The sequence below is a fragment of the Podarcis bocagei genome (assembly GCF_964188305.1).
Source record: "Podarcis bocagei genome assembly, chromosome: 18".
Lineage (NCBI taxonomy): Eukaryota > Metazoa > Chordata > Lepidosauria > Squamata > Lacertidae > Podarcis > Podarcis bocagei.
Genome location: NC_138144.1, coordinates 11,437,594 through 11,576,386, shown reverse-complemented (window position 1 = coordinate 11,576,386; position 138,793 = coordinate 11,437,594). Strand labels below are relative to the sequence as shown.

The window sequence follows — 138,793 nt, the reverse complement described above, 5'->3', positions numbered from 1 at the left end:
TGTATTTGTGCCTCTCATTTTTTTTGCCCAAGTGCAATACTTTACATTTCTCCATGTTAAAATTCATCTTGTTTGTTTTGGCCCATTTTTTTTTTGGCCCCTGCAGGCCCTGCGGAAAGATGTCAAGTCCCGCAGGGCCCTGGTCTCTTGGGACAGAGCGTTCCACCAAGTTGGGGCCAGTACTGAAAAGGCCCTGGCCCTAGCTGAGACCAACCTTGAAACTTGGGACCTCCAGAGTGTTGTCATTTGTGGACCTTAAGGTCCTCCGCGGGGCAGACCAGGAGATACTGATGGACTTCAACTCCCATCATCCCTCTGGGCGGTCCCATAGGTACGAGGGTCTTAGGATTCTTAGCATCATAGGATCGTAGAATCAAAGAGTTGGAAGGGACCCCAACCCCCTGCAAGGCAGGAATCTCAACTGAAGTATCCATGGCAGACAGCCATCCAAACTCTGCTTAAAAACCTCAAAATACTTTTATTGCGGCACCCAAAACTGGACTCAGTATAATCTTAGAAGTTTAGTACTTTGAATACCTAAGCTGAGAAGGGGGTGTGCCTGTGAGGGCATGAAGGAACTCTGCACTCCTGTTCAGAAGCACTCTTGCCTCTGACAGTGTGCAAACCTCAGCAATCCCAAGGTGAATTCTTCATAACGTGTTCGGGAGTTCAGTGCAAAGGACCCCTGGAATGGAAGCGGAGACCCCCTCCAACACTTCTTCGTTGCTTTTCAAAAGAGAAAAGGATGTGATGTGAGCCGACTGGGCTGGTGAGAGCCTGCTCTCGGCTTGCCAATTCCCATCGCGGAGGGTTCTGCTCAGGCACGCCTTAAACTGCCACCTCCTTTGGTGGAGAAGATGGTGCCAGAGCCCAGCAGGAGCGAGGATGGGATGGCAGAGAGATTTGTTGGAGAGAGAGAAGAGCGAAAAGAATTAATCATGCAAAAACTGGCATCTGTTTGGGGCCTCTGGGGGGGACTGTGAGGAAATGTCTCTGCAGGGGGCCTTTGAAAGCAATTCATTAACTGGGAAGGCAAAGTCCCCTTTTGCTCAGATTTCATTTTTTAAGGGAGGGGGGGGAGAAGGGACCCCCCCTCCACCACCCCAACTTTTCCATTCCGATCTGTTAGCAAATCAAAGGGACGGGGCTGTAATCATCTGATGTAGGAACTGCAACGAAGGATAAAGGGGTGGGGAGAGGGGGGTTGGCATTGTCAGAAACACAAAACGCCGTCCGACCCCTCCTGGGACTCAATCTGCTATTGAGCAGCTGGTCTAATCAAAATTGTCATGAAAGTGGCGTTTGAAGCTGATATATACGTTTTGTTCTGAAGGAAACAGCCCTTCAGAGTCTTTGATGGCTGGTCGGGTCTGGAAACAATTTTTGCAACTGACTGTGTGCTGCTTAATTTGTTCCAAACCTCATCAAGCCTCTGAGAGGGAACCCTTCACAGAATCCAGGCGGGGAGTGTGTGCATTTGTGCAGATTTGTGGGAGAGCAAGATTCTCCGCAAAGGTGCAGAAGGAGACTGACCACCTTCTCTCAGGGCAGCTGTGGAAAAGGTAAACTCCATACAATTAGGAAAGGAATGGAAAATAAAGCTGCCGGTTCCATTAATATTGTTATACAAATCTCCAGTGAGGCTGCATTTGGAATGCTGCGTACATTTCTGGAGGCCTCGCCTCAAAAGGAATATTTTCCTGCTGGAAAGGGGTCAGAAAAGGGTGACCAGGAAGATCCGGGGGGGGGGGGTGGAGCCACTCCCTTAGGAGGAAAGGTTGCAGCAGTTGGGACTTTATGGAAATGGTGCAAAAGAGGAAACACAATAGAAGTTTATAAAACTCTGCACAGCATGGGGAAAGTGAAGAGAGAAAGGGATTTCTTGGGCATCCAAGGACCTGAATGTTGGAAGGGTCAGGGCAGATAAAATAAAACCCTTCTTCACACAGTGCATAGTCAAACGATGACATTTGCTCCCTCAGGAGACAGTGATGGCCCCCGTGGATGGCCTAAAAAGAGGATTGCCTCCATCTTTGGTCCTCTTGGCTGCCAGCAGGAGGGGAGAGTCCTGCTCTGGGGCTCAACTCCTGCTTGGGGGCTCCCAAGGAAGCATCTGGCTGCCCCCTGTGAGAAGAGGAGGCTGGACTAGATGGTCCATTGGCCTGATCCAGCACAGCTTTCTCTATGTGCTTATGCATCCCTTGAACCCAAGGAGGAGGTTCACCCATTGATATTAATCAGTCATTGGTTCTGGCGATGACTGCAGCGCCCCGTCCCCAAATGGCCTCCTTTACACAACCTCAGATTAACATCTGAAACCGAGAGCCACAAGGTGTGGTGGGAACCAGAAGCTCAGGTGTCTGCAAAAGGGCATAAGCAGCAAGCAGGCAGGGGCAGCTCACAGGTGCACCGCAGGAACACTCAGCTTGGGAGAACCACCCTGGAAGTTTGGGAGCTGGAAATCCTGAGACCATGCCTATCTCTGGGGGGTATTCTTTGGAGAGAGATGCCTCGTTTTATTTCGTTTTATTTAGAGCATTTGCACTTTCCTCTTCAGCAGCTTAAGTCAATTGTATCCCTACTTTCAGGCTTACAATCTGAGAGAGAGAGAGAGAGAGAGACTCAAGGAAAAGGAGACAAGGAGGGAAGAGGAAAAAAGCAAATCCAGACCTCAATTCCTAAATAGTTCTAACAATGACCAGCTGTTTTAGAAACAGTTTGGGGTCAGGAGGTGCCTGATGGAGCTGGTCTGTTTGCAGATCTGGTGGCATGAGCCGCCTCCTTATTTCTCCCACTGCACAGCCTGATGGAATAGCAGTTGAGGCAGAGTCTGGTGGAGCTGCGGATTGCGCTGCCCTATAAACGCCTTGAGCCCAGCGGGGCAGAACTTCACCATCGTATGCTTTTGCATACTTGCCTTTGTTCTGCAAGGTGCTCTCTTAAAGCAAAAAACCACCTACCATTCCACTTCCAGGCTTAGTTGGGCCTCAGTTGGCTCTGACAGCTGAGCACCCTCCCAAACCAAGACCTTGAGAAAGACAGGGAGCTCCCTTGCCCCAAGCCAGGCCATTGGGCCATCGGGCTTAGTATTGCCCACACTGACTGGCAGCAGGTATCTGGGATTTCAGGCCGTTCTCTCTGCCAGCTCCAACAAGAGATGCTGTCAGGGATTGAACGTGGGATCTTCTGCATGGATAACATGTTCTCAAGCTCTAGGGCTGCCAAGTCAGGAGCACCCCAGACTTTGAAGTTTTAGGGCCCAAACCTGAGACCTAGGTGTGGCCCCTGGTGATGTGACTGAGGGGTGCTCCACCAGAGATGGGCACTTGCAATCCTCTCCTCCTCTTGGGCCCAGCCCAAATCTTTTTCTTCCTCTGCACTCCCTCCTGCCACAAAGCCCGAGAGATGGAGGTTAATTGGGAGGAGGACAGCAGTGGCAGAGCAAGCCGATTGGGTGCCTGGGGTGGTGGGCGGGGCCAACTGGCCACGGGGCAGGGCCAGCCACCCGTGGGGCGGGGCCAGCCGGGGCAGGACACTCCTTCAAGGAGTCTGCCTGCCTTCTCCTCAGCCGCCCTGCAACTGAGGGGGAGGTAGAAGGTGGAGCACTTGGGCAGCGCGGAGCCTGCGCGCACCTAAGCCACCGCCTCTCTCCCAGGAGAGACATGTGGCTCGGGTGCCCTGCAGGCCCCACGGTGAGTGCTGCCTGGCATTTTGTCACCCCCCAGTGGTGACACCCGGGGCAACCAGCCCCCTACCACACACCCCTTCCTCCGCCACTGATGGGCAGAGGGGAGGAGGGCTCCTGAGAGTCTATGAAATAATTTGCAGCTGGATCCTGCAAAGATGAAGCGTGCAAGCTGTGTGCACAGTCTTCCTAATCATCATAATAAACTTTTTTTGAAGGCACTCTCTCACCCCCCCACCTGGAGATTGAATTCCACCATCACCCGGGGGGAGCCAGGCACACCTAGAGACTTCAGGTCAGCCCTGGAGGTTTGGCTGTTCCCTTAAAAATAAAGTAAGATTCTAGTCCTTATGGATCTGAATTAAGCAACCTATTTAAAGAGAGACCAAGAGGGGGTCCAGCAGTCAAGAAGGTGGTTTCTGCATGTGCCGTAGAGGGAAATGAGGGGCAGGTGGGGCTCATCCACCTGGGAAGGGAACCCATCAGCCAGGAGGAAAACTCTGGTCCTCAACCTCCTCTGCCTTGCAGGACAAGAAAAGACTCAGGAGTAACGCCTGCACAAACCCACAGGTCTCTGAGGCACTTGGGTGGTGACTTGTCCACTTCCTTCCAGCAACTCCTGCAGCCAAGCTGGGGCCATATTCTTCTTTCTTTTGGACCACCTGAGTGAGGCTGAGAAGGGGGTCTTGTCCTTGGGGCAGCCCAGGACCCCCAGACACGCTGCCCAGGCTTGCACCCTGGAGAGGTCACTTTGGTGCTGCAAACACAGCGCTTTCACCCCCACAGGTGCACTCCATTTTCTCTCAAGACAGACAGATGCCAACATTTAATACCTGAAGGAGCATCTCCACCCCCATCGTTCTGCCCGGACACTGAGGTCCAGCTCCGAGGGCCTTCTGGCGGTTCCCTCCCTGCGAGAAGCAAAGCTACAGGGAACCAGGCAGAGGGCCTTCTCAGTGGTGGCGCCCGCCCTGTGGAACGCCCTCCCACCAGATGTCAAAGAGATAAACAAGTACCAGACTTTTAGAAGACATCTGAAGGCGGCCCTGTTTAGGGAAGCATTTAATGTTTAACAGACTATTATATTTTAATGTTTTGTTGGAAGCCGCCCAGAGTGGCTGGGGAAACCCAGCCAGATAGGTGGGATATAAATAAATTATTAATAATAATAATGATAATAAATAGGAAGTTGCCATATATCCCATCCGATATATTGTTCCATCTAGCTCAGTACTGTCTACACGGAATGGCAGCAGCTCTCCAGGGTTTCAGAAGAGGGCTCATGCTGGGGATTGAACCTGTGACCTTCTGCACACAAAACAGATGCTCTGATCCCTGATCCCTATCACTTCTCGGTCCTTTTCTGGGTTTGCCAACTTCACTTGGGCCAGGGCGGTGGGATCTCTGCAGCAAGACAGCACTGGATCTCTCCCCCCCCCCTCTCTATCCCCCCTCTCTCTCTGACAGCAGAGAGGGTAAGCTGCTATCTCCCCTGAGGCCCCTGAGACCCTCTCTCTGGAGTCAGAGTGTTGCAGCCCAGATGTAACAAATGGCATTTATGAAAAGCCAGAAGACGCCCAGTGCAGGGAACAGAAGAGTTACCTGCATTCCCTGTTCAGCAGAGATAACAGCAAAGTCTGCAAATCCCTTTGTCATTTGAGTTTCAGTTTCTCTCCTTGTCTGTCTCCCTGCCTGGAAACCTCTGCTCCTCTGACCTCACAACCCTCCCCCCAAACCCTGAAGCTAGATGTCACGCAAGCTCATAATGAAGTTTCCCCATTAATTACCACCATTAAGCATCCAATTAGTGTTTAAGAACCACTGGCAGGCAAGAGAAATGGGGGGGGGGGAGTTGGCACAGAAAAGGGGAAGGGGGGGGCACTACGGAAAAAGGCTTCTTTCATTCTGCAGCTCAATGCGCCAGCTTGTCATATCACTCATCCCACCAGCCCCCAAACGCAGCTGGCGAGTTTTCAGCACAAGGAACCAGAAATTGATTGACATACAAGGAGATGGAAGCAGGACTGCTGTGGACCTGCCTGTGGCTGGCTCGAGAACTTTTCTTCCCAGGCTCTCCCTTGGAGCAGGTGCGGCAAATTAAAAGCAATGCACCCTGAGCATGTGCAGAGTGCCGCTTCTGGCACATGGCCACTCGAGAATTGCCACAAACCTCCGACTCGTCTGGGTTTAGGAGACCCTTTCCAAGGCTCCAAAGACACCTTCAAGAGAGTGAGCCTGAAGACAAACTTGGAATTGTTCAAAGCTCAAACTGAAACCAACTTAATTCATGTTCCGTTAATTGGGCAACCCAGGTGTAGTTCAGAAGAGCCTGGCTGCTGGATCAGGCCTGGGGCCCCTCTAGCCCAGCCAACCACATGCCCCAATGGGAAGCTCTAAACGCAGGATCCGGGCCCCAGAGCAACACTCTCCTCTGGGGGCCTCAAGCAACTGGGATTCAGAAGCCACTGAGACACGAAGACAAGGCAGGAGGAAAAGATGCTCAGTGACTTATTAGGCCCATGACTCTTTATCCCATTATGAGTCACGGGGCCATGGAGACAGCGCACATGACCTTAACAGGGCTTTTTAAAAAGCTGCTATTTTGTTAAGATTTATACGATCTGAAGAGAAACCAGACCAAAATAATGGTCTTTGCTGCTCGACCGAAACCTAATTTATGGTCAATTAATGGTATTCCTTTAGAGCAGGTCAGTTGCTTCAAATACCTGGGTCAGGTTGTAAGATCAAATAGGTCCTTCCTGGCGCACAGAGAATACATAGCCTCGAACGCATACAAAGCAGCCCTGGCGATTAGAACCCTGTACTCCAAGAAACAGGCACAGACTGTCAATGTTGCCTTACGTCTCTTTAAAATGAAAGTCCTCCCTCTTCTGCTGGTGGGCATTGCCTTGGGCTCACGTAGGGATTTTGAAAAATTGGAATCTATCCAAACCCAATTCCTCAGGGCCATACTCAGGATCCCCCCCTCCGTGGCAGGCGCGATCATGAGATTGGAAACCGGTTGCCAAGCCTTTAGGTATGTGGCCCTGAAAGCGAAGCTATGGCTATGGCTCAAGCTCTGTTTCAGACCGGTGGGTTTGGCCCCCTTGATTCTGAGGGATAACTTTAAATCTCCATGGGAAGGGGAGATAGTGGAGGAAGTGCAGAAGTGTGGGTTGTCCTCCCTTTATATAGAGTCCATGACGTATAGCCACGCAAAGGCGGTGATCGCGCAAAGATTAAGGGATATTGCCAGACAGGAGGACATAGCCCGTGTGAAACCTGGGTTGTTTCTGGGGGAGCAGTTGTATCGGGCTGCCCCAGCTCGCTACCTGGCGGATATCCACTACGTGGAATACCGCAGACTATTTACTGCGGCTAGGCTGAATGTTCTTGACTCGGCGGTCCTGAAGGGAAGATATGGAGGAGTTCCATATGACCAGAGACTATGCCACTGTGCATTGGGTGAGGTAGAATCCACAGAGCACATTTTATTGAGCTGTCCCTTCTACAACGATTTAAGACAGTATCTTATAACTCCATACTTACCCCAGCTCAGTTCCCGACAAAGAGGAATCCAGACAGCATATCTGCTAAATAAGTCTTCTGGGAAAACAACCTTGTCAGTGGCTAAATTTCTTTTCCTGGCACTCAAGCGTCGGAAACGTATAACTGAATGCTTTGATGTGGGTTATCTGTGAGAGGTCTATTTCTGTGGCCCTACCTTACCTATGTATCTCCTATGATGTTATAGTTTATAATTATTGTGTAATGTTTTAATTCTGACTATCGGTCGAATAAAGAAATTGATTGATTGATTGGCTATTTTGTTAATGTTAATATGACTTTTGGGACGCGGGTGGCGCTGTGGGATAAACCACAGAGCCTCGGACTTGCCGATCGGAAGGTCGGCGGTTCGAATCCCCACGACGGGGTGAGCTCCCGTTGCTCGGTCCCTGCTCCTGCCAGCCTAGCAGTTTGAAAGCACATCAAAGTGCAAGTAGATAAATAGGTAACGCTCCGGCGGGAAGGTAAATGGCGTTTCTGTGTGTTGCTCTGGTTCGCCAGAAGCGGCTTAGTCCTGCTGGCCACATGACCCGGAAGCTGTACGCCGGCTCCCTCGACCAGTAAAGCGAGATGGGCACCAGAACCCCAGAGTCGGCCGCAACTGGACCTAATGGCCAGGGGTCCCTTTACCTTTACCTTAATATGACTTTTGCTGTAATTGTGACATTCAGCTTAGTTTTTGTTGTCGTTTTGTTAATAGTGATTTATAGGTTGTGATAGTTTTATTGATGAATTGTTAATTATTTTATACGAGTTATGCTGTATTGCGTTGTTCTGGTATGTTTTATGATGCTACTGTTATTCACTGCTTGTAAGGCGCCTGAGGTTCCTCTGAATGAAAAGCAGCATAGAAATGGAATCAATCAATGTAGTCATAGAATCATAGAATTGGAAGGGACCCCCAGGGTCATCTAGTCCAACCCCTGCAATGCAGGGGTCTTTTGCTCGAACCCACAATCCTGAGATTAAGAATCTCATGCTCTAACATGAGCCATCAGCCCATGCCCATCACCCCAGATGTCCCAGTGAAAAACCCACAAGCAGGTCCTAAAGAGCAACACTCTCCCCTCCTGTGGTTTCCAGCAACAGATATTCAGAATTCAGAAGCATCGCTGCCTCCAATTCTGGAGGCTGGGAGCCATTGACAGCCTTCTCTGAATGTGTCTAATCCTCTTTTAACGCCATCTCTGCCTCTTGCAGGAGTGAGTTCCATAGTTTAACTATGCACAGCTTGAAGAAGTCCTTCCATTTTTCTGCCCTAAATCTTTTTTTTAATACATTTTTATTAGTTTTTTAAACATATCATTTCCAACAATCATATAACTTCTTATCTTTTACAATATTTTAGACTTCCGTCAACACCTCTGATGATTTTCTGTTCTTTATCACTTATTCTGCATTTCTCTATCACTCTTAATTGTCATTAACTAATAATTCTCCACATAGTCTTTCTTGCAATATTTCAAATAGTCCTCCTTCCAGAACTTCTTCCAGTCCTACTAGCATAATCTGTTGCCCTAAATCTTATTTTTGAAGCAATTCACTGGAAAACTGAACTGATTTGCTCCAAGCACTGCACTCGGCCAACAGCTTTCTCTGCAGCTCAGATGCCGGTCCTCTCCCCAGCCCTTCAACCAGTTCTGCAATCGATTCGAGAGGTTTGAAAAATGAACGCCAAATGGTCCGCTAATCAAGATAAATGAAGCCTGAAGGCAGCCACTGTCTCTTCTGGTTACACATAGAAGCAAGAGCTCCCCTCTGGCTTGCAGAAGGATGCTTGGGCGACCTTGGCGTGGAACGTCCTTTGACGTTAAAAACCCTGCACCACAGGCAATGGGAGCAGACAGGCACTGCGGAAATGGCATCTGAACCACAGAGACCTGGGGACCCAGGTTTGCTTATTAATCATAGAATTATAGGGGGACCCCCAGAGCCATCTAGTCCAGCCTCCTGCAATGCAGGAATCTCAGCTCAAGCATCCCTGACAGACACCATCCAACCTCTGTGTAAAAACCTCCAAGGAAGGAGATTCCGCCACCTCTTGTGGGAGTCTGTTCCACAGTCTAACAGCTCTCCCTGCCAGAAAGTTTAGTTGGAATTTTCTTTAACTTGAAGCCATTGGTTCAGGTCCTGCCCTCCGGAGCAGGAGAAAACAAGCTTGCTTGTGACAGCCCTTTCGACATCTGAAGATGGCTATCATATTCAGCCTCCTCTTTTCCAGGCAAAACATACCCAACTCCTTCAACCATTCCTCATAAGGCTTGCTTTCCACACCCTTGACCGTCCTGGTCACCTTGTTCCAGTTTGTCAATATCCACCTTAACTGGACACGGTCTTCCAGGTGTGGTCTGACCAAGGCAGAAGAGAGTGGGACCATTACAGCAGGAAACTAATTCTGTGGATGCAGCCTAGAATGGCATTGGCTTGTCTGCTGCTGCATCACACTGCTGGATGATGGTTTGCCCGTGGTATTTATATGACACCTAGGAACCCCCAGGCTGACTTAGGAGGCGTCAAAATCACCATGAAAGCCATTTGAAAATAGTGCCGTTTGAAAGAGCTTTAAAAAATCCAGTTTTTGCAAATTCTGACCCAATTGGCACCTCCTGGCATGACATAGGAGGCTGCTTTCTACTGAGCTAGACAACTGGCGACCATTGGCCCATCAAGTTCAGTGTTGTCAACACTGACTGGCAGCAGCTTTTCAGGATTTACAAACAGGATCCCGCCCTGCCCTATCCATGGATGTCAGGAATGGAACTGGGGGCCTCCAATATGCAAGGCAGATGTTCTGCTGTTGAGCTATTGCCCTCCCCACTCCACACAGCTGCCTGCAGTCCAGCCCCGACACCCTCCCAGGATCTCCCTGTTTACTATATAATGCATTTATATCCCACCTTTTCCTCCAAGGAGCTCATGGCCCTCCCTGCTCCCAGTTGGGTCAGGCTGAGAGCTGGTGACTGGTCCAAGGTCACCCAGTGAGCTTCAGGGCTGAGTGGGAATTTGAACTGAGTCTTTCCTGGGTCCTAGTCCAATACTCTAACCACTACACCACGCTGCCTCCATGCCTCATCTGGGAATGGGACAGCCGTGTTAGCCATGATGACTCCTCCGCCTCAGCTGACTATAACCAGCCTGCCACCTTGAGCCTGGCAGTTGCATTTGTCAGTAGAGCGTGAGATTCGTGGGTTTGAGCCCCATGTGGGGCAAACGATCCCTGCATTGCAGGGGGTTGGGCTAGATGACCCTCGTGGTCCCTTCCAGCTCCACAATTATTTAACTCTGTCTACTGTGGTTTGTTTGGAAAGATGGACTTGCCTGCTTTCCAAGACAGACCTGGGAAGTGGGCAGCTAGCTCTCCCTGCAAACGACACAAGTGCCTTTTTTGTGGCTGGGTGATTCTGAGCAGGAGCCGAGTGTGAGCTCAGGATGCTTCCTGCACGGGTGAGCTTAAAGCGCCCCCATGTGGCCAAACGAGGGCTTGCAAGTAAGCAAAGATGCACACAGGCTGATTCCGTGCGAACATTTCCCTCGGAGTAAATACAGTGCGTTGGATCCCACCGCAATCCATAGCAAATTTGTTCGCCAAATGTGGGGCCTCACACAAGAGGGTGTATCAATCTAAGGCAATCCAACTAGGAAGCTGATTTATACTGAGTCCACCTGGCTGAATATTGTCTGCTCTGAAGTGGTACAGAAATGCCTTTAAACCGTTTTAAAAATAAAAACATTTAGAATCGTGTGCCTCTTTCCACGAGGATGATCCCCAACAGCCAACCACAAGCTTGCAAACAGCAGCTATGGAGAAATTAGAGTAATGCTTTAGACTGAAGTATACTCTGGGTGTGAGCGGTGTCTGTAATGCAAAGGTTTTTCAAGGTTTGTTTTGACGCCATGTGGACGACTGCGCACAAGGCTTAGCATCTATACATGCATTTGTCTTGGAGGAGAATGCTTTTAGTTTGGTTATTGTTATTAAATTCTTCAATAAAGTCTGTCAAGAAAGAGGCGAGAGCTTGCAAGCAGCCATTGCTAACCCTAGTGGAGGAGTCCATCATGCAAAATCTGTGGATAATTGCTGCAATGACATATGCCTGTTTGTGCTCATGTTTTGGAGAAAGCAATATCCTGTGACTGGACTTTAAAGGTTTGGGGACTTGTACTGTCAATGAAGCTCCCAGCCTGCTTTGCTGACAGGTTGTGATGGAGGAGAGAGAGAGAAAGGACCACTTTGAAATTTTATTAGGTGGGGCCTGGATCAGTTAATTTCAGTCTGACTGGTCTGGGTAGATGGACAGCAGACTCTGATTGGCTGGAGGTTCCAGACAGTCAGTTGGCAGCGAATTGTCAGGGAGAATAGTTTGGATTTCAGAATCATAGAACTGCAAAGTTGGAAGGGACCCCAAGGGTCATCTAGTCCAACCCCTGCAATGCCTACCTGGGATGTCTCACTGAACTATGATAATGCCTTTTGCTGGCCTGGATGGCAAGGGTTGTGTAAGTGTCATGTGGTTGGAACGTAGCCAACCACAGGAGCCAACTTCTGGGGACCAGGATCCCTTTGCCCCCCCTAAAATATTTGAGAGCCCCCCCCCAGTCGATTGGCATTGCCATTCAAATGGTGTGCATATGCCACATCTTGTGATCCATTATGTGGGGCAGGGCTTACCTGGGTTGGCCCAATATTTTATTCAAATTGGCACCCCTGTAGCCAAACCTGCTGCCTCTGGGTCTCACCCAAAGCCCAAGCATGCACTCCCCCCCCCCTCCTGGGGTTGTAATAGCCCCCTGTTCCTTCCTTACAGGGAGCCTGTCTCCATTTTCTGAGTCTTAAAGGAGAGCAGGGAGAAGTGAACTTTGTCGAATGCCTCCTTCCTCTTGCAGCTCCCCACTCATATCTGCTCCAGATATGAGGAACCCTTATGTCATGGAGTGGGAGGAGGTGCCACCCACCATCCCCCCCAGGAAAACCCCAGAGGAAGGCTCAGAGCCAGAGGACTGGCGGTGGGACACCAAGGAGAGGTCAGAGGGGAGGAGCAACAGGGTTTAGTGAGCAGGAGGAGTCTGCGACAGGGAGCAGTTCAGACTCTGAGGCTGACGCAGAGGAGGGAGGCGTTAGGAGGCTGCTGAAGAAGCAAGGGAGTCTCCCCTTCTTGGTGCGACAAGCTCCCCTGTGCCCTGGTCTCCTAGAAAGCTCAGAATAATGAGGAGGGCAGAACAGAGGCCAGAGGTGCGCAGACGCAGTTTGAGACTCCTTGGGAAACATCTGGAAGAGGAGAAGCCTTAGAGAGGGACCTTCACTCCTGGCACTGGCTCCATGGGGCAAGAGTTGTGCGCTGTTTCCTTGAACTTCACTGACAACTGAAACTTGCATCTTTCCTGCTGACCTGTATCTGATTCCAGCCCTGACACTCCATTAAAAACAAAACAAAACAAAACATGGAATCCCTGTGACTGGTGCAGCAATAAAACTACTCACACGTTGGCAAAGCTAAGCAGGTCTGGTCTGGTTTCACATTGGTTGGGGAACCTATGTGCATTGCAGGGGATTAGATTGACCCTCCAGGGTCCTTCCAAGTCTGTGGGGACCTGTGAAAATTACCCCCCATACGCTGGCAGAATCCCCCCCCCCCCCGATCAATGGCATTTCTTCGAAGGGAAGGATTCCTCCTTGCCTGCAGAAAAAAAATCCTGGATTGAAGCCCTCTTTGGGTGTGCTGCTGGTATGTGTGTAAATGCTACACGTGAGTAGGGACCGTCATGCTAAGCTCCTGTGCTGCAATGCCTGTTGCCTTCCTTGAGTTGGAGAGCAAAGCGTCATGTTGCACAGTTCGGGTGCTCATGCCTCCATTAGATATGTGAGCAGCATTGTGTTAGATCTTTATCCAGTTCATTTATTTTTTGGGTGGTGGGGAAGTCCTTATCCTAAATTCTGGGGCTCAGTGCAAAGCACCCCCCAAACCTTAGAAAGCTGCCTTATAACAAACTCGGCCAGCGTGCTCCTTCTGGCTTCCTCCTCTCCCAGGTTTCAGGTGAGGGTCTTCCCCAGCCCTGGCCTGAGTAGCTCAGTCGTTAGAGCCTGGGGCTGAGAACGCCAAGGTCTGAGCCCTGTGTGGGGCAGCTGCCTGTTCCTGCATTGCAGGAGGCTGGACTAGATGATGCTCAGGGTCCCTTCCCACTCTACCTGTCTGGGGTTGAACCAGGGATCTGTTTATTGGGAAAGAGGAACTTTGCCACGGAGCTACAGCCCTAAAATGTAATGTTAATTGTAATTCAGAACCCAAGAGATGGTTTAAGCAACCAAGCACACAGACAAAGCATGCTGTTAAGGCTGCCTTTGTTCCCCCTTTGTTCAGCCCCCCTGTCCTGAGGGTGAGGGGTCTCGGCAGCTGCAGCATTGCTGACCACCATGGTTTGCCCATCCAGAGAAGCCTGGCAAACCAGTGGGCACAATCAGTGGCTAACAGCCTCTGTTCAGAACCTCTGCATTCCAAAGCAGCTCAGCAGTGCCCCCTAGAGGGTCTTGGGTTTCTTGCCCCTGCAGTTTAACTATCTTCTGTGTTGGCTAAGCTTTTCTATAAAATGGCTCAGGGCTGAGAAATTCAGCTGGACAGTCCACTAAAGAGTGTCAGGAGGTTCATCCTGCCTGGTGGCCGATTGCAATAATATTCAAGGGGGCCCTGTCAGTCCATCCCACAAACCCCATCACATCATAGGGTTTGTATGCCACCAAGGTATACTCAGAGTAGACCCATTTAAATTAAGTATAAGTAAGTAAAGTATAAGTATACTAAGTCCTTTAATTTCAATGGGTAGGGTTAAAATGGAAATAGCCCACCTTTTCTGATTGGCTGATTGCAAAGAAGAATTAGCAATTCACACATCAATCCAAAGGTGTTAAAAATTCCACCTTGGTGGAAAAATCTGGATCAAATAGTTTTCTTGTTCAGACTTGCATATATGTAATTTTAAAAATATACAACAGTGAGACAAAATACAGACCAGGGACTACATTGCAGCAATAGGAATGGTGCTGTCGTTGTAGTGAAGTTGGGAAAGCTTGGTATGTTAAACGCTGGTTCGTGCTGGAGTGAGGCATTGTGGGAGAGTTAAAACTGGCCTTGTGGGGAATGGATGTCTGGTCTTTTTAAATATAAAACTCCCTGTCTCTAGAAGTGTGAGTTAAATTGCATCCTGACTCTGGGCAGGATGAGATGTTATCTGATTTGCAGATCCGGCAGCTGGGGGCTTGAATGTGGATTGGGGGTGAAAAGGTGCAGGAGACTAGCCAGTAATTTACAACTCAAGAGGCTGGTACTGTCAGAGAAGGAAGGGAGGGAGAGCCTTTTGATCTCAAGGTCCCTGAGCATAAACAAAGTTCAGCTGTGCTGGACTCCCAACAATCAGGAGATATAGTCTCATCATACAGCCATTGGCAAATTGGTAATTAACCTAAAGAAATGATCCTCCTCGTGGGGTGTTCAAGGATAAAGGGTTTGGGGAATTCAGATGCAAATTGCAGAACATCTTGCCCTGGTGTTTCGCCTGAGGGCGTTTGACCAGTAAAGGGACTTTGACTATTTGCTGTGCTCTGAACTGTTATTGCATGAGTATGGTTTTTAGTTAGCTATACAGTGGTGCCCCGCAAGACGAACGCCTCGCAAGACGGAAAACCCGCTAGACGAAAGGGTTTTCCGTTTTGGAGGCGCTTCGCAAAACGAATTTCCCTATGGGCTTCCTTCGCAAGACGAAAGCCCATAGGGAAATCTCCGGGACAGTGGGGAAGCGCAGCGCTTCTTCCCCACTGTCCTCGGACCTCCTCCGAAGCCGGGCGGTGGGGCGGAAAGCCCTTCTCCCCGCGCCAGCCTTCGGGAGGCTCCTCCGAAGGCTGGCGGTGGGGCGGAAAGCCCTTCTCCCCGCGCCAGCCTTCGGAAGGCTCCTCCGAAGGCTGGCGGTGGGGCGGAAAGCCCTTCTCCCCGCGCCAGCCTTTGGAAGGCTCCTCCGAAGGCTGGCGGTGGGGTGGACAGCCCTTCTCCCCGCGCCAGCCTTCGGAAGGTTCCTCCAAAGGCTGGCGGTGGGGCGGAGAGACCTTCTCCCCGCGCCAGCCTTTGGATGGCTGTCCTGAAGACTTGCAGTGGGAGGAGGGTTTTCCTTCCCACCGCCAACATTCAGAATGCTGTTCTGAATGTTGGCGGTGGGGAGGAAAAACCCTCCTCCCACCGCAAGCCCCGGGAACAGAGGAGAAGCGCTGCGCCCCTTCCCCTCTGTTCCCGTACCTGTCCTGAAGGCTTGCGGTGGGGAGAAAAGCCCTTCTCCGCACCGCCAGCCTGGCAAGCGGTTTCCATAGGAACGCATTAATTGATTTTCAATGCATTCCTATGGGAAACCGTGCTTCGCAAGACGAAAAACTCGCAAGAAGAAAAAACTTGCGGAACGAATTAATTTCGTCTTGCGAGGCACCACTGTATTTTATAACGTTTTTATTTTCTGTTTGTAACCTTTCAAGAACTGTGCCAACTTTTTGAGTGGCTTTTTCAATAAACTTGGAAAAGGACTTTTGCCTTTTGTATTCTGTGCCTTTTGCCCGGAGAAGCTAAACTGGTGCCTGGCTGTTTAGGAGACCTACCTGTTGAATTTCTGTCTGTGTCATGGTATAGTGACATAGGGCTGGGCAACCTGGTAAATAATCGAAGGGGGGGTTTCTCCTCCTTGAGCCCCATTTGAGGGTGGCCCAGGAAAGGAGGGGGTGGCAGCTTTACCGTTTGGCTTGTGACTTGCAACACCTAGTGACCTCTCCCTCTTCCTGCCAGGTCTGGGGGGGGGGGGTATTCCCCGCTATTACTACAGTTGTCTTTGAGGTTTCTGGTCTTCCTCTGAACCACCTGAAGACATGCACAACAGAATCTTTTAGACACGTTCTGAGGGTTCTCCTCCTCATGGTCTGGAAGAGTGCAGATTCTAGTCCTGGGTGTGGTGCAGCCCTGACGTGTCATTGCTCAGCACACTTGAATTGCTGGAGAGAGGTTCCCTGGTTCTCCTGCTGAAGGCTACTGGGCTACGGAAGCTGCCACGCCCTCTCAAGGAGCCTGTGGAAGAGCTGGCATGGATATCGCTGGCCACGAGGCAGTTTCGGGGGCCGCGCACCCCAGCCCAGATGCAGCAGCAGCAGAGAAGCTCCACGACAGCCCTCCTCACCTCCTTGCTCCCCAAGGCGTAGACGATGGGATTGATGAATGAGTTGGTCACGGCCAAGGTCAAGATCCAGCCAAAGAGTTTAGGGGGGGCCCAGGCTGTGTTTCCCCAAAAGGTATCTATCAGGAGGAGGATGAAGAGAGGCGTCCAGCAGATGAGGAAGGTGCAGAGGATGACCAGCACCGTCTTCAGCAGCCGCAGAGACCTCTTCCGGCTGCCCCGAGAAAAGGTCTGCTGGGCGCTTTTCTGGACCCAGCAGTAGATGGAGGCGTAGAGGCCCACGACGCCCACCAGGATGATGCTGAAGACGATCACAGTGAAGAGGATGTAGTTCTTGTCGTAGAGAGGCAGGAGCGTGGAGCAGCGGGAGACGTGGCAAATGCAGTTCCAGCCCAGCAAGGGGAGGAGGCCAATGAGGATGGCCAGGCTCCAGCAGAAGGCAAAGAGGGCCCTCAGGCGGCTGGTCTTGCTGGACGCCTTCTCGGCGATGGGCTTCACCATGGCGCTGTAGCGCTCCACGGCTGTCACCAGCAGGCTGAAGGTGGAGGCCGCCAGGGCAACAAAGAGGACCCCCTCGCGGAGGAACCACATGGTGGGCGACAGCTGGAAGGTCCGGCTCCCCGACAACCAGAGGTTGATCAAGTAGGCCGTGCCGGCTAAGAGGTCGCTGAGGGTGATGCTGGCCAGGCAAGAGTAGACCCACCGGCGGGTGCGCACTTTGCGGATGATGGCCAGCAGCACCACCAGGTTCTCCAGGATGATGAGGCAGCTGGCAGCAATAATGACCATCTTCAGGACGCTCATCTGGTCTTCCTGGGGACGGCGATTCTGCATCCTCCCTGTGAAGTTGTAATGGTACAGGATGATGTTGACGTGGTTTGTGTCCGTCGTTGGGTAACAGAGTTCTGGGCGATGGGCCGAAGCAAGTTGGGGGTCTGGGACAGACGTGGGGAGGGCTGTCCAAGGAGAGGGCGAGGAGGTGGAGTTGAAGAGCTCCATGTCAGTCATCTTCTAGATTGCTTGATGGATCAGTACGGAAACAAAACTGAGCCTATTCTTGGGGAGACTTGTTTGAGGCAGCACAGGAGCACTCTTGGCCTTTGATGGAGGCAAAGTGATATCCACTGCTTAGGATCTCACAATAATGGAGACAAGGTGTGAAGTCTGTGCGTCTTCTTGAGCTGATGGTTGCCAAACAAGGTCTCAAACACGAGAAGAACCAGCAGCTCACTCAGTCTCTGCACCCGGTTGGGAAGGAAGCAAGCAGCGGTGACCTCACTATGGCTGCCACAATTTCACCAGAGCCCCACCTGTGGTCCATGGCTGGTCCAGAGTTGCATCTTGGCCAAATTTCTGCAAAATTAAGAGAAGAAAGGAGAGTCAACGAGGAGAGGTTGTTGAAATGAGAAAGAGGTCACCTGAGGGCATGTTTCCTGTTTTTTAAGGATGTGCTCCCTCTTTTTAGCAGTTCCTGGTATTGCCTTTGGGGGGGGGGGTTCCGGTGGCATCATTTCAGAGCAGAGCACAACACGTTTTCTGTTCTTACTCATCCGTCAATCAGTGCATGACACTGGATGAAGAGGAATAAGTATTGAGGAACCGCAAGTTCCTTTGCTGCTGCGGAAGGGGTGTGGGGGAAAGGATATTGCTTTGCTGGAAACGGTGAAATCTGCTATGATTAAATGGGCACAAGATGTTGGACATAACATTATGTTTGCTGACTGGGAACAGTTGTGGACCACAGGTATGAAGTTCACGGCATGTAATGCCTTGAGAGAGAATATTATGAAAATGATTTACAGGTGGTACATGACCCCAGTCAAGCTTGCAAAAATCTACCATTTGCCCGATAATAAATGTTGGAAATGTAAAGAAACTGAAGGTACATTCTTTCACCTTTGGTGGACGTGCCCAAGGATTAAGGCTTTCTGGGAAATGATATATAATGAACTGAAAAAGGTATTTAAATATACCTTCTTGAAGAAACCAGAGGCCTTCCTCTTGGGCATTGTCGGCCAATTGGTGCTAAAGAAGGATAGAACTTTTTTTATGTACGCTACAACAGCAGCAAGAATACTCATTGCAAAGTATTGGAAGACACAAGATTTACCCACTCTGGAAGAATGGCAGATGAAGCTGATGGACTATATGGAACTGGCAGGAATGACTGGCAGAATCCGAGACCAGGGAGAAGAGTCGGTGGAAGAAGATTGGAAGAAATTTAAAGACTATCTACAGAAATATTGTAAAATTAATGAATGTTAGAATGATGTTGGATAGAAATTAAGTGGTTTCCAGCTGTAATGCTTTAAGGGAATATGAAAATGGGTTGTTAATAGGGAAAAATCTAATGTTACTATTTTAAGACCAAAGATTAGGATAAACAAAGAGGGTAAGGATTTGCTGAGCCAACAAATTGAACTGGAATACAAAAAAGGGAGGTATGAGGAGGTCCGGGAAACAAGCTAAGGAAAATAAGTAATAGAAAAATGGAGTGGTTTTTTAATCATTTTTATTTTGTATTTCTTTTTCTTTTCATTTTGTATTGTAATATCTTTAAAAAAATCTTAATAAATATCTCTTTTTTTTAAAAAAAAAAAGGATATTGCTTTGCTGAGAGGAATGCATACCAAAAATGCAGTTGCTTAAATGGTAAATTCAGACTGAAAGGCAGCCTGGTCTATTTTTTTAATGACCAAATTGTTTAATTAAAACAAAGCCCCACCCACAGAAAGAAAGAGTGTGACTGAGTGTGCATGAGAGACCAGGCGGAAGTGGGACCAGGCAGCTTCCTGCGTCCTTAATCTGCCCTCACAAACACCCAGAAGAGAGAACTGTGGCGGCACGTGCCTCTTTCCGCTCCTGGGTTACGGTCGCCACAGGGGACTGTCTAGGCACCGTATTCTTCACAGTGAATATTATTATTCATTTCAGAATAATTGGAGGGGGCCATGGGCTCAAAGCTTGCTGGGTGACCGTGGGCCAGTAGCACCCTTGGCCTGGCCTGCCCCACAGGGTTGTTGTGAAGATACAAACAAAGGGTAGGAATCACGGCACGCACATGCTCTAAGTTCCTTAGAGAAATTGCAGGATTTTATTTGTTAAAAAAGAAGTCATGTCCTGTTTCTCAACATCTGCAGAGGCTTGCGTTGCAATGTTCTTTACGATTTGCGCATTGCAACTTTTGCAAGTCTTAATTGAGGCTCTAGGTGCCGGGAAGGAAAAAAACACAGCAGCAGCAACCCCTGTGCGTCACCCCAGTTCTCGGATCAAAGTGTTGAAATGAAGAAGAAAAGGCATTAAGCAAAGTAAGGCATCGCAGGTGGATGTGGAAAGCCTGGAACCCCAGCAGAGAGACAGAGAGACGTGGGCACGTGAAGAGGGAGATAGATCTGAATAGACCACAGAAGGAGGGAGATGAATGCAGGCGAGGAACCCTGGAATACAGGGAACTGCCTTGCAGTGGGTCAGACTGAGCGATGCTTCTTCTCCTGAAGGAGCGGCTCTCAAACTTCTCCAGGCCACCGCCTCCTTGGTCCCATAAACTCACCCCCAGCACCCACAACCCCTCCCTATAAAAGAGCAGTCAACACAACCCACGAAGGAGCATAATCTCATAGAATGGTAGAGTTGGAAGGGACCCTGAGGGTCATCTAGCCCAACCCCCTGCGATGCAGGAATATGCAGCGGTCCCTTCCAAGGATCAAACCAGCAACCTTGCCTTTGCCTGCACCATGCTGTAGCCAACTGAGCTAACACAATGACATTTGGAACAGTTACAATTAAGTGCACATTGATTCAAAACCCAATTAGAATTACTTGGTTTCATTAATTTGACAAAGCTGATTCAGAGACCAGCTTTTCAAAGTCGGATAGACATTTATTAAAACTTCCAACCCTCCATGCTGCTTCCCCCCCCCCCCCGGACAGTACCACCCTCCTTGGGCACCTCTGCCCTAAAGTAAGACTCTAATCCTTGTGAGGATTAGAGGAGGACGGTTTCAGACTGGGATACAGGAATCTGCCCTGTTCTGAGTCCCCCACTGGACCATTTCACTCAGTGTTGTCTAGAGAATCTGCTGTGTCTCTGCAGAGCTTCAGGCAGGGGGCATTCCCAGCCCTCCCTGGAGATGACCAGGATTGAACCTGGGACCTTCTGCATGCAAGGCAGATGCTCTGCCACGGAGCCCAGTGCAAGAGCAGGTGTCCTGCATGCAGAAGGTCCCAGGTTCTCCCTTTATCAAAGAATCGCTTAGCAGGCGATGGCAAAGAAGCAGTCAGTGGAGACAAGACAGAAGGGTATTATTTGAGCCATTGTAAAGCAGCTTTCTACATTTCCTATTTTAATAGGACCATGAGGACTAGGATCCCTATTTTTTCAGGGAAAGGAATCATAGAATTGTAGAGTTGGGAGGGACCCCAAGGATAATCTCTTCCAACATCCTGCAAACTAGGAACATTTTCCCCAGTGTGGGGCTCAAACCCACATTCTACCTACTGAGCTGTAGCCCTTCCATAAATCCACCCCCCATCCCATCCCATCCCTGGCAACTCCAGGATCAAACAGCAAACAAACCTCCTCAACCAGAGGTCACCCTGGAGGAATGTGCCTTAAATGCATGATGTGTGCAATTCTGAAAGCGGGAGCTTATGTGGACAGGTGGATAATTATGAATGGAAAGATGGTCAGGAGGAAAGTTAAATAGCTGCCAGCTCCCCTCTCTTCCAGGCTCACCTGCTCTGATGGATTGGGCCCCCAAGCGCTGGTGACTGCAGCATCCAATTCTCTCCCGGCACAAGTGAAGTGACCAAATTGTTGTGGTTGCTTTTTGTATTTTTGCTGAAAAAAACATGGTGGCATGTGCCCTACCCAGCAAAACAAGAGGAAGGGGATGTTGCTACACACCCAGAACTGAGAAACCACATTTTGGCTGCTGCAGGATGGACCCACCCTAGCGAGAAACAGGGCGGTGGCTGCTGGAACTGTCACAAAAACCTTTAGGTCTGATCAACCTCCCTTTGCTCAAGAAGGTGTTGAGCTTGGAGACTGTTGATTCACAGGAATGGCTAAGCAATTACTCCTAAAGAACAATTTTAAAGCCCCAGAAGATTGGGGCCTTATAATAGCTGAGGCTTGCAGAATTTAATGGAGGTTCCTTGGGGCAGGGAGCTGTCACCTGGCCTACTCTGTACTTAGGAAGGTTGCCTGTCTGTTTGTCCGCTCTTCGTTTGGAGACCTCTTAAGATACCAGATTTTGCATGGTGGTTCAAGGAGAGGCTTTCATATACTTTTTGAATGTGATCGGATGCCATAATGCTCTTCTAAATAGCACTGATGTTTTTAGTTTAGCTAGGCATACATCGTGCAATAATCACAGATGACCCCCCTCCCAAACTCACTCTCCCCAGGAGGTGATGCGGGTCCTTTCCCCCTCTTGAACAGTACATAGAGCTGAAGAAGAATGTTGAAAGAGTGGTGCTCCTCCCTATTTTGGCTGCACACATCAGAAGACCCTTCTGGATCAGGCCAGTGGCCCCTCCAGCCCAGCATCCTGCTCCCACAGTGGCCAAACAGACGACCCCAATGGGAAGCCAGCAGGGAGGGTTCAAGCACAGGGCTCCCAGTACATTTCCAGCACAATTCAAAGTGTTGGTGTTGACCTTTAAAGCCCTAAACGACCTCAGCCTAGTATACCTGAAGGAGTGTCTCCACCTCCATCGTTCTGCCTGGACACTGAGGTCCAGCTCCGAAGGCCTTCTGGCGGTTCCCTCGCCGCCAGAAGCGAAGTTACAGGGAACCAGGCAGAGGGCCTTCTCGGTAGTGGCTCCTGCCCTGTGGTACGCCCTCCCATCAGATGTCAAGGAAATAAACAACTACCTGACATTTAGAAGACATCTAAAGGCAGCCCTGTTTAGGGAAGCTTTTAATGTGTGACATTTTGGTGTATTTTTAATCTTTATTGTGGCTGGGGAAACCCAGCCAGATGGGCGGGGTACAAATAAATAATAATAATAATAATAATAATAATAATAATAATAATAATAATAATAATAATAATAATAGTCCTCCCTGCTCCTGTGGCTCCCAGCATTGCTGCCTCTGGCCGTGGAGGTGCAGCACAGCGACTGTGGCTACTAGCCTTTGGTAGCCTTATCCCTTATGGCATGTTTGCAGCCTCTCTCCTTCAACTCTGATTTTCAAGGATTGGATTAATTCCACTGGACCAAATTTCTACCTGAACCCCCTTGGAAAATCTCTCACTTTCTTTGTGGATTTGTGCTAGTGGGGGTGTGTGTGTGCTCCAGGGGGGTGGGATGGGGGAAGAGAAGTGACCAGAGGGGGTGGCACCCAGGACACTCACTTGGAAATCCAAAAGTGTCCGCAGTAAGCAAGATTCTAGCACTGCAAGAGCTCCAGGTTTCTATTTACAAACACACACACACACACACACACACACACACACACACACACACACACGAGAGACATGGATGGAGATGAAGGACACCCGCCAGCCAGGCAAAAGCCCTTGAGAAAGGCCACTGATAGGTGTGATCTGTGGAGAGTCCTGAGGACAAGAGGAAGATGTCAGCAGAGCTGCATTTGGCCCCCAAGGGTCATGCACTGGTTGGATGCAGAGGAAGGGGGGGAGGAACTATCTGGGGAACCCCCCAAGTGAAGAAGACTCAAAGCCTGGGGACTGACGGATGGCGGGACAATGATGAGTGATCAGAGGGAGAAGACTGAGAAGCGTCAGAAGCTGGAGAGGCAACAGTGAGCAGGGAGAATCGGTGGCAGAGAGCAGTCCAGAATCAGAGGCAGAAGCTGACGCAGGAGGCTGCCAGGAGGGAGAGGAGTCTGGCTGGTGAAGAAGCCAGGGGGGTCTCCCCCTCCTGCTGCGACAAGCTCCCCTCTCATCTCGCAGAAGCAGGAAGAGCAAGTCTCAGAGCTCTTGTAAAAAGTCCTGGAGAGGAGGGGGCATAGATGGTTGTGGGGAGGTTGGAACTCTCTCTCAGAGACTTCATGGGGCCAGACTCACCATGCCAAGTCCACGGAGATTGTGTTTTTGCTAATAAATGGTTAACGCCAAGTTTGAACAGTGTGATTTGCTGCCGGCTGGCTTTTTGGTGCGGAGGCTCCCTGCCTCCACTTCCCTATGTCCTCAGGCAGCCCCTCCTCCCCTGGAGGTGCGATGATGTCACAAAAGGCAGGTGAGGAAAGGGCCAGTTGGCTCCTCGTGTCAATCCTCCTGACTGACAGCTGAGATCAGTGGCTTCATCTCACTCTCTCTTTCTGCCTTGGCTTCTTTTCGAATCCTGGCAAGTGGAGTTGTTGCTGCAGAGATCTCTGGCTCGGCTTGGTGAGTTGGCATTCCCAAACAGGACAAACGGAGAGGAGGAGCCATTCAGAAGCTCTCCTCCAACCCCCTTCTCCCTCTCTTCCCGTCACTGGGAAGTTTGTGTCTCCTGCCCCCTTTCCACCTGGATGAGGCCTTTGGGGGTGTTATCCTTCCACTGTCAGAGGCAGCGGGGCGACTGGGATCCCAAGCGGGGACAGCTGCTGTTCTGCTCAGGTCCTGCCTGTGAGGTTCCCAATGGTGGCATCGAGTTGACCTCTGGGAAAACAGGAGGTTGAGTAGTTTTAAACTGTTTTTAATACAGTGGTGCCTCGCAAGACGAAAAAAATCCGTTCCGCGAGTCTCTTCGTCTTGCGGTTTTTTCGTCTTGCGAAGCAAGCCCATTAGCTGCTTAGCGGTTTAGCGCTATTAGCGGCTTAGCAGGCTTAGCGGATCAGCTGATAAGCAGCTTAGTGGCTTGGGAAAAAGGGGGCGGGGGAAAAAACCCCCCGCAGGAACTCGCAAGACATTTTCATCTTGCGAAGCAAGCCCATAGGAAATTCGTTTTGCGAAGCACCTCCAAAACGGAAAACCCTTTCGTCTAGCGGGTTTTCCATCTTGCGAGGCATTCGTCTTGCGGGGCACCACTGTATTGTGTTTTAATAGTTACAACCCACACTGGGACCTTTGAGTGAAGGGCGAGTAATGCATTTTAATAGCAGGAGTAGAATCATAGAACTGTAGAGTTGGAAGGGAACAGGGTGGTCATCTAGCCCAACCCCCTGCAAGGCAGGAATCCTGTACATTTTTGCATGCTGTGTTCAGTATGATATGCATCTGTAGGCACACTTTACCCCAGTCCATGCATTTTTGTTCACATTACTTAGGTGGAGTAAAAGACACCAAAGTTCAGAGAGGTGCAAATTTCAAAGGATAGATTTGTTTCATTCTTTCCGAAAGTGCAAATTAGGTCAGGTTTACCATTCAATGCAAACCAAATCAGGTTGCTCCCCCACCCCCAGTCCCTAGTGACTGATGCCAGACAAAATAAATACAACGTTTTGCGTGTGTGGCTCAGAACACAGACACCTCTCAGCCTTCCTTCTCCTTTTGCAGGATCCCCACGGCGTCTCTCTCATTGTGCTCTTGGGGTGCTTGCAAGAGTCCCGTGCTTTGGCCAGGACACAGGTGCTGCTGCTAACGCAACAGACTAATGCTGTTATTGTACAAGGGGAAGGAGCAGAGGGGTGGTGGCACATGATCTCTAGCAGATAAAGATGCTTCTTTCTCAGAAGACCTGCAATTGATGACGCAGGCTTTGTCCCACAGGCTGAGAGCCTTAGATCTTTCTTCAGAAAAAGGAAGTCAACATGTGCCAGCAGTCAAACAGGTGTACGTTGCAGATATTGTGAGCCATATGTTTCACCGAGCATCAGTCTGGTTCACTGGGCTTCAGTTTTATTTAGAAGGAACCAAGGACGGGGGTGGGGGGGTGAGAAAGTGAATTCAATGTGCATTTGAAGGCCAATCCATTAAACTGGCACTTTCCGTAACAATGCGGGAACCAAAACACAGTCCTCTGAAATTCATACTCATCTGAAATTTGCAGTGCAGGTCTCCCACCAAACCATGTTTGCAAAAGTGAACCTATTATAATCAGAGAACTGTAGAGTTAGAAGGGACCTCCAAGGATCCTCTAGCCCAACCCCCTGCAGGAGTCACAGCTAAAAAATATCTGAAAGATATCCAATGTCGTGTTAAAAAGTTCCAAGGAGAGTCCACCATCTTCCGAAGGAGTCTGCTCCACTCTTGAACGGCTCTTAATGCCAGGAAATTCTTCCTGATGTCAAGTCAGAATCCCAAGGGAGAAGGCAAAAGAGAGGAACAACTTCTCTAAATACGCTTTCTCCATGCCAAAGACCTCCATTGGCTCCCAGTACGTTTCCGAGCACAATTTAAAGTGTTTAAAGCCCTAAATGGCCTCGGCCCATTAGACCTGAAGGAGCATCGCCACCCCCATTGTTTTGCCTGGACATGGAGGTCCAGCTCCGAGGGCCTTCTGGGGGTTCCCTCACTGCGAGAAGCAAAGCTACAGGGAACCAGGCAGAGGGCCTTCTTGGTAGTGGCGCCTGCCCTGTGGAACGCCCTCCCGTCAGATGTCAAAGGCATAAACAACTGCCTGAAATTTAGAAGACATCTGAAGGCAGCCCTGTTCAGGGAAGTTTTTAATGTGTGACATTTTAATGTATTTTTAATCTTTGTTGGAAGCTGCCCAGAGTGGCTGGGGAAACCCAGCCAGATGGGCGGGGTACAAATAAATAATAATAATAATAATAATAATAATAATAATAATAATAATAATAATAATAATTTTATGAACTTCTACCATGTCACCTTGGTGCTGCTAATGCAGCAACAACAACACAGGAGGCAGCAGTTACGAGTCACCATCCTTGCAGCTAAATGGTTTGTATGGACTGGACACAGAGGAATGGTGGGAGGAACCAGCTGGGGAACCACGAAGGGGAGAGCCAGAGGGAAAAGGGGAACAGACTTGGAAGAGGTGTCTGAAGGACTTAGTGAGCAAGGGGAGTCTGTGGCAGAAGCTGAAGCAGGAGAGGAAGGACCCTTCAGCCAGTGAAGAGGCCTGGCTGTCCCCCCATCCTGCTGCAACCAGCTCCCCTCCCTGCTTGTCTCCCAGAACCAGGAGAGGCATGCAAAGGGCGGAGGAGAGGTTGGCTGCATGATGGCACAGACTCTGCTTGCTTGGGGAAAACCCTGGAGAGGAGGGGACTTAGATCAGCAGAAGGAGGTGGGGACTCAGTCTTGGCAACTGGTTTTCCTGGAGTTAGACCACCGGGAATGAGCTGCTCTGTTCCTTAGGCCTGACAGGGAACCAAGTGTGTGAAGAGTGTGGTTTTGCTAATCAAGAGTTAACTCGCACTTCAAACTGTGTGGTTACTGGCCGGCATCTTCCTGTGACATTGTTAGACTTCACCCCCATTGTCTCTGGAGACATACAGATGCCAACTCAACCATGCCACCTCCCCTATCACATATTATTTTTTTGGGGGGGGGATTTCATTTTCTCCCGGGTGCCACATTCTCTGTCTTTTTCTTTTCCAGCATAGATTTGTGACGTCTCCTCTGCCGCTCCAGTTCCTACGTCACATTTCAAGTTTCCTCTTGTCTGCTGGCAGGCTTTCCGAAGTGGATGGGGAATATTCATGGACCATTCAAAACCTCCGCCATCCCAGGGAGGCCTTAATCCAAATGCCTCCCAGCCCCAGCAAGCGGGGGCGCACCCATCTTCTCAGTCCTATTCTGGCTACCCACCAGGGCCATACCCATCTGCTTATTCCGCCTACCCGGCTTACACACCACCGCCCTACGGCTACCAGGGCTACCAGGCCTACCCTGCCCCTCTGCCTTCGGGACTAGCCTATGGGCCTGGGGCTGGACACCCCGTGTACATCATAGAAGAGCGGAAGGAGCCCTCCACCTTGGCCACCTGCCTGGCCGCTTGCTGGGCCACCCTCTGCTGCTGCTGCGTCTGGGACGTCTTGACGGCCCCCCGGCTACCATGAAGGGCCTCTCAGGACCTCGGCTGTGGATTCCCATGCCTCCTCCTCCTCCTCTCCAGCTTTGAGCACTGTAATAAAATATTTGGTTTGCACAGCGATACAAGTCTGTGGTAGACTTGGCCTTAAGAACTTCGGCAGAGGCCCGCTGGGTCAGGCCCACCGAACCCAGCGTCTTGTGGGGATGCCCGAAGGGGAAGCCCACCCTGTGCGCAACAGCCCCCTCCCCTCCTGAGGTTTCCACATTCACCTTCCTGTGGTCCATCAGGACATTATTCCTTATGGCAGTGGTTCTCAAGCTGTGGGTCCCCGGATGTTGTTGGACTACAACTCCCATCATCCCTGAGCTCTGGCCTTGCTAGCTAGGGATGATGGGAGTTGTAGTGCAACAACATCTGGGGATCCACATGTTGAGAAAGGCTGCCTTATGGGCTCTTCTATGCTGCTTCCATAATGGACACTGGCCTGAAGGAGGACAGTCGTGTTGTGGGCACCCACCTTTTATGAGGCACATGCATGGCCATAGAATCACAGAACCATAGAGGGGCTGGAAGGGACCCTGAAGGCCATCTAGTCCAACCCCCTGCGATGCAGGGATATGCCGCTGTCCCATGTGGAGATCAAACCTGCAATCTTGGCGTTGTCAGCACCATGTTTTAGCCAGCTGAGCTGTATGTACCACTGTACATAAATCCGGCACTGTCTATGGCAAAGTGTAGCATGATGTTAGTGCCATACTATGACCTGGGAGACCAGGGTTCGAATCCCCTCTCCGCCATGTAGCTCACTGGGTGACGTTAGGCCAGTCACTCCCTCTTAGGGTTGCTGTGAAGATAAACTGGGGAGGGAGAAACCATGTCCACCCCCTTGGGCTTCTTGGTGAGGTGGAGAAGGCGTCATGTGATAAAAACAGAAACAAATATTAGCGAGAAGGACATACAGAGGTGCGTCATATAAGGGGAAATCGTTTTGCAAAAATGAGTATTTTGAGGAAATTGCAAGTAAATACATGTATGGTAGGAGAAAAGGGCAGGAGGATGCTGAAGAATGTCCATGAGGGGGTTTCGTTTTTGTTTTTTGTATTAAAACTAGAAATGCAGAGAACCAAATTTAAGATTGGAGAAAATGAGAAACTGAGATGGGGAGATTCCTAATTACTTGCTACGATTTCCGTGCTGTACCACCTTCTTGTGTTTATAGCTATACAGTGGTACCTCAGGTTAAGTACTTAATTTGTTCTGGAGATCCGTTCTTAACCTGAAACTGTTCTTAACCTGAAGCACCACTTTAGGTAATGGGGCCTCCCGCTGCCGCCGTGCAATTTCTGTTCTCATCCTGAAGCAAAGTTCTTAACCCGAGGTACTATTTCTGGGTTAGCGGAGTCTGTAACCTGAAGCGTTTGTAACCCGAGGTACCACTGTATGCTATATTTTGAATGGGGGTGGGTGGGTCTTCTGGCACTTATTTTCAGAATGGCTATTTCCGTCCAAGGGAAAGTTGTTTTTTGCCAAGTTCCTTGATGGCAACGGCACCTGCTAGAATTGACACAGAAAGGAGAAGCTGCTGCCTGATGACTCACTAGGAAGCAGGTTTGTCAAGGGCATTGTTTACAGGCGGTTGACCCGCAGGAGAATGTCAGCACTTTTGGCATAGCCTTGCATATAACTGAAATAACCTTACAACAATCTAAATTCATTTACAGCTTTGTGGGTTCTTATTGGCAAGGGAACCCATTTTTTTCTCCAGTTCTCCAGTGCTTTGACTTCACTCCCGGAGGCGCAGTCCGTTGTCTCTTGAGACAGATGGAGGACAACAGCAAAACAACTTGGAGCATACATGGTATTAATACAGTATGTGTTTAAATTACTGTTTAAATTACTTGTATGCTATTTACATTAATACAGTACAGATAATACATGTTAAGCACGTTTAACATGGTATGCAGGTGGTGCTGTGGTCTAAACCACTGAGCCTCTTGGGCTTGCCAATCAGAAGGTCAGTGGTTCAAATCCCCGCAATGGAGTGAGCTCTCGTTGCTCTGCCCCAGCTCCTGCCCACCTAGCAGTTTGAAAGCATGCCAGTGCAAGTAGATAAATAGGTACCGCTCTGGCGGGAAGGTAAACGGTGTTTCCGTGCGCTCTGGTTTCCGTCACGGTGTCCCATTGCACAAGAAGCGGTTTAGCCATACTGGCCACATGACCCAGAAAGCTGTCTGTGGACAAATGCCGGCTCCCTCAGCCTGAAAGTGAGATGAGCGCCGCAACCCCATAGTCACCTTTGACTGGACTTAACCATCCAGGGGTCCTTTACCTTTCTTTTACCTTTTTATGCATGTTTAACACATGCAGTTTCAAATTTACGCAGTTGAAAGCCTACCAGCTGAAATCACACAAATTTAATGCAAGGAAGGTGGAAAGCTTAGAAGCTCTTTTTCTCACACAGAAACAGCCTCCCAAAGCCTGGTAAGCAAAACAGAGAGCTTAAAAGTGTGTGTGTGTGTGTGTGTGTGTAAAAGACAGGTTCTCTAGAAGAGAGGACTGCTTGCACCAGGGTGAGTCCAAGGAACTGGTTTGACTATGCATATTTTTGTGTACCTGCGACATCCCTAGAATGGAAATCCTGCACAAGTTGTGAGTTACCTGCAGACATTTAAAGCAGTTGAGGGGGGAGCTGGGTATGTTTAGCCTGGAGAAGAGAAGACTGAGAGGTGACAGGAGAGCCATCATCAAATACCTGACAAAGGACTGACATATGGAGCGACCTGAACCAATGGATTCAAATGACAAGAAAGGAGATTCTGACTCTACATTAGGAAGAAATTCCTGATGGTAAGAGCTGCTTGACAGTGGAAGGGACTCCCTTGGAGGCTGGTGGACTCTTCCTCATTGGAGGTTGGGTGGCCGCCCGCCAGGGACTCTTCAGCGGTGATTCCTGCATTGCAGGGGTTTGGACTACAGAAATGCTTATGTGATGGACAAGTTATTCCCACCCACCCCTGGTGTACTATATTTGGTCCCTGATGTGTTCCAGTGTGATGAGAGCCAGTGTGGTGTAGTGGTTAAGAGCGGTAGACTCGTAATCTGGTGAAAGGGGTTCCCGTCTCCGCTCCTCCACCTGCAGCTGCTGGGTGACCTTGGGCTAGTCACACTTCTGGTCCTTGGGCTAGTCTCTCAGCCTCACAGAGTGTTTGTTGTGGGGGAGGAAGGGAAAGGAGAATGTTAGCCGCTTTGAGACTCCTTCGGGTAGTGATAAAGCGGGATATCAAATCCAAACTCTTCTTCTTCCATGCAACCTGGGATGTGGTGGAGATGTCAGGGTCTAGCAGCTGAAGGTTTGCAGACTGCTACTGGTCCGCAGACCACCACTTTGAATGGCATGGGACGAGGTGACCCATGGAGACCCTTCCAACTATTCTATTCTTCTGGGGTTCAGTTCTGCCCACAACCTCCGGACAGAACAGAGCATTTCAGGGGAGGGGAGGCTGTGGGGTGAGCAGCCAAATAGCCATGCAAATCAAGTCTGCGCTTGATCAGGGTCCTAACAGTAGGATGAAGAATTGGGAGTAGACCGGCACATCCTGGAGGAGCGCTTGCTTGCAATTCTGACATTCTCTCAAAGCGAGCGAGCCTCAGGAGTGAGAGTGTCACACCTCATCTTTCAAAGCTTGGTGGGCAGGGTGCAGAAACTGTTGGGACATCTTCGCTACTTCCCTCCAGTCTCGAATGTCTTGTCTGATTCCTGAACTGTGGCTCCTGAACTCTGTGTTTGCTGCCAAACTTGTACTGTTACTCGCGGGAATATATATGTATTTAATTTTGCATAAGAGCCTCTGGCCAAGGCAGAGGACCACAGGGCAGAAGAGCACCAAGAGAAGTGTGGATTTTAAAGGAGAGCTGGGTTTCAGTTCATGCATTGGTGCAGGAAGTGTGGATTTGGTAGGCCTGCCTTGAACTGCAAACTGAATTGCATTTCCCCCTTCTCTACTGGCTGGGGCTAGTGGAACAGAGAGGAGCTTTGCAGTCAGAGACACCTGGAGGCTGTTCTACAAAGAGGTGGGTCAGGAAAGAAATGAAGGCTGCTGTCAGGAACTGGCTGGACCCAGACAAGTGGTGGGACACCAAGGAGAAGTCAGAGGGAGTGGATTGGGAGAAGATGCTGGATGCTGAAGGAGCAACAGGGTTTAGTGAGCAACAGGGTTTAGTGAGCAACAGGGTTTAGTGAGCAGGAGGAGTCTGCGACAGGGAGCAGTACAGACTCTGAGGCTGACGCAGAGGAGGGAGGCGTCAAGAGGCTGCTGAAGAAGCAAGGGAGTCTCCCCTTCTTGGTGCGACAAGCTCCCCTGTGCCCTGGTCTCCTAGAAAGCTCAGAATAATGAGGAGGGCAGAACAGAGGCCAGAGATGCGCAGGCGCAGTTTGAGACTGCTTGGGAAACATCTGGGAGAGGAGAAGCCTTAGAGAGGGTGGAGAGCAGGGACCTTCAGTCCTGGCACTGGCTCCATGGGGCAAGGACTGCTGGGGAGTGTTGCTGAGTTGTATGCTGTTTCCTTGAATAAAGAGTTAACTTTACCGACAACAAAGCCTGATGCTTTCCGTGCTGGCCTGCATCTGACTCCAGCCCTGACAGCTGCTTCCAGGCCCAGAAGATTTAGCAGGACATGATCCACACCATTCTTTTTAAAACGCTGGGAGCTTTGGTGGCAAATGCTTTAAACAAAACAAAGAAAGAAACCATGGTGCCATCTCTGCGGCAGACTTGCGTCCCTGTTGCCTGCGCAGAGCACAGCATTTATTACAGTGCTTGGAAGCTGTGGAGGAGGCGGAGAGGAAGAAGATGAGGCTACGCAGCAATCCATGCCAGAGGCATTGAGAGGGTCTTGGGGTGCTCAGCCGTGGTTGCAGTCGCAGTCGTAAGTTACCATGTCTATAACGCAGCAGCAGCAAAAGATGGCAGCACAAGCTTTCAGGCAGCAGGTTAAGCAGTCTTCACCCCTGTGCTGTGGGTACGCAGGCCCAGGTGGGTAGCCTCCTCTGTAGCCATACGCATTGCACCTGGGGCAGGACGGGCAAGATCTCAAATACGGTCCTGGAGGGTAGCTGGGATACGGTGCTCGCGGCTGGTATGGGACACTTGGATGCTGGCAGTAGCATTGCGGAGGGTGTCTGTGAGCCATAGGTAACTCCCAACATCTACTCCTGGGCACAGGACCAGGTGAACTCAAAGGTAGGGTAGAGGCTGGAGCAGGTGGTGGAAGAGCCAGCAGGGGAGGTCACATGTCTGGGCTGAAAAAGAAACAAAGGGAGAACATGGTGACTGGGGCAACATACCCAAAGACCTGCACCGCATGGGGTTGGACTAGGTGACCATCGGGGGTCTCCTCCAGCTCTGCAGCTTTATGATTCTAAGTCCTTCTTCACTTGGCATGGGGTTAAGCTATGGAACTTGCTCCTGCAGGAGGCATGAGGCAGGGGTGGCCACCAGCTTGGGTAGCTTTGAAAGAGAAGTGGGCAAACTTGTTGAAGGGAGGGCTACTGGTGGCTATTAGCCAAGGGCCTTCTGGCGGTTCCCTCCCTGCGAGAAGCAAAGCTACAGGGAACCAGGCAGGGGGCCTTCTCGGTGGTGGCGCCCGCCCTGTGGAACGCCCTCCCACCAGATGTCAAGGAAATAAACAACTACCAGACTTTTAGAAGACATCTGAAGGCAGCCCTGTTCAGGGAAGCTTTTAATGTGTGACATTTTGATGTATTTTAAATCTTTGTTGGAAGCCGCCCAGAGTGGCTGGGGAAACCCAGCCAGATGGGTGGGGTACAAATAATATATTATTATTATTATTATTATTATTATTATTATTATTATTATTATTATTATTATTATTGCTATACCTTTGCCTCCATAGTTGGAGGCAGCTATGCTTCTGAGTGCCAGTTGCTGGAAACGGCACAAGGGGAGAGTCGCTGCTGCCCTTGGGTGCTGCTTGCAGGAGCCGCCTGTTTGGGTCATTTGGGCCACAGTGAGAACAGGATGGTGGCCTCAATGGCCACTGGCCTGACACAGAAAGCCCTTCCCTGGTCGTTGGATTTGGAAACACCACTCACCCTGGGAAGTGCGAGATCCATCCAGCAAATTTGTCACCCAGCAGAGAGAGAGAAAAATGGTGGCGCCTCTTCCCCTCTCGGCTCCTCAGCTGTCAGTCAGGAGGATGGAGAAGGGAGGGGCTGGAGCCAATGGGCCCTTTCCTCACCTGCCTTTTTATGACATCATCACACCTCCAGGGGAGGGGGGCTGTCTGGAGACACAGGAGAGCAGTGGGGGAGAGCCAAGGGTCTCTCCCTCCCCCAATGCGGCCCCCAAGCCCTCTCTGCCTGGCCCCTGGGACTCACCTCAGAACATATTCAACAAATGGAGACCAAGTGGCTGAAAAGGATGCTTTCGATTTGAACCTCTTTCAGCAGCCATGACCCACAGCTTTCCCCACAAGTGCCGCCTGCCATCCCTCCACCAAGGGAGCTTGTCTCAGGCCCCTCAGGAGCCCTTTACTCACAAGGAGTCGCTTTATGAAAACCCAGCACTCTAGTCCTCATGGTCTGACTAAGGGGCCTGCTTTCTGCCAAGTCACTGGTCCCTCTGCCTCTGTCCTGTTTGCATTGGCTAGTCATAGCTCTCCAAACATGATGGATCCTTCCTGGAGAGGCCAGGGACTGACTTTGGGATTTTCTCCATGAAAAGATAGTCTGTCACTGGACTGCAGACCTTTGCCTAAAACAGGAACAACGAAATAGGGTGGAGTTCAGGTGCCAAACCAATCTGCGCATTTCCTTAGCTCAGGGCTTAGAGCGTTCAGAAGGCTTCAGGTTCAACCCACCACCCTCTGCAGGCAGGGCTGGAAGAGGCTCTGAACTGCCACCTCTTCCCTTGTTTTTGCTGCATGAGCAGCACCCAGGGGCCACAAGCCTGGGGGTCCTGGGCTGCCTAGACAACAAGACACACACACACACCAGGAAGCAGAGCAAGACGTTTGGCACCAGCTTGGCTGCAGCAGGAGTTGCCAGAAGGAGGGGATAACGAAATTTTGATACTGTATTAGATTCCCCAAAGGTTTATTTCCAATTAAAAAGTGCCTTGTCATTTATTCTCTTTTCCACATTAGCTCAATCATTTGGAGTACAAAACTTCAAATGAGAGGCACCAATACAAGATGGGGGACACCTGGCTTGAGAGCAGTACATGTGAAAAGGATCTAGGAGTCTTGGTTGACCACAAACTTGACATGAGCCAACAGTGTGACGCGGCAGCTAAAAACGCCAATGCAATTCTGGGCTGCATCAATAGGAGTATAGCATCTAGATCAAGGGAAGTAATAGTGCCACTGTATTCTGCTCTGGTCAGACCTCACCTGGAGTACTGTGTCCAGTTCTGGGCACCACAATTCAAGAAGGACACTGACAAACTGGAACGTGTCCAGAGGAGGGCAACCAAAATGGTCAAAGGCCTGGAAACGATGCCTTATGAGGAACGGCTAAGGGAGCTGGGCATGTTTAGCCTGGAGAAGAGGAGGTTAAGGCGTGATATGATAGCCATGTTCAAATATATAAAAGGATGTCACATAGAGGAGGGAGAAAGGTTGTTTTCTGCTGCTCCAGAGAAGTGGACACGGAGCAATGGATCCAAACTACAAGAAAGAAGATTCCACCTAAACATTAGGAAGAACTTCCTGACAGTAAGAGCTGTTTGACAGTGGAATTTGCTGCCAAGGAGTGTGGTGGAGTCTCCTACTTTGGAGGTCTTTAAGCAGAGGCTTGACAACCATATGTCAGGAGTGCTCTGATGGTGTTTCCTGCTTGGCAGGGGGTTGGACTCGATGGCCCTTGTGGTCTCTTCCAACTCTATGATTCTATGACTCCACCCAACCGCCTTAGGGACTGCACTCTGGATTTGTGTCGGGTTTAACCCTTAGCCTTTACTTCTCCTGGAGATGTCCCTCCCGGAAGGCAGTGAGCGTGGGTTGTTCCTCGGGATTTACTCCATATATATTAAATAAATTTAACAACCAGATTATCAATCAATATATCAAATTACATTTCCCTCCCTTCTTTATCCCCTCCCCTCCCTCCCTCTCCACCCCCCAAAGACTTCCCTCAGCTCATCTCTCTGGTTTCTTTGCACATATTGTTCTCTGCATATTGTAAAATTGTACATAGCATTGCCTTATCTATTATATATTCAACTAATAAATTTGTGGGTGTTTATTCAAAACCTGCCAAGGAGTCCAGATCATTTTGTTGTCTTTTTAAATAATTTGTAAAAAGTTCCCTTTCTTCCTTGAAATCACGATTGTCCTTGTCACACAGTTTATATGTCAACTTGGCCAATTCTGCATAACTCATCAGTTTATCTTGCCACTGTTCTTTTGTTGGGATTTCCTCATTCTTCCATCTTTGTGCTAACAAGACTCTTGCTGCTGTTGTAGCAAACATAAATAAGTTCTTTATTTTTCTTGGCAGGTCTTGTCCTACAGTACCTAAGAAAAATGCTTCTGGGTTTTTTTTGCAAATGTCATTTTAAACATTTTTTTCAATTCATTATATATCATTTCCCCCCCTTTTTTTTTTACTTCTCTACATTCCCACCACATATGATACAAAGTACCTTCTTTTTCTTTACATTTCCAACATACGTTTGACCCGGTTTTATACATTTTTGCTATTTGTACTGGTGTGATATACCATCTATACATCATTTTCATATAGTTTTCTTTCAACAGAGAGCAATCTGTAAATTTCAGATCTACCTTCCACAACTTTCCCCAGTCCTCAAACTGTATATATGTCCTATATCTTGTGCCCGTTTGATCATGACTGATTTGACCTCCTCATCTTTTGTTTCCCATTCTAGCAGAATACTATATGCTTTCTTCAGCAGCTTCACTTCTTCTGCTATAACTTCCTTTTGAAATCTAGAAATTGTATAGCTAAACCCTTTCTTATTATCTTCCTTATACATCTCATGTAATTGTAATGCAACCAACTCTGAAAATGGTCTTTAATTTCCTCATAATCTTTTAATTTCCATTTTCTTTCTTGATCTCTCAGTAAATCTCTATATGTTGGCCATTTCCCCTTTTTACCGAGCGGTTTGAGTAACGAAGCTTCAATTGGTGATAACCGCCAGGGTGTTTTTTGTTCTATTAAATCTTTATACCTCTCCTACACCCTCATTAATGATTGGGGCTTACTCCTGAAGCCCTTCTCACAAATGAGTGTAGCCACAAGGCGGCAGAGGTTTAGGGCCTAGGTGGGCTCCCTTCCCAGGTGGACACGCCCCACCTGCCGCTCGCTTCCCTCTACGGCACGTGCAGAAACGCCTGCTTGGCCGTTGGACCCCCTCTTGGTCTCATCCGCGCCATCCGCCGGAGCCCATCTTCGCATGCAGGCGATAGACAAGTTCCTAACTCAGCTACCTGCCCCAAACCCCAGAGAGTAGACAATACTGAGCCAAATGGACCCAAGAGGCAGTTCCCCCATGTTCCTATTTAATTTGAGAATATTGAGGACTAGAATCTTGCTTTGTTTTCAGGGAAAGGAGCACAGCTCAGTGGCAGGGCACCTGCTTTGCTTGCAAGAGACCTCTGGTCCAATTCCTGCCAACATCTCCAGGTAGGGATGGGAGAGAAAGACCCCCTGTCCAAAACCCTGCTGAGCTGCTGCCAGTCAGTGTAGGTAATACTGAGCTAGGTAGACCAACAGACTTCCTAGGTTGGTAAGAAGTAAAAAGGTAAAGGACCCCTAACAGTAAGTCCAGTTGCAAACGAATCTGGGGTTGCGGCGCTCATCTCGCTTTCAGGCCGAGGGAGCCGGCGTTTGTGTGCAGACAGTTTTTCCGGGTCATGTGGCCAGCATAACCAAGCCGCTTCTGGCAAAACCAGAGCCGCGCACGGAAACCTGCCAGAGCAGTACCTGTTTATCTACTTGCACTCTTGACGTGCTTTTGAACTGCTAGGTTGGCAGGAGCAGGGACCGAGCAACAGGTTTGCAGCAGGTCATAGCAGCAAAAGGCTGGTCTACTAAGTACTGAAGGCACTTGCCATGAAGGGCCTGAATAATAGTGAGACAGGAGAAGCCAGAATAAGTTGCAGTTTCAGCTGAATTGGGGGGAACCACTTGTGTTGAGCTATTTCACTGCTTTTTTATTATTTGCTCACTGCAAACCGCTAAAAGCTTGTAGATGTTGATAATAAACCTAATAATTGATATTGCAAGTGTATCTAAGCAAGGGCACGATGTTCACCGTTATCGGACGGGAAATGGCAGTTTTCTGACAGTCCCACCATGATTCCATCAAGCTGATAAAGGGAACCTTTGGGCCTCCAGATGCGGTGAGATTCTTGCGCCCCGGCTAATGTGGCCAACGTTCAAGAGTGACAGGAGTCAGAGTTGGAGCCTATCTGGAGGGTTGCAGGTTTCCTGGGCAAGTCACATTTTTCAACATGGAAAAATGAGAAACCAAGGGAACAGAAATGGACAGATCCTTCCACCCCTAGCCAAAGCGCAATGGTGAAGCACTGTCACAAACTGGCAGGATGCCAACAAGTGTGCCAGGGGGGAGGGGGGCTAGAGTCTGGCTCAGGAGAGGCAGGCAGTGGTTTGTGGGGCACTGTGGTTTGCCAGGGAGCAAGGCGGCAGAAGCTTCAAAGCTGGAGGGTGGAACAGAGGAGGAAGGTTGGAGGAAGAGGAGGAAGAGGCAGGTCAGGCGAGTGAAGGGCCAGGGGCTTCTCAACCCTCTCCTGTACCACTGTCTCCCTGAACCAGGAGGGGACTGGAGAGGGGAGAGCAGAGGCGGTTTCCGTGCCGGCGCAGTCTCCGTCTCTGGGGGAGGGAGAGTGGTCCGCTGTGGCTGCAGCTGCTCCTGGAGCGCAGACCCGGGAATAGGTGCCTAGACACTAGACTGGTGCGCACAGGTGCCCAGAGCTCTAGAAGCAACTGCATGCAGAACATCCTAGGTTCAACATCCAGTGGCATCTCCAGTTGGGACTGGGAAGGTCCCCTGTCAGTCAGGATCAGCAAGGCTCGGTGGGCCAGTGCTGTGACTCAGAACAAGGCCTCTTCCTAGGCGATCTCTCGTAACCGAATAAGATTGTCTTCCATAAACACCGTTTTAACAATGAGTCCGTAAGTGACTATGGAGGCCAATTGTGGATCCACACATCCTTCCACAGTGAGGACATTGGTTTCCGGGTGGGAGTTGATCCCGGTGAGGGTTTGCCAAGCGTGTCTTCCTCTAAGCATGTTTCTCCCTTGCGTCCTGAGTTTGAGTGTCTTCAAAGCCCATGACACCTTTGGAAAAGGCTGTTCTCCAATTAGAGCGCTCGAAGGCAAGTGTTTCCCAATTGTTGGTGTCGATACTACATTTTTTTAGCTTTGCCTTGAGAGAGTCTTTTAACCTCTTTTGTTGACCACCTGCTTTCAGAATAGTGTAGTTGCTTTGGAAGACAATAGTCAGGCATCTGAACCACATGACCAGTCCAATGAAGTTGATGTTAAAGAATCATTGCTTCAACACTGGTGATCTTTGCTTCTTCCAGTACACTGATATTAGTTCGCCTGTCTTCCCAAGTGAAGGGTACAATTTTTTGGAAACACTGTTTATTGAATCTTTCAAAGAGTTGGAGATGGTGTTTATAAGTGGTCCAAGGTTGGTAGTACAATAGCTTTGTAAACAAGCATTTCGGTTTCCCTGCCAATGTCCTGGCAGCCTTCCGAGGGCCACATCCCAGTGGTGGGCGGGGCCTGAGGCAAAAGTGGGCGGAGCAACAAATGCAAATTCTACTTTTGCTCAGTAGGGTAGTTCCTAGACCAGGGGACAACTTTGGGGGGAAATCCCAATAAAAGCCCAAACACTTCAATCCTAAAAAAAGCTCTTTGGTCGGCCCTCACGCATGTTCACTTCATCCAATCTGGCCCTCTTTGAAAAAAGTTTCACCCGCTTCATGCTCCACCCGGGCAAGCAAGGGCCCATGTTTAGCCAAAAGACTGACGGAGGGTGTTAGGCAGTCAGGGGAGAGTCACAAGGGCCACACGCGACCCCAGCCCAGCTCTATTATCTTGCTCAGCGCTTCCCTTCCAAGAAGTAAGCCACTTGTACCAACGACTGTCGGATCCAGATCACAGATAAAGGAAGAGGAAGATTAGGTGGTCGTGCAAAACCGTTTCCAGCTGCCGGTAGCCAGTCTATAAAACATGATGTCACATGAAGAGAGCCAGTCCGGTCCCTTCCTTCAACTTCAGAGGCAGAACGATGGAGCAGCCGGGGAGATTCTGCTTCCTCCTCTTTGCCCTTTTGTCTGCCCACTTGGACACTGGCGGTGAGTAGCGACTTCATCCAATCTGATGGCCAGAGCCGTCTCCCTCGGAAGGCGGTGGGCTCTCCTCCACGGGAGGTTTTTAAGCAGAGGATGCTCTGTCAGGGATGCCTCCGTAGAGTTTCCTGCATTGCCCTGGGGTCACTGCCCACTCTAGGATTCTGCGATTCTATGATCACTGGGTTGAAGCAACTGCCCTATGAGGAAAGGTTGCAGCATTTTGGACTTCTTAGTTTACACAAAAGGCAAGTGACTGGATGGAGGTGTTTAAAATGGCACATGCAAGCAGAACAACAATAGAGAAAGGTCCCGCCCCCGGTGTCTCGTAACTCTAGAGATTGTGGACATCCAATAAAGGCAAATGCTGAGGAATTCAGGGCAGATAAAAGAAAGTGCTTCTTCACTCAGCACATAGTTAAAACTATGGAACTCCCTCCCACTGGAGATGGTGAGGGTCACCAATTGGGATGGCTAAGATTCTTAAAAGATATGCTGGATAGACAAGGCGACAAGCCCACTTCACAAGAATCATAGAATCATAGAATCATAGAATCATAGAATCATAGAGTTGGAAGAGACCACAAGGGCCATCGAGTCCAACCCCCTGCCAAGCAGGAAACACCATCAGAGCACTCCTGAGATATGGTTGTCAAGCCTCTGCTTAAAGACCTCCAAAGTAGGAGACTCCACCACACTCCTTGGCAGCAAATTCCACTGTCGAACAAGACTCCTTCTCTCCCAAGTCCTACCTTGACGGTTCCAATATTGACGCCATTTCACGGTGTGGTGGAATCAGTGACTCTGGTCTCTCTCTTCCAGGCAGCCTCCGCAGCAAGATCGTTGGGGGTGGTGAATCGAAGCCACATACAAGGACGTATGTGGCAGCTCTGAAAGGAGGCGGAGGTTTCATGTGCGGGGGATTCCTCGTGGCCCCTCAGTGGGTCCTGACTGCAGCCCACTGCAATGGGTGAGTCGGGGTAACACAGAGTGGGTTTGAATTTTTAGACTTTCAGCTTCCAAAAATGGGGGTGGGGGGCTAAAAAGTTGACTTTGGAATTGAAAAGGTTTTTAGACTGGGTAAGTAGAACGTGTGTAAAATTGCATAGAAATAATTAAAAATGTACTGTATGTACTGTATAAAGGTAAAGGTAAAGGGACCCCTGACCATTAGGTCCAGTCGTGACTGACTCTGGGGTTGTGCGCTCATCTCGCTCTATAGGCTGAGGGAGCCGGTGTTTGTCCACAGACAGCTTCCAGGTCATGTGACTAAGCCGCTTCTGGCAAACCAGAGCAGTGCACTGAAACACCGTTGTATGTACGGTATACAGTACATGAAAGAACATTGTAAAGATTTGAAAATGTTTGCAGCTTTGATTTAAAATATTTTGTAATGTTGATTTTTGATACCGGTTTACAAATACTAAAGTTAATTTCTCTAAGCATAAAAAGAAGGTAAATAGGGTGATGGAGAAATGCTAAGGTGAATGTGATTACATATGGAAGCCGGGGGGGGGGGGGTAATCGGCTGTGGCTTTCTGTTGATTCTCTTCTTGTTCAAAGAGATATCTCCGTCATTCTGGGTGCTCATGACCTGAAGGCCGTCGAAAGCACCCAGCAGGTGTTTGGAGTCAAAAGTTACCATCAGCATCCGGAATATATGGTGGTTGCTGGAACCCCCTTCAACGACATCCTTCTGTTAAAGGTATGGAGAAAGATTGTCAACTGGTGCTTTCGCCCGAAATGCATATGTCATTATTTATGGAACTGTCAAATTTCAGGTTGCAAATAGCGTTCTGTATCCACATACCGAAAAGTAAGATGACAAGTCAAGTCAAATAGGTAGTAGGTTGATATTCTATGCAGCCCACTTCTTGCAAGGGGTGGGGAATAAATTCAATAAATTTTGTATTTACAGTGGTACCTCCGGTTGCGAACAGGATCCGTTCCAGAGGTCCAGCCATATCCTGAAGTTTTCACAACCGGAGAGACCACTTTTGCGCATGCGCGTGGGGCGAAGCACTTCCAGGTTTGCCGCTTTCGCAACCTGAGGTTTACGTTACCTGAGGGTAACGTAAGCCGAAGGTCCACTGTACAGGCACACATACCTATTGGCAATTTTGGAATAATACATAAACCCAAACACAGTCACCTTTTCAAAATCAGCACATCTCTGAAACCGGCAATGTATTTATCCAGTCAAGTTGTGTCTACAGAAAGGCATATACTCAGGTAAAGTGTCTATCGGAGGACATTTCCATCAAAATTCCACCCCATCCCCCATTTTATCTGATCAGTGAAAACAAACAAAAACCTCCAAAATCACAACAAAGGCATGTTGCCGGCAGGGAGGCAATCTGTCCCTCTTAATTCCTCCGCATATCTTATTTTCCTAATTCCTCCTGACATTTTTAAATTTGCTTAATATGCACATTTCCCTAACCCAATTTCCCCCTAATAGAAGGCATTCTTGTTTTGCTGTTTTCATTGGATCATAGACTTGTAGAGCTGGGAGGCCTCACCCCAAGAGTCACCCAGTTCAGCCCCCTGCAAAGCAAGAGTCATAGCTAAAGAGTCTCTGCTATCCAAACTATGTTTAAGCTCCCCCCCCCCCCGTGAAGGAGAGTCCAACACTTTCCCAGGTTCCCTTGTTGAACAGAGCCCCTTCCGCCCTAAAAGGCCCCACCACGTGCGCGGCGGCTGGAGCGATTGGGGGGATTCCCAGTCGCGTCATCCCCTGGCCAGCCAATTGGCTGGCTCTGGGGCGTGGCCTGCCCTACTTAAGGAAGGAAGCGGCCGGGGATCTCCCTCTTTTCCTGCCTGCCAGCTGTTCCTGTTTCCCACCCTCCCACTCTATAAGGTTTTCGTTCCTTGACCTTGCTATGGACCTCAGTTGGTCGCCGTTGAGCTGCCTGGTAGGAATTTTTGCACTTGGCAAATTGGCCCCAACCACTTGGTTTTTGCCTAGCAAATCGTAGCAAACCATCACAACTTTCTTGGTATTGGCGGTTAGGCATTGGTATTGTTCTGTAGAAGGAAGACGGGAGGTAGCACCATCGCCTGCCCCACATATTGAAGGGTAGTCCGGTAAAGGTTTCCAGGGGGCGTGGCCTGTCGAAAGCCTAGGGAGGTGAGGGCCTAAGGCACGCCCCCTATCGATGACCCCGGGGCAGATCCTATTTGATGTGCATCAGCAGGACTCCCCCGACTGGTGGTTAACCCTTCCCGGACTTCAAGTAGACGGGCTGAAGACATATATAGTCGGTTAGGACCAATGCCTAAGCCAATACCGTTCGTCACCTGTAACCAATAATTGTGCCACGTGTCATTATTTCACTGGGGGGGGGCTGGGAACTCGCCATGCAACTCTTACCTAGTCACATTCTTGGAAGTCTCTCAGCCTTGCTCACCCCACAGAGTGTTTGTTGTGGGAGAGGAAGGGAAAGGAGAATGTTAGCCGCTTTGAGACTCCTTCGGGTAGTGATAAAGCGGGATATCAGATCCAAACTCTTCTTCTTTCTTGTCATTTGACTCTATCGGTTCGGGTTCTGCCCTCTGGAGCAGCAGAAAACAAGCTGGCTCCGTTTTTTGTGTGACAGTCCTTCAGCTCTTTGAAGCTGGCTCTCATATCTCCTCTCAGTCTTCTTTTCTCCAAGCTAAACATACCCAACTCCCTCAACCATTCCTCATAAGGCTTGTTTTTCACGATTATATGCACTTGTATGCATACTTTACCCTGGTATATACATATTTCCACTCTACATGCACATTACTTGGCTGTGGAAATTTGCACTGCAAAATTCAGAGAAGCATGAATTTCAAAGGAACTTTAGACTTGGATTGGGCAGATTAAAATTAAAGGACATGACTTACTTAAATCTATCAATCTAGAACTTAGCTAGATACCACCCATTATTTCCAAAAGCACAGATTAAATTAACGTTAAACGTTAAGTGGATAAAGTTTCTCCCCCACCCTGAGCTATCAGTGCCCTCTCTGTGATGTCTCATGACTCTCTGAAAGCACGCCGATTTCAGACCATCCTCTTCTCCTCCTTCCTCCCCTGAAGCTCGACCGTGAAGCCAAGATCAACAAGTACGTCCAAGTCATCCCATTACCGGAAAACGAAAACGACCTCCTCAAAGACACAGAATGTTTTGTAGCTGGATGGGGCCGCATTGATGCGAGATATGAAGCCAGCTCCAAACTTTTTGAGACCAATGTCACCGCCCTTGGCCGCCGGAAGTGCCTCCAGTTCATTCCGGAACTCACCGACAGGATGGTGTGCGCCGGCAGCCGGGCCAAGCTCTGCGACGTCAGCAACGTAAGCAGGGTGCCCACATGTCATTGTAAAAAACAAGGAGACAGCTTTGCAGAACAAAAGCCCATGCATTTTACAAAATTGCACATGCTAATTCATATGCAGATGCAATTTTTAGAAATATTTACTAAAAGTTTTGGGGCTGCCAACATCTTTTTTTTAGGCCCACGGGCTCCTTTGGATCTTTGAGTGAGGGCTGTTGGTGCCGCCACCTCTGGTCCCTTCCGGTGGAATTCATCTGAGCCTTGCAAAGTCCATAGAGTTGAAAGAGGAAGTGGGGAAGGAGCCCCCCTTGACCCCTTTCAGCTCTGTATACTTCTCAAGGGAGGAAAAGGCAGTCACCAGCACTAAGGGGTGGGGAGAGAACCCAGAGACCCCGGGAGGACCGGAAGAGTACTATTGCACCCATGGGTGCCACTTGGGCGATCCCTGTGGTGATTTAAATGGAAACAGAGTGCAATTGCCTGTTGTGGGCAAGGCGAAGAGCAAGGGTGAATCCATGTTAGTGGTTTTTCTGCTTCTTGCAATTCACACAAAAAATGCCCCAACTCTAAAAATGTCTCCACTTTGCATCCTTCTGTGATCTTTCAGAAGACTTTTACGCCAACGTTTTAAAACGGATAGTGTTGTTCTTGCATGGCAGATTATCAGTCACATGCACACAACTTCCCCCACAGAAACCTGGGAACTGTAGTTTGTGGAGGGGGTTGGAAATCAGAGGTCTGAGAAGGGTGCACAACAGGTCCCAGGGTTCACTGGAAGAAGCCTGTGCTTTAATTGTGCATTCACTGAGCTCTAAATGTGAGTGGTTTCAGTCCTACAGAAGCAGATCTATATTTCTGCAGCTTCTTCCCCCCCACCACCCATTACTGCTCAATCCACAACTGTTTGAATCCACCCCCATCAAACTTCCTTTTCTGCAGGGGGAGGCAGGATTGTGCTTGTGGTGGGGCCTACTGGCATTGATGGAGGTTAATTGGGAGAGGGGGAGAGGGAATGGAGGAGACCATGCCCTCCAAAGAGTCTATGCCAGTGGTGGCCAAAATTGGCCCTCCAGCTGTTTGGGGACTACATTTCCCATCATCCGTGACCACTGGTCCTGTGAGCTAGGGATGATGGGAGTTGTAGTCCAAAAACAGCTGGGGGGCCAAGTTTGGCCACCACTAATTTGTAGGCGCTTCTGCCGGAATGAAGCTATCTATCTATCTATCTATCTATATCTATCTATCTATCTATCTATCTATCATCTACCAGTGCTCTCGTCCACCCAGATGTTCAAGCCCTCACCTGAGTGGGATAGGCAGGCACACCTGGAGATTTCAGTTCAGACTGGGACCCAAGAGACCACGGCTCAAATCCCCACTTGCTGTCCAGGAGTGGGCAGAGGAGGAATGGTGGAGACCCCCTGCCCAGCTTGACCCTTCCAGGAAGAGGAAGATTCACATCAGGGGTCACAGCTCAGAGGCGGATGAGGGGGAAAGTTGAGAAATAATGGGAGAGGAGGAGGAAGCACCGGGGGGCAACAGCTGATGGACACCATGTCTTTAGAAAACATTCCAGACCCCCCTCTCCCAGAACCCGGCAAGCCTTGAAAGTAGGAGAACAAAGAGCTCAAAGACAAAGGGCCCTTAGCAGCACCCATGGGAGAGACGAATGAGGACGTGGGAGAGGGGGGTGGAGAGTCACTCAGGACAACGCCATTATCCAAGAGGCTGGGTTCTGTAGCCCTCTCTGTAAATACTGGATAAAAAGCGGTTGGTAAGAAACACTCGCTTGTCTTTGTACTTTCCTGAGCAACCAGCCAGGAGTTGCTGGCAGCAGCCCATGAAACTCACTGGGTGACTTTGGGACAGTCACTCCATCTCTCAGCCCAGCCTACCTCACAGGGTTGTTGTGAGGGAAGTGTTGCGTCAGCTGCCTGGAACTCCTTGGAGGAAAGGCGGGATAGAAATGCAATGGTGAATAATAATGTGAAATAAGTTTCTCTCTCCCCTCTCCAACCCCACCATTCCTGCTCAGGGGGATTCCGGGAGTGCCCTGGTCTGCAATGGAGTGGCCCATGGAATCGTCTCCTATGGCTTCCAAATCCCGCCATCAATTTACACGCGTGTCGCCGCCTATCTCCCTTGGATCAAAGAGACAATGAAGGAAGGGTGAGGCCAGCAAGGAGAAAAGCAGCCAGCAGCTTCTTGTTCCCGGCTGGATTCTTCCTGTCCCTGCTAGAGAGAGTCAGATAAGAGAGACGCGCTTGGTCATTGTGAAGTCAGATGCACAGGCAACTCCTCCTCCTGTGGATCGATCCCGGCTTTCCCCAGAGAAACCTCTGCCTTCTTCTGTACTGCTAGTGCTTACTGTTGCTGTATTGTTTCCTGAAATAAACAAACTTCATTGCAAACTTCTGTCATCCTTCTGACACCCTGCCTCCCCTTTGCTCATCCCACCGACCCAGCATTCCCAAAACCTTGGACACCTCGCAGCACAATCCTAGGCATGTCTACTCGAGAGCAGGCATAGGTGAACCTGGCAGTTTCTCATTTCTTCCTATTTCAAGTCAGATATCCATATTTTGGGGTGCAGGGGTGGGGACAAATGTTTTCTTGTTTCCCCTTATTTACCCAAGAAAAAACCATCAGTATTCACAGAAACATCAAATGTCTATTTAATTACATTTACCTAAATTGTTTTAGTTTTAAAACAGAAATATCACTCCACAATTTTGCCTAATGTAATGGGTTTTGCTGCATTATTGTCACTGATATAGGCATTCAGGTTTACAATTAACCCTAGCAGGAGCTCTGCCACTGAGGTCTAGCCTTCTTCTTAAAAATAAGGATTTCAGTCCTCATGGTTCTGGATGAAAGGGGCCTGCTTTAAACACAAACCTATTTAGTAAGAGCTTATGTGAATGGGAGTAAATGATGAGATAAAGGCAACTTCCTGTGTTCCTGGAACTTAGCTGGACTCAACACTCACTGTTTTAAAACTTGGTTAGCTGCTTTGAACAGGCCTCCAGCTGGAAAGGAGGCAGGAAAGAATAAATCAATGTGATAAAGAAACGAAAGTGTCTGCTTTGAGTAAGAGCAAATGGCGGTTTTCCAGGGTGGGGAGTCGTTAGGCAGGGGCAAAACGGTCAGTTTCAATTTCTCTCACTTTCTCATTCCCTGCTGTCTGCAATGCTAAATTCAGTTCTTCACATTTCCATGTCAGCTTCTGATTTTTTAAAACAAATGGTCCTCATTTTAGTGCAACTTTCTCCTAAAACACACATTTTTGTATGAAGTTTTGCCTGATGTCCTGTCCCCCCCGAGCAATTTCCTCATCTATAAGGCACTTTTGTATGTCACTTTCATAAGTGCATGCATTTTATACCCTGGTGTGTACATCTGGGGACACATTACACGGCTAGAGAACTGCATTGCAAAATCCCCTCTGGCTTCCTCCTCCTCCTCCTCCTCCTCCTCTGTAACCATCCTAGAACTCAGCTGGGAAAGGAAGACCCATCTTTCTCTGCCTCTCTCTGGGCTCTGGGGCCCCCTGCTGCTCTCCTCTCTGACTTCTCCAGCAGGCTCTTACTTTGCATCAAGCCTAGATGCGCCACTGGCCTGAGGCAACACAAGAGCCTGCTGGATTGACAGGAGCAAGCCAGCAATAAATCACACTGAGCAAGTTGGAATTAACTCTTTATTAGCAAAAACAGGATCAACACAGGAATGTCAGGCTTGATGAGCACAGCAACTCATCCCAGCGTGCCTTGCCCCGTGAAGCAGTTGCAGAGATTGAAGTTCCCTGTCTTCCCACAGCAGTCTAAGTTCCCTCCTCTCCAGGGCTTTTCCCAAGCAATCTGAGACTGTGACAGCATGAAGCTAACTTCTCTTCCGCTCTTTTCATGCCTCTCCTGGTTCGGGGGGGGGGGAGAGGGGAGTTTGTTGTAGCAGGAGGGGGAGACACCCGTGACTCTTCACCAGCCAGATTCATCTCTGCCTCTTGGCCTCCCTCCTCTCCAGCTTCCTCTTCTGCCTCTGATTCTGAACTTCTCTCTGCCCCAGCCTCTCCCTGCTCACTAAACCCTGTTGCCTCTTCAGCTTCCTACAGGGTTTTTAAAGCTCTTTGAGCCCCCCTAAAGCACAGAAGTGGGTAGCAGCATTCAGCATCCGCACCCGGGGATTGGACAGGCCAAGTATAAGTGACTGGAATAGGCTCACATCCATTTTGCTGGATGAGGGAATGATCCTTCAGAAGGGTGGGATTCAATAACTAGGGGAGGTCAGCCTTCAGGATCACTGACCTTGGGGTACTGATAGAGGGACAGATTGCTTGGAGTGAGCTACCTTGAAAAGACCATTAAAATTTGAGTGGGTGAGAATATCATATTCTGCGTGCGGAGAGTTAGCCTAAATGCCAAACACTTGCTAAAGGGGTTTCTTGAATGATGATGTTATATGCCTCCAAGGTGACTGTGGAATTGCTGGAAACTGAGCATCAGTTAGTGTCAGAGTCCCCAGGAATCCATCCCCTCCCAGGCCCTGTGCAAAAGACGAGCCCCACCGCCCCGCTTGGTGCTCATAGCAACTAGCTTTGCCCTTGGTGATCTTCACCCCTCCTAAAAACCAGGAAGGGATTTGTGATACTTAAACATTTCAGTATGTGGCCGTCATTATCCACTGGTGCACCATGAGGAATCCGCAGCAGCAGAAACGGCCTATGGGATCCTTCGAGGCAGCCATGTAGGGTCTGGAGTCGGGGTTGGCTTTGTGCCCCCCAACAATCTGACTCTGCAATGCATCTGCAAGAACCTCATGCAGAAAATCCCCCTATTCTACATCATTTACTTGGGGGGGGGGGGACTAAACCCTGTTAGTAAATCCTCCAGGGTGACATCTGTAATAAAAAAATTAAGGTCTTATATATATAATAAATGTTCATAAATGTACCAACCAAGCACGTACATAGATGTGTGGACCACACATCTGGAGCAGCACAGGAAGACAGTCCTGAAACCATTTTGACTGGTAGGTAGATCTTGTGTCTTCCAGTATTTCGCAATGAGTATTCTTGCTGCTGTTGTAGTGTACATAAAGAAAGTTCTGTCTTTCTTTGACACCAATTGGCCGACCATGCCCAGGAGAAAGGCCTCTGGTTTCTTCAGAAAGGTATATTTCATTACAGATCATCTCCCAGAATGCCTTAATCTTTGGGCATGTCCACCAAAGGTGAAAGAATGTACCTTCAGTTTCATTACATTTCCAACACTTATTATCGGGCAAATGATAGATTTTTGCAAGCTTGGACCACACATCTGGAGCAGCACAGGAAGAGAGTCCTGAAACCATTTTGACTCCCCAGCTGACCAAATGTTTTCTCTGCAAGGAGGGAGGGGGTGAGGGAACCTTCCCATTGTCTCAGGAATTGGGTAATCACCATCTCAAAGGAATGGCCAGACTACCAGGAAAGGCCATCAGATAAGGCATTATCAGATAACCTGGCAGACAGGGAAAACAACAACATTCAAATTTCTGTTGTAGACCGCCTTTTCTGTGATGTAGGTATGGTGTGTCTGGGGGTGGTCTTGCGCTCCAGGGAGGGAATTTAAAATGTCTATATAAGGGTGGGTACCCCTTGGTTCGGGGTCCGCCTCCTTTCCTGTTGCAACAGATCAATCAAGATCAGGCTTCCGAGCTGCTTTGCTTCTCCGTATTCTCTGCTTGGCCTCTGTTCTTTGCTCCTACCAATAGGGAACCCATAGGGATACCCCAGAAGGGGGAAAGGGCAGGTTTTGTTTACAACACATCAAGCCCTAATCATATATATATATATATATATATATATGATTTTTATTTGTTTTACAGTCACATTGCATAACACCATGCCCTCTTGTTTTATCTCTTTGGCTCAGCTGAGCCTCACGACTTCCCTTCCTGACGCGCAGCGTAAATTCACAAGGCAGAGTTTTAGAGAAGAAGAGCTTTACTGAGTTGAAATCAACTTCTTCCTCAACAACCTGCTTCCAAAGAGTCTGACTGAGAGTCCATCCTGCTCAGAACCGAGGTGACTGACTGACTGACATCTTCCTGAGGACACAGAGAGAAAATGGCTGCCACTTCTAAGGGGAAGGAGTCCCATGCCAGAGTGAGAAAATGGCTGCCAAGTCACATGATGGGGTCACATGACCCCAGTTGGCAGTCAGGCCTGGATGACTTGACTCGGCCCCAAGGACTTCCCAGCCTGCTTTGCGGCTTCGGCTCTCAGGGGTCTTGGTCACATGACACTTCCTCCCGTCTGATGGCTTAAAAAATCAACCTTGACATCTTTACATTTCACTTTGTTTCCAGTCCTTGTTATATCATTACCTCAAATATTATCTTCCTCAACCTGAGCAGGTAGCAATTCCATCCCATCAAGCCCTTGTCTTAGCCCTAGGCTGATTCAGGGCAGATTCCCCTCTTGTCATATCACTGCTGAGGTCTGAAATCTGCGCAGGAAAATGCAGATAATATTACAAGCTATAAACTTGCATCACCACAAGGGGCCATAGCCCGCCACCATGTTACCTGCAGGGCTACGGTCTTCCTCTGTTGTTCACCACCCCCACCCCCAAAGCTGGCTTTCATCAGGTATTCTGGCTCTGAAGGTGGAGGCTCCATTTCTCCTTCCTAAAGGAACCATTGATGAATTAATCTACTCTGTTCTTTTGGAAACCCAGTGGCTTGGAATAAATCAAGGAAGACCAAAAGGAAAATGAATGGGAATCCTGGTTAGCCACTGAATTGAGTGGATTCACTGGAGACAAAGGGAATGACTCTGGATTGCATTTGTTACCAGTCAATGGCAGCTCACCTCGGTTCCCCCGGCTGCTTCCTGCCTCTGGTTCATGGGTGGCACCATTTTGGCAACATTAGCCAAGGTACATCCACCCACACCTGAACATAGGAAACAGAAGGAATTATCCAGTGTCGCCATCATCATCAGTAGTAGCAACAATTTATGGTTATTGACAGGCCAACTCTGTGCTACAAAGATGTCTGCTGGCAACATCTCTGCGGGAATCTCTTGCAGATGACTGGAGACAAGACAGGCCGTGCATCCACAGCAGTGAGCAGAGGAGGAATGGCGGCTGGGAGGAGAGCAGCGGGAAGAAATGCCCTGGTGCAACTGCACAACTGGACGCCTTCCTCTGCCCCTGCTGCAACAAAACATGTCTCTCCTGTGTGGGTCTCTACAGCCATAGCAAGAGCTGCAACCTTCCAACAGCTTGACCTCACCCCCAAAGGCGCACACCTCCATTGTTTCCTGAGACAGATGGATGCCAACCAGCCCGCCCTTCACCCAGGGAAAGTTACAACATTAAAAGACAAGGTCTGCTTAACAATTTAACTTGGAAGGTACTGGTTCAATAAAGCTCAAAAGGAAGGTTTGGACAATTAATGATTGGGAGTAGCTGCGCCATTAAAACTTCAGATCAGATTTGGACAACATCCCGGATTGGAACGGAGTCTGAGGAAGCTGCGCTGATAAAAAGACAGTTGGGAAAATATATACTAACAAAGCTGTCTTCAGCGGATGAAAGTATATGATGTTTGACATGATTGAGAATCGTGGACTCAGGGATGGGAATTATAAAGCGTCAAAATTGAGATGTGGAAAATATGGAAACAACGAGGAGAAGCAGGAATAAGGTGTGGAGATTTGCTTCAGAGATCCAGACTGTGAGGAGCTCCAAAAAGTTAATAAATATAATTTGGACTATAATTTGGTCTTTTTTATTTTAGTTTTTTATTTTAATTGGAGTATTATGATTGGATATATTAACTGGATTTTTTTATTGGAAAATCAATAAAAATGATTTAAAAACAAAACAAAACACAGTATTATAAATAGCTTAAAACAATCTACAATCAAAGATATAAGGTGGGTCCTAGAACTATGCACCTCAAGTGTCACAAACCACCAGAGTAAAGGTACGTCTTCAGCCTTCTCCACAAGTTGTATAATGAAGGTGCCAGACGCACCACTTTGGAGAGGGACTCACCTGGAGAGGGACTCATTGAGACTCACCTGGTTGGGCCAAGGAGAAGGACAGGAGAAGACAGGGGCAGCAGAAGAGGCTGGCGGAGTCTCCACATCCTGATACTTGCCAAGGAGGGAGGTGCCTGACATTTAGCTCTCCCACCTCTTGACCCCATAGCTTTCTTTTGCCACCACCCACTGGACTCTGCCTCCCGCAGGAAGCCACAGTCTAGACTTGAGATCTTGATAGGTGAATCTCAGCAGGCCACGTGACAGATCTCCCCACTAGAACAGCAATCAGATAGTGAGATGGTTTGTGTGCTTTGGTCCTGGCAGGGGCAGATAAGGAGACCTGGAAAATGAGGAACTGAGAGAACCTAAGTTGGCAGGTCTGCCCATCCCTTGCCGGGGCTGAAAGGAGATGGAGTAGAATAATGTCTGGAGGGCCAAAGGTTCTTAACCTGTGGACAAATCGGATGACAGAGACCATAACAGCCTGAGCATTTGTTTCCTAACTATGCTTGTAGCTCTTGCATGGTCCCTTCAAGAAGTCAGCCAGGTGGAGTAAGGAGGCAAAAGTAGAATGAGCATCTTGAATATGCTGCCCCCTACTGTTTGCGCTCCCTGATTTCAGCCCCACCAGCTCCAATAAGCTGTATAGGGTGTTAGGGGAGGGGCAGTATCTCTATTGTATTCCTCCTTCTGGGGTATTCTGTCCACCTTTGGTCCCCACCCTGCACTCTGCTCTCACCTGTGGCTCCTAAGTGCTGTCAGCATGGGAACTGGGCAGCTAAACCAAGTGAGGGCAACCAATGGGTCTCCAACTCTTGGTGAGTTAGGGACTTCCCCTGCGTGCGAAGACAGGCTCCAGCAGACAGAGTGGACAGGACGAAGAGTGGATGGGTCCAATGATTAAGAGTACATGACCCAAACTTGGATCTTGGCATCCCATAATTCTTCATACATATCTATCTATCATCTATCTATCTATCTATCTATCTATCTATCTATCTATCTATCTAATCTCCTTGCACCAGCACCCACTGCCTTGCAGGACATCTTCGGGATGTCGCAGGACTCCCCCCCCCCCCCGCAATCATTCAGTTTGTATAAACTCCACACACACACACACACACACACACACACACACGACATACGCGGCACTTCTGTTATAAATTCATAGAAAATCAACCATACATCGCATCTTCCATATCTGGGTAAGGTAATTGAGAGAGCAGTTGCTGAACAGCTTGGTAGGTTTCTGGAGGAAACATCGGCTTTAGATCCATTTCAGTCTGGTTTCCATCCTGGTTTTGGGACCGAGACCGCTCTGGTTGCCCTAACAGATGATCTCCGTAGACAACTGGATCGAGGCGGGTCAGGACTGGTATCCTTTTAGATTTGTCAGCAGCCTTTGACATGGTCGATCATGATCTTCTGGACCACTGCCTCGCAGACGTGGGGATACAGGGCATAGCCTGTAACTGGCTGTGCTCTTTTATCTCTGGTTGGGGACAGAGGGTGGCACTAGGGAGGGAAATGTTGTCGCGCCACTCCTTGGTGTGTGGAGTGCTGCAGGGCGCAATTCTCTCCCCAATGCTTTTTAACATCTTTATGCGCCCCCTTGCCCAGATTGTCCAGAGCTTTGGGCTGGGCTGTCACCAATATGCTGATGACACTCAGCTCTATCTGCTGATGGATGGCCACACTGACTCGGCCCCGGACACACTGACCAGATGCTTGGAAGCTGTGGCTGGATGGTTTCGTGGGAGCCGATTGAAACTAAATCCTTCAAAGACAGAGGTCCTCTGGCTGGGTCGGGATGGCATGGGGATGAGGGACCAACTCCCTTCTCTTGCGGGGGCCCAGTTAGTGCCATTGCCTTCCGTTAAGAGTTTGGGTGTAATCCTTGACGCCTCCCTTTCCATGGAGGCGCAAGATACAGCAACAGCCAAGGCGACATTTTTCCACCTTCGCCGCATCAAGCAGTTGGTCCCTTATCTTTCCCGCCCTGATCTGACCACAGTGATCCATGCGACGGTCATCTCCAGGCTTGACTACTGTAATTCGCTCTACGCGGGGCTGCCCTTGAAGCAGACCCAGAAACTCCAGCGGGTGCAGAATGCTGCAGCGAGGCTCCTCACGGGGTCTCTGCCATGGGAGCATATTCACCCAGTGCTTTTCCAGCTGCACTGGCTCCCGGTGGAGTACAGGATCAGATTTAAGGTGCTGCTTTTGACCTTTAAAGCCCTTCACGGCCTAGGACCCTCGTACCTACGGGACCGCCTCTCAATAAAGACAGTCTTCAATAAAGACCAAGCCTACTGGCTGCTGTTTTGCGCTGGTATTCCTGGCTGGTGTCCTTGTTTTTTTGTCCAAGGGATCCCTCAGATTTCTCCGTTAACAGGGAGAAGAAAAGGCCAAAGAGGAACCCCTACAGAAGCCCAGATTGGAGGTTGGACGGCGCCTTGTCTGCCTCCTTCTGGCAACTCCTGCAGCCAAGCTGGCGCCAAACATCTTGCTCTACTTTCCTTTGGACCCCCCACCCCATTGTGGCCGAGAGGGGGGCTCTTGTCATCTGGCCAGCCCAGGACCTCCATAGAAACTGACCAGGCAGCTTGCAGCCTGGAGAGGTCCCTTGAGCGCTACTAACACGGCAGAAACATTGCAGGAGGCAGCAGTGGGGCGATTCCCGTCTCTGCAGCCGCAGCGGCCCCTGTGCTGCTCCCTCTTCCAGCCACATAGGAAACGACCACATGTTTAGTAAGTTAGAAACAATTTAATGACAAAGGTCATGGGTCATAGGTTTGGCCTTCCCCACATCGTTGAACACCAACTCCCATCAGCAAAGCTCTGCCATTTTTCTTTTCTTTATTAGATTTATATGCCATCATTCATGCAAATATCTCAGGGTGGTTCACAAGATAAAAATACAAAATAAAACCACAAATAAGTAATTAAAACAAAAACAATAGCAACCCTGTCCCTCCAAAGAACACATTTCAAAGGCTTTACAATATTAACCTCCCTGGGGATAGCATTCCACAAGTAGGGAGCCACTGCGGAAAAGGCCCTGTTCTCATGTCGCCACCCTCTGGACATCTCATGGAGGAGGCGTGTGAAGAAGGGCCTCAGAAGATGAACACAGAGTCCAGGACGGTTTATATGGGGAGAGGTAGTTCTTGAGATATTGTGGTCCTGAGCACTTTCTGGGTTCTCTCGGTTTCATATTTTTCCAGTCTCCTTATCTGAACCCACCAGCACTATCAGATTGCCATTTTCGCAAGGTTTTGCCACATGGCCGCCATCTTAGCTGAGATCCATCTATCAGATCTCAGGTCTAGACTGTGGCTTCCTGCAGGTGGTGGAGTCCAGTGGGTGGGGGGTGATAAAAGCCGGGGGACGGAGGGACTGGGCAGCTGAGTGCCAGGCAACCTCAAGCATCGAGATAATGTGGAGACTCCACCAGCCTCTTCTCCTGCTCCTGTCCTTCTCGTTGGCCCAAACAGGTGAGTGCAACCTCCACCCCACCCCCACTTATGAGCTCATTTTGAGCACCTTTGGAGCCAAGCCCACCTCATTCCGTCTGGTGCTTAGGTCACCAAGGCAGCAGCCCCACAGGCAGGTGGCAGCAGCGAGGGCAGAAACTGAGCTCACCTGTCTTGGCTCCTGGAGAAGTCTGACCCACAGTCCTGCTCTTGGTATCTGATGAATCCACCCTCTCACTCATCCAGGCTTTATCCCAAGCCCACTGGCTTTACAGCGCTCCCCCCCCCAAAAAAAAGAGTAGACAAATGACCCTTGGTTCACCAGCTAACCAGGATTCCCACCCATCTCCCTGTCGGTCTTCCAGACTTCACAGGGCATCCAAAACAAAAGGGACGGAAAAATGACTAGAGGTGCGTCAATGGCTTGTTATGAAGGGTAAATGGAGCCTCCCTCTTCAGGACCAGAATACCTGATGAAACCCAGGCCTGGGGGTGAACAATAGGGGAAGACTTTGAGATGAAGAGTCTGAGCCAGGAGGTGCAGTCAGTGCAGACAATACAGGCAGCTTCCCATGTTCCTATTTATTTCCCCTTCATCCGCTTCCTCACTGGCAACACAGATTGTAATCGACTGTAAGCCCGATGGGACGGTGGCCTTTTGCTGCCCCCCTGACTCTGCATATGTGGGTGACACCCTAGAACTTCCAGGAAGGAGCTGCAGGAGCTGATTTCTGCAATACGATTCTTGCAGATCCATTGCGGAGTCAGATTGTTGGGGGGCATGAAGCCAAGCCCCACTCCAGACCCTACATGGCTGCCTTGAAGGACATCACAGGCAATTTCACCTGTGGCGGATTCCTCGTGACGCCCCAGTGGGTCATGACGGCTGCACACTGCGAAAAGTACGGGTAAGTATCACAAATCCCTCCCTAGTTTTTAGGAGGGGTGATGATCGTTATAGAATTGTAGAGCTGTAGCCCAACCCCCTGCAATGCAGTAATCTTCTGCAAAACATGAGATTGAGAGTCTCATGCTCCACCGACTGAGCCATCCCAGCCCAGTTGAGTCCAGGGTAAAGCTGGAAGGGCCAAGGTGTGGAGTCTGGTCTTTTGCCCAGGGGCTGGGAGGGGACTGATGCCTGGGAGCTCTGACCCTGACGGATGCAACCCTAACTGACGCTTGGTTCCCAGTATTTCTAGAGTCGTCTTGGGTGCACATGATATCTATGCTTCAGAGGACTCTCAGCAAGAGATCAGAGTTGCAGCTTCCCACCCACATCCAGAATATAATGAGGTCACGTACTCAAAGGACATCCTTCTGCTTAAGGTAGCTTGGTCCAAGAAATCTCTCTATCAGCTCCCAGAGGTCAGGGATCCTTAAGGCAGAAGCAGCCAAATGGTTCCTTCCATCCCATACACGCACCATAATGAGCTAGAAAATGGACAGTTTACTCAGGACAAAATCCTGTCCCCAGGTACCCTGAAATTTATCTGCTTTTTAGAAGATGGTTTTTAATTGTTTTTAGGATTTTTAATTGTATTGTTTTAGTACTGACAAATTTGCTGCCCCGGGCTCCTCGGGAGAAAGGCGTAGGTTACAAATTGAATTAATTACCATGACATCACGGGGAACCTAGCACCCACCAGGAGCGATACCTCAGTGCCTTCCTCATGCGCTGCACCAGAAAGATTTTGAGTGTCACGTGGCAGGACAAAGAAAGATGTGCTCTCCCAGGCACACATTCCCAGCATGTTTGCACTCCTCCTCCAGCGACATCTATGCTGGCTTGGTCATGTCCATGTGACGTGAAGGCTGGCACCATCAACCCCGCCATGTGGAAATCCCTTGCAGACGGCCGCAGTGCCTGGAGACAGACCACCAGGTGGTGCATCCCTAGCAGTGACCAGAGGAGGAATGACCGCTGGGAGGAGCGCAGAGAGAAGAAACGCCCTGGCGCATCTGCAGCAGCACAACCATACGTCTTCATCTGCCCCGGCTGCAATGAAACCTGTCTTTCCTGCATCAGTCTCTACAGCCGCAGCAGGCGCTGCAACCTCCCAACGAGGCTCACTCCATTGTCTTTCGAGACAGGCAGAGGCCAGCAACTTGCTTACTTAATTCACCCAGCGGCAGGCGCTCTGAGGCTAAGCAGCTTCCGAATTTAGAGAGGACGGTTTCAGAGAATGATTTCATAGAGGGCAGCAGTGAAATCTTCCAGACCTTGTAACCATTAGCAGCAACAGTGAAGGCTTTTTTGCTCTTGCTACTTATTAATGTTATTCAACATAGCATTCAGAGATTGCTCCATCAACACAAGGCGTTCTGCTGGCCTGATGGAACAGTCTCCCCTCTTTTCTACCCAGGCATTATTCTCAGGGTTTTTATGGCACGCCCAAATCTAAATTACAGGTGCGGGGGGGGGGGAGGGCGGGGGCCTCCATTGCATTAACAGGACTCGTTGCACTGACTCCTGCTAGGGCAACCATTTAGTTTTCTCCAAGCCATTAATCACTAATATTATTATTAGAGTCATATTCTAGAGGCACAGGCTTCCTGTCGCAATGCTAAGGTGCTCATCTCTTCCTCATCTTCCTCTCCTTTCCCCAAGCTGGATTCCGAGGCTGCTCTGAATAAAGACGTCGCTCTCCTGCCCTTGCCAGAATCCAGCAGCGACATCCCCGGTGGGACGCCCTGCAGCGTGGCAGGCTGGGGCAAGACGGAAGACAGCCAATACCCAGGGAAACTCTATGAGGCCACCGTCACCCTCTATGACCGCAAGAAGTGCCAGGAGTTCATGCCAGAGATGGATGATGGAATGATCTGTGCAGGTGACAACAGGCAACCTCAGGATGCCTCCGAGGTGAGGATTGGCAGAAACAGCAGGTGATGGGATCAGAAGTGGGGAGCCTGGGCACCTGAGTCAGGCCATTGGGTCCATCCTGCTCAGGCTTTCCCAGATCTATCAGAAACTGGGATAGAAAGGACCCCAAGGGTCATCTAGTCCAACCCCCCGCAGTGCAAGGAACTCAACCAGATCCTACATGACAGATGGCCATCCAGCCATCTAGGATTCTAGCCCTCATGGTTCTGGTTAAGGGGCTGACTTAAATAGAAACTGCAATCGCTCAGTATTGTCTACTGACTGGCAGGGTTTTCGACTGGAGTGTTTCCTAGTCATAGCTGGAGATTCTGGGGATGGGGCATGAGGGATAAAGGGGTGTTATGTACTGAGTTGAATAGGATCCAAACTGCAGCAGTCTGATTGGTCCTAGAACAATAGGATCCAAAATGCAGCAGTCTGATTGGTCCTAGAACAATAGGATTCAGAATGCAGCAGTCTGATTGGTCCAAGAACAATGCAGCAGTATGATTGGTTGGCAGGAACCACCCAATCCTGCTCCAGATAGAAGTGAATCCACAACCTGATTGGCTTACAGTAGAATTCCGGAATTAGCCAATCATGTGCAGCCCATTGTGTAAATAATGTATATAAAGCAGATACTGTGAGGGGACTTTCATTCATTCCTCCTCACCACTATGAGCTGAATAAAGAGCATGAAATCACTTTGCGACTCTGAGTATATTTCAGGGGATAATTCTGCAGTCCAGCAAGGTGGACATGGGCAGACACTTAAGACTTGGCCTGACCAGCCCAGTGCTCTGGATCCTGTATGCCAGGCATGGCCAAAGTGGGCTCTCCAGATGTTTTGGGACTACAATTCACATCACCCCTGACCAATGGCCCTGTTAGCGAGGAATGAAGGGAGTTGTAGTCCCAAAACATCTGGAAGGCCAAGTTTGGCCATGCCTGCTGTACGGCAATCCACATATGAGGTTGTCAAAGGCTGCTGTTCATTTCTGTGCCGCAAGGGGGCTCAGAATGTGGAGGTGTTGCGGCTATTTGGGGTTCTATCTAAGTCCTGCTCAAAGTAGACCAATTGAAATTAATGTTCATCATGTCTATTGACTTCTATTGGAGTAGCAACTCTAGGTCTGGTTCACATTTTAAACGTAAACTGAGCTTTATTTGCCCTTCCCAAACTCAAAACAGAACCGAAATTGAGCTACCCTTTGAAGCTTATTTGATAGTGGTCCAAAGTACACTTACAAAGAATGGTGCACATTAAGCAGAAACCACCCGAGGGGATTGCATATACTTGTAAAATTAATGTACAAAAATGCATTACATTATAGGGAAATTGTCTACAAAACAATTATCTTAAGAGAAACATGCAGAAGAATCCCCACTCAGCTCCCTGGGCAACCTTGGTGGCTTGTCACTAACTCAGCCTGGCCTCCCTCACAAGGGTGCGGGGTTTGTTTGTTTTTTGGATAACAGGGAGAGGAAAGGAGGAGGTCACCTTGAGCTCCTTGGAGAAGGCGGCCAATAAATGCAATCAATATTTATTTTGGGTAGACTCAAAGAGACTGCAAAGTGATCCAGGAAAAGTGGCGAAACAAATTTTACACTGGAATAATTAGAAAGCAAAGTTGACAGATCCCGATCTTCCCTCAGCCAGGAAGCCTGCTAGGTCTCTGTCCTGGTTCAAGACCCAGATTCCCCACAGGGTGGATCCCGATCTTCCCTCAGATGTGATCTCTGTTCTCTCTCCCTCCTGCAGGGGGATTCGGGGGGCCCCTTGGTGTGTGACGGCGTGGCACAAGGAATTGTCTCCTTTGGCGAGTCTTTCTCTCCTCCAGGAATTTACACTCGTGTCACCCACTACCTTTCCTGGATCAAGGAAGTCATGGAATTGTGAAGAGAAGAAGCAACAGCAGTGGCATCATTACTGCTTCTTTTTCAAATGCTTCTGCTTCCTGTCTTGCATTCTGCAAAGAGACCCCTCAAGGGCTGCAAAGGAATATGATACATCTACCAGATGTTTAGTACAGGATTGTGTTTTCACAAGTGCCTGCAGTGGCTCCCACCCACTTCAAGAAAATCCCTCAGCCTCCTCCCGTATTCTTCCCACCCTTATTTCCCATCATACCTCTTCCGGTGACCTCTGCTGTTCCACTTCTCCCATCCTCAGGTGCCCAGAGGTTTTTCCTCTCCCTTAAAACTATTCTGCCCCTTCTCCCTCCCTAATCTGGAAAAATGGGCCTTGTGATTCTGCTCCCTTCTCCCTCCAGCAGTTTCCTGTAAGTGGCAATCTTCCTATCAAGAGCCATCTTTGCATTCAGCAGGTCTTGGTACTTGGGCAGATGGGGAGCCATTTCTCCCTCTCAGAGCTCCATAGATCTCCAGCTCCCTCAAGTGCCTTGTCCCATTCTCGCTTGCTTCCCCTCGTGCATGGATGGGGACCTGTGGCCCACATAAGGCTGTTGAACTGGAACTCGCATCATCCCTGGCTTTTGGTCATGTTGGCTAGGGCTGACGGGAGGTGGAGTCCAGCAACATCTGGATGGCCAAAAGGTTGCCTATGCCTCACCTTAGATGATTCCACTCCCTCACTCCCTACATTCTCTTGCTTAAGCCTGGAGATCTGACCCAGAGCCCCATGAATCTGCCATTTGAGCCTTGCACTCCAGGACAGGTTCATGTTAAGCCACTCAGGGTTGTTGTCAAAGTCTCATCACTCCCTACATCCTCTTGCTTAAGCCTGGAGATCTGACCCAGAGCCCCATAAATCTGCCATTTGAGCCTTGCACTCCAGGACAGGTTCATGTTTAGCCACTCAAGGTTGTGAACTGTGGGACTTTGTTGTCTCATTCAGCTGAGGTGGTGGCGTGTGTCATTTTATTTCAGCCCTAGAAGATTTCCTGGATTCATTTGCTCAGCTCCCAAAAGACCTTCCTCACCTCTAGGATTCCTAGACACTTTCACAAAAGACCTTGGCACCCACAACATCTTAAAATGGGGGTTCACAGTTACCCTTTCACACACCAAGCCACTTAAGGGCACATGTGATTGATTGTAGAAATTTAGTTCAGCTAAGCTGTAGCTGTAAACTTCTCTGAATTTTGCCGCATAGGTCTCCAGCCAAGTAATTGTGCACAAGTGACGTGTGTCTGTTAATGCATGTAATACTGAAAACAAACATACCAAACTGCATTATTTTAGGGGAAATTGCTTTGCCAATATGTGCTATTTTGCAAAATTGCATGTGGAATATATCATGAGCAACTTGAATTAAAATGCTGAACATTTGCCATGTCACATATTACTGCTTTATACTGTATGTGTTGCCTAGATGGGGCCTCGATCTGGATCCAGATCTGGATCACCTTCTTAGAGGTGATAGCACCCACTTAAACTCTCTGTAGGGAATGGGGGAAATTACGTTTGCTAACCCCACCTACTTCAAGCTTCCCAGAACAAACAAGAATTAACAAAATTGCCCATCTCTACTGAGAATCTGCTGGCACCCAAACATGAGATAGAAGGTACCCCCCAGAGTCATCTAGTAGTCCAGCCCCCTGCAATGCAGGAATCTCAATGAAATCATCCATGACAGATGGCCGTCCAAGCTCTGCTTAGAAACCTCCAACGAAGGAGAGTCCACCACCTCTTGTGGGAGTCTGTAAAACACACAAATATCTATCTATCTGAAGGCAACAGAGATATTTTCATGAGTTACTTGTCAAAATAGAGCAAAAAAGATAATGAGAACTTGCAGATAAATGTTTGCAAGTATCAAGTGCCCCAATCAGTACATTTCCACTGGTACAGCTGTCATTTTCTGAGCAGATTTCAAGTCCATTAACTGCTGTGTGAAAGCCACTTTGGGTCTTTCTCTTCTGTGCGGCAAGAGATTAACAGTTGGGGGGGTGTTTTAGGGGAAAGGAACCTGTGCCAAATTGATGCAGCCTTACAGTTAGGGCTTGACAGGACTCTGGAGGACTCGCTAACAAGATTCAACTGGCCCCATCAACTGCTTTGAGGGGTCGATTTTGTTGCTAGTTGCTTGGAAATGCAACAGTTAATTCTATGTACAGTATAATATGTATAATATAATATATATATATATATATAATGTAATGTCTAAAAGGCTGTCACATGGAAGATTTCATTTCACTTTTAATTTGTATACCGCAATTTTATATTACTTTTTATACACAAGGTGGTTTACATGCTGGAGAAACAACAAAATAGACAGCAAAGATCACACATGTAATAGCAATCTAATCCAATACAAAAAAGTCACAATAACTTTAAAAAAGAAACAACACATCAAATAAAGAAATATTAAATAATCCATTAGAATATAATGGTAAACAGTTAAATTAAATATCAGCTGGACGATGGTAATAAAAGCTATGGGGCCAAGGGCCGGACACTGAAACACCTGGCATCTCCTTCCTTGCCAAGTGGGACTTCAAGATGTGGAGATTCCAGCTGCTCCTCCCCCCCCCAGAAGCCCCAACGGCCAGGCTTGCAATCAGATAGCAGGATGTCAAGAAGCTTAACTGGCCGGTCACATCATCATAGATCACCCACTAAAACGGCAATCTGATTGTGAGATGATGGATTGTGGCAGGACCCCAACAGCCAAACTGTGAGAACAGCCCAAAATTTTATCTTCTATAGTGGAGATTATAGAACTGACCCCTTGCCCCAGGTAGCCACAACAGCTGGGCTTGCAATCAAAATGAAAAGTGAGATGTCAGAAAGCTTAACTGGCTGTCTCACCATAGATCACCCGTTAGAACAGCCGTCTGATAGAAAGATGGTGAGTGATGGATGCCGATTGGAAGAATGTGCCAAACTGGGGGAATGGCCAAATGTTATGGGGGGGCTGCTTTGAACTTAGGGATCGGCCATTCTGTCCATTTCCATAACCCAAGACATGGTCTTGAAGTTCTGTTGCCTTCTTACAGTTCATATGTTCATTTCAGAGAGGCTGATAGAAGCACAAGACTGGTGCTCATCCATTTGCTTTATTTTGCAATGCAAGAGGGTCAGAATGTGACAGGTCAAGGCACTCAATCCGCTCTCTCTCCCCCCCCCCCCCGCCCCCACTTCCAAATTCTGCTTCTCTTGTGTTCAGGGTACACCTCTCAATCCAAGGATCATGCACTGAACAAACGCTCTCAGATCGAAACCACACGGGGCCATTGACTGGGATCTCAAACATTATAGGGCACTTAAACAGCCATGCCCAGCAATAATTTGGAGAACTGTAGTTTGTTAAGGGGGCTGAGAGTTGTTAAGAGATCCACATTTCACCCCATAGAACTACGCTTCCCAGAATTCCCTGGGGAGATGGCACGAAAATGCAGTTGTGAATTCAAGTCCCTTTGGATCCGGTTGTTTCAACAGGAGTGGGAGGAGGGAGTCTTTGCGGCATTGGTGGGGGGGGGGGCAGGTGGAATTGCAGAATGAAAGCCATACAGGTTATATAGCAAGCAGAAGGTTTCTTATTGAGCCAGGCCGCAGTTGGTGGTTGCTTCTTCTCTTCAGGATTCCATGGTTTTCTTGATCCAGGGAAGGAAGTGGGCGATGCGAGAGTAGACTCCAGGAGGAAAGTGGTTGCCGAAGGAGACGATTCCATGCACCACGCCGTTGCAGACCATGGGGCCTCCGGAATCGCCCTGTGGAGAGAAGAGCCCCCAGCATCCGTCAACAACTGCGACCGAGTGAGGAAGGAAGCTGCCTTAGAATGAGACTTGGGTGAGAATCAGATCGTCGGCCCATCTAGCTCAGTGCTGTCGACACTGACTGGCAGTGGCTCTCCCAGATTTCAGGAAGACCCAGCCTCCAATTGTCAGCCATACAGGGCTTTTACTAGGGCACTGCAAGCCCAGCGAGACACAGCCTCAACCGGCAAGTAGTTGAGGGGTGGCACCCCAAATAGGAACGCAAGCAAAGGGGCCGTCATGTGAAGGCGCTGCCTTTAAGCCGGGGGCACAGCGCCTTCCATCTCTTTCTTCTTCCTTCGTCCTCAGTTGCTAGAGCAGTAGCTCTTGCAGACATGTAGTTTTGTCCTTCTCTCCTGGTTCTCCGGTAAACACAACCTTCACATTCCAAACCATCGCCTGCTCAGCCTCTCTCACACACATTTCAACTTTAAATTTTATTATTCCTTTAATTTCTATGACACCAGGAAGTGGTATGAAAGAAAGTTAAAGAGAGCTTTTTGTCCGTATGTGTGAGGAAGTGTAGCAGGGTGTGGGTGTGGGGGGGGGGGTGAGAGAGAGATTTGCTTCACTAGTGCCCTCAGACATGGATTTGACAGCTTGTGACGGCTTGCTTTCTTGAGCTGCCTTCCTCTTCCCAGGGGTTGGAGACACCCACAACCTTCACAAAGGGGCACAGCTCAATGGCAGAGGATCTGCAGGAGGACCCAGGTTTGATCCTAAGGTGGGATGGGGAATGCGCCACTCCGGAAACCTCAGAGAGCCCCCGCCAGCCTGTCAACAATACAGAGCAAGTGGGCCGATGCTTTGAACCAGAAATCTCCCACCATTCCTGAGCAATGGCCACGGGGGGCTGGTGGAAGTTGGGGTCCAGCAACACCTGGAGGGCCCCAGATTTCTCTGCTGCTGACCCCGGTCACCAGTCCTGCCTGCTGACCCTCACCTGGCTTGTATCCCGGAGCTGGTTGTAGCTGCCCGCGCAGATCATGCTCTCGTCCAGCTCTGGGTAGAACTTCATGCACTTCCTGCGACTGTAGATGGTGATATTGGTCTCAAAGAGCTTCTCCGTGTCCTGGTTGTCATCAATCAGGCCCCATCCTGCCAGGCTGCAGGGGGTCCCATCGGGGAGGTCGCTGCTAGATGTGGGCAGGGGAATCATCTGGACGTTTTTGTTCAAAGTAGCCTTGTGGACCAGCTGCAGGAAGGTGAAGGAGAAGAGTCAAGCAATCTCCCTTGCAAAACAAAGTCTTCCCTGGAACACACACATTCCCCCCCCCCCCCGGTCCCTGTAGCTCAGGAGGTGCAGCACCTGCTCTGCATGCAGAAGGTCCAAGGTTCAACCCCCAGCCTCTCCAGCTCGGCTGTGGAGAGACCCTTCCATGAAACAGAAACTCTGAAGAGCTGCTGTCAGTCAGTGCCAACAACACTGATCTAGGTGGGCCTTCATTCTGGGAACGTCCATTATTGCTTCAAAGCTTTTTACTGACAAATCAAGGGTTTCATTATTTCTAGAGCAAGAGCCATAGCTCATTGGTCCCTCTTTCAAGGTGGGCATCTCCAGGCAGGACAGAGAATTTCCTCCGTCTGAAGACCTGGCGTCCCTCTGCCAGTCAGTGTAGACAACACGGAGCCAGGTGGACCAAAGGAACTCTTGGAGTTGGAAGGGGTTTCCAAGGTCCTCTAGTCCAACCCTCTCCTCCCAGGGACCTGGGATGGAAATCATGCCTTTGGAATGTGGGTTGCTTTGATGGAGGGACAGCAGCTGCGGCAGGAGGGGAGTATATGTCTCTGATTAAGAGCAAGCAGGTTGCTCGTCATCGTGAGAATGGAAATGCAGAAGAATGAATGTGTGTGAGCCATAGTTCTTGGTGCTAAGTGCCAAGGTAAATCTGCAGACACACAAAATATCACCACCCTGTTTGCCAGTAACAATAACAATAGTAGTACCTTGTCCACCTGACCGGGCGGATTCCAACAGATATAAAAGCTTAATAAAACATCAAACATTAAAAACTTCCCTACTCAGGACTGTCTTTGGATGTCTGGTTATTTATCTCCTTGACATGTGATGGAAGGAACAAACTGGGGGTGGCATTTTGTCAATGGAGAGGTGGGGCAAGGGGACAGAAAATAAAGTTCTCTAGAACTTCTGGGCCATTGTTTTCTTTGATGGAGGCAGCAAGTGCCGTATTTTTCACTCTATAAGACGCACCAGACCACAAGACGCACCTAGTTTTTGGAGGAGGAAAACAAGAAAAAAAATAAGGTATTCTGAATCTCAGAAGGCAGAACAGCAAGAGAGATCGCTGCACAGTGAAAGCAGCAATCCCTCTTGCTGTTCTGGCTTCTGGGATAGCTGCGCAGCCCGCATTCGCTCCATAAGACGCACACACATTTCCCCTTACTTTTTAGGAGGGAAAAAGTGAGTCTTATAGAGCAAAATTTACGGTAATTTTATTCTTCCTTTGGAAGTCATATCAAGCTGCAATCATGGCAGAGCCTCAGGACTTTGCTGGGGTCTGGGTTGCCAGGTCAGTAGCATTTCAGACCTTGAGATTTCGGGGCCCAAACCTGAGAAGTCAGGGCAGCCCCCAATGACGTCATCTGGCAGGCGCACGGAGTTGCGCCCCACATTGCGGGGGGCCCATGACGTCACACTCAGCCCCGCCAGAGCCACTCAGCCCGCTATCCACCAGGTGTGTTTTCTGGTGGGGGGTTGACCAGGTCCGTCCCCTTCCCCCCGCTCCCATCAGAGCCTGGCTTCGGTGTGTGAATGGAGAGTCAGCGGCAGAGAGCTGCTGCCCCTCTCCTCAACTGGGCTGCCCCATGTGCAGAGATGGCTGCCGGCCGCGGCTGCTCCATCCCCGGGGCAAGCCTGACCCAAAAGGCAAAGAGAGGCTGCAGAGAGTAAGGCGCCCCTGAGATGGAAGTTAATTGGGAGAGGCAAGAAGAGGAGGGCAGACCCCACCCCAAAGGTATGGGCTATCATTTGCAGCCAGCTCTTGCTGGGCTGAAGCTTGCAAGTGACACGCAGGGTCTTCTAAATATTTCTATGCATATTTTTGTTAAAGGCACTTTTGCCCACCTGGAGATTCAACCTTCCACCTGCCGCCTGGAGGGGGTCAGGGAATCCTGGAGACTTCTGCTCAGACCTGGGGTTCTGACACCCCAAAGTGTGAGAAGGCAGTCCTATACCTGGGTTTTGCTTTGTTTACAGGGCACTTTTCCACCTTCAGTTTGCCTCTCACACACAGAAATGGCCATAAGGAATTTTTATGGAAACGTGTGTCATCTTTGCAGGCATTAGCAGGGATAGCATCATTTCTTTTTGACTGCTTTTTGAGGGGGCAGAATGGTGGGGAGCCCAAGGGCCTCGCTCCTCCCCAAGAAACCTTCCAAGGGCCACATGTGAGTGGTGGGCGGGGCAGAGGCAAAAGAGGGAGAAGCACCAAAAGGAAGTTTAACTTTCAAAAGTAAGCTGGCTTGGATAGATAGACTTCACTTCACCCTTCATCCAGGCAAACTGGAAACATTAGCAGAATTCAAGATAATAAAAGAACTCAGATTGTAGAGAAGGGCTGGCAATAGCTTTTGGCCTGGGGAGAATGCCATGGGCCAGGCAAAGAGACCGGGGGGGGGGGCCCATATTTGACTACCATTCCTGATGTTCCCCACCCCTGATATAGACCTCCATTGTTGGTGCAATCTGTAACGTTCTGAATTAATTGTTTTGAAGGGGCGGGGGAGAGAAATGTCCCTGTATTAATCTACCTTCCTAGTTTTGAAGTTGAAACTCCTTAATGAGGTTCCAGTTTAATCGCCTGCTCCATGCCGCTAGTCCCTGGTGAGACACATGCAGATGTGTCAGGCGGCAAGATTTGAGAATCGGCTTTTATGATACTTTGGGCAGAGAGGGACGGCGGGCTGGGGCTCATTCATGTTCCTTCTTCCTCGTGATCCCTGCCTTCTGAGGTGCTGAGAAAGAGGGAGCTTAGAGCAACTCACCTTGAGCAGAAGGATATCGTTTGAGAACATTGCGTCATTATATTCCGGGTGCATGTGGTATGACTCAATGCCAATCACCTGTTGAGTGTCCTCAATGGCGGAACGATCGTGCGCCCCCAAGACGACCGTCATGTCTCTGGAATCAAGAGCATCAGAGAACCTGGAATTAATCCTTAGCTATTGTTCTCTCTTGGGTGGGTCCGAAGGGTGGGGAATTGGCCAATTTTGATTTTCCTCAGTTTCTCATCTTTCCAATCTTAAATTTAGTTGTTCACATTTCCACATCAGTTTGCAGTATTTATGTTGCTTTAAAAAAAGCCCTTGTCAAAATTCATCAGCATTTTAGGGTGAATGTGTCCTAATATGCACATTTTTATATGCAATTCTGCCATTTCCCCATATATAATATGCTTATATAGGTTATTTTTGCTGAGATATGTATTTGTTTCACTAAGCCTTCCTCCACCTGTTCTTTGGATCTCCTGCATGTCAGAAAGGTGCCTTCTCGACTCTCTTTTCTGCCTAAAGATTTTACTGCCTTAACATGTTCCTCCTGCATCAAGTATCGTGGGGAACAATTTGCAAATGGAATGAAAGGCACCGCAATAATGCCACTGCTACACATCAGGGAGGGCTTTCAGATACTTACTCCATGCAATGTGCGGCTGTCATTACCCACTGGGGTGCCACAAGGAACCCGCCACACCCAAAGCCAAATTCAGATTTGAGTGTTGCCATGTAGGGTCGGGAATGAGGTACAGCTTCATGTCCTCCGATGATGCGACTCCGCAAGAGAGCTGTAAGAATCGTAAGAGGAGATCAGCGGCTTTCCACGGCCCCCTTATTAGCTTATGGGTACCATCCATCTTTGCAAAGCAGAAAAATGACAGCACCCCAGTCAGCTTACAATCGGCTTTGCCAGGGAGTTAATGAAGGGAAGGGAGCCAGGGGACTGGAAATGGGATGTCTGCACATGCAGTTACAGATATTGTTTACCCCAATCTCTGAGCATCAAGTGACTCCAGGGATCCCTTCGCTTAACCCAGCGTTCAGTTTCCTTGAAATGAACATCAGCAGAACCAACCCATAAATCTTGCTTTCTCATTAGGGTTCCAGGGAAGCCCGAATTCTGGCACAGAGCAATGCAAACCTCTTTCTCTCCAGCTTCCAGCATCAGCCAAAAATTAGTGTAATAATCAGCCTCATATAACAAACATGCTTAAGCCTAGTGAATGTATGAAGGGGTGGATACTATAGAGCAAGCTGTCCTGTCAGGCTTAACGAAGGGCACTTCCCCTCACCACCGGAGCAACTAGGTAATCAAGCCTTTGTTCCCTCCCCAGTCTACCTGACGAACGTAGTGCGTGAAAATGTTAAGCTCAACCTGTTGTTCTTCCCCACCCCCAACCAGACGAGGAGGGAAAAGGCCCACCCTGGACTTGTAAATCACAGATGGATGGTACCCATAAGCTAATAAGGGGGCCGTGGAAAGCCGCTGATCTCACAAGCCACTCTCAAGATCCAATACCAATCATTCAGGAACTTTCACCACTTTGGAACTAAACTAAGTGTTACTGTCCATGCAGCCTTTCTGATGTATGGATATGCACATGAATCTGACCTTTGGTGAGTTTGTAAGTAAAACATTTTTTACTTACTACATGTGTGGTCCTTTTCTTATGCCAAGAGGGAGGTTTTGGAACTCATCAGGGCAAATTTTAAAGCTCTAACATCCTATATTTCTATGCTATACTTTGCTGTATATCTTGCAATTTTAAATCTATGGGGCTTTCTCACCAGAGTACTTGCCTCAAACATGGATCTTGGCATCCTGGAGTTCTCTCTTCTATATTTTGTACATATTTTCCCTTGAACCAACAGACAACAAAACTTACGCACATGCACAGCACACCTCAACCTGTTGTTCTTCCCCACCCCCAACCAGACGAGGAGGGGAAAGGCCCACCCTGGACTTGTAAATCACAGTGCTTAACTGGCCAGCCAAAGCCACGACTATAACAAAGGAACGAGCTTCCTCTTACTGGTTTTACCTCAAGGACACAGGATCATGAGTTTAGAAGGAATCCATTGTACGATTCAGACTTAACCTACAACGTTTAAGCTTCACTCTGGAAAATGAAGAATTGTCAGAGTTGGAAGGGTCCTATAGCCCAACCCGCTTCTCCCTGCAGGATCCATGAAGCAGGGCTTTGCCACTGTAGCATTATGAGCCCTGCCTCTGCTTACAAACCTCCTGCAAAGGGCAGCCTGAGCATCAGGAATGGAAGGAATGAGATTGGCTTGGCCCAGAGGAATAGGAGACCTCAGTTCAGCAGAGGTAGGATGTGTCTTTGAACTCACCTGGTTCGACCAGAGAGGAGGACAGGAGGAGGAGGAGGAAGAGGTGGGGAGGCTGTTGGAATCTCCACATCTTGGAAGGAAGGAGATGCCTGGTGTTTCAGTGTCCAGCCCTTGGCCCCATAGCTTTTATTACCACCGTTGTCGGCCCCCCCCCAGAAGCCCCAACGGCCAGGCTTGCGATCTGATAGCAGGATGTCAGAAAGCTTAACTGGCCGGTCACATCATCATAGATCACCCACTAAAACGGCAATCTGATTGTGAGATGATGGAAGTGGCTTGATTGTGGCAGGACCCCAACAGCCAAACTGCGAGAACAGCCCAAAATTTGATCTTCTATAGTGTCTATAGTGGAGATTATAGAACTGACCCCTCGCCCCCAGGTAGCCCCCTGCAGAGAGAAGAGCCCATAGCATCCATCAACAACTGTGATCTAGTGAGGCAGAAGGATGTCAGAAAGCTTAACTGGCCAGTCACACCATAGATCACCTGCTAAAACAGCAATCAGATAGAGATGGTGAGTGTACCAAATTGTGAATCATCCCACGAGAGGACGCCTTAAACTTAGGAGGTCTGCTGATTAAATGTTCTCAGTTTTTTTCCATGCTTAAGCAGTTCCCCACATTTCCACACCAGTTTGCAAATTACTTTTTTTAAAAGATCCATGTGAAAAATTCTTCATCATTTTAAAGCAAATTTCTTGCATTTTTATATGCTGTTTCGGCTAATATACAGGCAGCTAGTAGAGTAGTAGGGTTGGGGTTTTTCTTAGATTTTGCAATAAAAAAGCTCAACAACCATTGTGTCTGGATTCTCACTTTCTGAAATATGGCAACCTATAGTAATTGCTTAAATCATGTCGCAACTGGATAGCAGCCAGTTAGGGCAACCCAAAAAACACAGCTGGTGTCTTTCTCTCTTTTCTGTACCACATTTGAGGTGCAAATCCTGCAAGTCATTAGGAAGAGAGCAAGAAGATTTTTCAAAGCCGCCATCATGCAGTTCCAGTTTCTACTCTCATGAACCCTTGACTCTTGGGAAATGTAGAACCGTTACTAGTAGCCCTCTACTATTAATGTGATAGGGAGAAATGACTGAGCAGAATCGTAGTTGGGGGAGTGTGGGGGGGGGCACTGGGCACCACACCACGGGGGCGGCACTTACTGTGCCGAGCCATGCACCTCTCCTGGGAGTGACACGGTGGCTCAGGCACCTGCAGGCTCAGGCAGAATGGGACTTGTGTCCACCACCACCCCAGCCGCCCTACAGCTGAGGGGGAGGCTGCAGGAGAACTCCCTGCAGCGGACTCAAAAAAGCACTGCGGACCTGCAGGGGCATGCATGCCACCCAGGCGGCCAAGCGGGATGCCTAAGACTATTCCTGGGGTGGAGAAAGTCTCCCTTTCTTCTAAGACAAGAGCGTGGGGCTATGCAGGGAAGCAGAATGGCTTCGCCAAGCAAATTTTATTCAAAGTGCATTCATCTAATTCAATGGACCCAAAGTACATGATGCCCTTTAATTTCATTGAATCAACTTTGACTATGACTAGCATTAGATACAGCCCTGAAAATTGGCCAAAAAATTGTAACTTTTAACACAACGCATACTTAACACTCTGGCTGGGCTGAGCTCCCCCAAGAGACAGTAATGACCGCCAACATAAATGGATTTTAAAGGTTAGATCAATTCATAGGGGATAAGGCTGTTGGTGGCTGGGTTCTGTCTTGTGATTCCATTTGGTCTTCATAGAATTGTAGAGTTGGAAGTAACCCCCGAGGGTCATCTAGTCCAACCCCCTGCAATGCAGGAATCTCAACCAAAGTATCCATGACATATGGCCTGCTTAGACCTCTGCTTAAAAACCTCCAAGAAGTGTCCACTATCACCTGAGGACTCCGTTCCACTGTCAACTGGCTCTTATCATCATTCATTTGTGTAGACTGTATTAAATTTTATCTAAGTAATACAATTTTTAAAAGAAAAAAGATTTTTATTCCTGATGCTTAGTAAGAATCTGCTTTCTGGTAACTTGAATCCATTGATCTTGAACACCACCACCTTTACCACAAAATAAAAACCTTATGCTGGAAATAATTATATGACCTTTCTCAGACTGCCCTGTATTGGGAAGCTTTTAATGTCTGATGTTTTGTTCTGTCCCTTTATATTTTGTTGGAAACCGCCCAGGTGCCTGAACTTTTATTGGTGGAAGCCACAGGGGATTGCGCAGGGAAGAACACGAAGATGCTCCAGGAAGCAGCTCCCATAGTGGCTATGACTAAAAAGGCTCAGGGGACGCCTTTAGGCGCGCATATTGTATGTGCATGTCTTGAACTTATGTTAGAAAGTGCTGTGATGCGCCCAGTCTCTGCAATTCAGCAGACAACAAATAACTTGGAAAGAGGCGGTCTGCTGCCCTAGCGGCAAGCATTTCTGTTTTGAACTGTTTCCCAGCCTCTCCAGGACCTTAAAGAGGGGGCGGGGCGGGGCAGGAAGAAAGCGCCGAGTTGCTCCCTGAACAGACGGCCGCCACCGGCGAGGTTGTCATAAAAAGTGAATGGAGGAGGGATCCGCCCGCAGAGCAGGGGCCCCGATCCTGCAGGCCAGCGGGAGGGCACAGCAGCCCGGGGCATCCTTCTGGCCTCCCCCAGATCCAGGCAGCACAGGCTGCAGCCCCAACCTCATTAACCAGCTCCCCGGATCCAATCATAATAAAGCATTGCTTTAATGGGGTGCTTTCAGTCTGGCCTTAGTGATGCATTGATCTGTCCGCAGCCTCAAAATACTTGCTTTTCTTGTAAAAAACCCATATCTTTTTGGAACTTAGACCCCCAATGCAGACTCCTAGCCAATCACATTCCAGGCACCGCCTTTTCCCCGCCCCCTTCCCGCGACAAGGGGCGTGGCCTCCCGCGAGGAAACCCGGCGCTCCCCGTCCGCGGGGGCGGCTTGCGCATGCGCACAGCCCGCACGCCACTTTTCTCTCAGGCCCGAACGTAAAAGGGCCGCGCTGTGTCGCGCTTTCGCGACGCGGAACATCCTCCACCTCCGCGGCCTCGCCGCCTTCCCCGGGGTGGGGGCCGGAGGGGAGGAGAGAGGGGGGAAAGGCTCCGGACTCTCTGATTGGTTGCTAGGGTGCCTTGATCGTGTCCCCAGACTCGCTCTCTCTCTCCGCCCCCTCCGTCCTTTACGCGCTTTCCCTCCCCGCTCTATTATTATGATTATCCTGATTGCCCGCCTGTTTTACCATCCCTTCTTCGAATCGTGCATCCGCCTCAGAGTAAACGGCCCTGATTGGATTAAATTGAGGAGAGGCGGGCTTTAAGAGCGAGCCACAGAATCCTGATTGGGTTAAATTGAAATAAGGCGGAGCTTAAGGGACGCCCCGTGTTTCCTCCTCCTCGCCTGGTACCTGAGAGCAATCAAGGACCCCAAACCGGTTGTGTTCGACGCGCATGCGCCCTCTCTTCACGCGCGCCCGACCCTGGAAACCCCCGCGCCTGCGCACCGAGGACTATTCTTCTCCTCTTCCTCCCCCGCCCCTCGCCGCCTCGCGCCACTTCGCCGCGCACGTTGGGCCGCCCGCTGATTGGCTGGCTCCGTCCGAGCGTCCGGTCGGCGGCGGCGGTTGAGGCCTAGGCATTCCGCGCAGGCGCAGGAGGCGGCTCGCGCTCGCTCGCTCAGTCGCTCGCTCTGAGGGGTGAAGAGGCCTTGTCTTCTGCCGCGCCGTTTGCCGCCTCCGTGAGGGGAGAAGGGGAAGGAGCCGCCCCAGTCACCGCCTCAGCCGCCGCTTCAGCCACCGCCGCCGCCGCCATCATGAGCGTGGAGGCGTACGGGCCCAGCTCCCAGACGCTGACTTTCCTGGACACGGAGGAGGCCGAGCTGCTGGGCGCCGACACGCAGGGCTCCGAGTTCGAGTTCACCGACTTCACGCTGCCCAGCCAGACCCAGACGCCGCCCGGAGGAGGAGGAGGAAGCGGCGGGGCCTCCGCGCAGGGCAACCCCGGAGGAGTCTCGGCAGGAGGAGGAGGAGCCGGCGGGCCGCCCTCCGTCGCCCTCTCGCCGGGGCAGCTGGACGCCCAGGTGAGGCCTGCGACTGCAGTACTTACTCGGAGAAGACCCATTGCTTCATTATGCCTTTATTATGTGGGAAGCCGCCCAGAGTGGCTGGGGCAACCCAGGCAGATGGCGGGGGTACAAATAATAAAATTACTTAATAATAACAACAACAGTGATTATTAGCAGCAATGGGCCTAAGTTAGTGGTGCCCGCTTAGGCACGCCTGTTAGTCCTGTCAGTCCACGCCGGTGTGTTGGGGCCAAGAAAGTCCTGCTCGGAGTAGGCCCGTCGAAAAGTAGCCCAAGTTAGTCGTGCCTGTTAGCTTCCATAGGCTGTGTCCATTTAAGAGCAGACCTGCATCTTATTTAGTCAGGTGCATTAATTTGCTATAGCTTGTGCCCAAGGTGAGTTCTACACAGTGTAGGCCCGTTGGACATGCTGGTTGCATTAATAATAGGATTGTAGAGTTTGAAGGGACCACGGTGGTCATCTAGTCCAGCCCCCCCCCCATGCAGGAATCTTAGCCAAAGTATCCAGGACAGATAGCCATCCAACCTCGGCTTAAAGACCTCAAGGAAGAATATCAGCGGCTTGTGTCTAAGTCTTCCTCAGAGCAGACCTGTTGAAAATTACGTAGCTAAGTGAGTCATGTCCATTGTTAGTGGGTTGAATCAATTTAAGTTGAACACAGAGTAAGCCCATTGAGAAGGATGGACCTAAGTTCATCAGCTGCATTAATTTGAGTGGGTTGTATTTAAGTAAGGTAAGCTAAGAGTAGGCCCATTGAAAACAGTGGGCCTAAGTCATGTCTTTTAATGTCAGTAGGTTGTGTCCAATTAAGTCTACACAGAGTAGGCCCACTGAAAATAATGCACTTAAGTTAGTCATGTCCATCAATTTCAGTGGGTTGGGGCCAAGTAAGTTCTGCTCAGAGTAGGCCTTCTCTGAGTAGAACTTTAGACATTTGAAGTCCCTAGGACGCAGGTGGCGCTGTGGGTAAAACCTCAGTTCCTAGGACTTGCCGATCGTATTGTCGGCGGTTCGAATCCCCGTGGCGGGGTGAGCTCCCGTCTTTCGGTCCCAGCTCCTGCCCACCTAGCAGTTCGAAAGCACTCTTAAGTGCAAGTAGATAAATAGGTAAAGCTTTATAGCGGGAAGGTAAACGGCGTTTCCGTGTGCTGCGCTGGTGCTGGCTCGCCAGAGCAGCTTCGTCACGCTGGCCACGTGAACTGGAAGTGTCTGCGGACAGCGCTGGCTCACGGCCTCTTAAGTGAGATGGGCGCACAACCCTAGAGTCGGACACGACTGGCCCGTACGGGCAGGGGTACCTTTACTAGTAGCCTATTGATTTCAGTTGGTCTGTGCCAGCCAACACCTATTTAAAAAAAAATACTTTAATATAGTATTTTTAAAGGGGGTGGGTTGTATTCAACATTAGCCCTACTCAGAGTTAGACTCATTGAAGTTAATGGACAAAACTAATAAGCTTAATACTAGATGTAGCCCATTACTTTCAGTTGATCTACTCTGAGGTATGACTAATGTTGGATACAGCCTATTGAAAATTAGTGGATCTAATTACATTACCTTCTTTAATGGGTCTGCTCTGATTATGACCAACATTAGATTTCTCAGCTGTCTTCCATCATGGAACCCACATGTACTTCCCAAGAGGCCTCCTGGCCAGGCACTAAGCCCATATTGTTGGGCTCCTAACTCCAGTCACTGACCATGGTGGCTTTTGGCACTGTAGCTCAGTAGTAGAGCACTTCTAAACTCTGGTGAGCTGTTGCCAGTCGCTGTTGGCGGTGCTGAGCTAGATAGACCCAGTGGTCTGACTCTAAGGCAGCTTCTGATGTTCTTATGAGGGAGTTGAAGTCCTCCAACAACATCTGGAGAGAAACAGAAATCCCCCAGCCCTTCTTTGGACATATACTCAAGTAATGCTTTGTGTGGCACTTGGGGAGGCCGCAAGGGAAGGGCCTTTCTTGACCCACAATGGGAGAAGCCAAATGCAGATTTTTTAATACCATTGTGCACTATTAAAAATAGATACATGCCTATGCAGCATTTTACCATTAAAAACATCATTTTTAGAGTCGAGGCATAAGGAATTATGGGAGAATGTATAGCACATCTCAGTATAGAGCTATGTCATGTGTGTTTGTGTGTCACAGATACATTTGTATGTGGTTAAAAGTAACTTTCTAGAAAGGAATATTGGGGAAGTGTATGCAAGGTGTTGCTTGGTTAAAACAACACTTTTTTCTCTAGATGGTAGGCAAAAGGAATATGAAAGAAATGTGCCCACAAAATTGTTAGTGTGTATGTACCTTCTATGGTTAAAAATAGTGGAATGGATTCAACTAAAAAATACTCAGAGCGGAGCCATTTAAATTAATGGACCTAAATTAGTCTTGTCTGTTATTTTCAATAGGTCTGCTCTGAGTAGGGCTAGCATTGGATGCAAGCCAGTATTTTTACCCACAAGGAGAGGAGGTGAAGGGGGCAATAGTGGGGGTAGTGCATATACAATGTGTGCCTGTGTATATCAGTTTGTCATTAAAAGCAGTGTTTTCTAGAGAGGAGGTGGAAAATATATCGGGGAACTATGAGTATCTGTCCCCAAGTATTAATGAGAATTACTGGGCAAGTTAAGAAATACTTGGGGAGGGGGTTGTCAATAACAGACATGTGCAACTTCTCCAAGTTGCAGGGGACAGCGAAGGAATACAAAGCAGTATGTGTGTCTAGTTTTAAAGATGGGGGAAGGAGAAGAAATAATGTGGAAGAGAGCTTCATTTGCGTGTATGTAACCTTTCCTGGTTGAAAGCTGTCTTCTTAGGGTTGATGAAAAGAAATATGGTATGTCTCTGTATTAATATTAATGCTCCTGAGAGAAGGACATGGTGACTTTTCAGTGGAACTTGGTCACCACTAACCTGTAGCTGAGCTGGTACCAGTGTCTGTAACTTTGTGTTAAAGAGCCTTAGGGTGGAGGTTAACAAAGCGTTTCCTGTTTGTGTGTAAACTAGGCATAAAATATTGGAGGAATTCAGTAGTCTTGCAGATAAGTCCCCCAAAGTCACAAGTCCTCAAGCTGTTACTAGTCTGCTTCTTCTTATCGCTTAACTTCTAGCCATTTTGTCACTGACCCAGGTCCCTCCCATTTTTTAAAGGCTTCCCTGTCTCATTATCCGAAGGCAACTCTTACTTGTCACAGGTGACTGAGTAAATGACTCTTTACAAAAGCAGAGTATAGTTGTGTAGAGTACTTTGTGGTTGAGCAGGAAACAGTGGGGGGGGGGAGACTGGAGGGAGCAGGGAGGAACAAATACGTGGCAAATACAACATAACCGTTTGTAGTTAAAGCAACCTTTTAGAGACGAGGCAATATTAATACTGGGGGCAGGGCAGGCAGTAGTGTATAAGGTAGTCATAAAATGCTTATGGGCACTTCCTGGATTAAGTCATGCTCCTGCAGTAAGGACATGGTTTCTTACCAAACTATGTAAGAGCTTTATTAATGTTCTGTGGATACAGCAACACGGAGAACAGTAGCTGAACCTCTGAATAACTGGGTGTGGTGTGAACCGGGGGGCAAGGTGCACTCATGCCTAATGAACACATCTTCCCCGCACAAGTGCCCAGCTGGCTAAGAGGAGATTCCCAGCCTGTTCTCTGGATTTCCCCTGTCTGGCTGTGTTTGAGGGCTCTGCTCTCAAACCAGGCTTTCTTATGGGTCCTTCCTTTGGAGGAGAGTTTAGTTGCCTTGTGTGGGTTGTTAAAGGCAATTGAAGTTTCTCGTTGTGAAGGGTAGAACTTCTGTCTGTACAGGTGTGTGTTTTCGCAGGCCTTCTCTGATAACTTTGTGACTCCTTTATAAGAATCAAATTGTTGGCTCACCTCACACGTTACAAGGTAACCTTGGTGATTTGCATTTCTATGCCTGTGCATTAATAGAGCTTGATAGATAGATCACACGTGGCATTGTCACTTGGTTCCACCCCACCCACCTTTTTTGACCATATAGATTCAGGAATAATTTCATGCACTGCTTATCTTCCCCAATAAGTGGATCTTGGTCTGTTACTGCTCCTACAAAAAGAATGTTTTGTAACCAAAACAAAAAGAATGTTTTTAAAATGTAAGCCAAAAGCCCTGTCAGCTAATTTCCCTAATACAGTGGTACCTCAGGTTAAGTACTTAATTCGTTCCAGAGGTCCGTTCTTAACCTGAAACTGTTCTTAACCTGAAGCACCACTTTAGCTAATGGGGCCTCCTGCTGCTGCCACTGCGCCGCCGCACAATTTCACACACAATTTCTGTTCTTATCCTGAAGCAAAGTTCTTAACCTGAAGCACTATTTCTGGGTTAGCGGAGTCTGTAACCTGAAGCATATGTAACCCGAGGTACCACTGTACAGTACTGTAGTGCTCTCTTGAACCAAGTGTTTGTTTAAATCATATTAAGTGACCCAAACTCCATTGGAACTTTATTCAGACACAAGTTTGAAACTGGTGTATTCAGTTTGTGGAAACACTCTTCCCAGGGACTGATATGAGCCTGGCTTTGCTGGTGGAGGCTGATGCAGGCATTGGTAGTCCAAAACATCTGGAAGGAGTGCCAGGTTGGTGAAGGCTGGAATAAACTAGATGCAAGGGGTAAACACATCCATGCCCCTTCCTGAAAATCAAAGGCCTTGCTGGCCAGAAAGTACCAAAGTGAGACGCTTGCATTGCCTGTGTGGAGCAAGAAGACCAAAGCAGCTGTGAAGCCCACTTGTAGCACCCAGTTCAAGCCAGCTGAGTAAGCGTTTCCATCCTTGTCATAGCATATGTAGCCTACTGTATAATTGGCTGGATGATGGAGAGGAGGCCCGACTGCCTTGCCTGTCAGTAATCTGGACAATAGCATTTCTCTTGAACTGTGTTTGCTCTAGAGATCGCACACAGCAACAAACTTTACATTGCATATTTTCTTTCTTCCTGCTTATTGTTTGTTGTTACCACCACCACCCGCATGTCAGAACCTTCTAAGAAATAGAGAGTGAAAGTGAAGTCCTCTTCTCTGTTGGATGGTAGTCAAACTTGGCTGTCCAGTTTCTAATCTATTTAAAAAAACCCAAAACCCCAAGATTTACCAGTACAGTGATATCTCAGGTTACATACGCTTCAGGTTACAGACTCCACTAACCCAGAAATAGTTCCTCAGGTTAAGAACTATGCTTCAGGATGAGAAGAGAAATCGTGCTTAGGCGGTGGCGGGAGGCCCCATTAGCTAAAGTGGTGCTTCAGGTTAAGAACAGACCTCAAGAACGAATTAAGTTCTTAACCCGAGGTACCACTGTAAACCCCTAAAAGTGTAAAGGATACCCTTTATAAAAAAAGTAAGTTATGTATAAAAAGTGCATAGCGAATCCCCCACCCATTTCACCTGCTGTAACTGGTGATTCTGTGTAGTAGGTAGTCTTCACTGTGTGGAAAGAGAGATTGGGGCTGCAATCCTAACTATTCTTACTCAGGTGTAAGTCCTATTTAATTCAATGGGGTTTACTGCCTTTTAAGTGGGGTTAGGATTTGCAGCCCTAACAGCTAATGAGGAGTGAGCTCTTGGTCTGTGGTTTTTGTATTTTGATTCCTGTTTTTGAAAAGCTTTGTATGGGTGTTTTTTGCAAACCAGGCACTACATAGTCAGATTATGTTTTAGTATGCTGGGTTTCCCCAAAAACAGCTGCTGCCTTTTCCAGGATCCATGTGGACATTGCTGTCTCCATTGTAACTGTGCACAAGTCATTCTCTCTCACACACACACACAGATAGATACACCTTAGCTCAGAGCTTTTCAAATTGTGTGTTGTGACACGTTAGTGTGTCGGCTGCAGTGTGTAGTGTCATACAAATGCTCCCCGTGTTCCTCCAGGGGCTGGAAAGCAGTGTTAGAAACCTGTGAAAGCTAGGAAATAAATGGCGCCTTAAACCTAGGTTATGGGTGCAACAATGGAATGTCTAGGCACACTTTTTTATAACAATACAAAGCTGAAAATGAATGAACTGCAGCTAAAATATTATGTTCATTTTTCAAATGGTCTAGTCCTTCCCCTGCCCACCCCCTATTATTATTAAGGGGGTCTCTTCTCCAGTCTTCAGAGAGTAGCTGGAAGTGGGGAGGCAGAAAAAAGGTCCTCCTTTCCTTCCACTATGCAGTTTTAATCTGAAATCTTAGGCGCAGGGCTGCTGCTTTTTCAGCCAATCTTGCCTGCTTTCTTTTGGCTCCTCCAGGAATCTTCAGTAGCCCAAAGCTCAGAAACTACTTGCGCTAATGAAATCCACTGTTGCAAAAAGCACCTAGAACAATGGGAATTTTGAACATGGCTGGAAAGGGGTTGGTTTAACCTCCAGTTTGCTAGTAAAACTGAAAAGAAACAGGTGTGTAGCTGAATATAATCTAATTACCTGTTTGGAAAGAGTTAAACATAGTAAACAATCACCCTGGGTTTTTTATAGTTTGCAGATTCTATATATTGGTTCAAGGAGTTCTCAGTGGCAAGCCAAGGTAAAAGAATCTTTTCAGATTGGGTGTTATGGTTTCTTATCTCTTCAGGTTGTATAGGGCTGCTGCTCTTTCAGCCAATCTTGCCTGCTTTCTTTTCCTCCAAGGATCTTAGTAGTTTCTTTTCAGGTTTAAAAGCAGACAGCCACTTTTCACACTTAGTCTTTAAAAAGAAGTGAGCAGAATCCATCTCTGTAATTTGGAAGGAAATCTCCTCGGCATATATTTGAGCAGCTAGCAAGATGAAATTAATGTAATTAGCACTTCCTTTTTGCTCTGTGCCCTCTCCTTCATTTCACCGGTGTGCTGGTGTCCTTTTTGCAAGACATTTGCCATACTTGAGGGTATAAAATGTGTTTCGGTTTTTTAAGGAAGGATTTTTAAGAGGATTTTTGTAACCTTTAAACGTAATCATGCTTGACCAGCCAAAGTGTTGAGGGTGGATATGGATAGCCATGCACACTCTGGGTGTGGGGTGGTCTTGATCAAGTGTCGTCTTCCCAGGACTGATCAGAGGCTCCAACCAGGTCAGGATGTTGCAGAGATGTAAACTATAAAGTACTGTTAAAACACCCAGTCACAGAACTTCCTGTCAAAGACTAGTTAGGACTGGTGTCCTATACAAATACATGTTTCCATCTGCTTTTTGAGGTATTTACTTAGCGCGTTACGGTGATGAACTTGCAGAAATGGCTCCCCCCAACCCCCACATTGTAGCCAGTGTTAGAAAGTGAGGTGTATAAGCTGGGCATCCAATGGATCCTTAAATCAAAGTTACAGTCACCAAAATGGAATGTCCAGTTGTGGTTTTTTGGCAAGATGGCCCTGAAGTCTTATTTTTCAAATTATATATTGATTGTGATTGATTCTCAGTTAAACATTGAATAGTTCAAATGACAACCTTGAGCTAAGGTAAGGTAAGAACTTTGAGAACTTAAAGAAGAAAAGTCACTTGATCCAGAGACAGTCCACATATATATATTTCTGAAGGTTGACTGCTCCTGCTCAGACTGCACAGAAAAAGCATTTTGGTTCCTGATTGTGCAGGTAAAATATAACTGATAGAATTCTACAGATAATGGTATTAGTGTATGAAAACAAGTGCTAGAATCCAATCAGAGGCATCCTTTACCTCAACATGGCTGCCCACTGACTCCATATCCATTATGGAATACTCCTCCTTTCATGCCCTCTCACTGATTCCAGCACAATGATGAAATTTCATTTTGCTGATTTATTACAAGCAGCCCTAAAAAGGAATCTCCTCACATATGTGCACACATTGCTAAAGAGTTGAAAAGGGTTTAGAAGAGCCCTCCCATTAGGAACAGCTGAAGTGCATCATCCCTGTGCACAAGTCAAGGCTTGAAGCTGTGCACCATGGAGACACTGAAAATCAAGGGCTCTTCCCAAGCTTCTCTTGCTGCTCAACTAGGCGGTGGGGGGGCATATTAAGGGGCCCTTTGGCCTACCATCTGGAGACGCATTGCTGGCTTAGCCCCTTTTAAAAAACAATGGCTTGCCAGGCAGCGGTAGGCTGAGCAGCTGTAAAATTTGCTGTGCTTGTTTTGTAGGTGAGAAAATTCCCCTTTTATTGGTTTCAGCAGTGGTTTTCAGCCAGTGTGCTATGGTGCCCTGAGGTGCCCTGAAGGTCAAGGGTGCCGTGGGCAGCACTGGCCACTGTTCCTCTTTCTTTCCCTCTCTCTCTCTTATGCCCTCTTGCATCTCTGCCTCCCAAAGGCTTGCACAGCTGTTTATTGCAGCAGCCCTGGCTCTAAGCTCCGCAGGTGAATGGTGCCTCTGAGACGCATCTCTCTTTGGGGCGGGGGGGGGGCGGCTCAGAGACCAGGGCAACAGCAGCAGCTGCCCAGAGGGCTCTCAAGGAAAGGGGAGAGGAGGCTGAGGGAACACCCCCACAAGGGAGGGTGTTCAAAAAAGGGTGTGAGGCTGCCAGCTCTGCAGGCAAGGGGTGACATAACTGGGCTCCTGAACCCCACAGGGGTGCCACAGAAAGAGTGTAGTTGGTTAAGGGAGCTGTGGACTCAATTGAAAACCTCTGGCTTACAGGACAAGTGGCCTCCTCTCTAAATTCTCTGTGTTCTTATTGGCGCTTTGGTGGCCTATGATGTTGAGCTGAACCTTGTGCTGAGGGTAGATAAGGAATGACAGTGGGGAAAGTGGGGCCTTAGATGGCCTGTCACAGCACAGTCTGGCTTGGGAAAGTGTTTCTGGCACTTGTGGCTATTTCGAGGAATCCGTGTTTTGTGATGTGCAGCTCTTGAAGCTCAAGGCTGGCGACTGACCGCGCCATGCGGAGTGGTTTGAAAGGGAATGGAGGTGGGGGGAGAGGGGCAATAACGAGAGCCAGAAGGAAATAAGACTTATGTGGAGGAGTGGGAAAACTAACTTTAAACTAAATCTTTCGTAATAAACTCTTTTTGGAAGTCTTTATAAAATATTATTTTATAATGCCTTTTTGATCAGGCATTACGGTGATGAATTCAAGATTCTATGCACTTGACTAGACCCATGTGTCCAAGTGTTTTGTTCATGTGCACCTGACATTTGGCAGTTTCATCACTCCTAGCTCGCTCTTCTATGAACATCTAGTCCATGGGTAGACAAACTAAGGCCCGGGGGCTGGATCTGGCCCGATCACCTTCTAAATTCGTCCTGCGGATGATCCGGGAATCAGCCTGTTTTTACATCAGTAGAATGTGTCCTTTTATTTAAAATGCATCTCTGGGTTATTTGTGGGGCATAGGAATTCGTTCTTTTCTTTTCAAAATCTAATCTGGTCTGAGGGACGGTGGACCAGCCCTCTGCTGAAAAAGTTTGCTGACCCCTGTCCATGTTTTGCATTAGGTGAATGGGCCTGACGGCATCCTGCAAAATGGAGCAGTGGATGATAATGTGCCTAAGACCAGCCAGCTCCTTGCTGAACTCAATTTTGAGGAAGACGAGGAAGACACTTACTACACCAAGGACCTTCCACTGCATGCTTGCAGGTAAGACTGTGTGTGTGTGGGGGGGGGGACATAATCTAAAATTCAAAGCAGAGTCTAGGAGCCACATGTGGGCAAATAATGGCTCTGTTGGTTGGAGGAGGTCCTCTCACTTGCCTTTTTCGCCTCTATTTAAACCTTCATGTGAATTAACCACACACTTTGTACAAATAATCCTCTTGTGTCCATGCAGCAATATAAGTTAGGAGTCCTGGGCATTCCAGGATGTCTTTCAGATGACAAGGTGGTGATAGTGGCATTTCTGAGATTTCTGAAGACTTTTCTAGCTAAACTGCTGTGTTCTATTCATGCAAAACAGTGCACCCTCTTTATTTATCCCAATTAAACCCTATTTTCCTGCGTTCTTGGTACTTTTGCCAGAGAGCACAGATGGGCAGCTGTTGGCCTCTGCCACAGGTTTCTTGAACCCTGTTCAGATGCTGCAGCATTTCTCTTTCAATGCTGGTTTATTCAACACTCTGACAATGTGCATGTCCTGTGACGACTTAGCAGATTGCATTGTGGTGTCATAAAGCAGAACTGGGACTTGTATTGCTTAATGCCAGCTCTCAGCAGCATGGAGAGAAGGTCTATCTGAAGGTAGCCCTGTTTAGGGAAGTTTTTTAATGTCTGATGTTTTATCACTTTTTTATTATTAATTCTCATTAATTATGTTGGGAGCCTCTCAGAGTGGCTGGGGAAACACAGCCAGATGGGCGGGGTATTAATAATAATAATAGGTGAAGCAAGGGTGCAACCCAACCAAATTTGGAGGTTTTGATCTGGGTCAACTTGAACTAGAGAGAACCAAAGGGAAAGCACCCTGGCTTGCCATGCCTTTGAAGCAAAACCTAACAATGTGTCCTCTTCCTTAGCTACTGTGGCATCCATGACCCAGCTTGCGTCGTCTACTGCAACACCAGCAAGAAGTGGTTCTGCAATGGGCGTGGGAATACATCTGGCAGGTGAGCGATGCAGCCACAGAAGTGGTGATGGCATGAAGCATTGGGGTTGTATCGAGCTACGTTCTGCTCACTGTAGACCTGTTGAAATTAGTGGGCCGAAGTTTGTCGTGCCCATTGCATTCTGGGTCTGTTCTTGAGTGGGATGAACACTGGATACGAACCTTAGGCGGTTGCCTCACACCGTGAGCCAGGTCACTAGTTCACATCGCCCAGTACTACATAAGGTGGCTGGGATTGGATGTGAGATCTTTTCTCACGCTGTGTGTGTATGTGTCTCATGCATGTACTGTTACACGTCACCGTTCATTTCCTTGCTGACTTTTAAGCAGAAAAGCCATCAAGGCTGCTCACACAGTTTAATCCAGATAAAGCAGCCTTAGGCAAACTCCGACCCTCCAGATGTTTGGAACTACAATTCCCATCATCCCTAGCTAACAGGACCAGTGGTCAGGGATGATGGGAATTGTACTCCCAAACATCTGGAGGGCCAGAGTTTGCCTGTGCCAGAGATAAAGAATTACAACAATATAATAAAATACACTGCTTGACAACATTTTTTAAAAAAGAGCAGTATGTCCACATCATATTTAAAAACCTGGAATTTGGACTGAAAAACCAGTGTGCCCCCCATGTCATCCATATACAGTGGTACCTCGGGTTACATACGCTTCAGGTTACATACGCTTCAGGTTACAGACTCTGCTAACCCAGAAATAGTACCTCGGGTTAAGAACTATGCTTCAGGATGAGAAGAGAAATCGTGCTTTGGCAGCACGGCGGTGGCGGGAGGCCCCATTAGCTAAAGTGGTGCTTCAGGTTAAGAACAGTTTCAGGTTAAGAACGGACCTCCAGAACGAATTAATTACTTAACCTGAGGTACCACTGTACACACACACACACACACACACACACACACACACCAGGACTTCTGATAAGATTTCCCAGGCATGAGGTGGCACAGAGTAGGTATAAAAGCTCTCCCTTGATAATCAGAGGTATCCTTCCATGCTCCTGCTTGCATTTTTACATCAGTAGGAAAACCAAATTGCCATTCAACCCAGCCTGCCTTTCTTCTGTGTCTTGCCAGCCATATTGTGAATCACCTTGTGAGAGCCAAATGTAAGGAAGTGACACTGCACAAGGATGGCCCTCTGGGTGAGACGGTCCTGGAGTGCTACAACTGTGGCTGCCGCAACGTCTTCCTCCTGGGTTTCATCCCTGCTAAGGCAGACTCTGTGGTCGTCTTGCTGTGCAGGTGAGACATTTCCTCTCTTTATTTTGGAAGCAAATTGCTGGTCGGTCTCAAGTCTTAATGGGCAATTGATTTTGAAAGCATTTAAAAAAAAATATTGTTGATTCTCTTTTTATCCCCTACGTGTGCCTGTCTAATAAAACTCTTCTCCCCTATCTTGACTATACAGGCAGCCTTGTGCCAGTCAGAGCAGCTTGAAGGACATCAACTGGGACAGTTCTCAGTGGCAGCCTCTGATTCAAGACCGCTGCTTCCTTTCCTGGCTGGTCAAAATCCCTTCCGAGCAGGAGCAGTTGAGGGCGCGTCAGATCACTGCCCAGCAAATCAACAAGCTGGAAGAGCTCTGGAAGGTGTGTGGAAGTGTCTGCAGCAGAGAGCAGAGGGACGACCGAGAGAGCCCAGGAGGGGATAAGCAGATCTGTATCGGGGTGTGCTGTTGGGTGTGGAATTCAGCTTCCTGACAACTCCAGGTCCCTTCGTCATTTTCTGAGGCCTTGGCCATACAGCTTGGAAAATGTACGAAGCCTTGGGTTTACGGCTTGAAGCTGAAGCTGAAATCTGTGAGAAATCTAGAGAGGAGACTGAATAAGATTGAGAGTTGTGGGTTCAGTCTAGCACAATATTAGAAGTTGGACAAATCTGCATAACTGAGCACAGCTTGCAGTATTTGCCATAGCACAGATCTTAAGATTGTTTGGGTGCAGACTTCTTAAAATGTTTTGGGCATGTTTGTGCAGTTGCCAACAGAGAGAGCCTGTCTCTTCATGAAACACCTTCTTTTTGTTACAACAAGACACAATTGGTAGTCAAAATAGACAAACTTTGCAAATTCACCAAAGCCACCAGTCAGCCTACCCCAACTTAGCTGTGTTTATAATAGAATCATAGAGTTGGAAGGGCACCTGTGGGTCATCTAGTCCAACCCCCCCCCTGCAATGCAGGAATATGCAGCTGTCCCCTACGGGGATTGAGCCTGCAACCCTGCTCTAACCAACTGAGCTATCCAGTTGCATCCTGGAATGGCTGGATTTGGAAATACCTTCCATTAGTTTTCCGTCTTGATTTAGGAAGACCCGTTCTGAAACCAGCTGATGGGAGGGTTGTAGTTGGTCTGTTCTATTTAACCACCTCTTCTTTGTGACTGCAGGAGAACCCCTCTGCCACCCTCGAAGACTTGGAGAAGCCTGGCGTCGACGAAGAGCCACAGCACGTCCTCCTCCGATACGAGGATGCTTATCAGTACCAAAACATATTTGGGCCTCTGGTCAAACTTGAGGCCGACTACGACAAGAAGCTGAAGGAGTCCCAGGTAAGATTCAGGCCAAGGAGGATGCAGCCACTTTGAAATGGCATGGCCCAGTGGGCACAACAGTTGCTTTGGAGTAGGGCAAGGGCTGGATCTGAAGAAGGCTCAGTTGCTTCTCCCCGGAAGAGGAACAGTTTTGACAAATTGTGGAGTCATCAGCCCACCCTCTTTCCTTAAAGGTAGCTCCTCTTAGGGATCCAGCAACTGCTAAATCAGCATTAGCTTTGAAGCGTTGCCAGGGTTGGTTTAGCAGCCCTTCCTGCGATTGTTCAAGCCAGCTGTGCAGTGCTAGGGAGGGCAGGCAGGAAGCAGAGGGCCAGGTCTGCTCTTGAGTACCTTTTTTGTCTGTGTTAGTAAAGTTAGAATATCTCTATGTTTAGACACAGGACAACATCACTGTGAGATGGGATCTGGGCTTGAACAAGAAAAGGATTGCCTACTTCACCTTGCCAAAGACGGATTCAGGTAAGAACAGGAAATCAGTAAAGGAAGTCTGGCTCAAGGATCTCTCGATTGGCAGACTCTGAACACCATTAACATTCACAAACAGTGAATTGGTGTTTGCTTTGGAAGAACTGAAAGCTTCTAACTCCTCTTTTCAGATATGCGCCTGATGCAGGGGGATGAGATCTGCCTGAGGTACAAAGGGGATTTGGCCCCGCTGTGGAAAGGAATCGGCCACGTGATTAAAGTTCCTGATAGTATCCTTTTAATTTCATGAAAGGCGGACTCCAACATCTCAATTGCACAGTTGAGATTATGTCAAGTGGAGCCCTTAGAACATGTTGAATGCCTGGCATTTGAAGCAGAATTGTGGGAGAGAATGAACAACTCTTCCTGTGCTCCCTTAGAACAGCTGTGTCTATCTGGTGGCACAAAAGAAGCAAAAGGTTTCAATTTATGGTTTGTGTAAAAAAACACACACACACAGACATACACACACTATCCATATACTTGTGCCTCCATTCTTCCTCTGAGGAGGAGGTCAAAGCCCATTCCCAGGCTGATTCCACATCTAGGCAACTAGCAGGGATATCCAGCTTAGCTTGGGCAGTTGAAATGGTGGTGTGCCTTCAGCTGACACCTTCTCTGTAGACTTGCAGCACTAGAACAGTCCCCAGAGGTAGTGGTGGGCAGAAGGTGGGAGGTGGGGTGGGACTCTGAAAAGAAGCTTGCAACTGTTCCACGAAACTGCTACTTAACGAGGTTTTGAAGATTACGGTGACGAAATTGCGATCGAGCTGAGGAGCAGTGTCGGAGCTCCCGTGGAAGTGACCCACAACTTCCAAGTGGACTTTGTGTGGAAGTCGACTTCCTTTGACAGGTGGGTGAAGGCAGCGTCTCTCTCTGTCTTGAGAAGCCGGTTGCATAAATGCGTGAGGGATGACCTGGTTTGTGTTTGTGCGTCCACCTCTTCATCAGGATGCAGAGTGCCCTCAAGACTTTTGCTGTGGATGAAACCTCCGTCTCTGGCTACATCTATCACAAGCTCCTGGGTCACGAGGTGGAGGATGTCATTATCAAATGTCAGCTGCCGAAGCGCTTCACAGCACAAGGACTTCCTGACCTCAACCATTCTCAGGTAACCTTATCCCGCCCAACAGCAAAGGCAGGAGTTGGGTCCAAGAGCTTCCAGTGTCAGTTTCGCAAACAGTGCTCCCCCGTGTGGAGTTAATGCAATTTCTTTTCCCAGGTGTATGCTGTGAAGACTGTCCTGCAGCGTCCCTTGAGTCTCATCCAGGGCCCTCCCGGAACAGGCAAGACTGTCACCTCGGCCACCATTGTGTACCATCTGGCTAGGCAAGGAAATGGGTAAGAGCAGGAGCAGAGATTGCTCTTGAATCTTCTTGGTCAAAAGAGTGCAGCACTTCAAGGGCTGTTGAGATAATTTTAGCACCCATCTGGAAGTTACAGCCTGGTATAGGCGATTGATTGATAAATAGATTGATTGCTTTTCTATCTCACCTTTTTCTGCAAGGAGTTCAAGGTTCTCCCCTCATCTCATTTATTCCCCACAACAACACTGTGAGGTAGGTTAGGCTGAGACAGTATGTGACTCAATGAGCTCCATGGCCAAGTGGGGATTCAAACCCTGGTCTCCCAGCTCCTCGGCTGGCACTCCACCACACTGGCTCTCAGACTTTCAGTTTCTTCTCATGCATAAATTCCCCTCTGATGACATTGACTGCATTTATGGGTTATGCCTCTGCTACCCTTAACCCAAGAGAGCATTGGCCAGTGTTGACAATCAACTTCAGCCTCTGATTAGGTCTTAATGGAGTGCCTGATCCACTTCAGCGTCTTCTGAGCGTGAAATCCATGGTTCCAGAGCTGATGCCAGTGTTAACCCTTAGCCCTCGCCTACAGTGATAAAGAAGGAAGAACTCTTTGTAGGGGTTTGTTTTATTTGGCTTCATCTTTTGCTGTTTGTCTCATTTGTTTCCAAGGCCCGTGCTGGTTTGTGCCCCGAGCAACATAGCCGTGGACCAGCTGACTGAGAAGATCCACCAGACGGGGCTGAAGGTGGTGCGCCTGTGTGCAAAGAGTCGTGAGGCCATTGACTCCCCCGTCTCCTTCCTCGCCCTGCATAACCAGATCAGGAACATGGATAGGTAAGGCACTTCCTCATCCCATTGCTGCTGAGCCAGAAATCAGCCTTCCTTTTTCTGGGGAGTGCAGAGATGGGTGGGTTTTTTTATTAAAAAAATAATCTAGCGGCTTCACTTAATGGCACTGCCAATACTGCCTTTATTTTTCATCAGCCACTATGTGGATTTATTTTTAAAAATATTTATTTGATGTCCATTCATAGCCACTTTGGAAGTGCGTTGTCACCAAATTCAATAGTGGAGTATAGGATCCTTAAGCAGGGATCTTGTAACCAGAACATTATATAGCATCCCAGAGATGTCTGTTTGATCCTCAGCATGCCTGAGCTCCAGAAGCTGCAGCAGCTGAAAGACGAGACTGGGGAACTGTCCTCTGCAGATGAGAAGCGCTACCGGGCCCTGAAGCGGACGGCGGAGCGGGAGTTGCTCATGGTGACTTTTTCCTACCTCTTATACAGGGCTGTTGCTTACTGTTGGTCAGACCAGGTGTGCTACTTGTGTTCAGGAGGCTGACATGTCTCCTTTTTCAACATCGGTTCTGTAACAGCAAAGGGATGACCCTACCTTAAACAATGAATAATCCCAGAGGCTGCAACAGAAATTTCACACACACACACACACACACAAAACCCCTCACATAATGCTGAAGACTGGCTGTAGGCAGGACTGGGGAAGGATCATAGCTAAGCTGTGCAATAAGTCCAACTCGGTTCTGGCTTCTCCAGGTACAGCTGTTTGAAACTGTGGAGAGCTGCTTCCAGTCCTTATAAACAGTACTGAGCCAAATGGACAAGTGGTTTGGCTTGGTACAAGGCAGCTTCTTGTGTTCCTAATTAAAATCACCCCCTTTAAACAGAACTTTGAGAACTGGGGTGTTTTATTTTTAAGGAAAGGGCCATAGCACTGTGCAGAGCACCTGGTTTCCATGCAGAGCAGTGGTCTTAATGTAGAAGTTGCTTCCTGTGTTCCTTTTGTAGATAGTTTTGTAGCTCCTGAATTTTTGCTGCTTCATCCCTCAGAATGCAGACGTCATCTGCTGCACCTGTGTGGGAGCCGGGGACCCAAGACTGGCGAAGATGCAGTTCCGCTCCATCTTGATTGACGAGAGCACCCAGGCCACGGAGCCAGAGTGCATGGTGCCAGTTGTCCTCGGGGCAAAGCAAGTAGGTTCAAGCAGCTCAAAAGTGGGGCGGAGGCAACACTCTCTTCCGGTGTTTGCCACCATCTTTATATATCAAGCAACTTGGGTCTGTGTGAGCTTTTAAAGCCCTCCTGCATTGTCTTAAATGCTTGCATTTCAAGCCTTTGGGAAGAAGACTTAAAGCATTCACAGCCCGTGAGGTCTTGTGTCCATAGGAGCAGGAAATGCAAGCTATGGAAGGGAAATCCCAAGAGTTCTGGAGGCTTGTAGAGAACAGAGGTGGAACTGCTGAGGAGGATTGCTGATGGAAAGGCTTGAGTGGGTGGGGTGTGGGTATTTCTGCAGATAATTCTCCAACTTCAGCGCCTTAATTGCTTGACCTCAGAAAGCTAGAAGTTTCCCTCAAGCAGACTTTAGATCCCCAAACTGCCCTTCCCTTTTGTAGGCCATCACCTCCAACCTTCTAGGGATGGAGCAGGGGCTTGGCCTGGCTGTTTGTGTGTGCACGCTCATGTGTGCGGTTCCTCCTGTTGACCTTGGGCTTCATTTCCCCAGCTGATCCTGGTGGGCGACCACTGCCAGCTTGGCCCTGTTGTGATGTGCAAGAAGGCGGCGAAAGCAGGCCTGTCCCAGTCGCTTTTTGAGCGGCTGGTGGTTCTGGGCATCAGGCCCATCCGCCTGCAGGTGCAGTACCGTATGCACCCAGCCCTGAGCGCTTTCCCATCCAACATCTTTTATGAGGGGTCTCTTCAGAATGGTGTCACCGCAGGTAAGAAGGGGCAGGGGGAGGTTGCACCTGCAGGTGATGGAGGGGGCCAGCAGGAGTGCCAGGCAGTGTCCTGTTCAGGACCTCTAAGTGGGCCTTGTAGCTTCAAATCAGTGGTGTACAGTCAGTGTAATAGGGGGACTAGGCTAGTCTCCTAAATGTTCCCCATAAACTATCAGAGTATTAAACCTGGCGCCTCTTTCCCAAAGCCTGGGAAACTTCTGCCCGGCTTTTGGAGGGAGGCACAGTGCTCTTGTCAGGCTCCAGGAGCCCTCCTGCCACCTTCCCAAAGCCCACCCAGCTCTGGGAAGGACGCGGGAGGGCTCCAGCATTCTGTCAGAAGCTTCTGCTTGGCTTAGGGCAGAAGATGAGGTCTTAATGCACGGCAGCGTTGCCCCCCCCCCCAATATCGCCCTCACAGGCTGGCACCTTTGGCTCTAACTGTTCCCCTATGAAAAATTTCACTGAACACCACCGCTTCATATCAATCAAGGACTCCATTTTAAGGCTAGGATCTAGCTCTGTGCTTCCCCAAGGGGGCAGTATGTACTGCCCTTCCGCGGTGGGATTAGCAGGGGAGGCACTAAGAGGCAGGGAGCACTGAAGATGTAGGTGGCTATTGGACTTTGAAAAGCTAGTCTCACTGGTTCAAGTTCATCAGGGTTTTTGTTTTTTAATTAAATAAAATACTTTTGAATCAATATGCAGTTAATTGTTGCTGTTTGGTATGTTACAGTCTTCCTTAGTGTGTTGTGCAAAGCACTACAATGCTTTTTATAGGGTAGGGGGCATTGGGATGAGTTTATGGGACCAGGGGGGCAGTGACCTAAATGGTTTGGGAACCACTGATCTACCCAAAGGAAGACTCAGGCCTCCACAGGAGAAACATACGCTAACACACGCAACTTCCCTGTCGCTCTGCAGCGGACCGTGTGAAGAAGGGATTTGACTTCCAGTGGCCCCAGCCAGACAAGCCCATGTTTTTCTATGTGACCCAAGGGCAAGAAGAGATTGCAAGTTCTGGGACTTCTTACCTGAACAGGTAAGTCATGTGGGGAAGAGGAGAAGGGTGTCCAGCCAAGTCTCTGGGACAGAATGTGTGGATGCCTTGCTTGGACAAACATCACATCTCTCTCTCTCTTGACTATTCATTAATTTATACACCAGTTATATGCCAACACGACATATTTCAATTATGTGTGGATTTTATAACTTAATATTAAGCTATAAAATCCATACATAATTGAAATACCCAATAACAGTTCCATCAAAGCAACTGAAGCATCCTTAATTAAAATAGCCCGCAATAAATGAAGCCGGTTAAAAGGCGTGACTGTTAAAACAGTTCTAAAAAGATAGGATCGGTAGTTCAAGGTCATCCCATAGTGAAGGAGGTGAGGCTGGAGAAGTGATGGAGGCCAAGCATTTTAGTTCTGCAGTCCAAAGGGTGGGAAGCGGACAGGAAGGACATGGTCTAGCAGTGGCATCTCTCACCCATATACAGTCGCCGCCGGCCCCCTCCCCAAAAAAAAGATTAGTATTGTCAAATGGAGACTATTCCAGGTAGCTTGATCTTTCTCTGGTGAGCTGAAGGTGGCCTGGAACCTTGAAAGGGAGGGAGCCAGTCAATTAATTCCATTTGTGCCTGAATACTCTACTCAGTAGGATTGGAATAGGACGTCTGGGGGTTGTGGCTGATACCCTGCAAACGCCCAGGCCCATTATTCCAACCTGAATAATGCCCAGAAATGTGCCACATGTAGCTTCTGTTGTGCCCTTTCCTTTGTCGGATGCACTTTTCTTTTCCTCCCTTGCTACTTTCTTTAAAACAAATACTTAAACATTTTGCATCTTTGTAGCAGAGTGAATTTGGGCATTACACACATCATCATCATCAATCTTTATTACGGTCCAGAGACCCAACAAAACATGACAAATTAATACAGAGTTCATACAGTCTACCTCCAGGTTAATCAAGCACTTTGTTTGGAATATAGGGCTCATTTGTTCTTGCCACCACCGATAAAAACTTTGCCACTGCCAACATTCTAGCTTTTGTCCGGTCTTCCAGTAGGAACCTGACATAGTGAGCCTCTGACTTTCCCGGGAAAGGCACCAGCAAGGGTAGTATCGGTTCAGCCTTGGCCTGCTCATACTTCGCACAATGTAACAAAATATGATCTATGGAATCGATGTCTTGAGCACACGAGCAAAGTCTGTCCTGGTAGGGAACTCCTCTCAACCTACCATCCAGCACTGCAGAGGGGAATACATTCAGTCTGGCTTTGGTGAAAAGCCTTCGATAGTTAGGTACTGTTAGGTTTTTGATGTAAGATGTTAACTCAAAGACATTCCCATATTGAACTTCTGCTGCCAGTGGACTACAGACTGTGTGTGACCGAGATCGCAAGTCACTGTGTGCATTGTCCCATAATCTTTGCTTTAAAACCTTTTGGGCGCCTTCATAGCCCAGGTAATACAGTTGGGGGGGGGGAGAGACAGACCAATAGAGGTGGCTTTTTTAGCCATGGTTTTCTGCCATTTGCTGACAAATTCCTCATTGGTCAAATGTTGGTACAGACCCTTCCCTAGATTAAACACTGAAATCCTGAGCCAATGTTTTAGGGCAGCCCACCATGCTCTAGCTGAAATTGGGCATTCACCAGCTTCCAACAGAAGTACGGAGTTAGGGACGCAGTTAGGTACCTGCAGCAGAGATCGTATAAATTTTGCCTGAAAGCCATCTAGCTTTGGCAGGCCCCCATTATGCCAGACATTTGCTGCATACAGGAGTTGGGAAACGGGCTTTGTGTTGAAAACCCTTAAGGCTGCTGGAACATATTTGCCGCCCTTTGTGAAGAAGAATCTATGTATGGCTAGCTTTGTAATTTCCGCCTTTTGAAGGGAGGTTTGCCAATGGTGCTTCCAAGATCCTGTATGATGGAATGTGAGCCCTAGGTAACTGAAGTATTTTACCTGTTCAAGGTTATGGCCATCCAGCACCCATTGAGACTGGGAGAATCTTCTTTCAAAGACTAAAATTTTAGATTTTTCATAATTAATGGATAAACCATTATACATAGATTTATGGTGTTGAACAAGCTCTGAGGCATTCTGGTTACCTTGGAGACTGTTTCTTGGGCACTGCTCAAGGGGAGGGACTGACTCCTCGCTTCCCCCTGCAGGACGGAGGCCGCCAACGTGGAGAAGATCACCACCAAGCTGCTGAAGGCTGGTGCGAAGCCAGATCAGATTGGCATCATCACCCCCTACGAGGGCCAGCGCTCCTACCTGGTGCAGTATATGCAGTTCAGCGGCTCTCTGCACACCAAACTCTACCAGGTACGGCTCTCCCTGTGTTGTCTCTGGGCTTCGTGCAACCTTCCCAAGTCAGCATTAAGCCCATCCTCTCTCCCTGGTTCAGAGCAACCCAACTTGTATTTGCAAATGTTTCACATGGAGGCAGGGTGCATAGAAACCTGACCCCCCTATACCATACAGCACAGTACCAAACAGGACTTTCCGCAAATGTATAGCCTCACCTGCTGAAGAGAGTTATATGGAGAGTGGGCTGCTCCTTCTCATACTTGTGTTGGAGAGCTCTGTGCTCAGTGGTCCTTCTTTGCCACCTCCAGTTTAAGGAAGGGAAAGGCAGCTGAATTAATCAACTGTGTAGCCAGGAAATCGCTAACTTGCATAGCAGTAAATTTATGGACAGCTAGGTATATTAGCCTCCCTCCCCAAATACGGAGTGGGAGCAAGGCAGGAGATTATCCCCAGGACTGGAAAGTAGTTTGAAATTGATTTTCAGGAGGGGGAACCACGTGGACATCATATAATGCTTCCTGGATAACCATCACTCTCTGAAGGAAACTCTCTAGAGATGTGAGTCATTTAGAACGTGCTTTAACAGAGTCCTTTTCTCTCTCTGTCCCCTTCCCAGGAAGTGGAAATAGCCAGCGTTGACGCTTTCCAAGGGCGCGAGAAGGACTTCATTATCCTGTCCTGTGTTAGAGCCAACGAGCATCAAGGCATTGGCTTCCTGAATGACCCCAGGCGTCTCAATGTGGCTCTCACCAGAGCAAGGTACAGCGGAAGCCACTGAGTGTGAGACAGCTATGTCTGCCAGTCCCAAAGAGCCCTTTGCTTCTATCTAGCTAAGGAAATTATGTTCTTGTGCAGCAGGGGAGAAAGGTGCAGGTCACTTGCAACTTTTTTTTTTACCCTTCTGCTTAAAGTCAGGATGGGGAAAACAATGGGCTTTTTGGAGTGAGTTTTCTCTGTGTTTGGCTTGGTACAAGCTACAAACAGCTGAGCTGATAATAAACCAACTGGCTTGTGCAGGCCAGTCTTGCGTAGAAGTTCAGCAGTGTTGTGTTAAGGCCTTTAAGTTTCCAAACCCAGTCAGATGGGTGGCATATAAATAATAAAATTATTATTATAAACTGCGCTCTGCATGAATTGGATTCATGTCTCTCCTTAGCTAGCAAACTCTTGAGAGCGCCTTTTGCAAAATCATGACAACACAAATGCAGTTCTCCAGCTGAGAAAGCCTGAAATGGAGAATTTAAATCTAGCAGATGCAATAGAGCAGCATGTATTGCCTGAGGTCCTTCTCCAAGTGCCTTCCTAATCAGCAGTGCGTGAGAGAAGCCCAGGAGAGGGGCCCACTTCCCTAAAGCGGATGCCTGTTTTGCAAACTTCTTGGGACCAGGCTGCAAATTTTTTATTTATGCAGGCATTTTTTAATTTGTTTATGTTGGGCTAGATAATCCTCAGGGTCCCTTCCAACTCTACCATTCCAGAATCTATAATCTGCTATATTTCACTCATGTGTCTTATTGGGCTTCAGCGTTCTGCCCATAATTTAGTGCACCACCCTGGAATCAGTTTTGATGAAGGGCAGTACTGAAATCTTTAAAGATTAAATATTAAATTTAAGCCATCCAACGAGAACCAACCTCCAGGAAGCCCTGAGCCAAATAGGAGGCTCTTTGCTGGACACCAGGCTAGTGCCCCCTGGGAGAGAAGTATAACTATCACCAGGGTGTCACAACTGAGAACACCCCTCACCTGCCTGGAATCAAAAGGCAAAGGCCATGGAGATTGGCACCCAACAGCGAGTGGAGCACTCAGGCAGGTTCCTACGGCTGCAAGTGGTCCTTCGGGTGGCCGCAGGGTGCTGGTAGGTTCTGAGTGCCAACCAGGTGGTGAACTACGCGGCAGTGCTTTGGTGTGGACTTCATTCATTCATTCATTTAAGGTATGGTGTCATCATTGTTGGGAACCCGAAAGCGCTTTCCAAGCAGCCCCTCTGGAACCACTTGCTGAACTACTACAAGGAGCAGAAAGTGCTGGTCGAGGGGCCCCTGAACAACCTCCGCGAGAGCCTCATGCAGTTCAGCAAGCCTCGGAAGCTGGTCAATACCATCAACCCCGTAAGTGCCACCCTACACCTGTGCCCTGCTTTAGAGATTAGGCTTCACTGCCCTTCTCCAGCACCCTAGAACTGCTGAGGCTGTAAACTGCCCCTCCCATGTGAGTAAACCTGTTCAGCTGCCTCACACTCAGCGATGCAACTTTTGGAGTACCTTTTGCCCAGGTCTTTTCAGACAGGTGAAAGGCGAAATAAGGGGAGGGGAAACAGCTTGAAATATTTTGCCCATAAGGAGTTCCCATTCCCAAACGTCCTGCCTTTTGGATCTGTAAACAACCTTGCAGTGGGGTGATGGTGGTGGTAATAATAATAATACAGTAATAATAATAAATGATCCAGTTTATTATTAGTAAAGCAAGCCAAGGTGAAACAGCTGAAAAGTCAATCCACAACACAGAGCAGAACACAAATAATTAAGAGAGAGCCAGTGTGGTGTAGTGGTTAAGAGCGGTAGTCTCGTAATCTGGGGAACCGGGTTTGAGTCTCCACTCCTCCACATGCAGCTGCTGGGTGACCTTGGGCCAGTCATACTTCTTTGAAGTCTCTCAGCCCCACTCACCTCACAGAGTGTTTGTTGTGGGGGAGGAAGGGAAAGGAGAATGTTTGCCGCTTTGAGACTCCTTAAAGGGAGTGAAAGGCGGGATATCAAATCCAAATAGCTTCATGCAATCCTTGAGCCATCTGCCTGAAAAGACGCCAGAGGAGAACCTGATCCACCCTCTTTGAGAGGAAACTCTGCAGTTGTGGCGCCGCCACCAATAAGGACCTGTCCCTCTTCTGTTCCCACCAGGCATGCCTCTCTTGGTGGTAGAATGTGGAGCAGGGTCTCGGAAGGCCTCTGTGATTGGCAGGCAGGGAAAAGCCATCCTCTTTGCTAAAGGAAAGAAAGTTCCAGAAAGTTCTTCCTCCTGTGAGCCATCAGAAACAGTTTGTGTGAACATATTTTAAAGTGGTCTTTAATTTCTGCCCCCCTTTCTTAGGGAGCCCGGTTCATGACAACTGCCATGTACGATGCCCGTGAAGCTATCATCCCTGGATCGGTGTATGATCGCAGCAGCCAAGGTGAGAGAACCCGGGCAGGGGGATCTCTCCTCGGTCCAAAAGAGAGGCGGCTTTTGACTCCAGAGCTGTTCTGATACCTCCATGGACCATGTATCTGTGGTGGGTTGAAAGGCCTGGTGAAGAGAGCCTTGTGCCTGCGGCGTTGCTGTTCCCTCTCCTTGCTGTCTTGGGACTTGTTCCCTCTGAGCTCTTCCCCCCTCTTCCCTCAGGCCGGCCCTCCAACATGTACTTCCAAACACACGACCAGATCGGGATGATCAGTGCCGGGCCCAGCCATGTCACCGCCATGAACATTCCCATCCCCTTCAACTTGGTGATGCCTCCCATGCCTCCACCTGGCTATTTTGGACAGGCCAATGGGCCTGCTGCCGGTAAGAGATTGTGCCGCACAGACAGGCACTCCCATGGCTTGTATGACTTCTGAAGTGCTAAGTTGCAAGGAAGGGGGTGGGGAGGGATTTTGGGGTAAGGTTGCAGCTTCTTCCATCCTCCCAGCAGTGCGTGTCTGAAAAACCTCATCAGGCAGGTCTCTTGATAATAACAATAATTTTATTATTTGTACCCCTCCCATCTGGCTGAGTTGCCCCATCCACTCTGGGCAGCTTCCAACATATATAAAAACATAATAAAACATTACACATTAAAGAAACTTCCCTATACAGGGCTGCCTTCAGACATCTGCTAAAAGTCAGATAGTTATCTCCTTGATGTCTGACAGGAGGGCATTCCACAGGACAGGCGCCACCACCGAGAAGGCCCTCTGCCTAGTTTCCTGTAGCTTCACTTCTCGCAGTGAGGGAACCACCAGAAGGCCCCTGGTGCTGGACCTCAGTGTCCGGACTGGACGATGGGGGGTGGAGATACTCCTCCATGTACACACCAGTGGCAGAAGCAATCCATATTGTGAGCTGATGGAAGGGCATCCTCCCTCAGTTGAGTTTACATTGAGATTTATTGCTGCTGCTTGAGGACAACCAGGAGAATAATTCAGGCTTCTTTAGTTGTCTTTTGGTGCTTACAAGGCCAGATACTTTAGAGCAGGTTGGTCAAAAGTCCTTTTCAGGGGCCTAATCCAGCCCACTGGTTGGTTTAATCCGGCCCCTGTTTATTTCCTGGGGTAAAATCTTTAAAAAAAACCTCAACAACTTCAATCCTAAAAGAAGCTCAACAACTAACTCCAACCCTAAAAAACAGCTCAAAAACTTTGGTTGGCCCTTTAGTTGGCCCCCATGGCCCTTCACTTCATCAAATCTGGCCCTCTTTGAAAAAGTTTGGACACCACTGCTTTAGAGAGTTGAGGTACCCAATTGTCTGTCAACTGAAGAGGTAGTGAAAGCTGAGTTTTTGGATTTTGCTGCCTCCAGCCGCAGAGGCAGAGCATTTGCCATCATGGCTACTAGCTATCAATAGTCATCTCTTTTAAAGCCATCCCACTTGGTGGCCATCACTAATTCCAGTGGGAGAAATAAAAAAATTCCTTCCAGTAGCACTTTAAAGACCAACTAAGTTAGTTCTTGGTATGAGCTTTCGGGTGCATGCACACTTCTTCAGATACTGAAGATACACACTTCTTCTTCAGTGGGAGAGAGTTCCATAACTGAACTATGCACTGCATGGAGAAGCTCTCTCTTTTATCAGTCTTGCTTAAATATAGTGAATTAATCCCAGTCAATTAGTTGTGATTCCTTATCAATAACTACATAGATTTTTACTTACTTTATTATTCATTCAATTTATATGCCACCCTTTATCAGGGCAGTGTACAAAATTATAAGCACATTACAGGCATACTGACAGACAGACTGTATTGGGATTAATTTCATACAGTGAAACGGTTTATATATTTATCAGATACAGAGGACGCTTTTTGCCCACTTTCCAGCCTGGCTGCTCTCCCAAGGGCACCCCAGGGTCGTGCTGACTGCATGAGTGCCTTCTCTGTGTTGAGATTTGTTTTCTCTTGTAGGACGTGGGAACCCAAAAGGCAAGACCAGCCGTGGTGGGCGCCAGAAAAACCGCTTTGGGATCCCAGGGGCCGGTCAGTCAAACCTCCCCAACAGCCAGGCCAGCCAGGACGTGGTCTCCCAGCCCTTCTCTCAGGGCCCTTTGACTCAGGGCTACATCTCCATGAGCCAGCCGTCTCAGATGAGCCAGCCAGGCTTGTCCCAGCCGGAGCTGTCGCAGGTAAAGGAACTTATTTAAGGTGCTGGTGTATTGTGTATCTGAGCAGAGATATTTACACAGCAACACTTCTGGAGGTGAATTGAGGTCAGAAAGAAATGGCCCCTTCCTTGAACTGGAGGTCAGGAGCATTTCCACTCTCTGCCTCACAGGTAAGTATGAGATATGCATCCACCTGGCACTAAAATTGTATTTCTGTTTGAACTGCCTGTTTAAAGTGAATCGTTCTGCTATTCATAGAATCATAGAATCATAGAGTTGGAAGAGACCACAAGGGCCATCGAGTCCAACCCCCTGCCAAGCAGGAAACACCATCAGAGCACTCCTGACATATGGTTGTCAAGCCTCTGCTTAAAGACCTCCAAAGTAGGAGACTCCACCACACTCCTTGGCAGCAAATTCCACTGTCCAACAGCTCTTACTGTCAGGAAGTTCTTCCTAATGTTTAGGTGGAATCTTCTTTCTTGTAGTTTGGCTCCATTGCTCCGTGTCCGCTTCTCTGGAGCAGCAGAAAACAACCTTTCTCCCTCCTCTAAGGATGTCACATAGAGGAGGGAGAAAGGTTGTTTTCTGCTGCTCCAGAGAAGCGGACACGGAGCAATGGAGCCAAACTACAAGAAAGAAGATTCCACCTAAACATTAGGAAGAACTTCCTGACAGTAAGAGCTGTTCGACAGTGTATTCTCTTTGGTCTTCCCTCTCTCTCTCTCCCCACTCCCACTTAAATCTCTCAACTGGAAAATAATCTCTCTTCTCCTTCCTCCCACTTTTTCTCTTCAGGATAGTTACCTTGGTGACGAGTTCAAATCTCAGATCGACGTGGCCCTGTCGCAGGACTCTACTTACCAGGGGGAACGCGCATATCAACACGGAGTGACGGGACTGTCACAATATTAGAGTGTAAGGTGCTTTTCCGATAATAAGAGTTGGGGAGAGAACAGGGATGGCGGTCTCATCAGCACCCCTCATCTCTGTGCACACGCCACTGAACGCCCGGCTCAGTCTTTTGTTGAATGGGAACTGAATGCTGTGCTAATGCCCCCACTCTCTCCAAATTATGAGCATTGGAACTGGGGTTTTCCTTTCACATGTGCCCCGTTTGCCAGCGGGCTGGTCTGCCTTGTTCTCTTTGTTCTTGCTGGCTTTGACTGGGAGGTTTTGGCCTATCCAGATGTTGCTCACGGGAGGGGGGGAAGGTGGGCTGCCTTGGGTGATGACACTTGGTCCTTGATGCTTTGTTAAGATGCTGGGAAACAGTGAAATCTACTCAGCCTCTCTTTGCATTTCTTTCTTCACTTAAGGACTGGTCAGAATTCAGGGGTCTTTTGTGAAACTCCTCACTCAAGGCAGCGTAAGCTTGTGGAATTTGGTTGCCACAGGATGTAGAGGTGGGCAGACGTGGCACCTGGAGGTCATTCCTGCCCATGAATGACCATGAGTGTCTCTTGGCCCTGATACCTGAATGTCACCCCCAGTCAGAGGCAGCAGTCCCAGATCTGCAGAACCTGCTGGAGGCAGGCATCTTCCTCCCACCTGGCTTGTGAGCTTTACCTAGAGGCATCCTAGATAAAGCACAATTCAAAGTGTTGGTGCTGACCTTTAAAGCCCTAAACGGCCTTGGCTCTTTATACCTGAAGGAGCGTCTCCACCCCCATCGTTTAGCCCAGACACTGAGGTCCAGCTCCGAGGGCCTTCTGGTGGTTCCCTCACTGCAAGAAGTGAGGTTACAGGGAACCAGGCAGAGGGCCTTCTGGGTAGTGGCACCCGCCCTTTGGAATGCCCTCCCAGCAGATGTCAAGGAAATAACTATTTGACTTTTAGAAGACATCTGAAGGCAGCTCTGTTTAGGGAAGTTTTTAAAGTTTGATGTTACGTTTTTATATGTGTTGGAAGCCACTCAGAGTGGCTGGGGCAACCCAGCCAGATGGGTGGAGTATAGAGAATAAAATTTTTAATAATTATTATTATCCACCAGGCACCAGCGGGGAGGTGGAGAAACTCTTGCCTTAAACAAGTCTTGTATTGAGTGGTGGAGAAAAATTGGTACCTGCTGGGCCTAATAGTAGAGGCTGTTTGTAGCCACGGAATCTGCATCCTCCAAACTGCTTTGGGTTCTGTCCACTGAGCCATTTATGTGCTCAGAAAAGCCTTTCTCACAACCCACAGCCATGGCTTGTGACAGTAATGGCATTTCCCTTTTCTTTCCCTGACTTAGGTTGAAGGAGAAGAGCTAAGCTGATGTGGAGCTTAGTTCAACAGCATTTTATTCTGGGTAATAAAAATAAAATAAAATGGATACCTGTTTTCCACTGCTAAAACTGAAGCAACTCTGTGAGAGCAACAGGAGAGAGAGAGGAAGAGGGAGAGGAAGAGAGAAACCAACGGAGAGGAGAGCGAAGAGCACGCGAGCGAGAGGGAGAGAGAGAGCCCACTGCTAGCTCACTGAGACAAGGAGATTGACCAGACGGAGGTGGGAAGAGAGAGAGCAACGGAGGACCGACTGGCGCCTCGCTGGGAGGGGGAGTCAACTCGCCCCAGAAGAGCAGAGTGGTCAGCAGAGTTCCCTGTCCTTCCCCCCCATCAACACACACTGAGAGAGAGAGAGATTCAGAGAGAGAGAGAGAGAGAGGAGCCTTGGAAGCAAGCTTCTGTTCTTGTGAGCAGGGCGGGGAGAGGAAAACCCCCATCTCAGAGTTGTTTGCGTACCCATCTCTCTTTTCCCCCTTTTAACCAGAAGTGGCATCTGTTGGCATCTTCTTAAAGGAGCAAGTGTACCATCATCATCATCACCAGCCTCATCCACCCAAGAGGACCCCAATCCTTCCGAGCTCGTGGGAAAGCCAGCCGGCTGGTACTCTACTCTGAGATGTGTGGTTTTGCTGTCCAGGATCCAGCTTCGAACCTCACATGTGTGTGGTGTCACCCGCGTCCTGAATGGACTTAAATAAGATGGGGTGTTTCTTTTTTTCCTTTTTTTCCCCTTAAAAAGAAAAAGATTCTTGCAAAAGAAGCACTGGATATTTTTTTAGAAGTTTGTCTCTGAAATCTTAGTAGTGGACCTGGGCGGGGGGGAAATCCTTGTTCTGAGAAGCTTAAAAAAAAAGATATATATATATAAAGTTTAACGCTTAAAAATTAGAACACCACTCTTTTTAAGATCTTTTTTCAGTGTGATTTCAGTCAATCAGCCTCTTCTTCAGATGGTAGGGTAGCAGTGAGCAAGGAAAGCCAGCACATCCCTGCAGCGAGGCAGAAGATGGTTCAAGTGTGTGTGTTTTTGTCTTGCTTTCAATTGGCTTCTGCCTGGGCTCTGCTCTGTGTGATGACAACAAGTGGTTGTTGTTGTTTTTCTTTTCTGTAAGACTTTCCATGCGCTTCACGAGAACAGGGAGTGGGTGCCTCTGCCCTTTTGCCCACCCCCGCCCACCCCCAAGAGGGGGGGAACAAAAAAGGACACTGCTTTTTCTCGCCTCCCACCCAAAAACAGTAGTGGAAACTGGGGATTATATTGGTTTTGAAGTAAAGACTCTTAACAAAGATACTTTCGAGGCAGGTTGGGTGGGGCGGGCAGGCTGAGAGCGGGAGGTGGCTGCGGAGAAGTGGGTCTCATTCTTGGAGCATATATCGGGGTGGGGGGGTTGTCGTTGGGGGTTTTGTGCAGCAGTGCGGCAGTGGAGTGAGTTCAACGCCAGGCATTTAAACCAATCTTCAGGCGACGTTGGTGGGGGGGTCACAAGCCTTCGCTTGTGGGGTCCTTCAAACTACAACTGCTACGAATCCGACTGGGAAAGGGCACCCCCTTGGGGGGAGGGAAAGCGCCGCCTTGCTGCACTTGTAGCAAAAAGCATTCTTTTATCTGCATCAAAAGCTTTCTAGGAAAAAAGCTGAAGTAGGATTTCCTGTTTAACCTCCTGCCCCCACCAGCCCGGTGATCCATAAATGTCGCAATGCCCTTTACCTCTCTGAAACAGTTTGATCTGCCTTCTAGATGTGATCCCCCCCTTCTTTTAAACTGCTTGTGAATTAATTTTCCCCAGTCAAAGGGCTCTTAGCATGTTTAGCTTTTGTGTGTACTGAGGAACTCGAGGTTAACCTAACATGAATGTACTTAAGAGAACTCCCTGCGTTTTTTTTCTTTTTTCTTTAAAAAAAAAAAGAATAGAGATTTTGGAATCTCGTTCCTCCTCTTCTCCCCCCACCCCACCAAAGAAAAAGAGCAGCCCTACCCCATCCTTCTGCAAGAAGTGTGCTTGGCCTCCGTGGTATCCATTAGACCTGACAACCTGTAGGGAGGTGGGGGGCAAGCAGGGAGGCTCGGAGGGCCTGTTACTCCAGTTCCCACCCCACTGGGTAGGCTATGTTGGCTGTGTAGGTTTTCAAAGCTAGACTTTTAAGCGCTTTTGTCTCTTTTTTGTGCAAGGCGATCTGCTGAGTAAAGATATTCCTCCCCCCCAAAAACCTTCTGTGGCTGCCCGATTCCTCCCACCCCTCCTCACATTTTGCTAGTTAGCACCTGCTTGCTTCTGCTTTGTGCTGGGTTACTTTCCCCCTCCCCTTTGTAGCAGTTAAAATGAAATCCTTTTGAGTTTTTATATAAATCCATTTAAAGAAAAAAGAAAAAACATCAGTGCTAGCACCGTGTTTATTTTTTTTTTTATTTTATTTTTTTCCATCTCAAGTTTGCTTTAAAATCTGTTTGTCATCAAATTAATAAAGAGCCTCTTGCATTCAGCCTCTGGGGATTTTCTTACATTTTGTAATATGATGTATGTTTTTTTCCATATGCACTTTTTAGTTTTAGAAGCCTGAACGTTTTCCGATGCAGGTTGAACCCAATCTTATTGGGGGTTTTCCAGGGCAGTGCTGCCTAATCTGTGGCCATTCAGCTGAACTCCCATAGGATGCTGGATGTTGGAGTCTGGCCACAGTTTAGCCACCCTTTCTTACAGACTTAACTTTGTAATCTTCTTCCAAATGAACACTCAGAGACAAATAATGCACTTGTGTTTATTGCCCAACCTGGATTTTCACTCTATGATCCCTTGGCGTGCTGGGGGTGGGTGACACATGGGTGCTGTTCTACATATTTGCAGAGTTTATATTCTGGCTTTGGGTAAATTGGAGTCCAGGAACGATTACGCTTCCTTGGGTCACATACAGTGGTACCTCGGGTTACATATGCTTCGGGTTACAGACTCCACTAACCCAGAAATAGTACCTCGGGTTAAGAACTTCGCTTCAGGATGAGAACAGAAATCGTGCTCTGGTGGCACGGCGGCAGCGGGAGGCCCCATTAGCTAAAGTGGTGCTTCAGGTTAAGAACAGTTTCAGGGTAAGAACGGACCTCCGGAACGAATTAAGTACTTAACCCGGGGTACCACTGTACTTAGATGCTTCCCTGCATGCTAGGGGGGAAAGGTTGTAGAATCTTCTGCATGATTTGTGCATCATTGATGGTACAGTCCCCCTCTGGCATGTTCTAGGCTTTTTTTACCTTCCTAGGGAACTTTCCCCTTTGTTTTAATGACAGCTAAGATTCTCCAGAAGTGGACATTGGCACGTAAGATCCCTCCTGCATGCCACAAAAGGCCTATCTCAGCTGGTGGCAGATCAGGTGTCCTTGGCAAAACTTGGTATAAGTTTGCTCACGGCTGAGCATCTATAAAGAATGTTGACAACTTCTTCATAAAGTTGTCTTGCTTTTAAAAAGGGGGAAAGCTTTTGAACTTTCCATTGATGCAAAACAGATGACGCTGGTAGACAGCCACCACCCTGGAGGTAGAATTAACCTGTGCCTCCGTGGATAGCTGAGAGTCCAAAATGACTCCCAGGCTGCACACCTGGTTCTTCCAGGGCACAGTGAGCCCACGAAGGACCCATACCTGCCTTCCCCTGTCCACCAGAAACAGTACTTCTGTCTTGTCAGAATTCAACCTCAAGCTGTTTACCGCCATCCATTGTCCAGTCTACCTCGGTACAGTCTACACAGACTGGCAATCTCATCAGGGATTTCTGGACAGGAAGCCAGCTGATGCTGCTGCCAAGCAGGTACTCCACCCATGAAAGTACATGGCATCTTCAGCTCCTGCAGAGGAAGGCTGCAGGGTGTAAGGTACCCCTGCCCGTACGGGCCAGTCGTGTCCGACTCTAGGGTTGTGTGCTCATCTCACTCTAGAGGCCGGGAGCCAGCGCTGTCCGCAGACACTTCCGGGTCACGTGGCCAGCGTGACGAAGCTGCTCTGGTGAGCCAGCACCAGCGCAGCACACAGAAATGCCGTTTACCTTCCCGCTATAAAGCTTTACCTATTTATCTACTTGCACTTAAGAGTGCTTTCGAACTGCTAGGTGGGCAGGAGCTGGGACCGAAAGACGGGAGCTCACCCCACTGCGGGGATTCGAACCGCCGACCATACGATCGGCAAGCCCTAGGCACTGAGGTTTCACCCACAGCGCCCCCCGCGTCCCCTGTATGATAATACAGGGTGAGTCTTTTAAAAGAGGCCCCGTGGAACATGTGTACTCTGTATCCATGGGGCCTCTCTTAAAGGACTCACCTTGTATAAAAAAATACAGATTATTGTATCCAAAATAGGATGCCCTCCAATCCCTTAAAACCCCGATGGTTCCCATGCAAAATGAGGCAAGCCTAATTAACCAGTGTTGTGTAGTGGTTAGAGTGTTTGCATCGGACCCAGAGCAGGGTTTGAATCCTCTCTCTGCCATAAAATCTCATTGGGTGCCCTCTCTCAGCCTAAGCTACCTCCAAGGATGTGGGGATTAAATGAAGCAGGCAGAACCATGTGTGCCACCTTGAGTTTGAGGAAAAGGCAGTGGATAAATGTAACAAATGATTAATAAATTAATTACATAGAATTGTAGTTGGAAAGGACCCCAAGGCAGTGTTTGAAATTATCCAGGTGCCCGGCACAGTTTGCACTTGGCTATTGGCCACTGACCAAGTGAAGATGCCTGGGTGCCAGGATGGCGCCTGACATCTCCACCACCTGGAGGTGCCTGCCTGGGGATCCTTGGATCTGGACTGTTTTCACACACTAATACCCCATCCTGTAGAATCTATTTTATCTGCACAGTCAGAATGAATTTCAAGAACCAAAACGCTTTTTCTGTACAGCCTGAGCAGGAGCAGGGAACAACGAGTGTTAATTGTCGCTTGTCTTCACTTACCTCACCTCACTGCCCTGCTCACAGTTGTGAAGAATATTCCTGCGTCACCACTAAGAAAAAAGGGTCAGAATAGGCCAGTGTATATGTAGACTGTCTCTGGATGAAGTGACTTTTCTTTCAGTTCTCAAAGCTCTTAACCTCGCTCAAGGTAGTCATCTGAACTAGCCAGATGTTTAACTGAGAATTCATCAGTCAGTCCATCCTTTGAAAAATAAGGCTTTAGAACTGTCTTGCCCCAAAACAGCAACTGAATGTTTCATTTTGGTGACTAACCTTGGTTTAAGGAACCATTTGGCACCTGGCTTATATATATGAGTGTCTAACACTGCCCAAGCGTCATCTAGTTCAACTCTGCAATGTGATACGTTACCAAAATAGCCTTCAGATGTGCTGGGGTTTCCTGTGACATTCAAGATATTGGGGCACAACATCCCGTCAACCACATTCGACATACATTTAAAGTGCTCTACAAACTATCATGGACGCGGGTGGCGCTGTGGGTTAAACCACAGAGCCTAGGACTTGCCAATCAGAAGGTCAGCAGTTCGAATCCCCGCGACGGGGTGAGCTCCCGTTGCTCTGTCCCTGCTCCTGCCAACCTAGCAGTTCGAAAGCACCTCAAAGTGCAAGTAGATAAATAGGTACCACTCCGGCAGGAAGGTAAACGGTGTTTCCATGCGCTGCTCTGGTTCGCCAGAAGCAGCTTAGTCCTGCTGGCCACATGACCCGGAAGCTGTATGCTGGCTCCCTTGGCCAGTAAAGCAAGATGAGCGCCACAGCCCCAGTCATCCGCGACTGGACCTAATGGTCAGGGGTCCCTTTACCTTTACTATAAACTATCGGATTTCCCCAAATAATTCTAGGAACTGTAGTTTGCTTAAGAATACTGAGAGTTGTTGGGAGACCTCATCTATTGCCCTCCCCTATATCATATATGGGTATGATGACACTGGAATGGCTCAATCAGAGCATAAGACTCACAATCTCAGGGTTGTGGGTTCAAGCCCCATGTTGGGCAAAAGATTCCTGCATTTGCAGTGGGTTGGACTAGATGACCCTTGGGGTCCTTCCCAACACTACAGTTTTATGATTCTGTGTGAAGGTGGCCAAATGCCAGCAGTGATGGGAACTGCAGTCCAGGCCACAAGTCCCCCACCCCTAACCTAGAAGGTGGTTCCCCCATTAAGATAGCTCTCTCCCCACCTGCTACTTCAGTAACCTTCAGCCAGCAAGCTAGCGTTTGTTCTCCAGGTGGAAACTGACCAAAATCACATAGTCATGCAGCCTTTGTTGTTGTTGTATATCACTCTCCATTTTCAGCTCTTAACCCCCATTGATTAAAGGGACCCCAATCATCACCTTTTGTTCTGCTTTAATGACAAATTGCAATTACCTTTTAAAAAGCCTTCACCAAAACCACACCGGCAAAAAATGAAGACCCCCCCCAACCCCCATGAAGCTATTAATACATTTCTTTTTAAAAATCCCCAAAAACTTCAGATTTCTTCATGTCATTCACTATTAGAATTAAAACTTTTAGAATAGTTCCACCCCAGGAAAACAATCTGGAAGCGATTAGGTAGTGTTAAAAACCCATGTGCAGTCTTTGCTTTGGTGCAGAAAATAAAATACATCTCTGTTTAAGCGAGCGCTACTCCACACCTAAAGCCCAAGGGGCCATGAATGCAGGATAATCTGGTTCTCAATGCAGAGCTCCAGCAGGGAGAGGCTGGCCAACGCCCCTCTGCGCGAGTGCCCCACCGCAACAAAGCCATGCCAGGGAACACCCCACCCCTTTTACCGGCACCCGCACTCGTCCACCACCATGTCCTCATAGTGCCTCAGCACAACGTTGTCGTCGTTGTCGTAATACAAGATGGAGATGGGCGAGAGGCGGACAGGGACGCAGCAGGGCTGGGGGGTCCCTTCAGGGTCGAGGGAGTGCACCACTGTCTGCAGAATGGCGTGGTTGGTGCTGTTGAGATCCTCGGCCAGTGGGAAGGGGCACTCGCCCAGGCAGTAGTTCGCCAGGTAACCCTGGGGGGCGATGATCCAGTCTTCCCAGCCAACGTCGCGGAAGCTGATGTACAGCCGTCGCGGCTTGCAGACATTGCTGTCGGCTGTCGGGACGTAGTAGGTGCTCCGCCGCTTCCGGGTTCTCCCGCACTGACCGTGCGCCAGGGAGACCACAAGGAGGGAGGTGTCAAGGAAGGAATCTGCACCAGAGCACAGCTTCCCCCCGGCGATTTCAAGCACCAAGCCCAGGTTCCGGGCAGGGGTTTGCCACACCTTTGCTGCCTCGGTCAGGTTGAAGACAAAGGACTTGTGGAGATGGATGAAGCTTTGCTCCACCAAGAGCTTCCGGCTGTAGGCGTGTGAGGACATCCCTCGCAGAGCGGCCTGGGAGGCCTGGTACAGGCTCAGCTCCAAAGGGTGGCCCGGACTGGCGACCTGGTACTGGTTGTGGCGGAAACGGATCTGCAGCTGCGCCATCGTCACCTGCTCCCCTTTGTCTAGGGTGGAGAAATTGAAGTACAGCCGCTTCTGGAGGCACAGCCAACTCTGTGGCTTGTCGCTGTGGATGAATTGTCCTAGGAGAGGAGGAACAATGCTGAGGCAAGGACCAGCCTGGCAAGAGTGAGCCAGCAGTAAATCACACGGTGCACTCCTTATTAGCAAAAACAGGATCTGCACAGGAGTATAAGGCCTAATGAGCACAGCAACCCATTCCTGGTGGTTGTACTCCATGAAAATCAGTTGTTGAGACCGAAAGGTCACTCCTCCCCACAGCTGTCTCCAGGGTTTTCCTCAAACAATCTGAGACTGGGCCTGCGCACAGCCAACCTCTCCTCCACCCGTTTCATGCCTCTCCTGGTTCTGGGAGACCAGCGGGGAGGGGAGCTTTTCGCAGCAGGAGGGGGAGACTCCCGTGGCTCTTCCCCTCTCTGCCTCTTGGCCTCCCTCCTCTCCTGCTTCAGCTCCTGCCTCTGAGTCTGGACTGCTCTCTGCCTCACACTCTCCCAGCCCACTAAGCCCTGTCCTCTTCCGACGACATCTGTTCCCAGTCTTCTCCCTCTGTCCGCTCATCATTGTCCCACCACCACTAGGGTTGCTATGTCTTGAAGGACACAATAGTGGTCAGCCTGAGCTGGTGCAGGGGCTGCAGCCACTGTGCCCACGTACCTCTTTCCCCAGCTTGGGCTGGCAGCAGCTGCCACCTGCACAGCAGCCCGAGCGCTGGCAGGACCCCAGCTCCTACCTGATCTTTGCTGTGACAGCCTCACTCCGCCATGGCGCTTCCACTTCTGGGTCATAGCACCCTCCCAAACATGCGTGTGCACCCCCAAACCCCTTCTGAAAATAACTAAAAAACCCTAAACCAGACATTTCCCTTGAAATGTAAAAATTAGCCCGGGGGGACATGTTGACCCCCCCAAAAAGAGGACATATCTGGGTTTTCCCAGACATATAACCACCCCTCCCTGGGCTCTGAACCTTTTTCCCTTGAGGGTCCCCCAGCTGGTTCCTCCCCCCATTCCTCTGTGTCCAGCCAGTCCCTGACACAGCCCTGTTGCATGGCGCTGGGAGAGCCACTGTGGTATCGTGGTTGGAGCATCAGACTAGGACCTCAGAGACAGCAAGGGTCAAGTTCCCCCTTGGCCTTAAAGCTTCCTGAGTGTGGCCTTGGAGACCACCGGCCTCTGCCTCTCCTAGCCTAACCCACCTCACTGGGTTGTTGTGGGGGATTAAATGAGGAGGGGGAGAGAGACCTCAAGCTCCTTGGAGAAAAAAGGCAGGAATATATAAGGCATTAAATAAAAATAAATAAATCCTGCCCAAGTGGGTTTCTAAGCTATTTTAAGAGTATCAAAACCCATTTCACTGAATATCTTATTGTGTCCTGTTGTGTCTTATTGTGTTTTAATTTGTTGGAAGCCCAGTCAGTTGGGCAGCATATAAATAATAATAAAAATTATTATTATTATTATTAAGGAGTCCTGCTGGATCAGTTCAACGCCCCATCTAGTCCAGCACCTTGTTCTCACAGGGCCCACCAGGATCGGAGCCCAAGAGCCGCTCTCTCGCCTGTGGCTTCCAGCAATTGGTGTTCAGACACATGGCTGCCTCCCACCTTGGCTGGCCGGCCTCTGGACCAGACGGGCCATTGGCCTGATCCTGCCGGCTCCTCAGATGTTCTGATGTGCCTGTTCACACCAAGAAACATCTGTGGCACCCAAGTGAGCGGAGCCAAGCACCCAAAGCTATCTTTAAGAACAGTTGAGTTCACAGGCATTGAGAGGCCCATTATCGCCCGGCTGTGAGAAGTCTCACCAAGGTATAGAAATGGAGGGAGAGGCCAAGGCTCTGGTTTCTGCAGCGGATGGAGGAAAGGAGGTGAGAAGAGCAGGCCTTCAAGGCATCTGGTCACAGAGCAGCTTCTGCTAAAGATGCTCAAATGCTGGAGGGGAAGAAGGATTTCCCAGCCACCAGAAAAGCCCTTTTTATTTTTGCATACAAACGACCTGCAAAGTTGGAGCAGTTTTCCTTCAGTAAGACTGGGGGGTGGGGACCATTTCAGCTTTGCAGTTTATCATGCCTGACTTCTTATATATATATATACTGTAAATGTATGTGTTTAAATCAGGCTTGCATTTTATGAATAAGCACATAAACACACACACAGAACAGTAAATGAACACACAAGAAAATAGTAATTTGTCAACAAGTTAAGCTATTTAAAAGACAGATTAATTGATTAGCCAGTTAATAAAGTAACAAATTAGGAAGGGGGAATGGTTAAGAGGAAACAAAGGGTTAAATCCAATATGAGTTGCACTGATAATTGAAATTAATGGGCATGATTAACCTAAGCTCACTGGGCTGCATAGATTTGCTCTGAGTAGAACTTAATTGAGCCTATTAGCATGTCTATTGCTCTACTCTGAGTAGAACTTGTGGCAAACCCCAGGCCACTATCCCATAAGAAAATTTACTTGGAAGTAAGCTCAACTGGGCCCAGGGAGATTTAATCCTTTGTATGTCTACTCATAAGTAAGCTCCGCTGAGTTCAGCTGGACTTCCAAGTTAAGTTTGTGTAGGATTCCAACTAGCCTCATATGCAAAATACGCAAAGATCACTTTGAAGGCTATCAAATTTGTGAGGGAATAAGCTTTTCATGGACCCTAGCCCACTTTCATATTAGGTATGAGGTGAAATCTAAGTTGGCAGGTATTGTGTGTGTGTAAAATAGGGATATAAAGGAGAAAATGGGAAGGAGGAATAGTGGAGAAAATTAGTCAGTGATAAACTGGATATTAAAGACAGTCCTTGATAGTCTGCAGATCATAACTCAGTGGGTGGATCATGAGACTCTTAATATTAGGGTTATTGGGCAAGAAGATCTGGGGTTCAGGATGACCTTAACAGATTGGAGAACTGGGCCCAAACTAGCAAAATGAATTTCAAAAGGGACAAGTGTCAGATTCTGCACTCAGGCAGGAAGACGGGGGAAGCCGAGCTTCCTAGCAGGACATGTGAAAAGGATCTCTGGGTCTAGGTGGACCACAAGCTAAACATGAGTCCACAGGGTGATGAAGCAGCAGCAGCAACAAAAAAATTAATGCTATTCAAGGCTTCATCAACAGCAGTCTAATGTTCTGGTCAAGGGAAGTAAAAGCACTGCTCTGTTCTGCCTTGGTCAGACCACCCCTGGAAGACGGTGTCCAGTTCTGGGCACCACAATTTAAGAAGGATATTGACAAGATGGAATATGTGCAGAGGAGGGCGACCAAGACAACCAAGGGTCTGGAAACCAAGCCTGATGAGGAATGGTTGAGGGAGTTGGGGAGGTTTAGCCTGGCGAACAGGAGATAGCCATCTTCCAATATCTCAAGGGCTGTCACATGCATTTTGATGGTCATCTGTCATGGACTCTTTAGTTGAGATTCCTGCATTGGGGTCCCTTCCATCTCCACGATGCTATGAACACGTACAATGCAATGATTTAGCTCACAAACAAGGACATCAAACTTCCAGCCCATTACAAGTGTTAATACAACCATCTCAAGAATCCTGGGCTAAAAATTTGATGCCATTACCTGGAGGGTTGCGAGAGATAAAGGGCAATGATCAAAGGAGTTTGTAAAGTGGGGGGGGGGAGAGAGAGAGAGAGGAATCTCTCTTTATTTTAAGGTTGTGCTTATGAAACTGAACATATAGTGAAGAGCTGGCTATTGTTTTCTTATGAGTATTTATAATATTGCCCAATCCACACTCATGCTAATTTATTTATCTTTCTTTGTTAATCACTTTCCACACAGGGGTCTCAAGGTGATGTACAGAATGCAGTAAAAATGCCTTTTTAAAAAATCCCTGGGTGAAAATAAGGACAGGGAATAACTGTGGAAATACCACAGCTGCGATGTTTTTATTGTGATTTCATAGAATCCTAGAACTGTAGGGCAGGAAGGGATCCTGAGAATCATCTAGTCCAACCCCTTGAGACAAGCCTGAGACAAAGCACAGCTTTTACAATAATTGCAGACTACTTTCAACACCTCTGGCCTGATGAGTAGTTATTTAAAAAGCATCAATCAAAACAAAGTTTGTTTTTGTCCTGGACTTGGGACTATGCTCTCTGGTGAACTAAGTTCTACTCAGAATAGACCCAATGAGCCTCGGTTAGCCATGCCCAATAATTTCAACGTGTCTACTCTGAGTAGGACTGACATTGCTTTTATTCCCCAAACTGGCCTGATTTTATTAATGTTAGGAGAATTTAAGAGGATGCAGAATCCATTTCTGGTTTTATTGGGTGAAGAAAAGCAAGCTATAATATGACCTCAGTGGGACTTTCTTCTGAGTAGACCTGTGTAGGATTGCACCTCTTCTAACCTCAGGGAGAAAATCATGGCCATCTCAAACCAGAAAACCCATCAAAACCTTTGCAACAACGTACCTTGGTCTGGGAAGACTCGGATGATATTGCCAGGGACCCTGAATTCTTCCACCCAGCAAGGCGTCCTCCCTTCCTCGGAAGCCGGAGAGAGGCCGGCTCTCTTGTGGAACATCTTCCAGAGCAGATGGGGCACGGGAGGCGGAGATCTGGGGCTGGGCCTGGTCGTGAGTCCCAGAGATTTCAACACCAAACTTTCCTGCCTTTGCAAATGCATCCCTCCCACCAGCCAGACCCAGAGCATCCCAGCTGCTCCCAGAATCAGCTGGAAATAGTGCGAATGCGCCATTCTAGTCTAGTCTCCTTTCTGGAGACGCCTGGCTTTTCAGAGCCGCCTTGGCTGGCTGGCGATGGGGAGAACGGGGGCAAGATACTTGCGGAGGAAGAGGCAGCTGAGGGGGGTTGATTGGCTAATGGGGCCCTTTGATCTTTGGGCAGCTGGCCAGGGGCCGAGGGGGCTTCTGGGTAAGGACCCGACTTGAGGGTCCGGGTGATGGGCGCATCTGGTTAACCCTTCCCCGCCCAGGGCAAACCAGGTGAGTTCAGTCCTGGGTGCGCGAAGGAGTTTTGCTGCTTTTATTCTACCCAATTTATCCTCCATATATGGATGCAGTTGTTTATAAAGATTCACAACGCCCCTGCGAGGTGGGCTAGCTTGAGAGACCCCAGGTGATTGCACAGGATCATGGAATTGTAGAGTTGGAAGGAACCTGAGGGTCATCTAGTCCAACCCCATGACTGATGGCTGCCCAACCACTGGAGGGATCCCCCCCCAAATCCCCCCCTGTAGTCATGGAGGGGGCTTTTGGTGTTTTTTGTTTCAGTGTGCTTACCTATAATCTTTAATGTTTTGTAAGGTATCCTGGGAACCCACTGAAAGGTGGAGAGAGGCAGTGTGGTGCAGTGGTTAGAGTGCCAGGCTGGGGCCTGGGAGAGACCAGGATTGGAACCCCCCACTCCGCCATGAAGCTCACTGGGTGACCTGGTCCTACCTCACAGGGTTGTGTGGGGATTAAAGGAATGTGGGGAGGGGAGAGACCCCGGTGTGTCACCTTGAGCAAAAAAACTGGAATATAAATGCAATAAATTAATAGTGACAAATCAAATTGTTATCAACCTATTATCTTGCAACCTTGGTTCTCCTTTCCAGTTAAGATGCAGCTCTCTCCCCATAGCTGTCAACTTTCAGATTTGAAAATAAGGGATCAGCAGCCTCACCTGTCTCAGGGACAGTCTACAGGATATCTAACATCCTGGATATCTAATATCCAGGATAGCAGCGGGAAGTAGTGGGAATAAGGGAATTTCCCGCAAAAAAGGGAAGGTTGACAGCTATGTCTCTCCTCCATCTTGTTCCCTTTTAAACATGTCAAGCAGCAGCAGAAATCCCAACTCAGGAATACAGAACTCTACACTCAACTTTAAGCAGCTAGAAAGGTAATAAACAGCTCTTACAACAAATGCGATTTCTCCTTCTTTTAATGAGGATTCCGCCACAAGAGAGTTGGCATTTAAATTAACACAGAAACAAACACAGTGCCTCAGATCCCTCTCCCACAGACAAATCCCTCTCTGAAGCAAAGCCACATGTCATAAAAGAGCAGGGGAGGAAGTGTGAACATGGGTGCAAGGGATGGGTCTGGACCAGGCCTAGAAGTCTGGAATGAGCTTTGTCATAAGACAAACAGGAACCTTGTGTGTGTGAAGACATAATCCACCTGGATGGGATTTGACCCCTCTCCCCAAAAAAGCTTGCCTCTAGCTTACTCAAGAGTAGACACATAGAAGAGAATAGGCATGCCTAATTTGGGCCCATTAACATCAATGGGCTGCATCCACTATCCAGCATTGAAGCTAACGAACACAACCACTAACACTAGGACCACTAATTTCAATGAGCCTACTCTGAATAGGACTACCGCCAGGAGCAACCCATTGAAGTTAATGGGGCCCATTAGTCACATCCCTACATTTCAATGGGTCTACTCTGAGAATGATTCAGTTGGCTGCAACCTTGTTTTGCCCGGAAGCATCTCAGATCCCAAAGCATGCTAGTCCCTTTTACGGAAAGCCCAGTGGATTTGAAGCCTTGTTGGGTTCTCTGGTGATCCCTGTTTCACATCACACTCGGTTGCGACCAGAAACCTTTCCCCACTTACTCAGAAGTCAGCTGCAATGTGTTGAACCAGCCTTTAGGATTGCAGAAGGGGAGATTTCTGCCCACTCACTGGAGATGGGGGCAAATTTAACTTGACAACACATCCTCACATCTTTTAAGCTAATTACACTCTTCCAGGATACCCATTGCAGATGAAGAATCTGGTGTGGTTCCTGAAGTCTGAACATTTATTTTTTTAAAAAATACAGGCTTTGGGTTTTTTTAAGGGAAATATCTGGCAGGGTGCCGCCTTCTTTCGTCCCAACATCTGGAGAGTCGCCAGTTCCCCATCCCTGTTGCTCCTGGGTAGCCACATGAAAACAGGGTCTTGAGCTCAATGGGCCCTTAGTAACCACATTTAGAGGTTCACAAATCCATCCCCACCTTATTTTCCTTCCAAGGGAAGACTCACCAGAAGTCAACAGGCTGCTGTGGACAGGCATGCGCCACACTCAAGTGGCAAGGGATCCTCTCTCTCTTGGCCTTGGACAGATTTGGTCAATGAACAAGCCGGGTCACCAGCGCAGTCCCACTACGGGACACAATTTATTTAAGGTATTCCTAAACTTTTGCTTAATGTTTAAAATCTCTAAACACTGTGCAAAACAAATTACAGTGCAGGAACACCAGGTGTGTTTGAGTGCAGCATATTGTTTGCGGCATCTGGCTTGCAGAGAACATCGGCTTTCACTCGAGAAGCCAAGGTGCCAGCCATCATGGATGCAATGGTCTGCCCGAATCCTCAGAAACAGGAGCCGTGCACCAAATATGATTCCCAGTGATAGGAGGGGTTCGACGCTCCACACTTCTTCCCTAGGAACGAACCTCCAAACCAGGGTTTCCCAAACTTGGGTCTCTGGCTCTTTTGGGACTACAACTCCCACCATCCTGAGCTAGCAGGACCAGTGGTCAGGGATGATGGGAATTGTAGTCCCAAAACAGCTGGAGACCCAAGTTTGGGAAACACTGACAGGTGTGCACAAAAAATCAGAGAACTTGTTCAACTTCTTATCATTTATGCAAGTCAGGAGGGGAAAGGGAAAGGCAGATTTTTTAAACCTGGCACACATATGCGGGCTGCTGTGACTATGGCCTCATCCTGCAGCACCAAGCAGAAGGGTGCTGAGAGGGCAAATGGATGCAATGGCTTCCCAGATGTTTTAATTATCAAAAGAAGGGCTCATTCACACAGACTCCAGCATCCCAACTTGTGTTGAAAGTGTGTATGCTTGTTGGTTTGTTTAAATCGACCAGACTGCATTTCTGTTGAACAATACATGTGGATAAATGTCCACATGTGCACAGACAGAAGTTCAAAGATTGTACACTTCTGGGATGTAGTGTGTGAACACCCTGAAAACGCAACTTCTGGATCCAGGGTGCTTTCAGGTACAAATGTCCCCATCTGCATTACAAATTTCTCTCCCTCCTGCATCTTCTTCCACCTTAGCAAGCAATTATTTGCGTCCACATCTACTGTTGCTAACTCGGGGTGAGCAGAATACGAGGAACACCAGGAGCTGCCCTATACAGCCTCAGACCATTGGATAAAACGAGATCAAGGCTGTGTGCAGCTCTCCTGGGCCTGGGGGTCTCTCCCAACCCAAACTGGCGATGCCGGGGACTGAACCCCGGCCCTACTGAACGCAAAGCAAATGATCTACCGCTGAGCTGTGGTCATTCAGTTTAAGGTCATTCTGGTCCTCATGGAATATAGAGCTGGCTGAAATAGGAAGCCAATAAGCTGCCTTCTGTTGCATCAATGGGTCAGCGGAGTTCAGTAATGCCTACACAAATTGGCAGCAGCTCTCCAGGCTTCCAGACCCGGGGTGTCCTTTCACGGAGATGCTGAACCGGGGACCCTCCACATGTGAGGCAGATGCTCTAAGCTCAACCCTTTCCTGGGAGATCTCTTGGAGATTTGCTGGAGATGGGAAACTGTTTCTGACTCTGGGGCAGCTGTTGGCAGAGCAGAAGACTCTTAATCTCAGGTTCCTGCACTGCAGGGGGTTGGACTAGATGGCCCTTGTGGTCCCAGCTCTGTGATTCCGTCCCCTGCCAGCTGTGCATTTGCCACTCGGGCTTTCCGCCCCCAAAGGATTCTTGCCACCTTCCTCTGCTTTTCCCTGGGGTTAAGGGTTGGGGGGGGGTTAATAGCGTGACATGGATGGGCACTGCCCCAAAGCCAGCTCTGGGGCGCCCAAGTGAGCCACAAACATCAATTGGCGCTGTATTAGGGCGCTGGGACTGGCAGAACCACGTTCGAAGCTCTGCTCACCTGCAACCCTTGTGGTGCCGTGAGATCCTTGGAGGCTGGATAGGGTAAAGATAATAAATCTGCCACCAGAGATTGCATTCTATATACCCAAACTTCATTGGAGGTCCATGCTGGTGCTGCTTCAAGGTATTCTCTCGCAGGAGAGAGAATGCAAAACGGGAGTCACCTCCATCCATCTGGATAGAAAGACAGACGCCAAAAGTTTTGGGCTGTCTGAATGGCACCCTCGTGCCCTGGCAGGAAAGGAAGCTGCCCAGCTGCCTCTGCTCATTGGGTGCAGCACCTAGCTCACAGAGACTCCTTTTTCCTTGTGGGGCGCTGTGGTACAGTCCTTGCAGACAGACTCCGAAGGCAGAGGCTCCACGCAGCCCCATCAGGCAGACACAGCCCCAGCCCCTCTGTCTCCCCGCATTCCTGGCGCCCTGTTTTTTCATAACAAACATTTTAGATATAAAAACAGGCAGCCGATTTCACCATCATCTCCCCCCACCCGTCCTCTGCCCTTACAAACAGAATGTTTTAAAAGTCTGTTTTCAGAAACTAATTTGAAAAATTACAGTAGTTTTGGATACTTCCTTTGCACACAACAGGAAAAAAGTACACACCACCTGAGACAGGTCCAAACACCCTTTCCCCCTTCTGCGGACGATATCCAGTAAAATATATATTTTAAAAAGGCGGGGTGTGCGTGCTTGCAAGGGAGGAATAAAGTGCCGCAGAGCATTGTGGGATAGCCGTCCCCAGGTGAACACCACCACCCCTCCTGTCAATCCATTCACAAGTGTTATTCCCCGCCCCCTCAATCTGATCGGCCACTCGCTTCGCTTTACCAGTCAGGGCTCTGGAGAATGAGGAGGGTGGGGAAAGCTGTTGCATCCTCTCAGGGGCCACCCCAAAGAAGGCTGCACAGGGCAGAGCTGGTCTTTACAAGGGGGCGTTGGCGGAGGGGGGACTTTTGCCGCTCCCTTTGTGGGTCTCTCCGCTGGGCATGTTGCATCCACCCCAGGTCTGTGAAAAAGGCCCCCTTTCAATCCACTCTGTGGGAGTCCTCACCGCCAGCGCCAACTCTGGCCAAATGCAAGAGCTTTTTTAAAGAACAATGCAACCGCCAGTGAGTTTCCTGCAGACGCTTCCCCCTCCCCACCCCACAGCTCTAGGTATCAAGACGGAGGGGTGGGGGGCAGGCTCTTCTCTGGGTTGCCAAACAAGCTGGGGGTTCTTGCCAGCAGAGATCCAGCGGGCGCCGTCTACAACCGCTTGTCTTTCACGAGTCCGTTCTTCAAATGTTTCCTGTGGAAGAGAGAGCAAGAGAGCTGAACCCCCTGGAATTAATGGGCCTGAGTCAGCCCTGTCAAAAGAAGGGAAGACTAGCCTGCCGGATCAGGCCCCAGGGGGCCCCTCTGGTCCAGCACCCTCTTCTCACTGCAGCCAACCAGGCGCCTGTTGTGGGAAATAGGCAATCAGGGTTGGAACCCCAGAGCCCTTTCCCACAACAGCATCTGGGATGCAGAAAGATTTCTCCCTCTGAGCATCACCCTGTTGGCTAGTGGCCGTTCCTCTGTGAGTTCATCCAATCCTCTTCTGAAGCCAGCCAGGTTGGTGGTCATACTGCCTCCTGTGGCAAGGAGTTCCATAGTTTAACTAGGTGCTGAATCTCCCAGCCTTCAGCTTCATTAGATACTCCCAAGCTGTAGCGTTAGGAAAAAAGGTCTTTCTCCCTCTCGCCTATAAACTTTCTCTATGCCATGCAGCATTTTTTAATATCAAGGTGCCTCTTATTCACCTTTTCTCGAATCGAAAAAGCCCTAAACGCTGCAAGCTTGCCTCAATCCACCCCTTTGAGGGAAAGGGCCCTTTTCTGCCCGTTCATTTCAATAGGACTACTCTGAGTAAGACTAATGTAAGGACACACACCTATGCTTCTGTATAGCAACCTTCCAGAGGCTTTAGTACAGCTTTTGTGTGTTTTAAATTCATGTCACAACAATGAGCTTTATAATCCTGTGGCTGCAATTTACTCAGCGTGCTAAAATTACAAGCCACTTTGCGAAGCTTACGCTCCAAAAACCCAACTGGGAATAGTTGAAACTAAAATTCAGATACAAAATAGGCATTTGTCAAACCCTTAATAGTGGTCGCCACGCTCCCCTGGCCTGGCCCTGCCTCCCCCTGGGAAAAACACCCCACTCCTTTCAATGCCAAAGAGCTGAATGGAACATCCACGTTCAGACACAGTCTACCTCAGAGTGGTTTACATGCTCCGCTTCTGGGCTTCAAACTAACAGAATGATGCCCACGGCGAAGGGTTTCATCCAACAAGACGATTCTTGTGGAGGATAGTTGTATCAAAAGAACTCCACGTTCAGGTGCAAACTATCCCTGAATGCTGGGGGGGGGTGTTGCGGGGGGGGCAGCTAAACATCTGGGAGAGGGCGGGGGCTCTTGCACTCCACTCGCAGGGTTTCCAGAAGAGCGTGGCTGTCCCCTGACGGAAGCAGGGAAGCCAGGCGAAATGAGTGTTGGTGCGAATTTGATTTCCTCCCTCCCTCCCTCCCTCCCTGGAACACTAACCCTTCCTTCCAGCAGCTGGGGGTGTGAAACTCCCGGTCTCTCTTCTTGCAGGCTGCGTCAACATCGTATTCCCGGACGTCATTCACTTCCCGAACTTGCCCCAGCAAGACCTTCACTACGAAGAGGATGATGTACTGCAAAGAGGAAGGGAGAGGGGGCAATCATAGAAATGTAGAGTTGGAAGGGAACCCCAAGGGTCATCTAGCCGAACCCCTTGCAATCCAGGAATCTTTTGCCCAACATGGGTCTCGAACTCATGACCCTGAAATTAAGAACCCCATTCTCTGCTCCCCACGATGCTTTGCACTACATTACCCAGCCCCCCACTTTCCTGAGAACCTGGCTCATCCCAGCCAGGGTGACGTGGGCCTAAGATGGCCTGCACTCCCATGATAAAAACATAATAAAATAGCCATTATGATAACAGTCCTCTTCCCCCACACTTTCTCAGGCAATAGATTATTGAATAGCCTTGGCCTGGGTAAAGAGGAATGTTTTTGCCTGGCACCTAAAGACATGTAATGATGCCTCCAGGTGAACCTCTGGGGAGAGCACCCCACATTTACTATGTAAGTAAAGCCAACTTTTACTTTTTCACAAAGCAATGTGTGTGGGTGTTATTTCTAAGGGAGAGAAAAACGGCAATACCAGGCAAAATCCAGTCTGCCTTAAAGCATCCTGGATATTTTTTTAAAAAAATCTTATTTATTAATTTTTCACATAAAAGAAATCTTTACATATTTTAATATAATCCATAAATTACTTTATCTGTTGACTTCCATGTCCATGGTTTTCATATTTACCCTGAAATGCTGCATATTTTGCCTATACTATTCAATACACATAATTTTACGTATTTATCTTAATAATTTGTGCTGTCACTCATATTTCAAGTCCTGGTCATCTCACTATAGTAGTTCTTTAAATCCCTCCCAAAAAAATTCAGTACTCAAGGCATTTTTCATCATTTTGATCTCTAATCTTTGCTTTGCTGTTAATTTTGCCAGTTGCACGTACTCCATCATTTTCAAAAGCCAATCTTCATTTGTTGTTAGATTGGGAAGACGAACAAAGCATCCTGGACTATTGTTTCTAGAAGGTTAAATCAACCTTGCCTTAGCTTCCAAGTTTATCCTGCAAAGGACAGTCCTCTGCTGACTTCATTCATGTGAGAAAGGTAATAACTAAACAACATATCCTCTCCTAGTATCTAAAACCTTTCCTACAGAACTGAGGCTCGTGAGGCCTGTCAGCTGGAGGTTCCCAACTCCTGCAGGGCAAGGCGATGGTGAGGCTCGCTACTCACCAGAAACCAGTAGATGTTCATCAGTGTCAGGACAAAGAGCAAAGCGTTGAAAAAGAAGTAGAAGGGGATGTCCGGGACTGTCTGGAGGCTGGTGTGGCAGGTGGCGTAGAGCACTTTGAGAGGGAACCAGTACAAGCGGAACCAGAACCTGCGGGGACAAGGGAACTGGTCTAGGAGGACTAGAATCTTGTTGTGTGTTCACTTAATAAAACCTATATATGGTTTGATTGTAAAAAATAATAATAACCTCAAAGCAATTTACAATTTTGGAAAACTTTTCGCACAAGAGCAGTCTATCTGAACAGCAAAATACTGGGATTGCAGCACCACAGCGATATATTTTAGCCGCAACCAAACAATAATTTGTAACATGCCTTCCTGCTGGGTTTTCTTTTTGAGGGGGGTGGAGTTTGCAGAACCGCCCTCCCTCGGAATGGGCAGCCAAACTCACCAGCTTACGCTGAAGGAGACGCAACCAGCGTTCGAGATCAAATCGTTCAGACGATGGTAGACCCCGCCCCGATATTTGAAGTAGACGTTGAGCTTTGTGAACTCCAGTTGAACGTCGCTGATGTCGTGAAGGAAGAGGACGAGGATTCCCACGTTGTGGTACCTGAAGGCAACGTTGCCAGGAGGAGAGGATGCAAGCACAGGTGAGCCACAGCACAACCCTTGACGCACACCTGGGTTCGATTAACGGCATGTAGAGTTTAAGTGCATATTCACTGCACGGAGAATTTCTGCCCGAGATGTCTGCAAAAGCCACAGCGCCGCCCAAAACAAGAATCATAGAGTTGAAAGGTAACCAAGGGTCATCTAGTCCCACCCCTGCAACCAGGGCACTGAACGTCCTGCCATAAATTATGTGGTGCGGCAGCATCCTCAGTCACTTGTGCATGGCCTCCTAAAATCTCCACAGTGCTTTGCGGATGAAATATTACATCTCCAGTCAACACTGAAGCTGGCACCAGCTGATTTCCAAATAATCACCTGGAGACTCTCCAAGTAGCCGGTGGTGTCTAGAATGAACCCCACCTTTTTCTGGTGAGTAATCTACTTTTGAACTTGGAACATGGAAGAAGCTGGTGCCAAACGCCTTGCTCTGCTTCCCTCGGGACCTCAACAATGTCTAGGCAACACGAGTTATAGAATTCCTTCAAACCATAGCAAGTTCAAAATGAAAGTCTCTGAAAATCTTTAAAGACCCCCACCCCGCCGTCAGTGAGGCCAAGAGGGGGGTCTTGTTGTCTGGGCAGACCAGGACCTCCAGACACGCTGCCCAGTCACTTTGCAGCAGCACCTCAGCAGTTACGAAGAGGGACGGGTATCTTCAGCCACAGTGTGCACTGTGATTCTCCAGCGGTTTCACTTCACCACCAGAGGTGCACTCCGTTGTCTCTCGAGATGGATGGGTGCCAACAATATTTTTTTAAAAAACAAGCTGGTGGGAAAGGCCCATCTCTGCCCAAGACCCCACAGAGCCTCTACTAGGCTTTGTATTCCTATAAGTAGTCTGTACTAGTGCAATGCGGCACCCTATGCTCCCATTTCAGGCGATGAGGACCAGTGTGGGAAACTCAGGTGTATAAACCAGGGACCAAATGGCTCCTTAAACCAAGGTGACAGTCGCCAAAATGGAATGTCTAGTGGACATTGTGGGGCAAGTCTTATTTTCCAAATGATGGACTGACTGCAAATGATTCCCAGTTGAACATCCGCCTAGTTCAGAGGACAACCTTGAGCTAAGATAAGAGCTTTGAGAAATTAATGAGGAAAAGTCCCTTGATCCAGGGATGGTCCACATAACTATTGGCCCATTCCGACCTCTTTTTCTTTATGCTGACTGCTCCTGCTCAGGCTGCACAAAGAAAGCATTTTGGTTCCTGAGATTCTTTCTGATAGCGCAGATAAAATATAATGGATATGATTATACAGAACAGGGTATTAGTGTGTGAAAACAGCCCAGATCCGAGGATCTCCAGGCAAGCACCTCCACATCCTGGCCCCCAGGCATCTTCACTTGGTCGCAAGGGGTCAGAAGCCAGGTGCAAAATGTGCTTGGAGCCTGAGGACTAGAATCTTACTTTATCCTGCGGGGAAGGACCAGAGTTTGGTGGCCTTAAACATGCTCTAAGCACAGAGGACCCAAGGTTCAATCTCCAACGGCATCTCCAGGTAGGGCTGGGTGCGACCCCCAAGTCTGAAACCCTGGAGAGCTGCTGCCAATCAGTGCAGGCAATGCTGAACTAGAGGGACCTTAGTCTGGTTTGGAACCCAGGACTTTGTGCATGCACAGAGTGCGCTCTGCCACCAAGCAGAGGTGTAGCCAGGCAGGAAACAAGGGAGGGAGGGAGCATGTGCGGATGGGGACGCACCTGAACATGTAAGAGAAGGTGATGAGCATGAGGGCCACCACGTGGTGGACGAGCATGACGATCGAGTCCCTGCGCCAGGCGTCCATGTAGAATGTGGCATAGATGGAGTGGCCATAGAAGCTGCCTTGCATCAGGTAGGCCATGGCAATGTCTGACGGGACCTCCATGCCCCTCTTCCAGCCTGGAAAGCCACAAAGGAGAAGGGAGAAAGCAAGGTCAGTGAATCATAGAAGGGACCCCCAAGGGTCATCTAGCCCAACCCCCCAACCCCCCGCAGTGCAGGAATCAATTATTATTCTAGCTGCCATGGAGAATTTGATCTCACACTCTGGCTTTCCATCTACAGCCCCCTACCAACTGAGCCAACGGCTGTAGGAAGCTGGCAAGCAGGGCCAGGGGGCAAGAATAATACAATCAAAGAATTGCAGAGTTGGGAGGGACCCCAAGGGTCATCCAGTCCAACCCCCTGCAATGCAGGAAACTCAGCTAAAGCATCCTTGACAGATGGCCATCCAACCTCTGCTTAAAAACCTCCAAGGAAGGAGAGTCCACCACCTCCTGAGGGAGATCATTCCACTCTTAAATAGCTCTTACTGTCAGAAAGTTTTTCCTGTTTTTGCTGTCAGAATCTCCTTTCTTGTAACTTGAAGCCATGGGTTCGAGTCCTACCCTCCAAAGCAGGAGAAAACAAGCATGCTCCATCTTCCATGTGACAGCCCTTGAGCTATTGGAAGATGGCTCTCCTGTCTCCTCTCCGTCTCCTCTCCCCCAGGCTAAACATACCCAGTTGCTTCAACCATTCCTCATCAGGCTTGGTTTCCAGACCCCTGAACATCTCCTTCACCCTCCTCTGCACATATTCCGTCTTGTCAACATCCTTCTTAACTTGTGGTGCCCAGAGCTGGACACAGGACTCCAGGTGGTGTCTGACCAAGGCAGAAGAGAGCCTTTCCCTTGGTCAGTCTCCTGGGAGCCAAAGCAATTCAAGGGACAGAGTTGCCACACACCCCAGATCCACTCTCACCCCCATCAGGAACCCCCATCAGGAACCCCAGAATCCTGCAGTCATACCAACAAGGAAAGAACAAAGCGTGCTAGCTAGTGGGCGTCCTGAATGGACATTCCGGGCTGTGACCACAAGGGGGCATTGCTGCAAAAAAATGAATTTAGATTAATTCACTTTTGAGTCCCATCCTATCCCCAGAGACACCTGTGATTTTGCAGCTGCAGAAATGCAGGCACCTGTATTATCTATTTTGCAAAAGGCAAAGGAAAAAAAGTCTCAATGCGCAGTTAAGAAGGGAAAACATCTAGTGAAAGTGAAGTATTAGTTTTTCATCCACGCAGAAGGAAGGGAAGTTTATTTTAGAAATAATAATTGTTGAACTATTGTGGATTGACAATTTGATGAACAGCCTCCCTTGTAGATATTGGAAATGTTAAAATATTGTACGTGCAGAAATTGGCAAGTGGACAGCTGATGGTTCAGGACAAAAAGTTAAAAGCAACAACACAAAATATAATATAAGATTAATTATAGAGAATGGAAGGTGACTCAGAAATAACTAGGAAAATAATGCAGCAACAAAAAGAAATTACAGTGGTGCCCCGCAAGACGAATGCCTCGCAAGACGGAAAACTCGCTAGACGAAAGAGTTTTCCATTTTGGAGGTGCTTCACAAAACAAATTTCCTATGGGCTTGCTTCGCAAGACGACAATGTCTTGCGAGTTCCTGCTGGGTTTCCCCCCCCCTTTTTCTAAGCCGCTAAGCCGCTTATCAGCTGATCCGATCAGCAGATAAGCCGCTAAAAGCTGCTAATAGCGCTAATCCACTAATCCGTCAATGGGCTTGCTTCGCAAGACGAAAAAACCGCTAGACGAAGAGAATCACAGAACGGATTCTTTTCGTCTAGCAAGGCACCACTGTACGGGCACATTGAGGACGGAATGTGGGAGGCCAGTATTTGGAAAAATTGTATTAAATTTGCTTTGATTTGTTAAAATTTGGAAAATCAATAAAAATGATTTAGAAAAAAAGGCCCTCTTTTATTTTCTTTCAAGGACCAGAGCTTTGTGTGCAGAAGGTTCCTGGTTTAAGCCTTGATGGTATCTCTGTGTAGGGGAAGGAAACCCCAGAGAAGCTGCTGCTGCTGCCAGCCAGTGTAGACAGTCTTGGGCTGAAGGAAGGAAGAGCAGCTGTGAGGCAGATTCCTTTCTTCCCATGACACCAGCTCTTCATTCATAACCTTGAGGACTAGCACCCTGTCTTAATTTTAGGGGAGGGGTGATAGCTTAGCGGCACAGTTCCTGCTGCCAAAAGCAGGCAGGGCAACAAATGTAAATTTTGCCAAGTTTCTTCACACACGGAGCGAGAGACTCAGCAACGTCCATCCTCCATCCAGGGAAGCAGAGAGGCATCACTGGAGTTGAAGGAGACATGCAGGTTCAACTGGCAGCTGTCCTGCGTAATACAGGATTGCCACGTATTTCAATATAAAATGCCATGTCCTGTACTGATACAGTTTTGCCCTGTATTCCAGGCCTTCTCTCTCTCTCTCTGCCAAATTAGGGATCCTCTCCAACTGCATCTTTGAAAGGCAAGTGAAAGGTCACGTTTTTAAGCTCTAGGTACCAAGCACAGACAGATTCACAAATGTGTGTGTCAAATTCTGGAGGAGCCATTGTGTTAGGCTGCAATAGCAGACCCTCCCCGTGCTCCTATTTTCCAGGGACAGCCCCAGATTTACAGAAGCCGCACCAGTTTCTGATTTGATCCCCAAATGTCCCACTTTTCCTCAGGACGTCCCCATTTTCATCGGGAAAACGTTGGAGGGTCTGGATAATAGGATGTTCCAATTCCCATTGGAGAAAATTAATGTTGGCGGGTATGCAATAGATTGCAATGGATTGCTCTGAAGTCACTTCAGCACCAGATAAAAATAATATCGCCCCCCAACCACCCCGCCCTGTCCTGTATTTTACCAGGACAAAGGTGGCAACCCTAATCTCCACAGAGGACAGCTGCCTAGTTGGACTAGATGATCCTCAGGGTCCCTTCCAACTCTCCAATACTATGATTCTACGTCCAGTCTGGCGAAAACACCCAGGGGGGGTGAGGTGAGGGGGTGGCCTGGGAAGAGTCTCAAGGGTTGGACAGAGAGGTTCACAGGGCCCGAGCTTCCCTGGGAAAAGGTTTTGCGAGAGGGAAGCCTCTGCCCAAATCTTGACTTGACTTGACCTGCTTACCGTACCATAAAAGACGGAAGGAGGGTCGTGGAAAAAGGGGTATCCAGCGAAGAAGAGCAGGTAGGCGCCGTACGACCAGGTGAGGGTGTAGAAGGCCAGCTTCCAGGCACTCTCGGGCATCTTGGCAGCATCCTTGGGGGGCAGCTGGCACCACTCCGCAAAGGGCTGGCAGAGAGAAGAAGGGATAGGCCGTTAATGGAGTCAGGTGGAATCCTGACAAGACAGAAGTGCTGCTTCTAGGGGACGGGGGGGGGGGACGACTCCCTGGTCCTGAATGGGGTCACTGTGCCCCTGAAGGATCAGGTGCGCAGCCTGGGGGTCATTTTGGACTCACAGCTGTCCAAGGAGGCGCAGGTCCATTCTGCGTCCAGGGCTGCAGCCGACCCTTCTGCAGTGCAAGAATCTCAACAAATGCGTCCACCCAACCTCAGCTTAAAAACTTCCCATTCCCTACTGAAACTAAGAGGTGGAAGAATGAGTCTGTTTAGAAAAGGCCTTTCCTCCTGAGAGATGGAAATGCCTCTTTTTGCATCAGGGATGAGGCACTCTTATCGCTCCAGGTATCGGTAAAGGTAAAGGACCCCAGGCAGTTAAGTCCAGTCAAATTCAACTATGGGGTGCGGCGCTCATCTCCACATTCAGACTGAAGGAGTCGGTGTTCGTCTGCAGCTTTCCGGGTCATGTGGCCAGCAGGACTAAACCGCTTCTGGCACAACGGGACACCGTGACGGAAACCAGAGTGCACGGAAAGGCCGTTTACCTTCCCGCTGGAGCGGTACCTATTTATCTACTTGCACTGGTGTGCTTTCAAACTGCTAGGTTGGCAGAAGCTGGGACAGAGCAATGGGAGCTCACCCCATTGTACAGATTTGAACTGCCAACCTTAAGGGGCTCAGTAGTTTAGACCACAGCGCCACCTGCGTCCCTCTAGCTGCTAGCAGATATCATTAGAGAGATGCCAGATATCACTAGAGAGATGATGGGGAACCTGCAGAGCTGGATTTATGTATAAGCTAAACAAGCTCTAGCTTAGGGCCCCACTCTCTTGGGGCCCCCCCAAAAAATTAAAGGAAAAAACCTGGATGTACATTTCCACAATACAGTATAAGATAAAAAACAAATAAAGCCTACATACAGCAACAGTGTTTTGTGTTGTGTAGGCTGCTATGATGTAAGTCATGGGCCAGTCTGCTCCCTAAAATATCACTCGTTAGGAACCTATTAGGTCCATAAATTACCATACAGCATATATTCAACACACAAAAAAGCAACAATTTGTTGTTGACAAAGGACAGCTGGACATATAACGGGCCCCATTACCTTCCGTAGCTTAGGGCCTCATCAAACCTAAATCTGGCCCTGGGAACCCGCAATTTACAGAAGGCGTCCCAGTCTCTGATTTGATCCCAGAATGTTCTGCTATTCCCCAGGACGTCCCTATTTTCATTGGAGAAAATTAATGTTGGAGGCTATGGAAGGAGGAAGGCCCCTCTTTCAAAGAGATAAGAGATTCCCTCCAAAGATAAGGGGAAGGCCTCTTCTCAGATCAGAGACAGGGGAACCAAAATCCCGCCAAATGTTGCTGAGGCTCCAAACGCAGCCAGCATGCCCAATGGACAGGGCAAACTGTAGTCCAGCAACATTTGGAGAGCCACAGGTCAGTTTGATTTATTTTTCGGGCGGCGGGGGGGGGGGCACGTAAGCTGTTCCTCCGATCCCTGATTTTGCCACAGCAGGGCTTGTTCTGCTCCGGCTGTGAACTGATCACCCGAGCAGCTGAGGTCTTAATATAGCATTCCAAGCAGGGAGCCCGTCTCAAAAGCTGCTGAGGTTGTGGCCTCTGTTACACGGTCAGGTTTTTTTTTCTTTCCAGTTTCCACCTCCTCAAATTTCCCTCTGCTTTTCCGGCTCCCTTGTGTTGCACGAGTCCCTGGCGGGGTTCCTGCTCTGCAAAGATGCCCAGGAAGGGCAGAAGAAGCAGGCGATGCGCTCGCAGGCACCCAATGAAGCCGAAGGCCAGAAGAGTCAGGACTAAAGCTGGGCGATATCTGGTTTTCAATATCGCAATATATCACCAGCTAAACTTCATGATATATTAATATATCACAATGTCTGAAATAAGCATGGAGCCTGCATCGTGATTTTTGCATAGCACACACACACATCTTGATTCATGATATATTGCCAGGTCAAAAATTATGAAACCAGTATCGTGGTATGGACTTCAAATCAGTAATCCACAAAGACAACCCACCCCTCCCACTATTTTTCATACACAAAAGTCTGACTAGTAATAATAAACAAAAAACCCTCTCCCTTTTTTATCATACTATTTTGTTGTAAATGATTGGCTTCCTTCTCCACACTGTGGAGCCTTCCAAAAAGAATAATAGAATTGCAGGGTTGGAAGGGATCCCAAAAAAACATCTAGCCAAAGCCCCAATGTTGATGGACTCCTCATCATGAATCTGGTAAGTCTTTCAAGGGGCCACAAGACTCTCCATTGTATCCATCCAGTTAGAAGTGGCAAGTTTTACACAGGCTCCTCAGATGCAAAGGCCCCCAAGGAATCAATGGGGCTTCCTGCCAGGTTATGGTCTCCTCAGAAGGTGGTGGCCTCTCCTTCCTTGGAGGTTTTCCAGCAGAGGTTGGGTGTCCATCTGTCAGGGATGTTTTAGCTGGGATTCCTGCATTGCAGGGGGTTTGACTAGATGACCCTGGGGGGTCCCTTCCAACTCTACCATTCTATGATTCTATGAAATTCCACTTAGAGAACAACCCATTGAAATGACTGGATCCAAGTTCGACACACCCTTTAATTTCATTTATATATATATATATATACATTTTTATTAGTTTTTTTAACATATCATTTCTGACAATCATCTAATATAACTTCTTATCTTATACAATATTTTAGACTTCTGTCAATACCTCTAATGATTCTCCATTCTTTATCACTTATTCTGTATTTCTTAATTTCTCTATTACTCTTAATTATAGTTAACTAATAGTTCTCCTCATAGCCTTTCTTGCAATATTTCAAATAGTCCTCCTTCCAGAACTTCTTGCAGTCCTACTAGACTAATCTGTTCATTACTATTACTTTTCAAATAGTTCGTATATTTACTCCAGTCTTCTAAGAATCTCTGGTCCCACAGGTTTCGAATCCTTCCTCTTAATTTATCTAATTCTGCATAGTCCATCAATTTCATCCGCCATTCTTCTTTCGTCGGTAATTCTTCTTGCTTCCATTTTTGTGCCAATAATATCCTTGCTGCCGACACACCCTTTAATTTCAATGGGCCTGCTCTGAGTAGGACTATCACTGGATGCAACCCAGTTAAACACATTTTGCCCTAATCTTAAGCAAGTTTTGCTTTGGGGGAAGGCAGGACTTATTCCATCAAATTGTGCGAGAGAGAAATTATTTGACGTTATTCTCTCCCCCCCCCTTATCTTTCTCTCCAAACGCTAGATGTCCAGCCAGGCCCTTTAAAAAAAGAAAAACCACATGCTTTGGCTCATTTTGGATGTAGGTGAGCCAGAAGGCAGTCCAGTGTCAGTAAGTGGGGCTGTGGTGGTGAACCCTTCCAGAGCAAGTTCTCTGCCTGACGTCTGTCTGCAAAGCCTGCCTTCTTACGCAAGAGACAGACACCACCATCAAAGGCATCCTCTTCCAAGTGCGGTCCCCGGTTGCCCCTAGCAACAGAGGTCTTCCTGTGCTGGTTGCCCTGGCAACAGCAGCTGGCTGGCAGCCAGGGGACCAGACTGCTGTCATTCATGTATCCTACCCTATACTTATTTTAAAAAATGAGAGCGAGTAGCAGGAGGAGGAGAAATTATTGATGCCCGAGGCTGCAGTGCAGCTCTCTCCCCGGGGGGCAGGAGAAAGCCCAGTCTTGGGAGGTTATTTTTTGCAATTAAGGATCGGAATATATGAAACACGTCTGAGGAAACAGCCCTCTGCCTGTGTCAAATTATGTTTTTCTCTCTCTCCTCCACCCTCAATTTTCAGAGGTCTCCCACCCCTCTCTTTGAGCTTCTGTTCTGGTGCCACCTATGTTCTTGAGGTCTAGAAACGTCACCCTTTTATAATCAGTAGCAACTGTGAGTGCATTTCTGTATCTTACCTTTCCTCCCCTAGGGGCTCAAGGATGACCCCACCACCACCACATGTTCCTGTTTTAGTTCCACAACAACCCTGCGAGGCAGGGAAGCCCCAGCCCAACCCAAGGTTTTTTCTTCTAAAAGGCTTCACATGAGCCCAGATTTCCTGACACCCCCCTTCATTTCACTTCACCCCCTAAACATCTCCCGACCTCAACACAAACTCCCATAGGCCTTGCCTCCTTAAATGACACCTTGTTCCCCTTTATTTTCCTGAATTGCAGGGGGTTGGACTAGATGATCCTTGGGATCTCTTCCAGCACAGCTGGATGGCCAGCGGCATTTCACTCCCCTGTTCTCCTCACTCTCTAGACTGTTTTTTCCTTGGGCCAAAGACCAGGATTATGGAAATCCGTAAAAAGCACCTGGGTACACCAACGGAGCCCTATAAAATAGGAAGGGGTGGGTTCCTGTCTCTGCAGGTGAGCTTGCTAGGCAGCCCCAGATCTGGAAGCAAGCCCACGTTGGGCCTCAGTATTCCCCATCTGCAGTATGGGCATAAACCATACTCGTCCGTCTCACAGGGTTGCAGCAAAGATTACCTGAAGACGCTGATTTAATTTTAAAATGTATAGGGGGGAAGTGTGATTTATTTTTCAGTGTTCAATGCATTAAAATAATGAGGAATACATGTACACACACACATGCACAGTGACTAAGATAGCAATGATAGAAATATATAGCAATGCCTGGCTAGCTCAGTTTGGTTACAGCTGATAATGCCAAGGTCGCAGATTTGATCCCCGTAAGGGACAGCTGCCTATTTCTGCATCACAGGGAGTTGGACTAGATGACCCCCAGGGTCCCTCCCAACTCTACAGTTCTGTGATTCTATATATAACACAATAAATTTTTGATTCAGTTTAAGAGGCGGCTGGAGAAGGCGGAAGCTAAAAATACATAACCTGCTGCAAGACAGCAATCTCCCTTGTTACTGTATGTTAGTCATGATAAGCAAATCTAGATTAGGTAATTAACCACATCTTTCTGCAAATCCACCACAATCTTGGCCAAAGTGCTGCTTTTATGCTTTAAAAATGGTTTCCCTCCACAGATGCAGAAACACACACATTTACGTCTTTTTTGGTGTCAGGGAAAAGGAAAGCACAGACACTTGATTCTCACAAGCTATTGAAACCTGATTACTTTTAAACCTAATTTCTTTGTACTTTGCTGAATTAAACAGAGCTGTTTTAAATATTGCTACCCTCCTGCTCCACAGACAAGGACTGTCACCCTGGAAGAGTCAAGTGAAATACATGAATGCAAGAAGGCATTTCCTGCTGCCTGGCTGGAGCAGAAGACATTTTAACAGGACTGGCTGCCTAAGCAGGGCAGATGGTAACACACAACACTGCGGTGTAAAATGCAACCCAGATTAACTTTACACTCCCTGGTCCTTATCACACCTTTGCCCGCCACAACGACACACCGATCAGGTTCTTTTTCCATTGCCTGCCACAGATCAGATCACTGCCAGAACATAAGATAGCTGCATCGGTAGAGCATGAGACTCTTAATCTCGGGGTCGCGGGTTCAAGTTCTGCGTTGGACAAAAGTATTCCTGCATTGCGGGGGTTGGACTAGATGACCCTCGTGGTCTCTTTCAACCAGTGTTTCAACCACTTGAGACCAAGTGAAGGTGCTTGGGCTCCAGGATGGCGCCTGACATCTCCGCCATCTGGTGGTGCTTGCCTGGGGATCCTTGGATCTGGAATAATTTCACCCACTGATACCCCACCCTGTAGAATCTTATTGTATCTGCACAATCAGAATGAATTTCAGGAACCAAAATGCCTTTTCTGTGCAGCCTGAGCAGGGAACAGCGTTATGGTTCATTGTTGTCTCTTGTCTTAACCCCCCCCCCCCCCGCCCTGCTCACAGTTGGGAAGGATATCCCTCTGTTGCCTAGAGTCCCACAGGAGCTCGTCCGCCTGGGAAGGGAGCTCACCTAGGAGAAGGGAAACTGTGGTCCTTAACCTCCACTGACGTTTATCTTGGGGAGAAGAAAAGGGACAGGATTCCACCTCCCTCCACAAATCTGGAGTGGAATCCCTAAGGCAGTCCTTCCGCAAAGTCCTCCAGCCACGCAGGTGCCAAACGTCTTGCTCTGCTTTCCTTTGGAGCCCATCAGTGAAGCCGAAAACGTTGTCTTGTCATCTGGGCAGCCCAGGACCTCCAGACACAGCCCAGGCTTGCGCCCCGGAGAGGTCACTTTGGTGCTGCTAGCACAGCAGTTTTACTTCACCCCCGGACGCACACTCCGTTGTCTCTTGAGACAGACAGATGCCAACAGTATGGGCCTTCCTGTAAAGTCACGCTAAGGTTCTAGTCCTCATGGACCTTTCAAATAGCTGATTTAAGCATAGGAAGCTGCCTCAGACTGCATCAGGGCATTGCTCCATCTCACTCAGTATTACCTACACTGACTGGCAGCAAATCTCCAGACTTTCAGGGAAGGGGACATTCCTGGCCTGGCCTTCTTAAGACAACCTCAGCTTCTAAACCAGGGGCCAGCAAACTTTTTCAATGGGGGGCCAGTCCACTGTCCCTCAGACCTTGTGGGGGGGCTGGACTGTATTTTGGAGGGGGGGAATGAGCGAATTCCTATGCCCCACAAATAACCCAGAGATGCATTTTAAATAAAAGGACACATTCTACTCATGTAAAAACACACTGATTCCTGGACCAACCGTGGGCCGGATTGAGAAGGCGATTGGGCCGCATCCAGCCCCCGGGCCTTAGTTTGCCTACCCATGTTCTAAACCCAACTGAAGCCACAGCAGATCAAAGACCCATTTGCTGAGACAGAGATCGGTCATGGCTGCGAGAAGCCACGACTTTTGCTGACAGTTTCTCTCCCCTTGCGGTTTCCTCTGCAGCCTACGCAGATAGGCTGAAACTACCACGGTCTGATCTGATCCTGGCAACAACTAAAGTGGATGTGCAGTCAGGGAGGGTGGGGTGAGAGAGAGAGAGCAGCTTTCAGAAAGAGGCAGCAGTTTGCTGAGAGATGGGGAGAGAGTCCATTTCACTGTGCTATGTTCCCATCCGGCCTCCCCGGAGGAGAGGAGAAGCTGAAGCCAAGTTGCAGTGTCTGGAAGCACTGTGTGGTCATCTCAGCGCAACTGCATGTATCATGCAGAGGTGACCTTCCCCAAAACTGATGAGCCTGGCGACACAAAACCCAGAGGCAGCCTTGAAGATGGAAGGTTTCTCCCTTTCTTTCTCCGCAGGCCGCATAGAAAAGCAAAGAATCACAACTCTATTTTTTATTGTGAAATTAGGAGGCAGTTTTTTAAAAAAATGGGAGGCAACTTTCTAGTCCTCAAGCACAGTGAGATTTGGGGAAGGTGATTAGAAACTGGAGGCAACAGAAGCCAGAGCTGCTGTATCTTTAGTAGTTGCATCAAGGGAGTTTTTAAAGGTTGTGATTGTTACTCAGTTTAGACATCTCTATTCCGCAGTCCTCCCCAATTTATTTTATTCTTCTGAACTGCTTGATTGTAGCAAAACCGCTAAGAAGAGGGAATTTTGGCAAGCAGAGATGAGCAAACTCATCAACCCAAAGCCCTCACCTGGTGTTCTTTAAATTCAGCCCTGCAATGACAGCTAGAAACTTGATTCCATTTTTAAAAGTGAGAAAGGGGCACATCTGGAAAAAAAGGGGTGGGATTAAAACTGGCTTTTACTCAGAGTAGGGCTATTGAAATTAACAGACCTAACAGGCATATTCCTTAATTTCACTGTGTCTACTCTGAGCAGGCTGAGTGTTGAATTCCACCCATGGAGATTAAAATCACCACTGGTAGAAACTGAATATTATGTCCCATCTCAACCACAGGCAGGTGAAAGCCAAGACTTAAAACTACCTCTGTGCTTTGCAGAAATGGACATTCAGATAATGGCCAAATCATTTCACCTAATGCAAATTTGTCCCATGTAATGCTGTTTTCCTGACTTCCTCAAATATGGTGAGGCAATAAAGTCCCCCCCCCCCGCCCCCAGCAGGCAAGTTTCTATTCACAGCTTGGTGAATAAACTTAAAAGTTACAAGTCCACATCCCCACCTATACCTCTTTGCAGGTCCTTTTGTAAAGCCAAAGGTGTAGGTGACACAATACTATTGTATATGCTTCACAATAAGTGTGAAAACTTGTGCACACTTTGGTTTCCCACACGCACGCACACCAACTTGCCTCCATCTCCTCCCCTTGCACCAGACTCTTCCGCAACCCATAGACAACCTCCACTCCTCTGCAGGCACAATGGCAGCCAGGGGCTCCTCCCACGCTTTCTGTGACATCACAGAAGTCTTAGCCAATGGCTGCCAGATGCTTCCTCCTCACCCCATACTGCCTTGGGGCTTCCGAACTTCTTCTTTTTTTAAGCATTTGCACCCAGCCTTTTCTCTCCCCACCCTTTTCCTTCCGCTGTTTTTAACAATAAAAAGAAGAACAAAATGTTTCAACCCTGATCCTTGAAACATGCAGGAGAACATTCCAGATCCCCAAACAAAGGGTTGTTTCAAAATGTTTCCCCTTGACTGCAAGCTTGTCAGTTGTTGCTTCCCTCTTTCTTCCTCCAAGGATCCCGGGGGGGGGGGGCGGTGTACACGGTTCCTCCCTCCCCATTTTATCCTCACAACACCCCTGAGATGCAGGCTAGGCCAAGAGGCAAGGACTGCTCCCCGCAGAGGCACCCAATGAGCCTTACGGCTGATTGTGGGGTTGACCCCTGGTCTCCCAGGTCCTGGTCCAACACCCTAACCCAGAGTTTCCCTAACCACAGGTCCTGCTAGCCAGGGGTGATGGGAGTTGTAGTCCAAAAACAGCTGGAGAGCCAGGTTTGGGAAACCCTGCTCTAACCACTGCACACTGTCTCTGCTGGGAAGGGCCTGTTGTCACCATCCCTGACCACTGGGCATGCTGGCTGGTGGGGGCTGGCAGGAGCATCCAGAGGGCGCAGCATTAGCCAACCCCAATCCAGCCAGCAGCAGTTTTCCTCTTCCCCAACATCTGGCTCGCTCCCAAAGACAGCAGAAGAGCTGTGCAGGATGAGACCCAAGGGGCCCCATCTATGTCCAGCCTCCTGTCCTCAGAACGGCAGACCAGTGAGAGCAGCAGCCTCTTCCCATTCTAAGTTAGACTGCCTCTCTCCATGGAGGCTCCACTGAGGAATCATAAGGAACTAAAAAGACCCCCTTGTGTTTCATAGCAACTGGTATTAAGAGTCAGCCTCCGTTGTCTGATCATTGTAACATTTTCTCCCTCTCTCAAAATGCCGGAACTCGTGGCCGTCCAATGAAGGTTCTGAAGAGAAAAGGAAGTCCTTTGCATGGTTTAAACTATGGAACTCACTGCCACTGTAGGCACCAATGGCCACCAGCTTGGATGGCTTTAAAAGAGAATTGAGCTAATTCATGAATAACAACAACATAATCATTTTATTATTTGTACCCCGTCCATCTGACTGGGTTGCCCCAGCCACTCTGAGCAGCTTCCAACATATAAAAAATATTCCCTATACAGAGCTGCCTTCAGACGTCTTCTATATGTCAGATAGTTATTTCCTTGACATCTGCTAGGAGGGCGTTCCATAGGGCGGGCGCCACCACTGAGAAGGCCCTCTGCCTGGTTCCCTGTAACCTCACTTCTCACAGTGAGGGAACCGCCAGAAGGCCCTCGGAGCTGGACCTCAGTGTCCAGGCAGAACGATGGAGGTGGAGACACTCCTTCAGGTATACT

At 48.6% G+C, this 138,793-nt stretch overlaps 7 protein-coding genes and 4 long non-coding RNA genes across 19 annotated transcripts; 4 read left to right on the top strand and 7 right to left on the bottom strand.

The window, feature by feature from the left end:
- Positions 1-2,091: 2,091 nt before the first annotated feature.
- Positions 2,092-5,992, bottom strand: LOC308577383. Its single transcript, XR_014003626.1, has 3 exons — positions 5,856-5,992; positions 3,924-4,006; positions 2,092-2,597 (listed from the first exon to the last, which is right to left on the bottom strand). It is a non-coding gene; the product is annotated as an uncharacterized lncRNA (long non-coding RNA).
- A 9,728-nt stretch (positions 5,993-15,720) lies between these two features.
- Positions 15,721-23,500, bottom strand: S1PR4 (sphingosine-1-phosphate receptor 4). Of its 3 annotated transcripts, none has more exons than XM_081177907.1 (2): positions 21,622-21,698; positions 15,721-17,797 (listed from the first exon to the last, which is right to left on the bottom strand). In XM_081177907.1, exon 2 carries the CDS (start codon positions 17,450-17,452, stop codon positions 16,211-16,213), a length of 1,242 nt encoding a protein of 413 aa, XP_081034033.1. In that variant the 5' UTR covers positions 17,453-17,797; positions 21,622-21,698; the 3' UTR covers positions 15,721-16,210. The 3 variants fall into 3 exon arrangements, with proteins under 3 accessions (XP_081034033.1, XP_081034031.1, XP_081034032.1); XM_081177905.1 differs by lacking the exon at positions 21,622-21,698 and adding an exon at positions 21,180-21,275; XM_081177906.1 differs by lacking the exon at positions 21,622-21,698 and adding an exon at positions 23,482-23,500 and having other exon boundaries at positions 15,738-17,797.
- A 147-nt stretch (positions 23,501-23,647) lies between these two features.
- On the top strand, positions 23,648-27,465 carry LOC308577770. Its single transcript, XR_014003670.1, has 2 exons — positions 23,648-23,802; positions 26,905-27,465. It is a non-coding gene; the product is annotated as an uncharacterized lncRNA (long non-coding RNA).
- A 4,628-nt stretch (positions 27,466-32,093) lies between these two features.
- LOC308577374 lies at positions 32,094-34,307 on the bottom strand. 2 transcript variants are annotated; one of them, XR_014003622.1, is made up of 3 exons: positions 34,220-34,234; positions 33,453-34,113; positions 32,094-32,639 (listed from the first exon to the last, which is right to left on the bottom strand). It is a non-coding gene; the product is annotated as an uncharacterized lncRNA (long non-coding RNA). The 2 variants fall into 2 exon arrangements; XR_014003621.1 differs by having other exon boundaries at positions 33,453-34,307.
- A 1,278-nt stretch (positions 34,308-35,585) lies between these two features.
- LOC308577814 lies at positions 35,586-40,523 on the bottom strand. Its single transcript, XR_014003712.1, has 2 exons — positions 40,462-40,523; positions 35,586-35,815 (listed from the first exon to the last, which is right to left on the bottom strand). It is a non-coding gene; the product is annotated as an uncharacterized lncRNA (long non-coding RNA).
- On the top strand, positions 39,054-46,425 carry LOC308577644 (mast cell protease 2-like). The gene is made up of 5 exons (XM_081178019.1): positions 39,054-39,715; positions 40,532-40,679; positions 41,273-41,414; positions 43,779-44,033; positions 46,050-46,425. Exons 1-5 carry the CDS (start codon positions 39,601-39,603, stop codon positions 46,185-46,187), a joined length of 798 nt encoding a protein of 265 aa, XP_081034145.1. The 5' UTR covers positions 39,054-39,600; the 3' UTR covers positions 46,188-46,425.
- An 8,391-nt stretch (positions 46,426-54,816) lies between these two features.
- LOC308577661 (granzyme B-like) lies at positions 54,817-61,079 on the top strand. 2 transcript variants are annotated; one of them, XM_081178047.1, is made up of 5 exons: positions 54,817-55,543; positions 56,274-56,430; positions 56,713-56,815; positions 58,131-58,382; positions 60,145-61,079. In XM_081178047.1, exons 1-5 carry the CDS (start codon positions 55,486-55,488, stop codon positions 60,280-60,282), a joined length of 708 nt encoding a protein of 235 aa, XP_081034173.1. In that variant the 5' UTR covers positions 54,817-55,485; the 3' UTR covers positions 60,283-61,079. The 2 variants fall into 2 exon arrangements, with proteins under 2 accessions (XP_081034173.1, XP_081034172.1); XM_081178046.1 differs by having other exon boundaries at positions 54,822-55,543; positions 56,713-56,848.
- A 1,458-nt stretch (positions 61,080-62,537) lies between these two features.
- Positions 62,538-73,996, bottom strand: LOC308577651 (mast cell protease 1A-like). Of its 3 annotated transcripts, none has more exons than XM_081178027.1 (5): positions 70,469-70,577; positions 68,757-68,904; positions 68,108-68,267; positions 65,046-65,297; positions 62,538-64,057 (listed from the first exon to the last, which is right to left on the bottom strand). In XM_081178027.1, the coding sequence occupies exons 1-5, from the start codon at positions 70,536-70,538 to the stop codon at positions 63,923-63,925; spliced, it is 765 nt and encodes a 254-aa protein (XP_081034153.1). In that variant the 5' UTR covers positions 70,539-70,577; the 3' UTR covers positions 62,538-63,922. The 3 variants fall into 3 exon arrangements, with proteins under 3 accessions (XP_081034153.1, XP_081034154.1, XP_081034155.1); XM_081178028.1 differs by having other exon boundaries at positions 68,108-68,243; XM_081178029.1 differs by lacking the exon at positions 70,469-70,577 and adding an exon at positions 73,878-73,996 and having other exon boundaries at positions 62,588-64,057.
- Positions 73,997-74,143: 147 nt separating this feature from the next.
- UPF1 (UPF1 RNA helicase and ATPase) lies at positions 74,144-105,531 on the top strand. Of its 3 annotated transcripts, none has more exons than XM_081177631.1 (24): positions 74,144-74,548; positions 83,942-84,084; positions 84,957-85,046; positions 86,134-86,301; positions 86,468-86,648; positions 87,446-87,607; positions 87,985-88,069; positions 88,207-88,305; positions 88,820-88,928; positions 89,027-89,186; positions 89,298-89,416; positions 90,052-90,216; positions 90,531-90,645; positions 91,233-91,376; positions 91,910-92,123; positions 93,045-93,162; positions 95,306-95,462; positions 96,064-96,206; positions 97,384-97,558; positions 98,538-98,619; positions 98,829-98,990; positions 100,586-100,803; positions 101,581-101,700; positions 103,016-105,531. In XM_081177631.1, the coding sequence occupies exons 1-23, from the start codon at positions 74,282-74,284 to the stop codon at positions 101,695-101,697; spliced, it is 3,393 nt and encodes a 1,130-aa protein (XP_081033757.1). In that variant the 5' UTR covers positions 74,144-74,281; the 3' UTR covers positions 101,698-101,700; positions 103,016-105,531. The 3 variants fall into 3 exon arrangements, with proteins under 3 accessions (XP_081033757.1, XP_081033756.1, XP_081033755.1); XM_081177630.1 differs by having other exon boundaries at positions 88,817-88,928; XM_081177629.1 differs by having other exon boundaries at positions 88,811-88,928.
- A 3,655-nt stretch (positions 105,532-109,186) lies between these two features.
- On the bottom strand, positions 109,187-115,280 carry GDF1 (growth differentiation factor 1). Its single transcript, XM_081177489.1, has 2 exons — positions 114,945-115,280; positions 109,187-110,576 (listed from the first exon to the last, which is right to left on the bottom strand). Exons 1-2 carry the CDS (start codon positions 115,228-115,230, stop codon positions 109,783-109,785), a joined length of 1,080 nt encoding a protein of 359 aa, XP_081033615.1. The 5' UTR covers positions 115,231-115,280; the 3' UTR covers positions 109,187-109,782.
- A 5,192-nt stretch (positions 115,281-120,472) lies between these two features.
- Positions 120,473-129,282, bottom strand: CERS1 (ceramide synthase 1). The gene is made up of 6 exons (XM_081178023.1): positions 128,882-129,282; positions 125,630-125,810; positions 123,706-123,867; positions 123,255-123,402; positions 121,949-122,082; positions 120,473-120,667 (listed from the first exon to the last, which is right to left on the bottom strand). Exons 1-6 carry the CDS (start codon positions 128,994-128,996, stop codon positions 120,625-120,627), a joined length of 783 nt encoding a protein of 260 aa, XP_081034149.1. The 5' UTR covers positions 128,997-129,282; the 3' UTR covers positions 120,473-120,624.
- Positions 129,283-138,793: the final 9,511 nt, after the last annotated feature.

Coding starts and splice junctions, on each gene's coding strand:
- GDF1 (XM_081177489.1), bottom strand. CDS start 115,230: ATGGCGCATTCGCACTATTTCCAGCTGATTCTGGGAGCAGCTGGGATG. Junction 110,577..114,944: donor CCGAGTCTTCCCAGACCAAG/GTACGTTGTTGC, acceptor CTCCTCTCCTAG/GACAATTCATCCACAGCGAC.
- UPF1 (XM_081177629.1), top strand. CDS start 74,282: ATGAGCGTGGAGGCGTACGGGCCCAGCTCCCAGACGCTGACTTTCCTG. Junction 86,302..86,467: donor GTGGTCGTCTTGCTGTGCAG/GTGAGACATTTC, acceptor TTGACTATACAG/GCAGCCTTGTGCCAGTCAGA. Junction 88,929..89,026: donor AAGTCGACTTCCTTTGACAG/GTGGGTGAAGGC, acceptor CCTCTTCATCAG/GATGCAGAGTGCCCTCAAGA.
- CERS1 (XM_081178023.1), bottom strand. CDS start 128,996: ATGCCCGAGAGTGCCTGGAAGCTGGCCTTCTACACCCTCACCTGGTCG. Junction 123,403..123,705: donor GTCTCCTTCAGCGTAAGCTG/GTGAGTTTGGCT, acceptor TTGTCCCCGCAG/GTTCTGGTTCCGCTTGTACT. Junction 122,083..123,254: donor TGAACATCTACTGGTTTCTG/GTGAGTAGCGAG, acceptor TCCTCTTTGCAG/TACATCATCCTCTTCGTAGT.
- LOC308577644 (XM_081178019.1), top strand. CDS start 39,601: ATGAAGAGAGCCAGTCCGGTCCCTTCCTTCAACTTCAGAGGCAGAACG. Junction 39,716..40,531: donor TGCCCACTTGGACACTGGCG/GTGAGTAGCGAC, acceptor TCTCTCTTCCAG/GCAGCCTCCGCAGCAAGATC. Junction 41,415..43,778: donor ACGACATCCTTCTGTTAAAG/GTATGGAGAAAG, acceptor CCTCCCCTGAAG/CTCGACCGTGAAGCCAAGAT.
- LOC308577651 (XM_081178027.1), bottom strand. CDS start 70,538: ATGTGGAGATTCCAACAGCCTCCCCACCTCTTCCTCCTCCTCCTCCTG. Junction 65,298..68,107: donor ACGATATCCTTCTGCTCAAG/GTGAGTTGCTCT, acceptor ACCTTCCTGCAG/CTGGTCCACAAGGCTACTTT. Junction 64,058..65,045: donor AGCTCCGGGATACAAGCCAG/GTGAGGGTCAGC, acceptor TTCTCTCCACAG/GGCGATTCCGGAGGCCCCAT.
- LOC308577661 (XM_081178046.1), top strand. CDS start 55,486: ATGTGGAGACTCCACCAGCCTCTTCTCCTGCTCCTGTCCTTCTCGTTG. Junction 55,544..56,273: donor CTTCTCGTTGGCCCAAACAG/GTGAGTGCAACC, acceptor CGATTCTTGCAG/ATCCATTGCGGAGTCAGATT. Junction 56,849..58,130: donor AGGACATCCTTCTGCTTAAG/GTAGCTTGGTCC, acceptor CCTTTCCCCAAG/CTGGATTCCGAGGCTGCTCT.
- S1PR4 (XM_081177906.1), bottom strand. CDS start 17,452: ATGACTGACATGGAGCTCTTCAACTCCACCTCCTCGCCCTCTCCTTGG.